General features: G+C 49.9%; 5 protein-coding genes and 5 non-coding genes across 13 annotated transcripts; 6 read left to right on the top strand and 4 right to left on the bottom strand.

Moving 5' to 3' along the window:
* Positions 1 to 22,084: 22,084 nt before the first annotated feature.
* Positions 22,085 to 22,156, bottom strand: Trnah-gug (transfer RNA histidin (anticodon GUG)). The gene has a single exon. It is a non-coding gene; the product is annotated as a tRNA-His (tRNA).
* Positions 22,157 to 22,669: 513 nt separating this feature from the next.
* Positions 22,670 to 22,741, top strand: Trnah-gug (transfer RNA histidin (anticodon GUG)). The gene has a single exon. It is a non-coding gene; the product is annotated as a tRNA-His (tRNA).
* A 1,402-nt stretch (positions 22,742 to 24,143) lies between these two features.
* Positions 24,144 to 24,215, top strand: Trnah-gug (transfer RNA histidin (anticodon GUG)). Its single transcript has one exon. It is a non-coding gene; the product is annotated as a tRNA-His (tRNA).
* A 28-nt stretch (positions 24,216 to 24,243) lies between these two features.
* Positions 24,244 to 24,315, bottom strand: Trnah-gug (transfer RNA histidin (anticodon GUG)). Its single transcript has one exon. It is a non-coding gene; the product is annotated as a tRNA-His (tRNA).
* A 513-nt stretch (positions 24,316 to 24,828) lies between these two features.
* Trnah-gug (transfer RNA histidin (anticodon GUG)) lies at positions 24,829 to 24,900 on the top strand. The gene has a single exon. It is a non-coding gene; the product is annotated as a tRNA-His (tRNA).
* Positions 24,901 to 35,313: 10,413 nt separating this feature from the next.
* Shf (Src homology 2 domain containing F) lies at positions 35,314 to 54,657 on the top strand. 2 transcript variants are annotated; one of them, XM_050134066.1, is made up of 7 exons: positions 35,314 to 35,824; positions 43,979 to 44,120; positions 46,655 to 46,861; positions 48,296 to 48,436; positions 49,703 to 49,874; positions 50,003 to 50,122; positions 54,044 to 54,657. In XM_050134066.1, exons 1-7 carry the CDS (start codon positions 35,330 to 35,332, stop codon positions 54,228 to 54,230), a joined length of 1,464 nt encoding a protein of 487 aa, XP_049990023.1. In that variant the 5' UTR covers positions 35,314 to 35,329; the 3' UTR covers positions 54,231 to 54,657. The 2 variants fall into 2 exon arrangements, with proteins under 2 accessions (XP_049990023.1, XP_049990022.1); XM_050134065.1 differs by lacking the exon at positions 48,296 to 48,436.
* An 890-nt stretch (positions 54,658 to 55,547) lies between these two features.
* Positions 55,548 to 89,526, bottom strand: Duox1 (dual oxidase 1). 2 transcript variants are annotated; one of them, XM_050134061.1, is made up of 34 exons: positions 89,439 to 89,526; positions 87,083 to 87,191; positions 84,859 to 84,942; positions 84,282 to 84,446; positions 83,273 to 83,460; positions 82,908 to 83,109; positions 82,587 to 82,753; positions 82,140 to 82,200; positions 81,937 to 82,033; positions 80,172 to 80,259; positions 79,317 to 79,419; positions 78,884 to 79,056; positions 76,799 to 76,974; positions 76,430 to 76,548; positions 75,707 to 75,844; positions 74,921 to 75,034; positions 74,014 to 74,213; positions 73,289 to 73,474; positions 69,945 to 70,170; positions 69,692 to 69,785; positions 69,258 to 69,433; positions 67,013 to 67,082; positions 66,511 to 66,636; positions 65,452 to 65,630; positions 65,122 to 65,352; positions 64,527 to 64,626; positions 64,323 to 64,372; positions 63,060 to 63,187; positions 59,178 to 59,331; positions 58,592 to 58,824; positions 58,236 to 58,394; positions 57,068 to 57,223; positions 56,836 to 56,964; positions 55,548 to 56,258 (listed from the first exon to the last, which is right to left on the bottom strand). In XM_050134061.1, the coding sequence occupies exons 2-34, from the start codon at positions 87,138 to 87,140 to the stop codon at positions 56,136 to 56,138; spliced, it is 4,653 nt and encodes a 1,550-aa protein (XP_049990018.1). In that variant the 5' UTR covers positions 87,141 to 87,191; positions 89,439 to 89,526; the 3' UTR covers positions 55,548 to 56,135. The 2 variants fall into 2 exon arrangements, with proteins under 2 accessions (XP_049990018.1, XP_049990021.1); XM_050134064.1 differs by lacking the exons at positions 55,548 to 56,258; positions 56,836 to 56,964; positions 57,068 to 57,223; positions 58,236 to 58,394; positions 64,323 to 64,372 and having other exon boundaries at positions 58,638 to 58,824.
* A 79-nt stretch (positions 89,527 to 89,605) lies between these two features.
* On the top strand, positions 89,606 to 99,407 carry Duoxa1 (dual oxidase maturation factor 1). Its single transcript, XM_050134090.1, has 9 exons — positions 89,606 to 89,666; positions 89,891 to 89,936; positions 90,341 to 90,412; positions 95,315 to 95,491; positions 95,807 to 95,864; positions 96,467 to 96,601; positions 96,854 to 97,067; positions 97,319 to 97,536; positions 98,207 to 99,407. The coding sequence occupies exons 4-9, from the start codon at positions 95,345 to 95,347 to the stop codon at positions 98,458 to 98,460; spliced, it is 1,026 nt and encodes a 341-aa protein (XP_049990047.1). The 5' UTR covers positions 89,606 to 89,666; positions 89,891 to 89,936; positions 90,341 to 90,412; positions 95,315 to 95,344; the 3' UTR covers positions 98,461 to 99,407.
* A 196-nt stretch (positions 99,408 to 99,603) lies between these two features.
* On the bottom strand, positions 99,604 to 102,864 carry Duoxa2 (dual oxidase maturation factor 2). The gene is made up of 6 exons (XM_050134091.1): positions 102,604 to 102,864; positions 101,683 to 101,740; positions 101,181 to 101,315; positions 100,723 to 100,936; positions 100,268 to 100,482; positions 99,604 to 99,933 (listed from the first exon to the last, which is right to left on the bottom strand). The coding sequence occupies exons 1-6, from the start codon at positions 102,748 to 102,750 to the stop codon at positions 99,740 to 99,742; spliced, it is 963 nt and encodes a 320-aa protein (XP_049990048.1). The 5' UTR covers positions 102,751 to 102,864; the 3' UTR covers positions 99,604 to 99,739.
* A 185-nt stretch (positions 102,865 to 103,049) lies between these two features.
* On the top strand, positions 103,050 to 121,621 carry Duox2 (dual oxidase 2). Of its 2 annotated transcripts, XM_050134460.1 has the most exons (34): positions 103,050 to 103,218; positions 103,575 to 103,696; positions 103,957 to 104,046; positions 104,373 to 104,537; positions 105,050 to 105,237; positions 105,406 to 105,607; positions 105,759 to 105,925; positions 106,251 to 106,311; positions 106,415 to 106,511; positions 106,908 to 106,998; positions 107,393 to 107,495; positions 108,008 to 108,171; positions 108,719 to 108,894; positions 109,096 to 109,214; positions 109,543 to 109,680; positions 109,889 to 110,002; positions 110,163 to 110,365; positions 110,666 to 110,851; positions 111,716 to 111,941; positions 112,023 to 112,116; positions 113,577 to 113,764; positions 114,279 to 114,348; positions 114,689 to 114,769; positions 115,431 to 115,609; positions 115,788 to 116,018; positions 116,095 to 116,194; positions 116,824 to 116,873; positions 117,100 to 117,227; positions 117,473 to 117,626; positions 118,782 to 119,014; positions 119,181 to 119,339; positions 119,636 to 119,791; positions 119,895 to 120,023; positions 120,270 to 121,621. In XM_050134460.1, exons 2-34 carry the CDS (start codon positions 103,627 to 103,629, stop codon positions 120,390 to 120,392), a joined length of 4,635 nt encoding a protein of 1,544 aa, XP_049990417.1. In that variant the 5' UTR covers positions 103,050 to 103,218; positions 103,575 to 103,626; the 3' UTR covers positions 120,393 to 121,621. The 2 variants fall into 2 exon arrangements, with proteins under 2 accessions (XP_049990417.1, XP_049990418.1); XM_050134461.1 differs by lacking the exon at positions 109,543 to 109,680.
* The last annotated feature ends 4,354 nt before the right edge of the window (positions 121,622 to 125,975 follow it).

The raw sequence follows: 125,975 nt of genomic DNA on the forward strand, positions 1-125,975 counted from the left end.
TGGACTTTTTTATTTGGATGTTGTTTGCTTTTGTTTAGTGGATCTGAGTTTTCTGATGCGCTCATAAGTTTTGTTGCAGATCAGACACAGGAGCTGGACGGAGCACAGCTAAGACCCCTCAGGAGTACATGCTGCAGTCATTTTGTCAGGATTTCACTGAGGAAGACGGCTCCTGGCTGCCTCTATGCTAGCTCCCCCTGGAGCTTGCTCTGTCTCTGTCCCTGTCCCTGCCACTGCCGAGCTGGAGCCTGCTGTTTAAGTCTCCTAGGTCTCACATATGGTTATCTCTGAGCTTTCTTTGCTCTCTGCTTGACCTGGTCCCTCACTGGTGACTGGTTGGTTTTGCAGGGATCCAGATGTCTTTTGGATATGGATAATATTAAAGTGCTGTTTTTATGCTGGTCTGCTTGGGTTATGGACCACTTCTCCAGACCAAAGCAGGCTTGTTTAAAAGTTTCTTCCAGTTAGGCGATGGTGGCCCGTGCTTTTAATTCCAGCCCTTGGGAGGCAGAGAGGCAGGAGGATTTCTGTGAGTTCAAGGCCAGCTGATGGAGGAGGGTCATCTGTCTATATGTTACTTTCATTGGTTAATAAAGAAACTGCCTTGGCCCTTTGATAGGACAGAAAATTAGGTAGGTGGAGTAGACAGAACAGAATGCTAGGAGGAAGAAGGCAGTGAGGCAGACGCTATAGCTCTCCTCTCCAAGATGGACACAGGTTAAGATCCTTCCCAGTAAGCCCCACCACCTCCTGTGCTACACAGATTATTAGAAATGGGTTAATCAAGATGTGAGAATTAGCCAGTAAGAGGCTAGAGCTAATGGGCCAAGTAGTGTTTAAAAGAATACAGTTTGTGTGTTGTTATTTCGGGTGTAAAGCAATCCGTGTGGAGCCGCGCAGGAACGCAGACCGCCGCAAATTCTACAGCCAGCCTGGTACTACAGAATTAAGTTCCAGGACAGTCAGAGTTACACAGAGAAATCCTGTCTCAAAAAGCCAGGTCCCTGCCCCACGCCTAAAAAAAAAAAAAAACTGATGTCATCATTATCTGAGTTCCCATAAATATCTGGTATCTGGCTTTTATAGTTTTCTGTTTAATGGCGTCTAGGTTTCAAAGACTTATTCAAAGGTTATTCTGCAACTTGATGACAAAACACGAAACCTTTCAGGCTCCCTGCCTCTGTCAGCAGACACACAGAAACTAGCTATGGAAATCTCTCAGGAATACCAGATATGCCTGCTTAAAACGATAAGAACTGGGTTTGTTAAAAGTTAATATTTCTTCAGAAAAGGAGATAATAGGTGAGGCCACTGGATGGTCACCTGCCAGCCAGCCATTCCTACAGCGGCCTGCAGGCAATTAAGCCCTGGTTGCAGGAGGCCTCGGGATTTCCTGGAAAACTAAGACACACAGGCCAAAGGCTAACATTAAGGAGGAAGTCCACCTGCACAGCAGTGGGAAAGGTGTTACATACACTGGGTAAGAATGCCTCCCCTTGGAAAATGCCTTATAATAAATAGTGAATTTCTTAGTTATGTCTCATGTTATTTAAATTTTTTAATCAAAAAATATTTATATAAAAATTAAGATGGCTAAATGTAATCACAGATGTCTAGCTCTTTGACTTCTTCCCCCTTCCTTGGTTCTTTCTTACCAAAAAAAAAAAAAAAAAGTAAACTTTCTGTCTCTCAGGATGGCAAGGGGACAGAGGGGAGCTATAAAAATCCAAGCAAAAAAGTTAGCTTAAAACTTGTAACAAAAAGGTCAATAGTTCAAGCCTATATATAGGTAATATCAATCTACTAATGCATGCTTATATGTAACTTGAAATAACTTTTTTTGTTTATTTTGTTTTTCCGAAACAGGACTTCTCTGTGAAACAATCCTGGCTGTCCTGGAACTAACACTGTAGACCAAGCTGGCCTCGAACTCACTGAGATCCACCTGTCTCTACCTCCCAAGTGATATAATTCTTGTTATCTCCTTTTTAGACTAACAACAGGTCTCCAAAATATTCTGGATTAGGATAGATTTTTATATGATGACTTTTGTCCTAAAAATAAAAATTTTAACATATTGTTAAGCTCCCAACTTAACATGTATGTTTAATAAATAAAATATATTTGATAAATAAGGTTTATAAATTCCTTAGGTCTACCTAGGTTAATAATAATTGACTTAAAGATACATGTCTAGCCCTTAGTCTTTCCTAACTTAAGTAAGCTTTAGCTATTGGTTAAACTGCGTCGTACAAAGAAGTAATATTCTGTAATGGTGCACTGTAAAAGAATCAGAAAAATAAGGTTGCCAGTCCCTGTGGGCTGCATTTATGGTTTTGTAAGGTCCCCGTTCCCTTTATGGACTATAGTTATGGTTTAAAGTTTTATTTTATTGCTAGAAATTTTTCAATTAAATCTTCAATTCAAATTTTAAGACTACAATTTTTATTTATTTATTTTTAAGACAATCTTTTCTCATTTTACATACCAATCCCAGTTCTCACCCCCTCTCCTCCTCCTGCTCCCCCACCTTGCCCTCCCCATCCACTCCTCAGAGAGAATAAGGCCTCCTATGGAAGTCGACAAAGTCTGGCTCGCTTTGAGGCAGGACCAAGGTCCTCCCAACCTTTATCGAGGCTGGGCAAGGTATCCCTCCAAGGAGAATGAGTTCCAAATAGCCAATTGAAGCAGTAGGGATAAATCCTGGTCCCACTACCAGTAGCCCCACAGACTGCCCCAGACAATAAGTTAAATATAGAAATAAATCTGTAAAACCTAATTCTGCAAAAGCTACTAAATCACTGCAAATTGTTAAAGATAACTAGACACGCAAGTTAATGGTCAGTCATCTTATAAATAATCAAGTTCTTTAATGCATTCAAAACTATGTCTATACTCATGCTAAACACGAATTCATTCTTCTACAGAAACAAGCTTGTAGGGAGAGACAAATGAACGCCTTCCCTTATATAGTCCTCTGTATATGTTGTCAGGTTAAACCTGAAATAAGTAACTGAGAGAACCAGAGTCTGTTTAAAATCAGGTGTACTTAATAAATTAAATAATGCCCCTCAACTCCTCAGAGATCCGCTGAATATGGCATTTAAAAAATGTTTGATAAAGACCCTTCCCATAATAGACAAAAAATGCCTACACCTAGAGACAGCCGTAAAGTGCCCTCCAAAGATGACAGTGGGTCACAGAAGACTCCACCTGGATCATGGTAACCCCAATCCGTGGGCAAAGAACTGCCCTGTGCCTTACCCACTGCCAGGACCCTGCCCAGACTGTGAACAGACAGGACAAATGGACACTGAAGAATTGACTGTCCCTCTTTGCTTCACCAGCGCAGGCCCGTCTCTCAAGCTTCTTGTCCCCATGAAAGTCTCTCAGCTCTTCCTTGTCCAGCAGAAGGCTGATGCTGTCCTACACGGCAGCTGAGAGGCTAATGCTGTCTTGTGTGAAGGCCACCCTGACCTCTGACTGCTGTCCTGAGAATTCTACCCCCAAGGAAAAGCATCAAGATTCCCACAGTGGAGCCTAGGGTAACTGGCTAGCTAGCAGGTAAGTCTCTGTCAATTTCTCTGATATGGATATCATTTGGATTATACGTCCTGCTCAGATTTATCCTTCTCAGATCTCAGATGATGGAGACAGCTAACTGCAGCTTTATCGGTTTAACAGCAGGAAGCATCCAGTTCCTCCCCTCGCCCACAAGGGTTACAGCTGCCTGCTCAGTTCATTTAATAGGTAAAACTCAGGCCTTGCTTTTCCTAGGGCTCCTAGGTCTCCTGAAAAAGCCAGCCACGCAGTTTATCTTGCCGACAGGCTTCACAGTAAGGCAGATAAACTTACAAAAAAGTTTTTAAAATAAACAAACAAAAACCTTGCTTTTCAATAATTGCTTTCAGTAATCAACCACCTATGTCTCGTGGTAAATAATTAGGTTAAAAAAAAAGATTTGGAGTTTAAAAAAAGTGCCAAATTTCTCCAACAGGATACTTTCAATTGGCATAATGAGGTTTCCTCTGTTTAATCTGTACACACACACACACACACACTCACACACACACACGGAGAGAGAGCCTGAAGTACTCAGATATTAGCCAACCTCTTATTTTTCTATTCTATCTCCTGGTCCTCAACTTACACGGAAAGTCATTTGAAAATGACTCTTCCTTTTTATCCTTTCATTTTGACTTCTCCAGGCCTTTTTCCTTTTCTATCTAGAAAACTAACTTTTCTGCTCAGCTCATTGGAATACTCATTCTGCTTTACAGCATGAAGAGATGCCTGACTCTATAATTAAAAGCGCAGGGGCTAGAGAGTTGGCTCAGTGGTTGAAGAGCTCACTGGTCTTACTGGGTTCCATATCCAGATTATAAAAGATAGTTCACAATTATCTGTAACTCCAGTCCCAGGGAATCCAATTTTCCTGCATGCACACACACACACACACACACACACACACACACACACACACACACGCACGCACATACACTCAGGTAGATGATAGATAGATAGATAGATAGATAGATAGATAGATAGATAGATAGATAGTTTTTAGACTGCATTGCAGGAAAAAAAAAAAAACAACAAGCCAGGCAGTGGTAGTGCACACCTTTAATCTCAGCACTTAGGAGGAAGAGGCACGTCTATCTCGTGAGTTAGAGGCCAGTCTTATCTACAGAGCAAGTTCCAGGACAGGCAGGGCTACACAGAAACCTGTCTCATAAACATAAAACAAAACAAACAAAAAATTCACTGTAGTAGCTAAAGTTTGTTTTAAGTTTAAATTACCGTACTTAAGAGATCTATAAAACAGAAAAGAGTCTAACCTAAAAGCCCCACTTGCCCAAGGACAGCAGGAAGTATGTCAGGATGTATGCTTGCCCCTGATTGGACGAAGACAGGAAGTATGTAGCCTTGTGGGTTTTGCCTTTATAAGACTCTGCCTAATGAATGTAATTCGGTGTCATACTCTGGGAATCCTGGGCATGGACCTGGCCAGTGCCCATTGTCCTAACCAGTATTTAATAAAGCTTGCTTCAGATTTGACTCAAAAACATTGGTAGTGGTCTTATTCTTCACCTGGTAGGATTAATAGCATTGAATTATGCTCCTTAAGCTGAATTATCACATTTTTATCCTTTGAAAGTGAAAATGCCTTTCCGGGAATTTGATGTAAAACTTAAAATAGAACATTAAGACTGCCTTTCAAAATACAAATTGGAGGCAGCAAAGCCTCAAGAGGAAGCAAACACTGTACCTCAGCACAGTCCTGCAGAGACAAAGGCTCTGTGGGGCTGCTTCTCCCAAGGGATGAGCCTGGGGTTCAATTCATCTTTCATGGGTTGTCTTGCTGAATTTTCCCAAAGTAACAGTCTCTAATTTTTCAAATCCCTATTTACAGAAATGGGACTTTGAGAGATGAAGCCACATGCCCAGTCGCTACTGGTTAGAATCTTTCAAATGGGTCAAGATAGCTGAGTCTTTGCCTGAGTCCCAAGCTCCACACAAACAGGTTGCAAACGTGTCCTCTGGTACTTCAGAAGTGTAGAGGGCACTGACTACAGATAAGGGCAGTTCAGTGTAGACTCAGTTCCAGCAAAGCCTTCCTCAAACACCCTTGCAACAGGACAGGCCTAAATGGTGGAACAATGGAGATACCCGTGATCATGGGGAAGGAGTTGATAGCAACCAGCTCTAAAATCCTCAAAGACCACCCACGGTTCCGCCCACAGGGTGACCTCCTGTTGACCCTACCGAAGACTGGAACACTGCTTGGGAGAAAGGCAGAACGGAATGCCCTGCCATGGTCTTTGAAGGCTCATACCCCCCACCTTACCCTGTGCCCCCGTGTCACTGTTTCTGAAAGAGTACCTGTGTAAGAGAGGAGCCATGGCTGAGGCAGCTTATGTACTAAATGGCAAGCCAGCAGAGTCTTGGGAGTGTGTCCCCTCTCACTTTGACTGTTTGTCCATCCTCCGACTTCCTCTCTCTGGTTTGGTCATGGTGAATTTCGTCTGTGTCACGCAGTGCTGGAGCCCAGGAGCCCTAGGCCAGTCTTCTAACGCTCATCTACACCTCCAGCCCTCTCTGCCTTGACTAAAACAATAAATCAGAAATAGTCTGAGATTGGCGTCCCTGCTGGAACCCCAAATCAGCAAGTAGCTCTTGTTACTTCTGCCCTCTGCAGCAGGGCATTTGAAAGTGGTAAGGGACGTAGCCTATATGATCAAGGCTCTCCAATGCCTCCATCATCAGTGCCTGGCTCCTCCCTCCATCAGTGCCTGGCTCCTCCCTCCATCATCAGTGCCTGGCTCCTCCCTCCATCAGTGCCTGGCTCCTCCCTCCATCAGTGCCTGGCTCCTCCCTCCATCAGTGCCTGGCTCCTCCCTCCATCATCAGTGCCTAGCTCCTCCCTCCATCAGTGCCTGGCTCCTGAAAATTAGTAAAATGAAGGACTTTCGGGAGCCAGTGAGTCCTCGTGGGGACTGTAAAATCATAGCACCATTGGTCTAGATTTACAGGCTGACTCAAAAGCTGCGGAGCGGGCTACTGAGCTCCAGCAACGCGGTCTCATCAGTCCGCCTAAGAATATTTGGGAGTGCTAAAACTATGTTGGGAAAAACAGGCCTCGCCACTTAAGACAGCCACAATTCCTACACAATGTGACCCTCAGCTGCGTGGTCATTTAACTGCAATCTCTCCACTTCCCTAAAGAACTCTTCTCTGCAGATGTCCCGAGATACCCTTCTGCCTTATTTCACAATTCAGGGGTTTGCCCTGCAAAAACTCGAACGGAAGGCTGAGTCTGCTTCCCGCTAATCTGTTTGGGACAGTCCCGCCGACAGTTAAAAAGGATTCCATCCGACTTATTCGGGCCTCTTAGGTTTTCCTCTTTGGGTACCCCATAACAGCTGCCTATGAGCACAGTGTCAGAGCTATTGAGTATGAGGACTTCACGTGGTGAAAGGTGTCAGTCCTGCAGAGGCCCTGGACAGAAGAATGAAGAAGAAAGTTAACTCTTCACACTGCGTCTTTCTGGGTCTTGGGTGCCATCATAATTCTTCTCCCTAATATATAAACTCTTCCCCCTACTGGGGTTGTAGGACACCAAGATGCCAACTGGAACGCTGGAGACTATGTATGTCCCCATATTCTGAGCCACACATTCATGTCCTCACGCATCTGAGCCACACGGCAAGTGATCTGGAGTAAGCCCTCCTTACAGTCAAACTAAGTCATCAGGGTGGGACCCTAACCTGATAAGATTAGTGTTCTGAGAAGACAAACCAAACAGCTTGCTCACCATAGGCCCCTTGCTCACTCTTTGTGACGTGAGGACAGGGTGATGTGTGATTTGTATCGGTTCTGTTTTGTTGCTTAAGAACAGGGAGATAAGGCTGTGTGATAGTCTGCAGCCAGGAACGAGCAAGTGAGCAACAACTCAATCAGCTGTACCTTGACCTCAGGCTTCCGTCCTCAAGAAATCACGAGAGAGTAAACAGCCGTTGTTTAAGTCACCGTCACCGAGTGAAGAGCGATCTTCCCTGCTGAGGGCATCAGTGCCCCTTGACCCTTTCAACGCTTCCTCACCTGTTAGCCTCCGAAGAAAATGACTCAGTCACCCACAAAAGCAAAGGGCCAGCTTTAACTAAGTAAACAAATGAGTTGAAGATGCAGCCGCCAAATCTGTGGTGTTCCTGCTGTCACAGCCTGAGCAAGTAAGACACCTGCCCGGTTAGCGCTTTAAGATCGCCTCTGGTCTTGAGTGCAGTTCAGTGGCAGAGCCTGGCCAGCATGCCTGAGGCCCTGGATTGAACCCCCAGCACCGTGAATAAATAAACAAGCTAATTGATTATTTTTAAAATGATATTCAGAGGCTCAGATAAATAGACATACTCAAACCAAGATTTTATTTTTTTAAAAATATTTATTTATTATGTATACAATATTCTGTCTGTATGCCTGAAGGCCAGAAGAGGTTTACAGGTGGTTGTGAGCCACCATGTGGTTGCTGGGAATTGAACTCAGGACCTTTGGAAGAGCAGGCAATGCTCTTGACCACTGAGCCATCTCTCCAGCCCCCAAACCAAGATTTTAAAAGACAAGAGCAGCGGGGCTCCTCGCGGGACTGGCTGACCCGCCAAGGTCTCTCACCCACCTAGCAGCTCCCTACCTGGGATCCGCTGCCCTTTGTGGCCTGCTGCCTGCTGCTGCCCCTCTGGGAATCGGTGCTGTTTTACTTAAACCATTATGCTACTTCCTTAATAATTAACAAACGAAAAGACAAGAGCACAATTCCTCATCAGCAGAGACCAGGATTGAGAAGGTGGCTTTCCGAAGGTGAGGCCTGTCCATTGTATTTGAGATGGGCGGGCTGGGCCTGAGATTCCCCACTACCACATGATTTGTGATAACGGGGAGCTTCACTGATGCTCTCCCCTTTAAATAAAAAAAATTAAATAACATAAATAAAAGACAAGAGAATTACAGCATCATACAGATTCTGTATCTAATGGCCAGGGCAAGGAGGTTCCTTTGGAATTTGCCAGGGTGGGCTGGAGAGATGGCTCAGAGGTTAAGAGCACTGCCTGCTCTTCCAAAGGTCCTGAGTTCAATTCCCAGCAACCACGTGGTGGCTCACAACCACCTGTAATGGGGTCTGGTGTAAATAAATATTAAAAAAAAGGTGGTATCTCAGAATCATTAAAAAAAAATTCTGTGGAATTTGCCAGGGAGGGAAACATGCCACTGTTTCCCAGGGCCCAAATTCCTTAAAAAATAAATAAATAAATAAATAAATAAATAAATAAATAAATAAATAAATAAATAAAACCTCCCTCACTCTGCAGCTGCTTGGTTTGCCACTAGGGGTCACTATGTTGTTTTTGTTTTGCACAGGAGCGCATACCTTGCCCATGCAGTTTGGTTTCATCTTGGGTAAAAACACGTTCAGTTTAAGCAGTATTCTTTTTAGTTCTGGAGACACCTGCTCAGAGCCAACTAAAACGACCCTGTACCACAGCCGTCGAGACACACGTGACTTGTAGACGTTCTGATCTCAGCAGCCTCCATGGGTTCAAAGAGATCAGACAAGCACCTTCTATTTATTCTTTATATAAAACTTTATATTTTTACTATTACTGTTATAATAAAAATGTTATTTTTCTTACTCTTTCACAATGGAGGTTTTATTGGTTGAGGAGCAGAGTACACAGACATTTCAACTCTAAAAACATGCACCCAACCTGTGAAGACTCATACATTGTGTTCACGGACCCAAGAGCCAAGCCATGTGTTGTTTCTCTTTGAACTTATCCCAGTGATGCTCCATCCTCACACTTGGCAAGTTCTCCCAGACCTCACACAACAACCAAGTGCTCACAATCCTCAAGTCCACTGACTCACAATTTTGGCCACATACGGTACTCACTCAAAAGTTCCATCTCTCACAGCAAGCACATTATTACCCTGGTTAGGAAGATGGGCTACCACGCCCAGACAGTTCTGACAGGGCAAAGACCGAGGAGGGATTTTTTAGAAAACAGTTCTACTAGAAACGCGAGGCTGGATATAACTGAAAATATTCCAGACACAAATGCACTACCGAGACTCCAAATTACCATTTAATATGCTTTGTGTAGTAGGATGTATTAGGCCTCCTCTACAGAATGTTATGGTGACCTCTGAGACATCACAGCCTCTCCTGATTCAGTATTTTGCTATTTTCTGGTTGTACCAAAAAAATAAACAACCAGCAAGTGATTTAACCTCTTTTTTTTTTTTAAGAAAAAAAAATCATTTACGCTTTAAAAAAGGGATGGGGCGGGATTTCTCATCTTTTAAAATGTTTCCAGAGCTACTAAAAAACTCGCATTTGCGAAATAGTTGATAAAAAATATTCCTCTGGATTGTGCAAGAAGCGAGGCGGGGACACTGACAGACATGGTGGATGGTTAGTCGGACTTGGCTTCTTTCTCTTCTCCTTCAGAGGCTGGACTCTGGTTTTCGGTCTCCCGTTTTCTGCATGCAGACCTGTGGTTTGCTGGTCGGCCTCTTCAGCTTGTTTGCTCCCCTCTTCGCTTTGGTTTGCACTTTTTCTATCTGATGATTTATCCTTCCCGGCAGAGGTGGGCTTGGCCGACAGATCCCGCGGCTCTGGTGGAGACCCGTGCGATTAAGAACCTGACCGAGCCGCACAGCCTAGCCGCTTGCCCGCACGATCGGCGGCGACCCCCGCGCGGGCCAATAATAATGTTGTTGTTATTATTACTAGTATGTGTGTGTGAATGGTACATGGGGTGGGGCTCATGCCATAGCCTGCATGTGGAGGTCAGAGGATAACTTTGTGCAGTTGGTGTTATCATTCATGATGAGGGTGACCCGGGGCCGCAGCGGGTCCCCTGGCGGGTGGGAGACAGACAGAGACGCCAAGCGGGAAAGAGCTTGGGTATAAATAAACTATTTAGTGGGTTGTGGAGGGGGAGGGGAGAAAGGGAGAGAGAGGAAGGGGATAGAGAAAGAGAGGAAAGAGAGAGGGGAGAGGGAAGGCAGAAGCGAGGAGAAGGGAGAGAGGCAGAAGCAGCCTCTTCAGAAGTGGAGGCAGGAGGTTAGCTTGCTTGGGCGGGAGGTAGGAGATTGGGAGTGGGTGGGGCTTGTCTCTTAAAGGGACAGGGTACCCAGGTGACAGGGCAAGCCAGCAGAAAACAACAGTCGGTCTGTTTTCTTTCTGCCTTTACGTGGGTTCCAGGCATTTCACCCAGGTCACCAGGCTTGGGTGACAGGCATTTTCACCCACCGAATCATCTTGCCCCCCCATTAAGTATCGTTTACTTTTCTTTTGCTGTAATAAAACACCTTGATCAGGACAACTTGCTTAAGAGTTCTTTTTGAGCTTATTGTTTGAGAGGGATAAGAGTCCGTCATAGCAGGAGCAAGAAGCAGGCATGGTGGAAAAGGCAGAAACTGAGAGCTCACATCCTCGACAGCAAACACGAAGCAGAGAAGGCAAAGGGAAAACAGGAAAGTCCCCAGCGATGTTCTTCCTCCTGTTCTCCTCTAGAAAGGATGCACCAGCTAAACCTCTCCAAACAGCACCACCGGCTGGGAGCCAGGGCCTCCGGGGGGCCTTTCCCCTTACTGTGCTACGAACGGTTTTGCCAGTCTTGGAAGAAATAGACTCTCTAAGGAAAGAACTTAAAAACTCCCTGTAATCCCAGCACTCGGGAGACAGAGGCCAGCCTGGTGTACAAAGGGAGTTCCAGGACAGGCTCCAAAGCTACAGAGAAACCCTGTCTCGAAAAACCAAAAAAAAAAAAAAAAAAACCTCCAGGTGCACCATGGGATTCTGGCAACACCGGAGAACCTGTCTGCGGTTCAGCGTCACTGTGAAAGAAGCTGACTTGAAGGACCCCTGTTGAAACGATTGTTCCTTTGAGGTGGAAGGATGTTCTAACATCCTTCGACATCATGAGTTCAGCTGCTTCCCTGTGAAGGGAAAAGGATAAAGACGTTTGTTTGACTAGGGGAAAGAATATTCCAAAGCCTCAGTGGGAAGGCTTAGGGATGGGACTGGATTCTGTAAGCACACTACAAATCTGCAATCGGCTAAACCGTTGCTGACCAGACATATTTCTCCAGGTCTCCCAAAAGATAGAAAACAACAAAGGACTTGGGCCTAGCATAGCGTAGACTTGGCAGAACAGTTATAAACTTTAACAAGCAGTTATAAACACGAGGGATGGAATTAAGTGGTGATTACCTTTCCAACTGAGAAGGGGTGCCCTGAGAAGGGGTGCCCTAGGGCGAGCAGAGCTCCCGAGTAAGTTACAGATGCGCAATGGGGACAGGGAAAGGAGAGGAACATGAAGCTTCAGGGCGAGGAAGCCCAGCAGAATTGGCTGGGCAGACAGCAAGGCGCAGGGAAACTGTAAAACTCCAGGGCCGAGAGCTACTAACTTTGGTTGCCTGATAACTGTGCACTTACCAACACCATGCTTTGGGGTGGCCATGGAGCCAGACACCACAAAGACATTTTCAAATTGATACACAACCAATGTCTGGGAGGGGAGGCCATACTGGTGACATACAGGTGCCTTTTAAATTGTTACATTATTTATTACCTGTAAGGCCTCATCTTAACCTTCTGCTCACTAAAATGTCAGGCTATTAGAAATGTCCACCTCTGCCGTGGTCTGTGAAAGTATAAGACATGTCTACGGGCTAAGCTTTCATGGACTTGGGGATTTCCAGGAAAGCAGGTCTTAGATTAACCACCACATACTCGGGAACTTTTTCTTTGAAGCACACTGAAAAGTACTAGTATTTCCCCTGGTGAAATAGCCATTCATATATACCTGAATAATTTAGAAATATTGTTTATATATAAATAAAGTATTCGAAAAAATTTCCTTCCCACCATTCATGAAGTCTGCACTATGAGTCCAGTGCGGCAGAGCACGCCTTTAATCCCAGCATTTAAGAGGCAGAGGCAGGAGCATCTCTGTGAGTTCAAGGACAGCCTGGTCTATATAATGAGTTCCAGGACAAGTCAGGACTACGTAGAGAGACCCTGTCTCAAAAAAAGCAAAACAAAACTGAACTATGGCCTTCTGAGACCCAGCAAGTTAAAGTTAGCAAGATGGCACTGTCTATATGTACAAGAGACAGGTTTGCAAAAGCCCTGGTGGACGATCAGAGATCCATTCCTTGCGAGCACGGAGTTGTGAGTGGTTGAAGTGGAAATAGGAGGCCTTTTAAGTGACAGTCGATTTCACCTCCTAAGTATCCAGCCCCACTGCAGTGCAAAGGTGAGAAAGTTCTGAGACCTCTTTGCGTTGTGGTGTTAGCCACCAAGAACCACACAGGGTCAGCTGTCTCCCATAGATTACTCTGTTTACAGTACCGTTATTTCTGTAACCTTGATGAAATGAGCCGAAGAATAAGATCTGTGGCATCTTTAGGATTCGTCCAGTCCAACACCACTGTTTTACATTGAGGCCCCGGAGAAGGATGCTGTTTGATGAGCTTTGTAGAAGACTAAATGGTGAACCCTTAAAAGATGCTTCTCATCGAGCCTAAACAACAAAGAGGACCCTGTGAGAGACATACATGGATCTAATCTACATGGGAAGTAGAAAAACACACGATCTCCTGAGTAAATTGGGAGCATGGGGACCATGTGGGAGCGTAAAAGGGGAGGGGAGAGGAGAAAAATATATAGCTCAATAAAATCAATTTAAAAAAAAAAAAAACAATGCTTCTCATCACAGGGCTGGCTAGGCCAGAGGTTAGAGCCTCCCTGCTTTTCCAGAGGATGGAAGTTTAATTCCAAAGGCCTGGGTTCGATTCTCAACATCAATGAAGGCTGTCTCTCCAACTACTTGTACCTCCTGTTCCAGGAGATTTGTCACCCTCTCCTGGCCTCTGCAGGGACTTACATGCATGTGGAAAATATTCACCCAAACACTCACATACACATAATTTAAAAAATTTTTTTATTAAAAATGTTTTAATAAAAAAGATTTCTAGCAGGCTTGATGGTGCAGACCTTTGGTTCCAGCACTCAGAAGGCAGAAACAGACAGATCTTTGTGTGTTCGAGGCCAGCCTGATCTACACTGCAAGTTCCAGACCAACCAGGGCCCCATAGTGAAACTCTAACTCAAAAAAAAAAAAAAAAAAAAGCTACTATTTCTGCCAACTAAGCCCTGAAATGTCTACCACAGTCTTAGCTGGAAAGCTGTATTTTTCCAGGTATGACCGTGATCATGAGCCAGGGTTTATGTGGATCCTAAATTAAAAGGCCAGAGTGTCCTTATAGGAAGGAGGTGGAGGGAAGCAGAAATACGAACGTGATGGCATGTGTGAAGATGGCGCTGCCCAAGACGGGATCCGCAGAGCCACCAGAATCCGAAGGAGACACGGCAGGACTGTCCCTTGAAGGAGCCATTGCAGAAGCCCAATTCTGCCGGCACCTTTTCCAACCTGTAGGCTCCAGGACAGGTAGAGAACAAATGTCCTTTCTTTTATGCCGTTTGTGCTGGTATGGGACGTGAAGATGGTGTGCAAAGGGAAGAAGCAGGCAGTAACCCAAGTCTCTGGACTTTCCCATCGGTCCTGTCTCCTGGCCACCATTTCCCGTTCTGTGAATTCTGACCTTGTCAAAGACAGAAGAGTCTTTCCCATCTTCACACTAAGACTGAGGCAATGAATATTGCAAATGCTTCTGTTTCCACGAGTTGATATTTAGTCCACCCAACAATTAGGCTTTTCTGGACTGGGAGGTACTAGATCTGGCTAGAGCATTCGTTGTTAATAAGATGGTTGAGATCTGGAAGATGGGATTCGTAAACTATAGCCAAGAGAAACGTGTAACAGTTTCTGGTTACTTATTTATTTGTCAGGTTGGCACATGCTAGAGTCATCTGGAAAGAGGGAATGTCAGTTGAACAACACTGGCCTGGAGGCAAGTCTGAGGGACATTTTCTTAATGGTTGGTGTGGAAGGGCCCAATTCACTGGTGGTGCCACCGTTGGCAGATGGCCCAGACTGTATAAAACAGCAAGCTGAGTGAGGCATGGGGAGTGAGCCAGTAAACGGTGGTCCTCCATGGTCTCTGCTTTGGTTCCTGCCTCCAGATTCCTGCTGTGGATGCTGTCCTGACTTCCCTTGGTAATCGACTATCATCAGGTTTTGTAAGATGAAATAAACCCTTTTTAAGGGTGAGCATTTGACCTCTGGTGTGTTCACATGGGCTGACTATATCCACATAAAAGCTGAGAGAGTTTGGGAAGGAATTCTAGACTCAAAATAAACAGAGTTTAGTTCAGCTTCTTGGTAGCCACAATTTTTTTTTTCCCTGGATGGGCTTGCAGTGCACAGGGGCAGCGTGGCTCCTTTAAGAGAGGTGCAGTAAAAACTGTGCTTCTTTAAAAATGGCTGCTTCCTGTTTCACCAGCATGGAACAGCTCTGACTCTTTCAGGAAGTCCTGCACTTAAATTGGGGTCTGTGAGCAGTGTGCTACAAATTGCTTAATGGCAAGACATAGATAGACCTGCTGCATCTCTGGAGCTGGGGCAGTATACATGGCTCTCAGAGGCAGTGAACATACTCTATCATGTGGAACTGGGCAGAGCCAACAGGTGGGACCACAGAGTTGGTCCTAGCCAAGCAGGCTTAGCATTATAAAAATAAAATTAAATAAAATGGAATAAAAAAATTTAAAATTCACTCCTGGTCAGAAAATAATTACAGATATGCAATAAAGACAGATTTAGACAAAAATAAACCTCTGAACAGGTCACAGTGTTGGACAAATGTACGTAGGCTTGGGAGAGAAGAAAAAGAGTACAGACAGTTATTAAAAGAAAACAAAGAGACAGAGTACAGACAGTCATAAATTAAAGGAGTAAAGAAAAATAAGCCACATAAAGATGGATATACACAGAGAGTCTGGATTATGTAAACTATTGTGTTTTCTTTGAATTTTTTTTCACTGTGAACGAGATAAGTACAGAAAGACATTTCATTGTACAGGCTGCTAATCTAAACCAAAATATATACTTTAAAGGTATCTTGACTTCAAAATTTGAGTCTAAGAATATGTTACTTGGGAAAAGAAGTTCTGCTTTTGTTTCCACAGAGGATAAGAACCTGTGGATTCCTTTCTAAACTAATGTGGCTTAGTGGAAATAGACCCCCCCCCCAAAAGGTGTCGACAAACCTTAAAATTATGCTGCCCAATAAAAAGCAGGAAGCAGTTTGGAGAGAACTACACCCAAATTTCCAAATATTGCTTATAAGTGTTTGTTTATATTTAAAGGGGGATATGCTATAGAGATGAATACTTTGCATTGGTATGGATCTTGGTTTATTGATACAAATTTAAGGTCAAGTTTGTTATATGTACATTTCTGCTCTTGATTAAGTATTGCATTTGTAAAGCTCATTTAAAAATATAATGTACAATTAAGAAATACAGGTTAATAGATAGTCATCTATAATAGTCAAGTTTGTAGTCATGTTAGTTAGGTGTTCTAGATATATAAAGAGATATATTTCAGTTAGATAGATAATCTTCAAAGCTTTCAAAGACCTATGCAATATGACATTTAAAATGTTTTAAGAACTTAGAATTTTTCATGACAACGAAACACATCTGCTTCTGGCAGTACTAATCTACTTCAAGAGGAAGATGGACATCAAAAAGGCTCCTCACGGAATTAGTTAAGCACCTGGGTTTTTGGTCATGGTGTTTTGTCACAGTGATACAAACCCTACAACACTTGTATTATCAACCCAAAACTATCTTTTTAGACCTCAAAGCATTTTCTTAGATAAAGAATTTGAGTTTTTATGTCTCTCAACTTTATACACTTTACACCTCTTTTGTGAGTTACTTTTCTGAATTTGTAACAAGGAAAACTGTAACTATAACTATCTAATCTTCAACCTCATCAAAGACCTGAGAATGATACAATATTACCTGAGTAAACAGGAAGTGCAGAGAAAACAACTCCCAGAACTATAGAAAATGACAGAGGCATCTGGCTGTCTGGACAGTCACCCAAGATTCCTCTGCAATGTTGGGGCATCCATCTTCTGCCTACAGGCCTAGAATATCTGAAAGACTTTTTTGTGAAGCAGTAATTTCAAAAAACATGTCCTACTTTGTCTTGACAAAGCTCACCAGTCGTCTTCTTTTGTGTCCTGCTTGTCCAGTTTTGACAGCAAAGTATCAGCAGTTAAGGCACAGATAATTTCTTGCCCAGTGGCTAATTTTTCCACAAGGAAAGCAAACTCCATATGGAGGTTCTTCAAAGTCCATCATCCTTTTTTGAAGTAAATTGGGTGCTACCAGGAGTAGACATATCTCACTGTTATGAAAAGGCTTATGTTATTAAAACATCGTAAATGTGATATTCTGTAGGTCTCTGAAGTGTTTGAAGACCATCTGCCTATCTCAAATATTATCTCTCAGTTTAGCTGGGATTGGCATAATGTCAAGCCTGATGACCTGAGTTATCTTCAGGACTCATGCAAGCCATCCTCTGACATCCACTAGTGTGATATGGTGTACGTGTGCATATACATACACTCACACACATATGCGCACGTGCACACACACACACACACACGCACACACCAGCAACTTTCAGGACAATATTAAGCAGTCATATATGTGAGGGGAAATATGTGTAAGTTCAGAAAAAAAGAGGATAATAAGAAAAATATTTCAAACAATAAGTTTACATTTCCAAACTTTAATTTGAAAAGAATTTCAACTAGTTACAAGTAGAATAAAGATAATAAAAACACACAGGCACATCATAACAAAATTGCAAAGAAAAAAAAACCATGATAATAAACAACTTTTCAAAGTGCTTAACAGATAAAGATTGGTATTGATACAGATGATGTACAGAGAAAGAACAAATAAGAATTCTAGCAGTTTTCTCATCAGAAACAATGTAAGGAGAGGACAGAGAACAACATCTTTAAAGTGCTGAAATATAAATGTAAACTACTGGGATTCAATACAGAGAGGAAATTCTTTTCAAAAACAACTGCAGACTAGCAAGATGGCTTAGCCAGGAAAGGTACTTCCTGCCTGGCCTGACAACCTGAGTTCCATTCCCTGGGCCAAAGTGATGGAAGAAGATGTCCTCGCACCTACACACACACACACACACACACACACTCACACACACACACACTCACACACAAATAAATATGTGTTGTGAAATTTTTTTAAGGCAGAAAAGAGACCTTTGCAGACACCTGACACAGGAGGGGGTTGGTCAACAGATGAGAAAGGTTAGCAGAGGAAACATTCGGTGGTGAGAAAGGACACCAGGACAAAGGAAACACTACACAAAAGGACCCAGAATGCCACCGTGGTAAATACACCGAGGAATTTTAAAAGGCATTTTTCTAGTTTTTAAATTCTGTTTAAAATGTTATCAATTGCTTTTTTAAAACACTAAGGAATTGTGGGGTTTATAACACATGGGGGTGTAAACATACAGTATCAATAACAAGAAAAGGTCAGGGGAGAGAAAATACTACATTGTGAGCTCATGCCAGCCTGCGCTACACACACGTACACACACACACACACACACACACACACACACACACACAAAGTGAGCCAGGTGGTAAAGGGACACAAGTTAAATCCCAGCACTAGGGAAGCAGAGGCAGGTGGATCTCTGAGTTTGAGGCCAACCTGGTCTACAGAGCAGTTTCCAGGATAGGCTCCAAAAAATTACACAGAGAAACTCTGTCTCAAAAAAACAAAAACAAAAAAAAAGTTCAGTTCATCAGAAAGAAGTCAGAAAAGTAGGAAACAGAAAAACAGAGTAATTTATGAATCAGTAACAAAGCTTTAGTTTGGGTTTGGGTTTTTTAGTGTTGGAGGATGAATGCAGGGTTTCACACAAACTGAGCACTCAAAACACTCAGCTACAGTGCCCACTCCTTGGCATTTTGAAACCTTCACTTCACTGACTCTGTGACAGAAAATCCCTTCCGATCTGTCGATTCTAGAATTGGAAACCACTCTCTGTCATCTTCTGGACTCAGGAAAAGTTTTCAGGTCCCCACGGGAACTTCCCGTGCCCTCTTTTTAGTGAGTGTGGAAAGATCTAGAAACAAGTAGCCAATTAATGCAGGCATCTGTGCTCTAACACGCACACATCGCAGGTGACAACCACTCTGGACCAAGCGCATCTTACATAGCTTTGTAGATCCCGCCATACTCAGTATTTTAAGAACAAAAACGTTTTAAGAATGGCGGGAGGAGAGAAAGAAGGAAAAGAGGGAGGGGAGGATGAACTTGAGTATGGAATTTCCAGATGGTTGGTTCAATTAAGTCAGTTATGTCTCCCAAATTTAAGACTCTTACAGCCTCCACTTCCAAGTCAACCTCTCGGGATGCAGCGCCTCCTCTGGTGGACACCTGGGTCTGCTACGGGGGGTGGGGAAGTAAGGGGACTGGAAACCGGAAGAAAGCTAACTGGAAATGGCTGGAGCTCGGATGCGTGCTAGAGGAGCTCTCAACACTGCCAGCTTCTTTGTTGGCCCTCAAAAAGGGAATGCAGAGAAAGAGGATGCAGATAGATGGCCACTGAGTGTGCCAACTGGGTCACGGTGAAGTCATCCCAGGCCGGGCTCTCAGGGTCTCTAGCTCTTTGCTTTGTCAACCCAGAAACACCATCCCCTGAGATAAACAGAGGAAATGAATCACACCAGCCATACCCAGGGATCTAAACTGTTAAACCACAGGAAGATGAACAAGCCAAGAGTTCAGATGCTTGGGCACCGCCATGCTTGCTCTTCGCGGCAGGCAAGTCCGCTCGGCAGCCATGTCACAGACTCGTCTGTGGCCCCGAAGTCAGAGCAAGGAAAACTGGCAGAGTAGCCTTCAAAGAGGATGTTACAAATTTCCGATAGCTGGGTTGACCCATCTAGAATGACAATAATCCTGTCGGGAAGGCCTGCTATGGGACACGGAGGAGAGCATTCTCTGTACCCTGCTCTCCCTGACTCCAACCCCAGACTCTTCCTGCACCTGGGTCAGGAGGCATCCATTCAGCTTCCTTCCGCATTCCTGGTCACAGAGGTGGGTGACCAGTGGGCTACCTTAGGTGCCAGATGTTTCAAAGTTGTGTTATCTAGGTTGTGATGTCATTGACACAGCAACGGGAAAGCTCAGTAAGGGAAAAACTAGGCCCTTCTGTCAACAGGATGAAATCTCTTGCCTGGGTGTAGACCTGCCAGTCCAAGCTACCCAGAACACAAGAGTTAATCTGGTTCAGATTAATTTGCCAGTGAACCACCCATAGGAAGACTCGCCTTAATGAGTGATGCTAAAAAAAAGATGAGTGCAATAATAATCTTTTAAACAAAATTGTATAATTTAGCTTCCCAGAATTTCCACCCCCAGTACAGTCCCTGCAGGCCACTATGAGATCCTGCTGGATCTGCCCACCTTACTGAGTCCTTTTCTTCTTCTTTGGCTATTTCTTTCTGGTCGGAGTCTATATGTGTTCCCTCCCCCCACCCCCCTACTTTGGGCTTCCTCGCTCTTTCTCTAATGCACCCCTCCTTGTTGGCTTAATTCAAATGTCCTGGCTTTTCTCTTTCTCACCTCCGTTCTCTTCCTCTGGGCAGCTGCTAAGACGGACAACTCGCCTGCCCTGGGGAAGCTTTTGCTTTGTTTTGTTTTGTTTTAAACTCTTAATAAAATTGTACATTTTGAATAAAATTTGACTTTGCTTGACTTTCAATTTTTTTCCTTCCTTTGACCTAACAGGCAGTGAAAATGAAATAGTTCCTGCACCCATAAATAATATCAGAGTGGCTGCTCCTTCCTCCTTGATTATCCAAGCAAAACAGCCACCATCTTGACCGGATCAGCTTTGCCTGGTTGTGAGACGCCATCACAATTGAGACAAAAGTCTGCGGCTGTTCTCTCTGAGAAAGAAGAGGTGGGGAGGGTCACTAGACTCCCCCTGAGATTCCAGCCTTGCGTCCTGGCCACCTGTATGTCATTCTGCTCTAACTACACGTGATCTCGGGTCTCCAGAAACAATACAGTTTATATCCTGGGGCAGGCTGATTGAAGGCGAGCTGCGTCTGTGTGACAGTGGGAAGAAGCCAGCGTGCCCGGTGAAGACTTCCTAGTGTGGTCACTTTATGGTCACCTGCCAGTAACCCCTCACTCACGCTAAGTACACTCTGTACTTAGGTCCTTCTGGTTCCTGAGGGACCTTTGGTTTGTTGTTGGGACATTAGAAAGAGAGGGTAGACATGGTTTATGTCTCCCCATGGAAGGTATGCCCACAGCTCCCCCACACCCCAGTCTGGGTGCACCTCATAGGAGCAGCTAAGCGGCCACGGAACAGCTGCCACAGTCCTAGTGACTTGATGATGTCCCAGATACATAGCTTCTAGTGCAGTCTGATGGGTTTTCAGGTTCAACTCCTACTCTGTCCTGTTCAAGAACATCCTTAAGGAGCAAGCTGTCCTGTTATGTGGCTTTAAACTCACCAAATCTAGTAAACTCCTGGGAGACCCAGGAAAATTACAGCATACAATGGTGTGTGAGGGTTGGGGGGGGGGCAGGTGTTTGCTTTTTTTTTTTTTTTTTGGCTTTGGCTTGTTTTGTGTTTTATTTTGGGTGATCTTAAGGTGCACTGAAGTCTTGATTTTATGCACTGTGCATAAAAGTTTTGTTTTCTTTTTTTCAAAAAAAAGTAGTTCCTGATGGATTGTGGGTAAAAAGGGTGCACAAGCCCAATGCAATGCCCATCTTTTCCAGGAATGTTTCCCGACTTGCATTGCCACCCCAGATCCCCTGGGAGGAGCTGGAGAAATTCATTCTTCTCTAGCTTCTCTCTCATTCCTTTCTCGACAGCCACACAGCAGTCATCCAGCTCCACCACTTCCAGTTGACCTACTAACAAACTACAGAATTGAAATCGATGAGGCTGGGTTGTTTTTTTTTTTTTTAAAGAATATAAAATAATGAGTGCGTTTTGTTTTGATCTGAGGTAGACTGGGAAGAAGCTGCTTCAGGAGAAAACACCGGCACCCACGAGGCTATCTTTAGCACTCAACAGTGTCCTCAAGAGCTAGAGCTTCAACTGCTGTGGTAGCTTTCATTTTATCACATGATCTGAACAAAAAAAAAAATAGTTCGGTATGTTTTCCTACCTACCCCACTCTAACCCTTAATTTTTGCATTGTTTTTATAATTCCTATGTCACCTGTGATGAAGTTTTAAGTCATGTAAGGTTTTTAAAGGACTAATATATGGCTTAACCATTGGCAGGGTCAAAAAGGGAAATACATCCAAAGCCATGATACTGTATACATCCAAAAAGATGATTCTGTATCTAATCTGTCAAAGTTGTAACATTAGTTCGGACTGAAGATTGACGGGTCTCTGAGAATTACCCAAGAACTGACAAGTTCTTAATTAATCAGGCGTTACAAGACCTCGCCACCAGGAAGAATGTGACCAACAATGCACTAAAAAGGCGCCCTTGCCGTGCCATTGTTTCCACAATGCCGTGACTCGGATTCGAACCGAGGTTGCTGCGGCCACAACGCAGAGTACTAACCACTATACGATCACGGCGAGCTACCGGAACGCCACGACGTAGCGTCTTCCTAGTGCAGATCTTGAGACGGCACTGACCAATGTCCTGCCATGTCTATGCTATTATATCTCAGAGGTCCCAGCTGACCATAACGAGGAGCTACGAGTTTCTGCTTGGTCTTGGGAACACACCACACAAAAAAGGCGGACAAGAAAGTCCAGCGTGATAGCGCCTGGGAAAACTAAAAGTCGGGACGTGGCGACAGGAAAATCCCGAGTTCGAGTCCAGTCTGGATGGAATGAGACCCTGGCTCAAAAAAAATAAAAGGCTCAGTTCCTTGCTGTTAAAACTGCAGCGAGGCGGAGGGATTTAGTCCCTACAGCGACCTGACCTAGCCAGGGAAACCAAAGCGCTTGCGCACACTCGCAAGTCCCGCCGTTGATGATAGGCGGAAACGTACGCCAGCACACGAGTGACGTCAGGAGGGGGGAGGGGCGCCCAATAGAGAAGAGATCAAGCAAGGATCCCTGACCTTAGGTTCCCGGTAGCTCGCCGTGATCGTATAGTGGTTAGTACTCTGCGTTGTGGCCGCAGCAACCTCGGTTCGAATCCGAGTCACGGCATTGTGGAAACAATGGCACGGCAAGGGAGCTGTGTTTTGTTCCGTTTTAATACTGACCTACCAGTCTAGAAAATGGATCTCAAACTCCAGTGACAGTTAAGAACAGCGTTAAACCGGTTCTGGCCAAACTGAACTGCTGCAAACACAGAAGCGTCACAGTTTGTGATGGGATGAGGGTCCGTGTACAGCACAAAGTAAAAAGAATACATCGTCACGAGAAGTGTAATGTACATATCTATCTTTTCGTGGTTTTTCTTAGTTTCGTATACATTTATGGCTTTTTACAAACTCCCATCAAAGCTCTAGAGTAGACGCCAGAGTAACGAGGCTCCGCAGAGGGCGTCACCCTTGAGACAGCTCTTATTAAGTAGGATGGGACTCTGTCAAGCAGCAATTTAATGTTCAAAGACTTGTTCACAGTCATGAAAAGGCATTGTGATTCCTCTCCCAAGTATTCTCTCCCTGGGTTATCTTTGACCCGCCCGCCCCTACGGCTATGTCGGGACTGGCGGGGCCGACAGCAAAGGCTCCTCAAGAATCTGTTGAATGGATGGGCACCTGTAGGTGGGGGCGGGAAAAGACACTGAAAGCCATGCGAGCAGGAAAAACAGGCGAATACTCTGCAGTCTCGGATTTGAAATGGTGAAAGGATTTAGTTGGTGTTTAGCGAAATCTCTGGTGGCTCTGGAGAGGGTAGGTGGGCACTTCGAACTCACTCGTCAGAAACCACGGTCACATCCTCTGTTTAGCAAATAGCCACTGCCCTCTGTGAAAGCCCTCACATTCTAGGCGTCGTGTGGGCGCCAGCGATGATGGACAAGAAGAAAAACCGGACCGAGTCCCAGCTGCCGCCCTGAAGGGTCAGAGGTGGGCGCAAAGCCGAGAGGGAGCATCAAGGAGGGAGGATTTAGCCATCCAGGAGTGGGAGAGGCTGGAAGGGAGAGGCGTGCGGGGTTGAGGTTGATACACATTCATTGAGCTACATTTACAATGTTAACGCAGTACCGAGAGCTTTTGCACACTCGGCAAAGGTCACTCCGGTACGGGTCTCTGCTGGGGAGAGAGGGAGGATCAGAAGCCGGGATCCAATAGGGAACGCCCCTGCAGGCCCGCTGGAAAGTGTCCAGGCCACCGGAGACCCTCCTCTCCAAGACAGTCAGCTCGGGTCCCTGGCGCTCAAGAGGCCTCCTGCCGACCCCCACACTGTCACAGGCGAATTCTTTGCCCAAGACTAAGGGATCGAAAATCTCAGAGTAAGCGGCGAAAGCGCAGTGCGCCTGCATATTCTCAGACCAGAGAGTCCCGCCCAATAAATGGGTCATTTAGTGACGCAAGAAGTGGGATGGCCTATGAGTATTCAAGAGAATATTTTTCAGGGAAATCTGACAGGTCCCCGGTAGCTCGCCGTGATCGTATAGTGGTTAGTACTCTGCGTTGTGGCCGCAGCAACCTCGGTTCGAATCCGAGTCACGGCATTGTGGAAACAATGNATTGTTTCCACAATGCCGTGACTCGGATTCGAACCGAGGTTGCTGCGGCCACAACGCAGAGTACTAACCACTATACGATCACGGCGAGCTACCGGGAACCTAAGGTCAGGGATCCTTGCTTGATCTCTTCTCTATTGGGCGCCCCTCCCCCCTCCTGACGTCACTCGTGTGCTGGCGTACGTTTCCGCCTATCATCAACGGCGGGACTTGCGAGTGTGCGCAAGCGCTTTGGTTTCCCTGGCTAGGTCAGGTCGCTGTAGGGACTAAATCCCTCCGCCTCGCTGCAGTTTTAACAGCAAGGAACTGAGCCTTTTATTTTTTTTGAGCCAGGGTCTCATTCCATCCAGACTGGACTCGAACTCGGGATTTTCCTGTCGCCACGTCCCGACTTTTAGTTTTCCCAGGCGCTATCACGCTGGACTTTCTTGTCCGCCTTTTTTGTGTGGTGTGTTCCCAAGACCAAGCAGAAACTCGTAGCTCCTCGTTATGGTCAGCTGGGACCTCTGAGATATAATAGCATAGACATGGCAGGACATTGGTCAGTGCCGTCTCAAGATCTGCACTAGGAAGACGCTACGTCGTGGCGTTCCGGTAGCTCGCCGTGATCGTATAGTGGTTAGTACTCTGCGTTGTGGCCGCAGCAACCTCGGTTCGAATCCGAGTCACGGCATTGTGGAAACAATGACACGGCAAGGGGTCTGCCTTTTTTTTTTTTAACCTTCTTACAGGAACCACAGCTTCTCTCTCTCCCTTGAATATTGAATCCTTCTAAAAATCGCCGCCTCCAAGAATTCTTTAACATTCTAAATACGACTTCTGATCGAACTGTTTCTAATGCCCTCCTCCTGGAACGCGGTGTCTAAGCCATTCAACACGAGCGAAACAGCACCCTTATGACCTTGTGGGGTTTTTCTCTCTCCGTTCTTTTTTTTTTTTTAAACTGCGTCGTTCGTTTGTAATTACAGACTGCATGTGTCCAAGTCTAACAGAAAGGTTCTTTCTCATTCTTCGCTTCGTCCGCCAGGTATTGCCATTTTCCAGCACCATTCTCTTGTCATAATAGTCCTGGTGTTACAAATACTTATGTATTCATGTATGGAAAGAGATTCCTCTTCTTACATCAAATACCTCTAACTCCCCAAAAAATTATAATCTGAGAACAGAACACGAGGGGATCTCTGCCCAGGTGGGTAAGGGTACTCACATTGAGGGAATCTCCACCCATCTCGAGGTCTATCTTCCTTGCGTCTCCCACCTCCCAGCCCTGATTGCCAGCTAGCACAAGCAGAGGACAGTTAGGTGGTGAAACAGAAGAAAGAGACTATCCATTAAGACCTGAATTTAGAGACTAGAAGAGGAAATTGTCTTGGCAGTCCACTTGAAAGCCCTCCAGTCTCATCTCTTAAGATACAACAGAAGCAGGACCACTAGAGCTAGGAAATGCAAGAGCTTCGTTGGCAGGATTTGCAGAGTCTGTTTGTTGCTTGTTTTTCTCTAGCTTTTATTGTTGCTTTTATTGTTTTAGGATTTGGGTTCTTTTTAAAGATCTTTTAAAATATTCATTTTGTTTTCTGTGCATTACTATTTTGCCTACATGTATAGTACATCCCCAGGGAGGCCAAAAGAGGGCAGTGGACCCCTGAGACCGGAGTAATGGGACTGGACCTGGGTTCTCTGCAAGAACAGTGAGACCTCTTAACCACGGAGCCATCCATCCCTGGGATCCCCAGGCTTCAGTCTTCCCAGGGTTCAGATTATGGATATGTACCACCATTCAGATGCTCTGACTAAGTCTTGGCCATGACTGTGTTCCAAACACACACAATTTTTTTTTTGTTTTTTGTTTTTTTTGGGGGGGTGGGGGTTTGGGGGACAGAGGCTCATGTAGCTGAGGCTGGCCTTGAACTCACACTGCTGTCATAGTTGATTCTGGATTCTCCTGCCTCAACTTTCCAAGTACTGAGATTACAGACTGTATACTACCACACCTACCTCCATAAATACATATTTGAACAGAGGGCTCTTTGGGTTTTGTCTGCTTCCTCCCTCCAGGATCTAGCTATGGTCCCTGGCTAGGCTAGCCTCAAACTCAGTCCCCCTAGCCTCTAGAGTAATTGAGATTACATATATGCATAAGCGTGCCCAGCTTCAGGGGGTTGCTTATAGTCTATAAATGAGTGGCATGGTTTGCTTTATGATTGCAAGATCCCGCTTTATGTTATGTTCTTTCAGTATAGAATCATATTATTTTCATATTAAAGAGGTAATAATCTGTGATTCTACAAAAAGAAAATGGGGCTCTCCCATTTTCCAGTAACACAAAGCCCTCTGTACCCATTGTTCTTCCTCCTTCCTTTCCTCGTCGCTCCCTTCCTCTCTCCCTTTCATTTTTCCCCAGCCTTCAAGGGACATGACAGTAAGAAAAGACGTGAAGTTGGTGGTAAAAGCTTGGCACTTCAGTGAAATCCTTAGACGGTCTCTGGCAGTCAGAATTCATTCAAAGGCACTGAGGCTATTCATCCTCTGCCAATTGTACTTGAAGGGAATATAGCCCAGCGTGCCAGACTTTCTGGTGTTTTCGGAGAAGCCAGGAACTTGGATTTTTGTGCAAGATGTCCCCTAATTTTAAACATTGGAATCTAATTTAATTTTTTTAAACAGTGAGTTGATCAAAACTATGTAGGTAAAAGAGAAGTTGGTACAATGAGGACAGGTTTAGTGGCTGAAAGCACTGGGACCCGGGTCCAATTCCCAGCACCTACACCACAGTTCATAAATCATCTGTATCAGGATCCAACCCCTCCTTCTGGCACACAAGTGGTCCACAGACGTACAAGCAGGCAAAACACCCATACATATTCTTTTGAAAGCCGGAACAAATGGAGCCTACTCCCAGACTTAATGGATAACAGAGCACATATTTGAGAAAGAGAAGAGAAAAGATTGATGAGAAGCTGATGAAATGAAGTAAAAACCATACAGGCACCTCTTGAAAAGGCTCTCATTGGCCAAAGTAGAAGAATTTGAGTATCAAAAGGAATTGATGTAGAATGATGGTATGGTGGTTTAAATAGGTATGCACCCTCACAGAGAGAGAGAGAGAGAGAGAGAGAGAGAGAGAGAGAGAGAGAGAGAGATGCATTTGAATGCTTGACCTATAGGGAGTAGCACTATTAGGAAGTGTGGCCTTGTTGGAGGAAATATGTCACTGTGGAGGCAAACCTTGTGGTCTTATATGCTCAAGCTATGCCAGTGTGATACACTGTTCACTTCCTGTTACCTGAGGATCAAGATGTAGAACTATCAACCCCTTCTCCAGCACCATACCTGTCTGTATGCCACCATGCTTCTCACCATGACAATAATAGACTAAACCTCTGAACTGTAAGCCAGCCCCAATTAAATGTTTTTCTTTATAAGAGTTGCTGTGGTCATGGTGTTTCTTCACAGCAATAAAACTCTAACTGAGACAGATGGCAATGGATTGTATCACACAGAAAATGTATTTTTTGTCAGATTTGTTTTGTTTGTTTTCTGTGTGTGTGCACACGTGTGTGTGTGTATGCTGTGTTTGTGCCATGTGAATGTAGTTGCCTATGGAGGTCAGAAGACAGTGTCAAACGCCCTGGAGGTGGAATTACACACAATTGTGAGCCTCCGGATATGGGTTTGGGGAGTTAAACTCTAGTCCTCTGGAAGAACAGCAAGTGTTCCTAACTGCAGAGCCTGAAAAATGATCTTTCTCATTGTGAATGGGTGTCTTACCCACATACATGTCTGTTCCCCATGTGCATACCTGGTACCTGTAGAGGCCAGAAGACGGTGTCAGATCCCCTGGAACTAGAGTTATAAAGGTTCACAAGCTTCCATGTGGGTGCCGGAAACTGAAACTAGGTTCTTTGGAAGAGTAGCCAGTGCTTTTAACTGATCTGATGTGAGATGCCCCTCTTTATGCTGTGAATATGTTTTATTACCATAAATTAATAAAGATGCTGACTTGGGCCAGGAAAAGGCAGAATATAGATAGGCAGGAAATCCAAGCAGAGAAAAAGGGAGAAAGAAGGTGGAGTCAGAGAGACACCAGCAGCCACTGGAGAAGCAAGATGTAAGGTAACAAGCCAAGACTTCATGAGAGGTCTCATGGGAGCAATGGCCCAGATGATCCAACATCCAGAACAACTTCAAAGCTACTGGCTGAGACTATGCAGCCTCACAGACTACTACAGCCAAGATTTAACCATAATTCTAAATTTTCTCAGGATCCCCATAAGATTACCAGTGCCCCCTCAATCAGCAGGAAGTAGTATAGAAAACTATGCTCAAATTCCCAAAATACTGTTTATGAATATTTGTTTTCATTTAAAGGGGGTTGGTAATAAATGGTTAATGGTCAAGGTCAATCTCTTTCTAAATAAAACAGGGTATATGATATAGAAATGATGAAAAAGGGTAGATTATTAAATCAACTTTAATCTAAAAAAATCTGTTAATTTCAAAATACTTTACATTGATAGAGATTTTGGTTTGTTGATACAAATTTAAGGTCAATTTTGTGATACTGTATGTATATTTCTACTCTTGTTTAAGGAATTATGTTTATGCAGCTCATTTAAAATAGGATGTATAGTTAAGAAATACTAATTAGTAGTCATTTATAATATTCAAACTTATAATAATATTAAGTTAAGTTTTCTAGATAGCAGAGATATATTTCAGATGGTTGGGTAATCTTCAAATACTTCAAAGAACTACAGAATATGGCATTTATATGTCTTGAGAACTTAGACTTTCTTTTCTTGACATGAGATGTCTACTCCTGGCAATTATTTCATGAGGATATCAGACATTGAAGAAACTCGTTGTGAGATTTGCTTTCAATATGGCAGGGCTAGCCATTTGGTCAAGAAACTGCTCTTGCCTGGACTATTTGACAATATGTTGTATAAACTGGACATACAGGACCCACAAAAAATATAACTGCTGAACTTGCTAAAACAAGGTGCGACAGTCCTTCAGGGCTCCTGCTTCATGAAAGAGTCTGCCAGACATTCTGCAGGACACAGAATAAAGTGACTGATGAATTTTGCCAAAATAGGCAGGACAGTCCTTCAGATTTCCTGCTTCACTGAAAAAACCCGCCAGACACTCTAGGCCTATAGGCTGAAGATGGATGCTCCAACATCACAGAAGAACTTTGGGTGACTGTCCAGGCATCCAGATGTCTCTGTCATTTCTAGAATTTTGAAATTTGCTTGCAAGGCACTTCCTGTTTACTCAGATAACATTATATCCTTCTGGGGTCTTTGATGGAGTTGAAGACTAGATAGTTATAATTATAGTTTTCCTTAGTTATGATAGGAGACAGATTAGAAATAAAACTTTGGACTCAAAGATAGGATGGATAATAGAGTATTTTCTTTAATTTTGCCAAATACAAATAGACTAAATATTTAACTATAATTCTTGCTTGATAACTGTTTTGTTTTATCCAATTTTACTATATTAAAGTCAAAACGTTCCTTTTAATTAGACAGAAAAGGGGAGATGATGTGGGATGGCCCTCTGTATGCTGTGAATATGTTTTATTATCATTGGTTAATAAAGAAGCTGCTTTGGCTGATGGCAGGGCAGAATATAGCTATGCAGGAAATCTAAGCAGGAAAATAGGAAGAAAAAAGAAGGCAGAGTTGGGGAGACACCATCATGTAAGACACAACCTGTAAGGTAACAAGTCACAAGCCTCATGATAAAATAGAAACGAAAAAGTGGGTTAATTTAAATGTAAGAACTAGCCAGAAATAAGCCTGAGCCTTTGGCCAAACATAATTAACATTAAAATGTTTATTCGGGAACTGGTGGATGGGAGAAAAACCTCCAGTTACAACCATCTCTCCTGCCCCTTAAAGAAAAATTACCTTTTCTTCTTTTCTTTTTCTTTTTTTTTATTATTTTGTTTTGTTTTTCGAGACAGGGTTTCTCTGCAGCTTTGGAGTCAGCCCTGGAACTAGCTCTTGTAGATCAGGCTTGCCTTGAACTCACAGAGACCCACCTGCCTCTGCCTCCCGAGTTCTGGGATTAAAGGCGCACCACCACTGCCCAGCTATTTCCTTTCTTTTTTCCCCATAGAATCTCACTGTGTAGCTTTGGCTGGTCTGGGACTTGTTCAGGCTCACTTCAAACTCACAGAACTCTGCTGCCTCTGATTCCAGAATGCCAGGATTAAAGGTGTGAGTCATCATATCCAGCTTGAAAATTGTTTTTTTAAATATATTTATTTTTACATGGATGTCTGTGTGTGCCTGAGTGTATGTGAGGTCAGAAGAGGGCATCAGATCCCCTGGAACTGGAGTTACAGGCAGTCGTGAATTGCCATGTGCTTCCTGAGGACCGAATTCAGATTCTCGTAAAAGCAGCTTGACTGCTGAGTCAACTCTCCAGCCCTGTACTATAACTCTAATGCCATCATCTATCCCTCTACCTCTGACTATACATGACCTCTACCCTGTCTCCCTTCTAAATAATTTTATTTCTACCCCCCACTCTCACCCCTGTGAATACTATCTGTATCATGCTTCCCATCTCTTGCCTTTGCCTGACTCACAATGCCCTCCTGGATTGGAAAGGCTCTTCACCTTTTATTTCCTCTATCCAAACCTTGAAGGAGTGTAGAAAGTCAGGGAAACATAATGATGACATGGCAAAAACAGAAGATTTTCCTCGCTCCAGAGTCTGGTTGAAACTCCTAAAGATTCCTATCACTAAGGCTTAATGATCTGAGTTCAGTTCCTGGTAGAATCGTGGAAGGAGAGAACCAGCTCTAACCTACACACTATAACCAGCACACACACACACACACACACACACACACACACACACATACATGCACGCACACACATTTTTTAAATGTTAAAAAATTCCAACAAAGCTGGGTGGTGGTGGTGCATGCCTTTAATCCCAACACTTGGGAGGCAAAGACAGGTGGACCTTTGTGAGTTCGAGGCCAACCTGGTCTACACAAGCTAGTTCCAGGGCAGGCACCAAAGCTACAGAGAAACCCTGTCTCAAAAAAAAAAAAAAAAAAAAAAAAAAAATCCAACAAGATTTGTTGTAAATGTTGCCAACATAGTATTAATCTCTGTGTCATGTATAGATATTTTATGCTACAGTAATAATAGGCTTAAGTTCTGAATGTATATGGCCTTAAGTAGGCCCTCATTCTTTTCCCCAAATGTCTTCAGAGAATCCCTAGCAGAATTGCTAGCTTTGCTCATAGTAAAGTTATCCTACATCCATGCATCCTTGTGGACTAGAGTTTTACCTTATCAATTATAGTCCTATCAGGGACCCCTGAGGAACCGCCTTGTGGTCTCATTTGGGTTTCTTAGCAAATCTTTGAATATGGTACCTTCAAACCCCTCCAAGATCCGATATATGATTATTGTAAAAAACAGAAGCCACCAGAAGCAATGAGCATGACTCTTGCGGAGCCTACAGGAGCCTGAATCCACAGAGATGTTTTGGGGTTCCTACAGGAGCCTCTATCTACAGGGATGTTTTGGGGGTCCTACATGAGCCTGGATCTACAGGGATGTCTTGGGGGGCCTACAGAAGGGAGCCTTATCCACAGGGATGTATTGGGGGGGGGTCTACAGGAGGGAGCCTGTATCCACAGGGATGTCTTGGGAAGCCTACAGGAGCCTGTATCCACAGGGATGTCTTGGGGAGCCTACAGGAGCCTGTATCCACAGATATCTTGCTTCTTCAGCTCTTCTTTGGGAAGCCTACACCCATGCTTTTGGGTGTGTCTTATCTTTCTACTGAGAACTTCTCTTTCTCTTAACATTTATTATTAAGCCTATATTAGAACATCTTTTTTAAAGATTTGTTTATTTTTATGTGTGTGGGTATGTGTGTGTGCAGGTGTACACATGCCCCCAGAAGCCAGAAGAAGGTGTGGGAGCCCCTGGAACTGGAGTTGCCTGACGCGGGTGCTGAGACCAAAGTCAGTCTTCTTGAAAAGCAAAAAGAAAGTGCTCTTAACCACTAAGTCATCCTTTTAGTCCCCCCCCCCCTTTTTTTGGAGACAGAGTGTCCCAGGATGGACTTACAGCCTCCAAGTGCCCACCATATTTTACAGGGTTCTGTTTTTGTTTGTTGAGACAGGGTCTCTCTGTTATGTAGAAGCCCCAGCTGCCCTGGAACCAAATGTGTAGACCAGGCTGGCTACAAACTCCTAGAGATCCTCCTGCCTCTCTCTGCCTTCCAAGTGCTGGGATTAAAGTGGTGTACCACCACTCCCGGCATCACAGGTTTGTTTTGATCTGTGGGACAGGGTTTCAGACAGCCCAGGCTAACCACAAATTCCTTATCAAGATGATGTCCTTGAACTCCTGACCCTGTGGCTTCAACCTCCCAGGCACTGGAATTACGTGTGTGTACTACGTGTCTTAGTCACTTTTCTACGGCTGTGAAGAGACACCGCCACTAAGGCAACTTACAGAAGAAAGCACTTAATTGAGGACTTGCTTACAGTTTCAGAGGGTTAGTCCACTATTAATGGCAGAGAGCATAGGGCAGGCTGGCAGGCATGTTGCTGGAGAAGTAGCGGAGAGTTTTACATCCTGATCAGCAAGCAGAGGCCAGGGGCAGGGGGTTAGAGGGGGGAGCTGCAGGGGCTGGGCCTGTGGTGTACTGTTTATTATTATCATTATTTATTAAAACAATCTTTTTTTATTTTACATACCAATCCCAGTCCCCCCCTCCCTTCTCTCCTCCTGTTTCCTCCAGCTTCTCCCTACCCCACCCCCTATCCACTCCTCAGAGAGGGAAGGCCTCCCACAGAGAATCAACAAAGTCTGTCCAATCCCATTGAGGCAGGACCAAGGACCTCCCCTCTGCAGCTCAGCTAAGCAAGGTATCCCTCCAAAGAGAATGGGCTCCAAAAAGCCCGTTCATGAACTAGGAATAAATCCTAATCCCACTGCTGGTGGCCCCACAAACGGCCCAAGCCACACAACTGTCACCCATATTCAGAGGTGTAGTGGGTTTTTGAAACCTCTAAGCCCACCCTCAGTGACACATCTCCTCCAACAAAGCCACACCTCCTCCAACAAGGTCACACCTCCCAATCTTCCCCCAAAACAGGAGCCTATGGAGACCTTTCTCATTCTAACCACCAGGCATCGCCACGTTCCCCTCATTTTACATTTTCTGCAGCAAATCCAGCTAGTGTGGTGGCTCACACCTGTAACCCCAGCACTTGAGAAGCTTGAGCGAACAGGATTGCTAAGAATCCGCCGGTAGGCCTGACTGCAGAGTGACTACCGGGCTAGCCAGGGCCACATCTCAAAGGCCAGCCACAAACAAGCTAGCTCTTATCATTCATCGCCTGCCAACCTTAATTCTCACACCAGCCACTATTATTAGCCTACCTAGCATAGGACCAGGGGCATTGTCTTGCCCAAAGAGCTGGCTAGGTCATAGAGCTGTTGACTCCTGACCAAAGGCTTTTCCATCCCTTCGCATGTGGAAATTGCGGCAACCCCTTCATACGGATTAGCTAGAACATCCTCGGGTACCCGTCATCTCTTTTGCTCATCTTTGCACTATTAGTTAATATTTTAGATTGTACATTCTGGAATGTAAACCTCTTATTTCTGTATTACACCTGTTTTCAGTGTCTTTTACGGGCCCACTATCCAATGTGAAGCTGGGGCCCAACAGCATTTGTATTACCTGGCAGTACCCCAGCTGGACCTGCAAAAATGATCACCTGCAATGCAACAAGACACCCCCACCCCGGGAGATCAGGGGTCACGTTACTGTGTGGGAATTCATATATATATTTGAATTTGCACACAGAAATGTGATATATTTGAAATCTGGAATCATAGGAATATTAGACTTGCCGTTTTCCCATCACACTGTTCTCCCTCAGCTTTGAACTCACTCCTCTTTGGAGACTCACGTTTTCTCTGCTCATACAAAAGGCTGTGCTAGTCCGTCAACTCAAGGCTCTCTGGAGACAGGAACAGAAGATCGCTACTTTAAACCCGACTGAGCTTTTATAGGGAATTCCTGGTTAGCTACAATACGAGACCCTACCCTATCTCAAAAACAACCAAGAGCAGTTGGAGAGGCACAGTGGCTGCGGGCAGAGCCTGTACCAAGATGAGATAAAGCAGAAAGCTTCCCGGGTGGGGGCGGGGCGGGGGGACCTGTTGGCCTTAGCTTTAGGGCTGCAAAACTCTTCTTCGTTTCTAAGACAAAAACGCCAAGCACCTCGGCGTCAGTGCAGCGTTGGAGACCTGAGAGTGTAAGAGGCTGCTGATAAACAACGTTGCAACTGTTTCTCGACTTGATTTATTGACGCGTCTGTTTCTATTCTTTCGCTAACCTGATTGACAAACCCAGGGCGTAGCTTGAGGGATTTCCACAAGAAATCCTTCAGTGCAACCATCAGGGCTGTGTGGGCCTGCTGGGGGGACAGGTGCGATCATGGATGGGAATTGTTTGTGCGAGCGAGGGTTGTTAGCATGTGAAGCGGCTGGGTGTATGTGGAAACCAGAGCAATGGGTGTCTCCGGGGGAATTGATTGCATGCGATGTGAGAAGTTTGCCTGGATAGAAAAGCAACCTAGATTTGGGTATGAGCTGAGGGATAGGAGGAGATAGGCGGGACTCCCAAGACGAGGGAGTAATAGATACATCTGAAGAACGGTTCCTTCCTAGACTCTTAGAGAATATTGTTTCCGAGTCTTTGGGCTTTGGGGGAGGAATAAGGTGGGTGGGATGTGCCTCGGGGCTCGACTTTCCGCGTCTGACGCAAAGTGGGAGCTGGGGAAGAAGAGCAGATGGGACCAGTGAGCGCCCCACAGGAGCACGCGCAGCGACACGTGGAGGAGTCTCCCTCGGCTCGGCCATCGCACCCCCGCACCCCGCTGCCTCCCATCTACTTCTCTCTAGTCTTCGGGTCCCCGTTAGGCAGCGGGCCCCGCCCCTCTTGTCACTGCGAGCCCCGCCCCTCCCGCCGGCGCAACCCCGCCTCCTCTCGCCCCGCCCCCGCCGCCCGCGGTCTCCTCGCTCAGTTGGGAGGACCCCATGCTACTGAGCGGAGCTCCTCCTCCGGGCTCCGGCCCCGGGCCGCGGGCGCAGGGCAGCGCCGGGGGCGGCCCCGGGGGATCTCGCCGCGGGGCTGGGGGTGCGGGTGCTGGCCCGGGAGGGGGCGGCAGCGGCGGAGTCGCAAAGTGGCTGCGGGAACACCTTGGCTTTCGTGGGGGCGGCGGCGGAGGGGGCGCCAAGCCCGCCCCCCCAGAGCCCGACTACCGCCCCCCAGCGCCCTGCCCGGCCGCGCCCCCTGCGCCGCCCCCGGACATCCTGGCCGCCTACAGGCTGCAGCGTGACCGCGACTTTGAAGACCCCTACTCCGGGAGCTCGTCCGTGTCTGCCGCCCTTTCCACCCCCGCCGCCCCTGGCCCCACTCCGCCCCCGCGCCACGGCTCACCCCCGCACCGCCTCATTCGAGTCGAAACCCCCGGCCCCCCAGCGCCCCCTCCGGAGGAGCGGATCTCCGGACCCCATGCCAGCAGCGACAGGGTGAGTGGCGCGCGGGCGTACCCCAGGAGGGGTGGTGGTCTGAGGTCTGGCGATTTGGAGAGGGACAAAGGTAGCTTGGCTGGGGCAGCTTGGCTGGAGCCCAGCCTTTAGCTGTCAGTATTTCTGGTTAAAATCTAGGGGCTCAGATTTTAACCTCTTTGTTAGATTCTCCACCTACTAATTAGAGCCCCCAAACTGCCCTGTTTCCTGTTAGAGCCCCAGGACTGGTGACCTCCTCCCTCATGGGTACTCCAAGCTTTGCAGCCTCTCCACTGTGATCCTGGAGCCCCTTTTTCTAACGGACATTGAGAAGCACCCCACCTCCCTTTTGCAGGTTTATGGCCTTTGTGCCCTCTCTGGAGCAGCAGCTTCTCTGCCCTTTGATCTCTGACTCTTTCCCCCAAGGCGGAACCGGCACAAAGCTTTCCCCTCCTCTTCCTCTCTCCTTTCTTCTTCCTCTCACCCTGTCCTGGAGTCCAGGCATGCTCTCAGTCTGAAGCCCCAGAAGGGAGCTGAAAAGTGAGATTTCTTATGTGAAGACAGCAAGTGCTGGTCTTTGCCCTTCCCGATGAGGTTAGAGGGGGGAGCTGTTAAGATGGGCATTGTGCAGCTCTTGCCAAAGAAACTCACCCCCAGGGTGCAGGCACACTCCCTCAGTTCCCCCCAGTATGAGGATGCTTGGTGGTCAGGACCTGTTGCCCAGTGAGGGCTGAGCAGCTAAGTCCTTTGGCCATCTCCCCTTGGCTTCCCTCTTCCTCAGTCCATTCTGAGGGAGGTTGGAGCTTCTCTTGGAACTGCAGACTCAGGGGAAAAGAGTTTGTTTCCCCGGACATCTGCCTTCTTTCTTAATTCCACTTTTATCCTGTCCTGCAAGATAGACAGCCGTCTGTCGTTCCCCAACCCGAAATTGGAAGATGATAACTGTGAGCCACCCCCAACTCTGTTGTCCTCCACCGTCTGAGAGCTAGTCTCTCCGGGGCCTATTCACCTCTCCTCAACAGAAAAGATTTTTATCTGATTAGAGAACAGTTAATGTCTGAATCCTCAGGTTTCAGAACTAGGGTTTCCAGCCAAGAGAGTACTGTCCAGTGAGGCTTCCTGGATAAGAGAGATGTGTCAAGAGCCCCAGATGTGTGACTCGTCCCGTCCCCTCCCCTCCCCAGTTCTTTCTGTAGAGCATGGCTGCCCACCCTGACCCAGCATCCTAAGCTGTAAAAGCAAGGTTCAAGGGCACATCTCCCAGGCTGTTCTGTCTCTTCCCAAATTACCCCTGCTGCTGTATGGTGTGATGGTGGTGTGGCAATGAAGTAGGGGGGAATAGCTAGGCCTTGTCCTCCCCACTGACCAGTTAGTCTCCTCCTCTTTGGCCATTGGCTGCTGGCCCATGGCCTAAGCTGTCCTTGGCTATTTTCCTCCCTGTAGTGGCTTAGAATGACCTAACAGGCTGCCTACTAGGCTGTGGGTTCTTCCAGGATAGGTCTGCTTTTTTTTTTTCTTCATTTCTCTGTCTCTGAAGTGTCTAACAAAATGTCCTGAAATGGTGTCTGTCCATTCTCAGGGTGGCCTAAGTGTCAGGAACTTCCAAGACACAGTTCTTCCACTTTCTTCCAGAAACCTCCAAGGTAGCCATAGCCATACATACAGATCCTTAGAGCCTTCTAGTCCAGACCATCCAGGCTTCAGTTGGGTCAGCTCTGATCTGTGGGTTGTTCAGACCTGGGGGAGGGGGCACACACACAAGGGGCGTCTGATTCTCTTGTCAGCCAGCCACAGAGACCGGAATGAAATCCAACAGGCTCTCCCAGAAGCCACACAATCTGTGCTTTCTTCGGTGGGTGTGATAAAGGGATCAAGGATGTGCCACCAGAGCTGTCCCAGGGGCTGACCTAGGGCTTGTCATTATTCAGAGAACAATCAACTCCCCACTGTCTAGGAACAAACCTTGACAGATCCCAGAGTCTTCCCCGGGAAAGGCTAGGCACAACAAGGTGCCTGAACTCTTACCCTAAACCAGGTCGTCAGACACCCCAGGGCACATGCACGGTGCCACCCCTGGTCCTCGCTCCCACTGACGGTATGGTTGCTTCCTTCCTCTTCTCAGCCCTGCAGAGCTCCTTGGCTGGCAGACAAGAGTCTCCAGAATGCACCGAGAGGGGCTGTATCCTGAGACTGGATGAGATGGGTAGAGGCGCTTCTACGCTAGGCTGGAGAAGCCAAGGAGCTCACAGCATGAGGCGGCAGGAGGGAATGGGGATCTGGACAGGGTCCTGAGGTCCTATGCAGGGCTCTCTGGCTGCCAGCCCACCCTGAAACCCACTGGTATAATTGGCAGAGGCACAGAGCTGACCATCTGGCCAGGCCTAGCAGGGCAGGTGTGGGAACAGCAAGATCGACACCCTGCAACCGGCAGCTAGGGCATGGCCAGATGGCCCCCAGAAGAACCCCTTCTGGTGCTGGGCCCTCGTCCCACCTCCAGGCATTGCTCTGGCAGAAGGACCAGCGTGTTGGGCCTCCTCTTCATTCGTTCTCGGTTCTCCAAGCTTCAGCAGGAAAAACACGATCTAACTGGGGAAAGGGGATGGGGCTGTGATTGAATGAAGGCTGGTTTGCCTATCCACATCTGCTGTTGTCCGCTGTGATGCCAATAACGAGCGAGACCTGGCATGGCCAATGAAACGGGTGCCCCATATTGAAACCAGGTCTCGTATTCCTAATCCATGGGCAAGACCCTAGGGCTCTTGAGTACCCGGAAATTGTTTGTAGATATTTCTCACTTTTATGGGGAAAGGCTCATAGCTCTCAAAATTTTTACAGGAGTTTTTAGCCCCTCAAAGTAGTATTGAAAATTTTTAAAAAGATTTCATTAACAATTTAAAAAATTATGTATATATGTTCATGTGTATTTGTTTATGGCTTTGTATATACAAATGCAGGGCCCTTGGAGGCCAGAAGAGGGCATCAGATCCCTGGGAAACTGTAGGTACAGGAGGTTGTGAGCGACCAGATGTGGATGCTGAGAACCAAACCCAGGTCCTTTCCAAGAGGAGAGTGTGTCTTTAACTACTGCACTGTATCTGTAGCCCTATACTGAGAACCTTTTTAAAAATACAAACATGTATGCTCACGTACAGACACACATGGGAATGTCAGAAGAATTTCTGGGAGCCCATCCTCTCCTTCTACCATGTGGGTCACAGGGATCAAACTGAGATAGGTTTGGTGGCAGGAACCTTTACTCCCTGGGCCAGTTTACTAGCCCCAGTATTGAGGACTTTTAATAACGAATGTATGTCGCGGATGTACATAGGCTAGGGTCATCCAGGCCTCTTCTAGAGAGGACAAGCAGGAAGAGTAAAGTGAGGCCGGAGGTATCCGTATTCCATCAGGGCGGTCCTGTCCTGATGTTAGCATAGGACCACTCTCAGCCAGAGTTCATCGAGTGTAGTGTATGTGTCCTTGTGTGACACTTGCCTGGGTGCTGAGGACACCTCTTCCTTGTTGTTGTTTTTTCTTTTGAGGTTTTTCTCTTTTGTTTTTTTTTTCCCCCATAAGCTTGCCTTCCCATGCCCTCACAGAGTGTGGGAGTCTGGTCACCTTATCTCCTGCTTGTTCTGTGGTGGAGATAAAGGGGGAAAGTCGTGGCAGAGGGAGGAGTCCAGGGGAGGGACTTCTGTGGCCCAGTTAGACCAGCCCTGGGCTGCTTGTTTGTGTTATCAATGGCGCGTCAAGGATGGCTGGAGAATGTGGCAGCTGATGGACAGTGGGGTTGGTCTGTGGCACCAGATGTCTAGGGGATGGCGTGGCCAGGGAGTGACTTGGTCAGCATCTCAGCCCTTGCACCCTACCCTGCCTTTGAGAGCTGGCAACAGCCGAGCAGTTGCATGTGGATGGGGAAAGAAGGCTGCCTAAGCTAAGCCAGTCCTGACTGGGGCCAAGTCCTTCGAGGGTGCCTCCTGCATATTCTACCGGTCCTCGTTCCAGAGCCAACATGACATTGTGTAAGAGCAAAGATGGGGCCCGACTCCTGCGTGCTCTGGGCTTGTGGGTACCTCCAGGTGCTTCACTTTCCTAGAATTTTGTGTCTATGAGTGTGAGCTCCTGGGGGACCCCCTAAATTGGTTTCTTTGTCCTTAATACAGTAACTGGCATTTGCTGAGCATATGTCTTGTGCCTGGTGCCATTTTCCAGCAGCTAAATTATACTGGACTAGTCAGTATTTATAGCAACCTTATTATAAGAAAGAATCTGTCTCTGGGTTGTACGTAGGGAACCGAAGTACAGGGATGTTGAGTCCCACTTGCAGGGCTTCTCAACCAACAAGACATAGCCCTGAAGTTTACAACGCAGCGGGACTCTGGACCTAGCCCCACGCCTGGGCCTTCAGCACCTGCTACCTGCACCCAGCAGAGAGGTGGTATTCCTGCAGCGTTTGCTAACTAGCAACGTGAGACTCTTAGAGAAGGGATGATGTAGTTCAGGGCTGAAGTCACTGTTTCCCGGGGACTAGGGTCTAGCCCTGGGGGGGCTGTCCTGAAGTGAACACAGACATGACATACCCCGGGGCCTTACAGGGTTGGTGGTGTCAGCCACATGTCTGTCGTGCTTGAGTGTTTTGTAAGTATGATTAGAAAGGGGGAAATGACCCCTGTGCTTTATGCTGGCATTTCCCAGGCCAATAGGAGAATAGGAGAAGGTATCAAAGTAAGAGAGGACAGCAGGGACAGATGTTTGACCTCAGAGAAGTAAGTCATGTACTGTTAACCTCACTGATCCGCTCTTAGGTGTTCAGTGACGTAATACGTTGGGGAGATACTAAAACAGGCAAGTGTTTTTGTTAATTTGTTTCTCCATTGCAGAAGACGAACTGGTGTGTGTATGGGGGTGTCTTATAAGCAAATGGCTCTTGTCATTGAGCTATGTCCCCAGCCCCTAAACTAAAATATAAACCTAAAACGTGGAAATGCCTGTGAAAAGGGCACTAAATGTAAGCTTGAAGCCGTGGCGGAAATAAGCAATGTGAGAGTTTGGGAACTCTGAAGTCCCCAGAGTACTTGTTCTGCAACCCCCGGAACCCGTGGGGAGGTCCAACTGCGGAATGGGAGATGACAGCAGATGGTAGGCCTGTTAGCTACCTTGGGAGAGGTGTGGGCAGGAAGGAGATGGAAAGGCTCACAGCTGCTCTGGGAGGGCCTCTGCCGAGCTGGACAGACGAGTGGCAGGGTCCTAGGGACAGCCTACGGGATGGCAGCAGAGAGCAGGGAGTGACACAGAGCCCTGTGAGTAGCACCTGTTTACCGCCTCGCTGGGAAGTGGTTCAGCATTTCAGTGGCGTGCTGGCTAGGACAGAGGCCGTGTGCTTCAATATCACCTTTGTGTCGGGCGCCTTTCCAGTGCCCCACCTGGCAGTTCCTCCCATCTGCCCTTGAGCCAGAGGCTTTGATCCCTATTCAGAAGTAGACTGTCCAGTGTGCCTGATCCTCCCCCTGCCACTGGTCACGCAGGCCACTCAAAGATCAGAGCGATTGGGGTGGGGGTGGCGTATTGGTGTCACTTCTAGGATAGAAGCCTATGAAGGTGCTCTAGTAAATATGAATTCAGTATCTCCTGTGTGCTGGGGCCTGGGATGGATATTGGGCAGAACAGTGGGCATATCAGAGGAGTTCAGGGGCCACGAACAACAAACCATCATAGGCCACACACAGTCTGCAGGGACAGCTTTTCTGTAAGCAGTTTATCCCCCTGTAGACACAGAGGCACCGGGGAAGCAGGCCTGGGCTCTGACTGGAGTTTTCTATGCCCAGAGTGGCTACCAGTCCTGCCAGCCTTCCCAGCTGGTGACTCTGCTGTCATTCCTGTTCTGGGCTTCGTGGGTAGCCCTCTGGATGCTCCAGCCCAGGGTGGGGGTCGGGGCTTCCCGGAGCAGGGTGTGGAGCCAGGAGTGGAACAGAGGAGCCATTGAGCTGCCACCTGCTTGCCCACAGGCACTGTCAGCTGGCGCTGGGGAGGTGCACACCAGCCTGGGAGGGGTCAGGTCTCCGGGGAGAAGCAACTGTGTGTAATTCTAACCGGGCTTGCAGAGGGGAGGCCTGGAAGGGCTCTGAAATGGGGCCCCAAGAAGGGTGTGGAGGGCTTGACCTCACAGCGAAGCTTGTTAGGACTCAGTTTAGAGAGTCTTGGTCCTCCATGCTGACCATACTTTACCTCGGTTCATGTCTTCTCCCTCTTCGAAATCAGGGAAGAGTGCTTCCATCCCTCCCTCTCATTTTATCAGATGGATGTAACATGATTTCCTGAGAGCTTTCAGTTCCTGGGGTGTTCAGTTGCAAATGTGGGTCCCGCCCCCCTGGAAGTGCCCCGTCTTTCTGAAGATACCCAGTAAAACAAGCATTTGGTACACAAGCGATTGGCCCCAGGAAGGAGGTACCTGGAGAAGCATGGAAGAGCCTTCTGAGGGCAGAAAAGTGAGTAAGGATTGGCCAGAGTAGGAAGGTGTTCCAGGCAGGGAGGAAACCACTGGATAATAAAATGACCATAATGCTTTCAGAGCTGTGCTCCAAACGTGGAACCTTGAACGTTTTCCTCAGAACACTGGAGGTCTGCGTGTTGTAAGGTTTAAGGAGAATGTGTCAGGTGATGCAGACGTTTGCTGAGCAGCTGCCACACAGGTGCTGATGCTGTATGCTGACTGGCAGAGTCGCCAGCAGTGAGCAGTGGGAAATCCTGTCGGTGCCACTGGCCTGGGAGAGAAAAGCCAGGGGTCGTGTAATGGATTTGAACAGGCTGCTCTGTTTCCTGGGAGAAAGGAGGACATAAGGGTTAAGGCGATGGTGGTGATACAATAGAAAGATTTTTCTAGGGCCTCTTGGTTGCTTATCGGAGCTAGAGACAAAAAAAAGTAAGAGTTCTAGGCTAGCAGACGGCTTGGAGTACTGACGGGTTGGTGTGACCTACTCCAAGCAGGCAGGTATGAAAGGAAGTGTTGGAGTTGGGCCAGACTGAAACAAGGTAGTAGTAAAGACCCAAGAATGAGAGGCAGCCATTGGGACAACCTCAGAAACCTGTAAGTGGGCCAGGTGGGGTCAGAGGAACATCCAGAGGAACATGGGGTAGGGTTGGTTCTTCCATCTCCTCCTTCCAGGGGTCCCCATTCCCAGGTCCTTTCACTGAGGGCAGGGTGCCCCCCCCCCCCCCGGCTCAGCGGCTCTCACAGCTCAGGTCTGAAGTCCAGGCTTCCGTATGTGAAATGCAGGAGTGGCCTCTCCCTGTGCCCCTTCTGATGTCACTTGCCTGTAACCCAGTGAGTGGCACAGTGCTCCAGGGTCTGGCTTGGTGAGTCCTACCTTCTCCTGCCCAGTTTGGAGAGCAACTCCATCGTCCTCAGCCCTACCCTGCCCTGAGTGTCTCAGGTTCATCCGCTTTCACTGGGAGAAGGTAGATGGCTGACCACTGTATGTGTCAGTGATGGGCAGCTGGGGAAATGGGGAAAAGCTAAGACTGGCTTCTGTAGCCCGGTCTCTGGAGACTCAGGGGTTCAGTAGTGTCCCAGGGTGCCCCCAGGCAGTTTTCTCCCAGGAGCGTGAGAAGACTACTGGCTACAGGCTGATAGCCCTGTGCACAAACAGCAAGAGTTCCAAATTTGATTTTTCCATTAGACAGAATGGTTTGGGGGTGTGTTCCCTACCTACCTATCCTCCAGTTTCTTCAGAGAGAGTGTGAGATGCGCACAGGACAATGACGTGATAAAGATCAAACAACAGAATGGTGGCAGAGTGACCTCTCTGCTTCCTTTCCTTGTTCTGTTTGAGACAGGGTCTTATCACTTAACTCTGGCTGGCTAGGTATTCACTCTGTTGGCCAGGGTAGCCTTGAACTCCGAGTTCCACCTGCCTCTGCCTTCTGAGTGTTGGGACTACAGGCTCACGCTGCACCGTCTACTTTATTTCTTCACGGTCGCTGACTGTTTCTCCATTGAGCGTCTGAATGGACCCTAAGATAAACTCCTAAGATTCAGTCACTTCCTGCTCCCTGTTGAGCCTAGGTGATGACCACAAGGCAGAAAATTAGCAGTAAAGAAAGAAGCCCCTTCTCTATCTACCTGGGGAGCGGAGCGGCCTGCCCTTGTCTGAGCCTCCTTTTCTCTGCCGACTCCCATAGTTGGCAATCCTAGAAGACTATGCAGACCCGTTTGATGTTCAGGACACTACCGAAGGCTCAGGAGGAACTTCAGTTGTTCCAGAGAAGGTCCCTGAAAATGATGGCTACATGGAGCCGTATGAAGCCCAAAAGATGATGGCTGGTAAGTAGTGGGGACGAGGGAGATGCTCCCCGAGGCCTTGACTCACCAATACAAATGTGGTCCCTGGAAAATAAGGAGAAAGCCTGTGCCAGGTCCTCAGGAATGTGGCCAGGACCTTCAGGACAGTCATTTTGGAAGAGACCTATACGGTGTGACACCCGAGGCCATAGTAAAGGCCTTGAAAGCAAAGGTCCAGTAGAAGCGCTGGAGAGAGGAGAAACAGGGTGATGGTATAGATCAAGTCAGACCTCCCCAAAGGAGTCAGTCAGCGGCCTTTGGAAGTGTGATGCCTCTGAACTGACATTATCAAAGAGAAACACTAACGGCAGTTGAAAATGTCCTTGCATTAGGTGTCAGGGTGTGGAGCAAGTATCTCAGAGAAGAAAGAATTGAGTCAGACCCGCCCTTGGGGAACAGAGGCCAAGGGATGACCCCAGGAAAGAGTCAGGGACGGGGTGACCAGAGGACGAGGGTGGGCCAAGAGAAATGCTGGTTCGGGAGACCGAGAAGAATGCAGAGGTTGAAGTGACGAGCTTGGATTTGTGCCAAAAGAAAAAAGAAGGATTACCGTGGCATTTAAGGGGAGTTCCAAGGCCGTGGATACAGAATGGACTAGGAGAGCCTATCATAAAGCTGAGTTAGCAAGCTCTTTCAGAAGTGGTTGGGTTTGTTGCTTCCTGATGTTGTGTGGTTTTGTTTGTTCTTATGAGACATGGTGTCACTACGTAGTCCAAGCTGGCCTGGAACGTCTTGTGTAGCCCAGGCTGGCCTTGGATTTACTGCAACCCTTCTGTCCTCACCTCCCTAGTGCTGCAATTACAGGCATGAGCCACCATGCCCTGCCCAGTTGTTTGAGTTCTGAGGAGGCAGTAACTAAAAATTCTTTCTTCCTCTCCTTGGAAGAAATAATTAAGAAATAAGATTAATGAAAGGGCTAATGGAGATTAAGATGTCAGCTTTATTACTGATAAAGTTGATCAGAGAACATAACTTAGTGATATTAACATAATGGGTTTCTTGTACTTTTCAAGAGAGTCAAACTTGCCCACTCAGGGCTTGGTGGCACAGGGTAGTTGTGGCCTCTGCACAGGGGCGTGCTTCTCACTGCATGGACAGAAAAGGACTGGGATTACTGTGTCCACAAGAAGGCAGAGCTGACCAATCAGATGAGCTGCCCTGCCCTCCTCCTTGTTAGCGATGGATGAAGGGACAGAGTGTCATCCCAGGACGCTTATTTTAGTGAACCCTGGAAACCCAAGCCTGGAAAGTGGAGGTTTGTCCAAGTAAAAGTTTGAATATGGAGAGGTGAGGTTGAAAGTCGTGAGCAGATGAGATTTCAGCCAGAGAGATGGTGTAGTATTAAGCGCCCAGACTGCTCTTGCAGAGGACCTGGGTTCAGTTCTCAGTACCCCATTATCTGGTGACTCACAACAACATGTGACTCCAGCTCCAGGGACACAAAACCTCCCTGTGATCACCTTCTCTCATTTGCACAAACCTGCATCCAGGCAGATACGTACACGTGCTTAAAAACAAAGCAAATCTAAAAAAGGCATGCAGTAGGGTCAGGCCCAACAGAACATCGTAGTGGCCGGAAACAAAGCAAGTAAAAGCGCTACCCTGTTTAGGTCTGAGAGAAGATGGCCTGAGCCATGCCACAAGTGTCCTGGAATTATATGTGGAAATGAAAGTGCTCAAGTGTGCATTTTTCTTTCGGAGCAGTGGGGCCTGGGGGAAGGAGATGACACTGGGCATTGAACCTAGGCCTCATGCATGCTAAGCAAGTGTTCTACCACTGAGATTCAGTCCCCGTCCTATAAAATACACATTTTTGTGGCAAGTTAGCTCTGGGGCTTTTTATATTATTATTATTATCATCATCATTATTATTATTATCAGATCTGGGTCAGTGATCCCAGAAAGATTTCCTAAGCTCTGGAGAAGGTAGGGAGTCTGAAGGGAGCTGTTGACAGAACCAGGCATTGTGAGCAGCTGTTTCAAGAGGACCAGAACTCCAGACACAGTGGTACAGTAAGTCTGGGCAAACAGTTTAGAAGTCAGGGTAGGGAGAAGTGAGACCTGCACTTGGGGACAGAGGCCAAGAGAGGATCCCGGAGAAAAGAGCAGCAGGAGGGAGAGAAACCAGTGGACGGCACCGACCTGTCAAAGGGGAAACTTTAAGAGGAGGAGAGGCCCATGGTATATGAGCAACAGAGGATTTCCTGACTGCCATTATTTCATTTAGAACAGAAGTGAATGGAGCTGGGCACTAAGGAAGAGATGGACTAGAGGACTGTGCCTCAGTTTCCTTCGCATGCCCACTTCAGCTTCCCAGTTCTGGCTGGCCATCCTGGGATCCTTCTCCTATCTTCTACCTGCCACTTCCTCCCTTGGGGCTCATGCTTCGAGAGCCCTGGAAACCAGGATTTGTGACAGCTGAGTTCCCCTAGCGCCAGCGCATTGGCTCTGAACAAATACCGCCCGAGATGCTCAGGGTTGAGCTTACCACCCGTCTCTCCTTTTTGCCCTGGCAGAGATCCGGGGTTCTAAGGAGACTGCAGCCCAGCCCCTACCTCTCTATGACACACCCTATGAACCAGAGGATGACGGGGGCAGCCCAGAAGCTGAGGGGACTCCCTGGCCCAGGGAATCCCGCCTGCCGGAGGATGATGAGAGGCCTCCAGAAGAGTATGACCAGCCCTGGGAGTGGAAGAAGGAACGGATTTCCAAAGCCTTCGCTGGTGAGTTTTGCTGGCGCGGGAAGCTCTGCTGGGGCCTCTGAGCACTTCCCAGGCTCAGAATGGGAGGAGTGGACTCTGGGAGCCAAGCAAGGTCTAGGAGTGGAGTTCTGGAGCAGGGTGATTGAGTTCTGTGTGTGGGGTTGGGACTTGGGCAGCACGGATGCAGCGCTGTGTGTCGGGCATGGGTATGGGAAGAGAGGAGCTTTCCTACATCTCGCCCCTTCAAGGCCAAGAGGGGATTTGGATCAAAATAAATTCTAATACAGAATTATGAAACTTGTGGCATGTATTAAATATATTTGAAAAGAGGGTATTTAACACTTGATGAAAATAGATGCGTGTGTACCATGGATTCTGGGGCTGTGTCTTCAGTGGTAGGCCCTGCCATGGCAAGGGTGTCTGGCTCCAAGGGCAGTTCTGGGCTACAGATGGAGGCTGTGAGGTTGCTAAATGAAGATCAGGTTTCTTCTGCCCCAACCACACCAGTGTCCCAGGCCCAAGTCCACCATGGAAACGTGCATATTGGCAGTCAGAGATGGGTGGAGCAAGGGCCTGGAATTGGGAGACAGCCTGAATCTTGAGGGCTTAGATGCCATTAAATTTCATTTCTGCTTCCATGTCCCTGCACACACACACACACACACACACACACACAACCTCTCACACAGAGACAGCTCATCCAGCATCCAGCCCTCAGCTCTGCCCTCCCCTCCCCACCCTGGCAGCCAGACTGAGAAACCACAGGTTTCTGCTTTGCTTCCTGTAAAGCACACACCCATCGAGGATGGGCCATTTATCTCCAGAGGTCTCCTTGGAGAATCAATACTGTTTGGATTGCTTAATGGGAAAATCTATGTTCATCATTAGGAAGCCTCGTTAGTGGTCCTGCAGCCGCTGGTGGCGTCACTCTTCTCGGGACTGGGAAGAGGAGAATTAGGTTTCAAAAAATCATCTGCCCTAAGTCTGAGTGTTCCAGATACCCCGAGGCTTCGCGCCCTCCCCCAGGCTTTGCCCCTGTCTTGGGGTCTGCCAGTTCCCAGGCTGGGGGTTAGGAAAGGAGACAAGGGGTGTTGGGAAACTGGGTGTGGTCCTGGGAAGTGTGGGCAGCTCCTCTGCCCATGTTTCCACTCTCCCGGTCTTGCTCCCTGGAACTGGCAGCTAGTGAGAGGTGGAAGATTAGGGCCGATGGAGCAAGATCCTGTGCCTTCCTGTTTGCCACTCAAGATCCCCGCCTTTTCCTTACCAGGCAAGGCTGGTCTAGTACTGGCCCTGCCAGGCCCTCAGAATCCTGTTCTGCCTCCGGTGTTGCCTCTGCCTCTGCCCTCCTCCTTTCTAGGCTGTGTGTATCTTACCTCTGCATTTTGGTGTCTCAACGTCTGCCTCTCTGTCTCTGTCACTGTCTCTTTCTCTTCTCCCTTCTGCTGCTGGCTCCAGTTGACATAAAGGTCATCAAAGACCTACCTTGGCCTCCGCCTGTGGGACAGCTGGACAGCAGCCCCTCCCTGCCTGACGGGGACAGGGACATCTCCGGTCCAGCTTCACCCCTCCCAGAGCCCAGCCTGGAGGACAGCAGCGGTGGGTCCTTTGGGGACTTGTGGCCAGGGTGATAGGTCCTTTATCCTTCAGACCCTGTCTGTGGGTGTGGGTTGAAAGAGTTCCCCTTTTCCTGGAGAAAGAACAGAAGTGCCCGTCCCTCTCGCCCTAGAGCTGTATGCATGGTCTTTTAACAAAGGCACTTTCCTAGTAGGTTCTGCACCGTGCCACAAAATTCACTGTTGTCAGCTATAAGGAGGCGGAGACAGGAGGACTGCCTTGAGTTTGAGGCCACACTGAGCTACTACATAGTTCCAGGCCGGCCTGGGCTATAGAGTGTGGAACTCTGTCTAAATACAGAGGAAACCGTTGTTTTTATAATTTAAGTTCTCTTCAGGTGTTCGTGAGGTGTGGGGAAGTGCTGGCAACAGGAGATGCTCTCCTCTGGTGACTGGAGGGAAATAAGGTAGTCGTCATTCATTCAAGAGCTAGAGGGAGAAAGAGCCTGGGTCGGTGGGGGGAGGGGGAGAGACATCAACTTCTACATCCAGTTTGCCCAGAATGAACACCCAAGGGTGTGTGGGGTGGTGGTGTGTGTGTCCAGGCATCAGCCTCTGTTGTACACTGTGCATGAGACTTTGTAGATAGTTTGTAACTGCAGGCTAGAGAGAGTCACCTGTGTATGTGTACCTGTGGGCATGGGCCCCACTGGGGGTCCCCTTGTGCTGATTCTCAGTCTGCCCTGCTCTGGAGATGCTAGACCCTGTACTCCTACGGATGGGGGAGGAAAAGCAATGGGCAGCGACCTTGGGTGGAGAGGGGCCGGCAGTCTGGCGGCTTTGGACAGGATTAGCCTGTCAGGATGGCACCAAGGGGAATCAGATAATTGTTCTCGGATCAATAAGTCATTTCTACAGAATGGCTTGGCAAGGCGATTTGGGGAACGGTAATGAACTCTGAGGAGGAGAAAGAAACAATATTATCAACACTGAAGCCACCCTGAGGGGGGTGGAAGAGGAGAAGGCAGTCGGCGGAGGGAGAAAGCTTAAGTGGTTTCTCATGTTTTGTCCTCCCTCGCCTGCCAGTGTGGACTGGGAGGCCCCAAGGGCTCTGCCATGGCTTAGCGACTGCTACCCACCCACCCCCACAGTGGCCCAGGATTCTGTCCCTGGAGTCAGGCAGACAGACCAGTGAGTGTGCCCTCCCAGATTATGCCTTTGACCTTTGTGGGGACTTGAAAGAAGTAAGCACTGGAGAGGGCTCTGCCTCTGAGGACCTCCGAGTCCATGGTCAGTATGTTCCTTACAGCCCAGTTTGAAGGATCAGAGAAGAACTGCCTGTCGCCTGGCCGGGAGGAGAAGGGGCGGCTACCTCCCCGGCTTTCTGCTGGGAACCCCAAGTCAGCCAAGTCCCTAGGCGTGGAGCCCAGCAGCCCTCTGGGGGAGTGGACAGATCCAGCACTGCCTCTGGAAAACCAGGTGTGAGTGTCTGTGTCCACTGGGGACTCCCTCCCTATTCCTCCCCTCCTGCAAGGGACACCCAGAATGGGTGGGCCTGGACGGCGAGGGACCCAGCAGAGATGCCCCCCTTCCCCTCTCTCATCCTCAGCTGGTACCACGGGGCCATCAGCCGCACAGACGCCGAGAACCTTCTTCGGCTGTGCAAAGAGGCCAGCTACCTGGTGCGCAACAGTGAGACCAGCAAGAACGACTTCTCTCTCTCCCTCAAGTAAGTAAGGGTGGCCATGGGTAGAGGGCCCACTAGCCTGCCCCCAGAAGAGGATTCAAACAGTCTCTTCTGGTCCATCCAGCCTGGGAAGAACCACATGCCTTGTGAACTTCTGCTCGCTCCACCCCAGGCCCTGGGGAACCTGAAATGTCGGAGACTCCTTAGCCCCTGTACTTCAAGGAAAAAGCATTTGAAGCTTTCTGTCACTAGCTGTTCAACCTCTTGAGGCCTCTGTTTCTTTGATAAGATTGAATAAGATCCATTTTATTGGGAAGGATTTAATAGCATTTGACTTAGTGTCTTACTTAGCACCTAGCATGTTCTTGAACACCACGCTAAGTGCTTAATAAATTATTGTCATCACTGTTAAACCCTAATATGTAGAAGCCCTGACAAGGAGGAGCTTTACCTAAAGTAGTCAGCAGGGTGAGGTGGGGGCAGACCTAGGTGCAAAGCCATTCCACTGAGGGAGGAACTCTGTGTGTGAGGGGCGAGGAAGAGGTGACCAAGATAGGGCCCTCCTTTTCCATCAGCTTGCTGTTCTACACAGCCCGGACTCAGACTCCCAGGCTCTTCAGTAGCAGGATGGCCAGCTCTTGGCAGCCAAGCGTTCTGCCCAGGATAGCCTGCCATGCACATGAGGTGGCCAGCTCGCGTAAGGTGTCCCACTCACCTCCCCCAGCACGGCAGGAGTATCTTCAGAACCGCACACCATGGTGTCCGGTGCATTCGATGCAGATACAGCTACACCTCGAAAAAATGCACACATGTAAGATTATTTGTGTTCACTGAAAGGGATCAGAAAAAGTATCAAAGAGAAAAGTGGCCTCGGTTCTATCCTGGGCTTTGATAAAGCTGGCTGTGCAACCATAGACAAATCCGTGAACTTCTCTGAGCCTCAGACTCTCCCCTTGCTGAATGAGCTAATATCATGGGTTCTTCCTAGCTCTCGTATTCGGGAGCCCACAAGCTATAAAATCCAAAGAGGATGTTGGAAAAATTCATTTGTCAAAAGTCTGATTTACAACAACTTTAGGTGGAGCATTGTTATTAAGATTATAATTGAAATTCTTGGCACGTACCACCTAGCATATATACCATGTCCAAATCAACTACCACTCTGCTGATAAATCTCTCTTTATACAGATGAAATAGATTCAAGGAGCTTTGTTACTTGCTCAAGGTCACCATCTAATAATTAAGTCTCCAAGCTGAGCATGTGGATAGTAACTTGTCTCAGTTACTCAGGAAGCCGAGGCATGATTTCGTGCACCCAGGATTTCCAGGCCAGCCTAGAAACTGTTTCAAAAGACACAGAAAAACCAGGACCTAGCTCAGTCTGACCTCAGGAACTGTGCTGTTCAGTGACAGAGTTCCACCCCTCACCAGGTTCACGTGCCTGAAATCTGGTACTCTCCAGCTCAATGGGAGACACTGTCAAGATTTGGGTCTTTGCAGTGGAACTGGGCAGCTAGGGGTGAGGGACCGCCTTAGTCTAGGGAGTAAAAAGGCAGGCCTGGACCCTGCTCCTGCCCGGGCTGATCTGGCCCCGCAGGCTGTCTGCCAAGGTCTCGTTTGCATATAAATGGCTTCTCTGAAATACAATTATGGTTTCTCTTCTCTCCCTAATGGAAGGGCTTTCACTGGTAATTAAACAGCTTCCTCAAAAAGCCTTGCCCGCCCCGAGCCCTGTGGCCCAGCTGGTCCCACCCAACTCCCTGAGGGTCTGGCTGGGACCTTGCTGTGTCTTAATGGACCCTCGAACTAGTCCCTGGAGGTTGGACAACACAGACAGCCCCTCCTCAGAGGTGGTAATGCAGACGGAGGCCACGGTACCTTTCTTAGCCAGTCTATTGCTCGGGAAAAGACCCTGTGCAGTCTGAGAAAGGTAGTTCTCGCCAGTGGATTGTGGGAAGGGTGGGAGAAGACAGGGCCCACACTGCTTCCTACAGCACATGGGAGCTGCTGCTTACTGCTCTACCTCCCCATTGCCCACAGATCTATGATGGCCTCATACCCTTGGCTCCTTCCCTCAGGGCCTGTGTGGTCACTGCACACCAGACGGTATCTCAGACCTACAGACCTAAGTCAGACTTCAGGAACCAGACCCCAAGAGGAGCAGACTTAGGCCCGTTCTCCCCCCCTCCCCTCTTTTCTTCTCCTCTGTTTTCTTCTCAATTTCTTGTTTCACAGTATAATAGGTCTGGTCAGAGATGTGTGTGTGTGTGTGTGTGTGTGTGTGTGTGTGTGTGTGTGTGTGTGTGACAGGTAGAGGAGGCAAATGATGAGATATGCCAGCCCCGCCTCTGGTACAAGGATGTTAGAACCGAGGTGGCCTGTAGATGGGACATTTTTTTTGGGGGGGGGGCGCACCAACTCATAAAAAAAACAACACAGAGACCTATTATGAAAGCCTGGTCTTAAGTTAGGCTTGTTCCTAACTGGTTCTTATAACTTAAATTAACTCAGTGTTTCACTGTCATCCTCAACAGCTTAGATCCCGCAAGAGTTCTGGGAATCTTAACTCAGGCCAAGGCAGGATTGGTGACTTTGATACCAAAACAGTTTCAGTACTAGCCAATTTTTGAAGTGAAGTTGGGGGATTTTAGTTAAAGTTATTTCAGTATATGATTTAAGCATGAGGAACAAAAGGCGTGCTCAGAAGAAAAATAGGATATACTCAAGTGTGTGTTCAGCCTCCTGGAGGGAGAGGGTGTGGCTCATATTCTTTTGCTTTGTCTTGTTTTTTACTATAATCGTATGTAGGATTTGGTTTGGGTCTGAAGTTACTGTCTTATCTTGGTGAGCTTCTGATAGGATTAGTATCACTAAGGTAAAAGTTTAACCCACAGGAATATAGGAAGGTGGAATATCTTTGCTGTAAACAGGGTTTTGGGAAATTTTTGTGTTTTTTTTTCCCTACAATATTAATCAAACCATAGGAAAAGGAACGAGGCCTTCCCCAAGGGCTTACACATTCAGGCCTTAGGACCTACCGGCTCATGGCTACTTTAACTTAACATTTCTATATTGGAAAGCAATATTACTTCTGCGTCAGCCGCCTTTACATCAGACGTCAATTGTACAAGAATTCTTGCTGCCTTGCTGGCAAGAGGCTTCAACCAGACTCCAGGGTGAGGGGCTAGCCTCTCCTCTCACCCCCTCCCCAAGCCCCCCCTGCTCTGTGATCTCTCTCTCTAGCCTGCCTCACTCCCGCTAATGTCACTCTAGGCCTACAGGGCTGGCTGGCTGAACTGAGATCCAAGTAGAGAAGGGGTGCTCTCAGATGGGGGGGGCTTCCCCATTAGTGTAATTCCTCCCCACACTTAGCTCCAACAAACACTGGCCTGACAGTCCCACCTGCATCTTCTCCCTCCTGCCAGGGGCATCCCTCACAGGTGCTGCCATGTAGCTCAAGAAAGCCGAGGGTGAGGCTGGGCCTGCACTTCAGCCTAGCACAGACGAAGCCCTGGGCTCAGTCCTCAGCACCCTATAAACTGGCACACACCTGTAATCAAGAAGTGGAGACAGGAGGATCAGAGGTTTGAGGTCCCTTTGATTATTTAGCAAATTTGAGGCTAACCTCACTTACCTGCGCCTGTCTTTAAAACCAACCACGGTAAGGTTGAGCTGGCCTCAATTGGCCATAGGCTGATGGACTGAGATCACAGAACTGGAGGGTGCTGGTCACCGCACTCCTCACCAGCACACACCCTGTACACTCACCACACACACATCCTTGGCACACCCAGTATTCTCACCACAAAGCCGGTGTGAGCTACCTACTCAGCCCCCCACCCCATCCGTATTCACCTCCCACTTGAAGCTGGCTTTGGAACCACATTTGCTGGGGGGTGGGAGGAGGTGGAAGTAGGGGGCTGGGAAGAACCCCTGGTCACCAGGATCTCTTCCTTTTCCCAGGAGCAGTCAGGGCTTCATGCACATGAAGCTGTCCCGGACCAAGGAACACAAGTACGTGTTGGGCCAGAACAGCCCACCCTTCAGCAGCGTCCCTGAAATCGTGCACCACTACGCCAGCCGCAAGCTGCCCATAAAGGGGGCGGAACACATGTCCCTGCTCTACCCTGTGGCCATCCGGACTCTGTAGATGTGAGACCAGGGCGCTATGATAGTGGAGCCAGCCTTTGCCACCTGCCCGATGGCTGCGGTTCTTACCAAGGACATGAAGTCACGAACCTGGCTTCCCCTTGTCCTACGACCTAGTAGGCGCTGAAGATTCCTTAATTTATTATAAAGGGGAAGGAATCCTGGGCCTTGGAGTAAAGGGGCGGTGTGGGGCTGGGAACTGAGGGAAGCCTGGGGAGGAAAGAGGCTTCCGCGCCACCGTCCTCTGCCCCCTCCCCTCTCTCCATCCCTCAGCCCGGGTCCCCAGAGAGCCCTCCCGGGCTCCGGGCCAGAGGCTCGGCGAGGCACGGCCGCCGGCGCCGCCCAGGGGCTGACGGGAGGGGCGGGAGCGAGCACAGACTGTTTATAAACCCGCGCCGGAGCCGCCGCCGGCCGCCTACGAAAAGCAATGTCGAAGCCTCGGCTCCTTTCCTTTGAGCAAACATCAAAACTGCTCTCGCCGCTCCCGCCGGGCACGGGGCGTCCAGGCCGTGTCGCCCCCTCCATGGCTCCTCAGCGAGCCCAGCTTCCCGCAAGCAGCCGGCTATCCGGGAGGCGGGGAGACAAAGAGGGAGGGCGGCTGCCACGCGGAAGGCGCGCGCAGGCGGAAGGCGCGTCCTCCTCGGACCGCGGCGCTCGCTCGGCTCCCTCTGGTGGCCGGGCCCCAGGGCCACTCGCCGACGCCGAGGGCCCGCGGCCGCCCTGCTGCTTGCTCTGTCGGGGCCGAACACCCCCGGGCCGTGGTCCAACTACCTGAGGCCCCTTTCCTCCCCCTCGGTCCCGCGGCGCCGTGGTGTGCCCTGAGTCGGTTGGGAGTTTCTAACTCAGAGGATGTTGCCTCCCAAGGGAGGATGTGTGATCTGAGAAATGAGGGAATAGACCGAACCCTTTGGAGTCGGGCAGCTTTTCAGAAATTCTCTCTCGGGGGTTGCCATGTCTTTGAGTGACAGAAAGAGCAACCCACCATTAGAAACAGGCCTAGAGGGATTAGGAGACGTCTGTCTCCTCATGCTGCCTGGAAGACCGCGTTTCTAGGCAGACCAAGAATAGCTGATGTCCTGAAGGAAGCCAGGCCTACTGTGGCGCTCAAGAAATCCTTCTATGCCCTTCCTGATCAGCCTTCAGCACCCTAACACTGGCCGGAGTGAGGAAGGGTACCCCGAGAGGAGAGAAGGGACCTCTATTGGGGTACTCAGCTTAGCTGGGTTTTCTCTGTAAGTATTGGTGAGATGTCTGGACCAGGCTGGCAAGCCCACTGGGTGCCTCACCCTGAACTGAGGCAGAAAAAAAGAAACCCCCAAAGGTGGAAAGGCGGTTTATTTGCAAGAGAGACTACTACAGTAGGAGGTAGGGCTGAGGGGCACTGCTCCTGGCAGGTTGGGGCAAGGAAGTGTCTGGCTACATTATGCGGTTAGGCTGGTCCTGAGGGTTTCCTTAAGTTGCCCCTGCCCACTCTAAAACATCTCCCAGCTGTTTTGAAAGTGGGGAACTCGGAAGGCGGGAAGGTCACAGAGTGAAAAGGTCAAAGATGCCAGCATCCGTACCACCACTTCGTCCTCAGGATCACAGTTACCTACATAAACGTGACAGCTTGTCTACTGAACTTTCACTTTTCCTTGGAAGAATCCTCATTTTGTCCCAACCAGGATGCTCCCCTCCTCTGAACCTTTAGTTCTTAAACGGCGCGCTTCTCCAAGCTCAGACACTTCCTGGCCCTAGAGATCTCTGCGCCCACACATGATGTCTGAGCATGGCTACCTGGACCAAACTGGCAGGCGGGAAGAGAGCCAAGCCTGAGGCAACCAGAAGAAATGAGTATGGGGTTAAGGCGCAGGCCAAAGCCCCTGCTCTGCTGGGCACTAGTGGGCAGAGTTGCTGGGCAGGAGGCCTAGAAGTTCTCATAATGGTGAGAGAAATGAGTCCGGTCCTGCTTGTTGATGAGCTGACAGGCCTTCTCCACATTCTTGGTCATGCCAGGGGGACCACAGCTGAATACTCCAATCTTTCGGACCTATTGCAGGAGGAAGAACCAAAGGTGGACATATTTACTGGCAGAGCTGGGTCAGTATTGGTCAGCAAGGCTTATGTTTAAGGTGCAGGCTTTGGTCCTATTAAAAAGCCATCCAGTGTTCCCACTGAAGGTTTATTTTTGTACCATGCATGGTGAGGGCTAGCTCACGATAAGTCTAGCTCAACTTTGTAAGTGCTAGGTCACTGTAAAAAAAGGCCACTTAATTAACCAATGTTCAAATTCCAGGGCAGCTTGTTGCTTATGAGATCTGTGGCCAGCCTACTCACTGTTCCTGGTGAAAATTAGCTCCATCAGGGCCAGAGCAGTCCTGAGTAAGGGATGTTTCTAGTATTGAGATCTTCCATTTGGTGGATAAATTTAGGGCTTCCTCCTTTCTTAGCACCTTAGGGTGACCCCCCCCCCCCCATCTATGCTTTTCTAGTCTGTAACCTACCAATCTGCTAACAGGTAGATTCTTGGCAGTGACCAAGTCTTTCCCTGATAGAGCAGGTTGGAGAGCTTTGCCCGCACCCCAGATGATAAAAGGGATGAGAACCTGGATGTGGAGGAGACTTACCTGGGGATGAACTTCCTGCAGAGAGTTGAAGAAAGGCTCAAAGGGAGGGCGGCCAAAGTGGGTGACAGAGCGCAGGCCCGTGAACAGACTCCGGTTCAGCACCTTCTGGAAGTGCCGCTCACAGATGTACTGGGGGAGGAAGTGGGCACAGAGGATCATAGCCAGGCATGGCCAGGACCAGCTCTTGGCCCTGATAGTGTCCCACCTGCCCTGCCTGGTTGGCCTGGCCTACCAGCATGGTGGTCCTGAGGTCAAACTTCTCAGCCAGCTGGGTGATATAGATGTGCACAGACACCAGGTCCTGGTGGTCGTTCTCCTCCACCTCCCGGATGATGTCAGCCAGCCACTCAAACTGCCTCTGAGTCCTTGTCACCCAAATGAAGTAGATCTGAGGACACACACCCCATGGGGCTCAGGGCCAGCTCAGCTCGGCTTCCCTACACGTCAGGGATCTCTACCCAGAATTCTGACCTAAGCTAGCTTGTGACTGTTCCCAGACCACCTGGGAAATAGGATGTATGGGAAGTAGGACCAGGCTCTGACAAAGAGAGGTGGTACCAGACTAAGAGCCTTCGACAACTGAGCTGAGGAGAAGCAATTTCCTCAGGCCAAACCCAGCACTTCCTTCAGTGGGAGACGCTAGAGCAGGAGGCTGCTCACTGCTGAGCAGCTGCCTAGAGGCAGAACTTTGAGCTGAAGGGCATTCTCTGGAGCAGCCACCTTGGGGATCCCCAGCTGCCTGAAAAGGGATGAAAGGCCTCTACCAAGAGGAAAAGCCAGGTGCTGCAGGTGAAGGAAGGAGCTGTCACCCTCTGAGTGCTGTAGGCTGAGCCTCTGCCCGTTGCATTCCAGCACGCCTGATTCACCTGCCAGGCCCAGATAGACAAGCAGAGGCCTGCCATTGGGTCTGAACTTCAGAAAAAGGGCCTGTGTGGAGGGGGCCTGAAGGCTTGGCTGTGCGGCTAGGGCCAACCCACGGGCAAGTCCTACCTGGGCACCTCCCCTCAACCCTGAGACCTGAGCCAGTTTTACTTGTGCCCCACCCCAAAGGTGCCCTTCCCTCTCCCAGGCAGCACTCTGAGGGCTGGCCTCTTCTGGATGAGGGAATGCGGTTTTGTTGATTGCTTGTTTTGTTTTGCCTCCCTTCAGCTCTTCCTGGAGGGACTCTCACAAGCAGTTCCTGTGCAGAGCACCCCATGGCTGAGTGAAGGAGCTCTTAGAGGCTGGGTGGAGTCCTACAGACATCAGTATACCAATTCCGCCTGTCAGGACAACCTGGCATCTTTCCAACACCATCCTTCTCTGGGTTTCAGACCAACTTGTCCTTGCCCAGAAGGTAGAGACACCAACAGAGGCAGGAGATAGGGGCAGTGCTGGGGGAACCGTGGGCTGGCACTCACCTTCTTACAGAACACTTGGCAGCTGACTGATGACTTGAAAACCAGGTCTTTAAGGATGGAGGCAAAGGGGGTGACCCCAATTCCAGCTCCCACTAGCACCGACACCTCAAATTTATGCCACTCCTGGTGGCCCTCTCCAAATGGCCCATCGAGGTACAGCTGTGGGAAGGACAGTGGTTTTAAAATTCAGCTTAGCCCGAAATGGACATGGTGGGCAAGGAAACGGAGTTACAAGACATGAGGAAGAATACAGGGTGGGGTTGGGTCTGTGCTGCTCTCTGGGAGGAGGTAGTACAGCAGGGAGCCTGGTGATGCGGGGGGGGGGGGCTATAGAAGTGTGTAGATAATCTGGGCACCTTTGGGTATCTGGCACAGGTGTCAGCGGTCGGAGGTGAGTAGATCTCCCTGAGGCGGGTGGTCCAGGGTCCAGCTGCCCGGATGTGCAGACTGAGTGTGTCCTCGTGGGGTGCCGAGGTCAGTGTGAAGGGGTGGTACTCAGTGGTCCCCAGAGCCAGGCATGCAATCCTCACCCACTGCCCTGACTTATACTCAAAGCCCTGGGGCCTCTGGAACCGCAGATGGGTCACTCCTAGGAAGGGATGGTGCAAGAGACTGTTGCCCTGAACCCAGCAACGGTATGATCTCCAGAAAGTTCCTCTAACAATAGCCTCAGCTCTGATGACAAGGTAGACACTCCCCCACTAGAATCTTGCCTTGCAGAGGAGCTGGGGGTGAACAGGGCAAGGGGAAGCCTGGCCTGGGCTCTTCTACTCTCTGTCTAAAGAGGGGCCCACGCCTCAAGCAAAGAATATTCTCATCAGATTACTTCTCCCAAGGACCCCAGGTCCCTTCCCTTCCCCTGGGCCAGGACAGTAGACTGCCTGTGTCCTGTCAGTTCCCTTAATAACCAAGTGGGTTCCCTCACAGTCTTCAGGCTTGTACCTGAAGGCAGCAGCTCGGCCTTCACCACGCTGATCTCCACCTTCTTCCGGCTCAGGCTCACCAGCTTGTCCCCCACATAGATAATTGCCGGAGCCAGGAAGAAGATGTGGAATCGGGGCACCTGGATCAGAGCAAAGCTGCCGTGGATGATGAGCTGCACAGGATGAAGAATAAGGCTCAGTCCAAGTGGTACACACAGCTTTGACCTAACCCACTGGGGTATCCATTCCCTACCTCCCATGAATCTGTTCCTTCTAGGTTCTGAGATAATCACTCCCATCCTCCAAAGCACACCAAAGGAATACTGCCATTCTGTACACAGCCAAGGTGACCCCTACCTGGATTCTGTAAGATATCCTCTGTGTGTGTGTGTGTGTGTGTGTGTGTGAGAGAGAGAGAGAGAGAGAGAGAGAGAGAGAGAGAGAGAGAGAGAGAATATCTCACTATCTCAGATGTAGCCCTGCCTCAGCCTTCTGAGTACAGAATTTAAAAGTCTGCATCAACACACCTGGCCAACGTGGCTCTTTCCTTATCATATTCTCTGTCTAAAAAGCTTTAGTGAGCTTCCCATTGAACACTCTGGCCTTGCAGCACTCTGGCCTCTGGACTCCTACTAGCTGGTTCTTTCTCCCTGGTCCTTTTGGGTTCAGAATCTTTGCACTTACAGGGGTAGGGCAAGCCTGAGCTTTCTTGTCCCTAGATCTCCCCATGGCTACTCCATCCCCCTTTCCACGTCTCAGCAGAAATGACACCTCCACTGCCTATGTCCATCACATCAGAGCATATCTCTTTCTTTCTATTTTCCCTCGTCCATGGTCAGCCTTTGTTCATCCACATGTGTATTCTTTTCTGAGTGGTCTGAGGAGGTGGAGACTCTGCTAGCATTGTCTTGGATCTGCATGATGCCTGCTGGGTACGCATCTGGCACTTGGTAATTGTCGTGGAAGGGGTTGCCCTGTTTATTCCACCTTTTGGTGGCTAAGAACATCTAACTAGTCTTTTCCATGAGATACCTTGGCAGCTTATAACCCTACCCAGGACTCTCTTCCCCTTGTTTCCTTTTCTTTATTCCCTAGGATTAAACCTAGAGACTCACAGTGCTAGATAAGTGTTTTTACAACAGACCTACAGCCAGCTTTTTCTTACTTTTTACTTTGAGGTAGTCTTAAGGGTTTGATCAGGCTAGCCTTAAATTCACTCTGTGGACCAGGTAGGCTCTGGACTTGTAATCCTCCTACTTCAGTCTCCCAAGGAGCTGGGACGACAGGCACCTGCTACCAGGCCCAACTACAAGGTCTTCCGTAAGCCATGCCAGCTCCCTCTCTGCAGCCTGTGATTCTAGAGACCCCCTCCCTCGCCACCTCCCTGGTTCACTGTTACCTCAGCAACAGTGTTCTGCTGGTTCTGCCTCAGCCTCCCCGGCCACTCATTTTCCAGCTCCTGCGCTGGCCCCATTCCATCTGCCGCCCCAATCATGGGTGTGGTCCAAGCCTGCTTTCCTCTCCCTGCGCTCCGCCATGCAGCATGGCCTCTCTGATAAGCCATAGCCATTCTGCCCCATCAGCCACCCCCACATGTCACCAGCATGTCCCGCCACCACCCAGGCCTGCCTCCTCTGTCCCCTGCGTATCCTGTCACTCCTGTGGCCCTTGCATCTGTGTGCACGCCCTTCTACCTAGGTCCTGCTTCCTGGATTGCTCTTCAGCGTCCACTCGGCCTTGTCGATGTTTAGTTTCTCTCTTCTAAAGCTGTGGCTGAAGTCCCATTTTCCTCTCAAAGTCACCCCTAGCCAGGTCAGCGTAAGTGAAACTCTTCCTCCGTGACTTCCTGTGGCTTACTGTTGGGGCACTCTGCTCAGCAATCCCTTCTGTTTGGTGTGAATGTGGCACTGGACTCTGCAGCAAATCCTAAGTTCCCAAGGGCAGGAATCGCCACCTCTGTTGGACTTCCCACAGAGTTAGGAGAAAGAGGCCCTTGCGTTGCTATCTATTTCAGTGAATTCAGGTCTCCTGTTCAAGAATTCCTTCTCCAGTCAAGGGTTCCATGTGTTTTAACCTTTCCCCACAAGTGGTGGAGAAGTTCAGTCTAGGCTGTTGTCAGCATGGACATTCTTTCTCAGAGTCTGCTCCCTCCATCCCCGGGGATAAGTGGGAGGAAGTTTCTTTGGCCCTGAACTCCCTAACCAGGTAAAATGCTCTCAACCTGCCAGGCTGGGGCTGCCCAGTAAGCCAGCGATGTCTACAACCCAGCAATGAATCAGAAAGCAGTCTTGAACTTAGGGAATCAAGCTAACCACTGTACTGGGTCTCCCTACTCATTTTATCACCAGGAACATATTCCTAGCAAAAGCAGTAGGCATCAGGCTAGGACTCCACCCGTCATTGGGGAGGGAGGGAGGGAGGAAAGGAGGTCATTAGCTAACCAGAGCTCTCAAAGGAGGGAGAGATTATTTGGAAGCAAACATCAGCAGTTCTAGAAACTGTCCTAAGCCGAGGCAGATAGTTATTTCAAAATCAGGAAGTGCTAAGCCACAGCAATAATCTTCCCAGCTAACAGTGAGGATAGAGCTGCATCTGGGAGGAGGGAAGTGGGATACCAGGATTCAGCCACAACCAGACAATGGTACATTCTCCATCGCAGAACAAAAGAGACCCCTGTGTACTGTTCTGCTAGGAGATAAAAATGCTAGTCATGGGGGCTTTGGGCTCTCTGAATGCCAGCAACCAAGCCATCAATCAACTGGTGGGAAAAGTAAGGGCCTCAGGACTTGGTTTAACTTCTCAGTCACCTTAGGGTGCCCTTTGGGGCATACTGTGTACCTGAGGCAAGGGGGCAAGCACAGGGACCCAGGTCAGAGTCAGCTCAGGAATTCAGGTCAATCAGCTGTTGACAACACAGTGGAGGGGTGACAGGAGCAGAAGAGAGGGGAGGAAAGAAACCATGGATCCTAGCTCGAGAAGGAAGTAGGATAGGCGTGTAAGAACAGTAATGTCAGAATCAAGCCTTTGCTTGGGCCTGCTCTCGGGCACTAACAGGTGTTGTCTGAGTCCTGAGTCACGGCCAGTGTCATGGCATCTCGTGTGAGTCTACATCAAAGAGTGCCATGTCCTGTCCTCCACTCCCTTCCTCCTGGCTGCAGGCTCTTCCTGTGAACCTCCCCCATCCCTTCCTCTGCCACCTAGGCCCTGACAGTCTTCAGAGACCCAGCCATTCTGTCTGTCTCTGATGCTGTGTCCTGAACTCTCCCTGGAGCCTGGACCATGCTATTACATCTCTGTTGTCTGTCCATGGTGTCAACAACTCCTAATAAAGTCCTTTTCTCCAGTGATGCCAGCTCAGTGTCCTCTTGGACCACTTGCCCCACCAAAACCTAACCCGGTGGAGTCTCAAAAGTCCATCTTATCAGCAGTCCGGCTGGTGTTTCGAGCAACCCTATTAACTTCATAGGTGTTTGGTTGGGTGGTATGGCTAATGTGTTCTCAGATGAGATCAGAACAAAAGTAGAACCCACCGAAGTTTCTCTAAAAGAATAATTCTTCCTTAAGGTGCAAGCAGTCCACCCAGGAACCAAAATACCAGCCACGCAAAGGCAGAGAAAGACTGGAGAGAAATGGTGTGGGGGAGTCTGTGAGGAATGCGGGTGAACCTGGCAGGGCTGCTACCAAAAAAACCCACGGCAGGGAGGGATCTTCCGAGAGGCGCGTAATGGGTTCGGCCTCCTGGAGAGCCCCACACTATAATTTCCATCTTTATGGAGGGATATGGGGAAATGGATACTTGAAATAACTAAGGGGATGGAAAATCAACGTCGAGCCCTCAATGCCTCCCTAGGAACGTCTTGTCTGCACCCCACTGGCCCGGCTCACAGCCAGAAACTCTCACCAGGACATAGAGAAAAATGTAGAGGTGGTGGGTCAGCCAGAAGCCCCGGAAGCTGCGTCGGCGGAAGTGGTGGGAGGCGAAGACGTACATGATGGCCAGGGCCAGGAGCAGCAGGACTCCAGTGAGGCCTGGGAAGAGAAAAGGGCAGGGGACTGAAGAACAATGCTAGGCTGTCTTATCACTGATCCGCCTGGCCGTTGCAGGGCCTGGCATATTGCACGCTTCTCAACCGTGTGCTGAATGAATGAATGCACAGAAATCTCTAGATGAGACACTGGAAATATCAGGCCCCATCACCATGGAGCCAAAACTGCACCACTATTTTTGGTTATGGTGACATGAACTCTGGACCAATTTGTGCCTGGGACCACACCAAACAGCAAATTGACAGAGTCCCTCATCTACCCGGAATTGGTAGAAAGCCCCAGCTTTCCTGGAGGATTCCATGCCAGGGGTACAGAGAGGATCATGCTGAAGCCAGGACGGGGTGTGGAAACACAGAATACCTCAGTGATCGAGGAGGAGAAAGACGGTACTTAGGAAGATTAGAGCCCTGATGTGTGGGAAGGCAAAGGTTAAGGAGGGATTGAACCGCAGCCTGTAAAAGTCGTGAGCAGAGAGAAGAGCATAAATACAGCCTTATCCACCAAATCCCAGGGTGCGGAAGGCAGCAAGCACCCTCTGAAGTTCAAAGCAGTAGGATTTTTAAAAACCTGCTGTATTTCACAGAAGGAGTGAAAATGAAAAGCACATTACCCCAAGGAGGGAACAGACTGAAAATATAAATAGGCTTAGGATCAATCTTAATAGATTCACAGCTATTAGCTCTGAGTTGGGTGATTGCAGTAAGCTAGGAATATTCCCCAACCTTTGTCAAGGCTTCTTTATGGTGTGGGTGGGGGCTTCTGCCTGAACTGACAAAAAAGCCTGGTCCTTCTCCCATGGAGCTGGGGCACAGCATTCTTCCAAGCAACGGTCATGATAAGTATAAATATTATGAAGAGGGCCTACTCCCAACCCTCTGAGAACCAGTTCAGAATAAGGTCCAGTAAGCCCCTCTTAGGGGGGATCTAGCCCAAGGTTGAGGGGAGCTGTGATGCAGCCACCAAAGTTTCTCACTGCCCAGAAGTGTCCTCTGGGCCAGAGGGCAGAGCCTGGCTCATCATAAGAATTGAATGAGTTTGGCTATTCAGTGACAGACGGAACCCATAGCCTGGAATTTGGAGTCAAGCCTAGACATTCAGAGAGGGGAAGAGTTCTCACCTGGCACAGTCTGGAAGAACCACCAGTAATACTTCTGAGGGAACTCTGACCTGTGTGGAAGGCACAGCAGGGAGTCGCGAGATGAGTTCTCTGAGAGTTTCCTTCAGGTTGATCATTGTCCGTCCACCCCAGAAGGTGACCCCGTTCTCTGGGCCAAGAAGATCCTCTACCTTCAGGAAATTCATTCCTGACACACACACTTACCCATTATCATGGAAGAGGCCAGGGAAGAGGCAGGAGAGGACACTGAGCGGGCTGACAGAAAACAGGTACACATTCACAGCGTGGCCAGCACTGTGTAAGACTAGGGAAGACCAGACAGGGTAATGAGCCCAGGGGCAGCCAAGCGAGGATGCTCAACACATCCGAGCGCCAGACAGACATGGAGGAATGAAACAGCACCCTCGTGGTCCGGGCTGCTGACTGGTAGTCAACCTCCTGGTCCTCCCCCACTCCACCCACGAACACAACCACACGGGTCTGAAATTATGCCATTAGAAGCTCATTCCTTTGGTTTCCTTCTCGGATCTGTTTTAAAGCATAAGAACTAGGAGAGCAAGCATTTCTACCCTGTCAGTTAAAGTTGAGGGGTTGAAAGTATAGGAAAAGCCATTCAGGGCAGGGTGGGCTCCTGAACTTAACTTCATCCCATAAGCCCAGCTAACTCCATCCATATGGAAATGGCCACCCAAGAGCCACATTAAAGTTAAGTGTCAGTGGGGATGGGGAGGAGCCCCAGAGGAGGGGAAGCTAGCAAAGGCAGCAGGCACCCAGAGAATCCCAGAGCAGCAGCCCCTGCCTGTGAGGATGATGGCTGTGGAGGCGATGAGGCGATGGAAGTCCACAGCGGCATCGAAGGGAATGTAGCGGTTGAGGAAGGTCTCCCGCAAGAAGGTGATGAGGTTGCGACACATGGTGAGCAGGATGTAGGAAAACATGAAGGAGATGCTGGCCGCCGTGCCCCGGGACAGGATGATGCCCACACGGGTGGTATCGGTGATGCCGCTGTGGTGTGCCGCAAAAGCATAGTCTGTGAAGGGACAAGAGTGCAGTTGGAGGCGACGCTATCATCACTTGCCGCAGCCCATCACCACCACCACCCTGACCTGCGGTATATGATGTCACTCACAGTAGGCCCTCTCCAGAAAGAGCGCCCCAGTGATGGCGTAGAACACTGCCACACAGCCTATGTGGCGCCGATAGTTCTCAACGAAGCGCTTGAACTGCTGCAGCGTTTGGTGACGGCGGCTGTGTTGAAACTTCTCTCGGTGCGCCTCCGTGAACAGCAAGGGCTGGAACGAAGTTACCCTGGGAGACAAGAAGCCTTAACCTTTGGCCTGTGAGACTCAATACCAGTGGAAACCTGCTACCCCAAGGGGTGTCTCTGAAGAGCATCCTGGAAGGACAGGTTCAGACCCTTAGTAGGCTACACCTACTGAGTCTAAGTGAGGGCGGATCTCCAAGTGATTAATTATTTCACCTCTGGGGCATACACAGCCTCTACACCAGGGTCCATTCACACAGGCAGCCCCTTCCCCTCCCTGTCTGTTGCTCCTACCAGGCACCCACAGTTAGCCTATGGAAGGCTCAAGGGGCCTGTCACAGTTAGCTTTAGTGGTTAACTTGACATCCCTGGGAAGAAGTAACCTCCACTGAGGAATTACCTTCATCAGATTGGCATGTTTGGGGCTTTTTGTTGTTGTTGTTGTTAACTGATGTAGGAAGGCCCAGTCCACTGTGGGCGGTGCCATCCCTGAGCAGTGAGCCTAGGCTATATAAGGAAGGTAGCTGAACCGATAGAAGAAGAAAGCCAGAAGCCAGCGCTCCTCTGGTTTTTGCTGCAAGCTCCTGCCTTGACTTCCTGGCGTGGCCTCTCTCTATGATAGATTGTAACCTGTAAGCCAAATAAGCCCCTTTCTCCCCAAGTTGCTTTTGGTCATGGTTTTATCTCAGCAACAAAAACCTAACTAGGGCAGGTTCTCTGCGAAGGCCCCCCAACTTCCCAGACAGAGGTGAGAAAACGTCCCTGAGTCCTGAAGTTCCTTGCCCTTCCTACCACTCTAACATTCCTCAGTAGGGAACTGTAGTTCTGGGGCAGGGAGTACTTATCTGCCTATAGAGCAGAGTACTCAGCACAATGTCATGGGTGGTTGAAGGGGCATTGACTTTAGGGGCAAAGCAGCCATACTTCTTGCCAAATCTCCGTCGGATCTCTTGAGGAGGGTCTGTGTCCATGGGGCACTGTAGTCTCTGTGGTGATGCCTCCGTCTTGATGTTGTTGCGGGCACAGTGGGCATTTATTCTGGGTGAAGGACTAGGAAGGAAAAGCGGAAGGTGTCTGCCAACCGACCTCCTGCTGCCCTGCTCTGCCTCCAAACCAACTTTGTCGAGGAAAGATGAAAACCCTCCACGCAGGACAGCAGGAGTCCCCCAGCAAGGGGGACAGAGAGTGTGTTCCAGTGGAGGTCGCCACATGTAACTGTGTCCTTTCCGAGGACACTTGGCCCCGGCAGTGAGTGAGCTCTGCCTAAACTCAGCAGGCTTTTTCCTCATCTGGATACAGGATATACCCACTTGGAGGAAGTGTGCCCTTTTTCTGTTTGCATGAAGGTGCTACATGGGCGGTGCCCAACCTCAGCCATCCTAGGGACAAAATGACAGCTACCCCATATACCCAGACAGAAACTCACCAGATCTTCTCCTGGCTGATGTAGGAGGCTCGACGGCAGAGATTCTTGATGACTTCAGGCACTTCCACCCCTGCAACACAGAGCTTGGTGAGGGAACAGCTCAGAGCCCAGTCCAGCTGAGCCTAGCTCAAGCACAGGGTCCCCCTCTTTCCTAAGTTCAAACCTGTAGAAAGTCTCCATCCAGAGGAGGACCTGCCTCTGGGGACCCCAGCCTCAGTTCTTGGCCCAGTCCAGTGAGAACCAGACTCACCTATCTATTATTGATCAGTGTAGCTATAAGGGAAGTCATTCAAAAGTCTTTCTGGGTTGGAAAAATGTTCATAATACAATACTGAAAACTTCATCTCATTTTCCCGTCAGGGCTGCACACTGAGAACAAAGCAAGGCTGAGCTGCAAATCTGAGTTCTTTTTGGAGGGGATGGGGGTTGAGACAGGGTTTCTCTGTGTAACAGCCCTGGCTGTCCTGGAGCTCTCATTGTAGTCCAGGCTGGCCTAGAACTGACAGAGATTCGCCTGCCTCTGCCTCTTGAGTACTGGGATTAACGGCATGTAGTGCCTGGAAAATCCAAGTTCTTACAGGAGACCTGGAGCCTCCAGGGTGCTTCTAAGTTCTAAACCAACCCCGAAGATGTCTTGGCTCATGGTGAACTTATCCACATGAAACCCAAGTGTTTAAAGAGTTATTTTAAACTTATGAGTGTTTGTATCCATGGATTGCTGTGCATCATATGTATGCCTGAGGCCCAAGAGGGCTGGAAGAGGACACCCAATCCCCTGCAACTTGGTTCCAAGTGGTTGTGAGCAGCCATGTGGGTGCTGGGAACTGAACGTGGTCCTCTACAAGAACAGCAGGTGTTCTTCACCACTGAGCCATCTCTCCAGCCCCAAATTCAAGTGTCTAGCACCAAGTGCCCATATCTGGACTCTCCAGTCGTTCGGCAAACAGCAAATGTGGTGAGGTAGTAATCCCGAAAGAACTCGTCTTGGTGAAAGAGAAGAGCTGTTTGTAAAGCCTGTGTGCCCTTTTCTGTCGTGTCAACCCTTTCAAATAAGCTCAGAAGGAAAGAGCAGCATGCAGCGATGACTGAAAGGGAAACAAGACGCCACACACTGTTCACTCAGTCCCCTGCCCGGTCACACCAGGCCCGGTATCCCCAGGACTGTGTAGCCTGGCTCACCTCTGCCCTCAGGCCCAAGTACCCATTGCTTGGCTTCCTAGGAAAAGAAGAAAGCTACAGACTCAGCTTTCCTTTTCACCAGCTCCCCTTGCCCGCAGGCCAGAGGAGGCCTTATGCAGAAGCTGATCCGCATCTTGCCCAACGCGCTCCATCGCTCAGCAATGCTGCTAGCCCCCACTGTTCTCAGAATCCCGGGTTTGGTCTCAACATGTTCCAAGGAGAATTTCAAGCTATGAAGACGTTGTGACAGCTCAGGGCATGCCACACACAGACCCTCGGCTTGCAATCTGTCCCATCCGTCACTCTGACCCTGACCCCCCACCCACTTGAGTCAGACGCAGGTAGGGCAGGAGGTAGGGAGCAGACAGTGTCGTTGGACCTTGACGGACTCAGCAAACGTTTACTAAGCACTTAGCCAGGAGATAGGGCGGGAGTTAGGGGATAAAACCCCAAATACACCCCACCCATGCATCCTAGTCACTGAGAACGTACCCTGACCTGAGTAGAGCTGTAACAAAGAGACACTGTTTCCTCCTTGCTCTGGGCACTAAGCTCAGAGGTGCAGGGGTGGGGTGGCTTTGGCAAGGATCCAGCAGAAGCAGGGCTCCAGTCAACATCTCTTACCGAAAATTGAGTGTAGTAGCAAACATCTGTTTTCCCAGCACTTGGGAGATAGAGGCAGGAGGATTACCAGAAGTTCAAAGCCAGTCTGGCGTGCATAGCAAGTTCCAGGCCACCCCGTCACGCACAGAGCAAGACTCTGTCTCAAACAAAAAAAATGTCTCCCACCCACCTCTCACCCCACTGCAGCAGCCAGGCTACATTCATGGGCCCAAGGCGCTTCTATCTTCCTGGGCCCTTTTCTCCGTACAAATAAAAATAAATTAGCAATGTTATTTGATAATCACATGAGCATCATCCAGGCTGGCTATATTATGCATTCATTATTATACTGATTTTTTTTCCTTCTGGTTCTCAGATAAAGTATTCTGTGGGCTCCTAAAAGTGTGTAGGCCTTACGCCTCCTGACAAATCGTCAGCCAGCCTGCCAGCCAGGCAGCCCCACCTTTGACACAGAGCTGTGTGAATCGGAGATCGCTGTCATGGTCCCGCAGCATGAAGTGGAAATCCTCCCAGGTTAACTCCTCCTTGTCCTGGAAGCCCGACTCCCGGAACATGGACTCCACCACCTCAGTGAGCTGGGCCTTGGACAGGCAGTTGTTAGAGATCTCGATGAAGGACCTAGGGTTGGGGGCGGGCGCACCAAGCCCAGATACAAAGGCTCGCTGACCATCCCATCAGATCTTCCGGGAGAGGAAGGCTAAATCAGGGGCCCAGCTTGCTGAATCCCAAGTTCCCTAGTAGTTCTGGAAGGCCCTGGTTACAAAGATAAGGAGGAGGCCCCCTGCTTCTCCTTTATAACTATTTCTGTGATGGACCCTCCTCTTCCTGGAAGTCCCTGTCCTGACTTAACTCTCCTTGCTGTTCTGGAAGACCAACCTTAGCATCCTAATGAACTCATCCTTGGAAATGAGGCCATTCCCATCAAAGTCATACATTCGGAACATAAGGCGAGACTTCTCCTCGGGGGAGCCTGGAAGAAGAAGGGTTCTGTGAGGAGAGCCCAACCCAACCTCCAGAACCCCTTACTAGACTCCCAGGCATCTGCCGTGGACTCGGGGCTCTCTGTTTCCTATAGTTCGGCCACACTGCACTCCTGCCCCTGTCTGAACATTATTTTCTCCTTTCTCACCTTTCATGAAGACTACCAGGATGTCCAGGAACTCCCGGAAGGAGAGGTATCCATTGCCGTCCTTATCAGCCAGAGAAAACATGGACTCCACAAACATGTCCTGGGGCTTGAGACCCAGAGACTCTGCAAACTCAGCCCTGCTCAGCTCACAGGTCAGGGCCTCACGCACTTTCACTGAGGAGTCCAGAGGCAGAGTCCCTGCATCTGCCTGATTGATGTCCAACACCTGCATTTAGGCAGACACAGGAGTTGGGGGGCGTCCTTCACTTGCAGGTTTGTGGAACCACTTTCTGAGGCATCTGTCCAGCACACACCCCCATAAGCAGTCCAGGTCTGTGAGTTACAGCTATGCTACAGAGGCCTGGCCTTTTGACTTAGCTGACCAAACCAAGTATGCACATTTGACCCGACCTGGGCATTTGGAGTTACAACCGATAGGTTCCAGAAATGTTGTGACCTCAGCACAATGCTGTGATCTGACCTCTGTGATCAGAGACACAGGGGTTAGAAGAGTCAGAGAGAAAGTAGACACAATCGAAGACAGGCCTTGCTTGCCAACAGTATCCTTCCCCCAGATCTTCCCAAGCCAAGACGAAGTCCTCCTCCCTTTGGGGTTCCTGAGACCGTGTTTATCCTTTATGTCTGTCTTCCATCTAAAGGGGCTGGCAGAGGAGAATTCTTATTGTGGGTCATTCTCCATCTTACCCAGGGACTGCCTCAGCAAGAGAACAGCCAGTGAGGGAAGCAGGTAGGCCAAGGCCATAATACCTGTTTTTCCTGCCTGTCAACAGCTGCTCAGTCCAAGCCTGGCTGTGTTTTCATGAGGCAAACACTACAGCTTCAAACAAGGTGCTTTAGTGGAAAGAGCCTGGGGCTGGAGGTAAGAGACCTGGGTTCATGTCCCAACCCTGCCATCTGGGTGCTGTGTGCCCTGGGGCAGTTCCCTTCAGTTGTCTGGGCTTCGTTTCCTCACCTGCCCTATTTATCTCATAGGTTATGGCAACGATCAACAGGAGCGTCTGTGTCGGGCCTGTTTTGAGAGTACAGGGCAGCTAGGGGGAGACCTAACAGTCCGTGAAGCTTCCAGAACAAGGTCTTCCCTTCATCCTGATGACATCTGGACTCAGTGCAGGTGCCTGGATCCCACTGGGACCCTAGCAGGAGCCACAACCCAGCAGCTTAGGGTTCCCTGGTTCTTATGCACACTCACCAGTTGGAGAATTAATCCTGGCCCAGAGTCTATGTACGCATGGCCATTAAATGATATTCTCCCGTGTGATTCTCTCCCAGCTAGGCAGCTTACTCCTTCCCAGACATTAATTTTCTCCCTTCTACAGGGCTCCTCTGCTCGGTCCTACCTACCCACTCCCTTCTCCTGGGCCAAACCTTTTCTTTGTGTTCTTTACAGTCTTCGTCCCTTACCACGTGAGAACATCATCACTGGCCCAATAGAACGATTAACTTTCTTGGGATGCATGCTGTATGTATGTGTCTACCCTGAGCCCCATGCTGGGGACAGAACCCAGGGTTTTACACATCCCAGAAAGCACTTGATCAGTGAACTGTGTCCACAGACACCGTTGGTTCTGAGACAGTAGTCCAGGCTGGATTTGAACTCCCAATCCTCCTGATTACAAGTGTGTACCACCATGCTTTCTACATTAAACCTCCTATTTCCCCTCCAGCGTTCTATCCAGGTTATCTTTAAGTTTGTACCAGATGTGGGCATCAGTCTTTGGACTTTTCCCCTTCTATCTAATTTCCCCACGTCTTCCCAGTAGTTCTCAGAAGTCCAGATGGTAGCTCCATGGTGCACTCCCCGAAGAACAGAACTCTGGCTCTGGAAGGGGGGCACAGAGCTGGCTTGCTCTGCCTCATTCCTGTACACTGTCTCCCAGGAGACTGGACTGAGTTGGGTAGGAACACATCCACAGGAAGTGGGAAAAGAACTCAGAGAGCGCTTTTTCAGAAGAGCGCCAGCTCTTTACATGGTCCTACAGACTCCTCAAAGCAGAATAATCTTGGCACTGTGCCTTTATTTTGTGTATCTCCTCTGGGCTTCCGTTTCCTGTTTGGGCTGAAGAGAAGGCTCGGGAGTTAAGAGCACATACTGCTTTCCAAGGGAACCCGAGTTCAGTTCCCAGCACCAACATTAGACTTCTCAGGAGGTTCCCAACCATTTCCCTGCCATTCGAGTTCCTGGGGGATGTGGTGCCTCTGCCCTGTGAGCAGCCACACTCATTTGTGCTGCCCTGCCCCCATGGACATAATTAAAATAAACCTTTTTTTTAAAAAAAAAAAAAGCAAAAATAGGGCCAGGCTGTGGTGGCGCACACCTTTAATCCAGCACTCGGGAGGTAGAGGCAGGTGGATCTCCGTGAGTTTGAAGTCAGCCTGGTCTACAAGAGCTAGTTCCAGGACAGATTCTAAAGCTACAGAGAAATCCTGTTTCAAAAAAACCACACACACACACACACACACACACACACACACACACACCATAAAACCTCCTGAGGGTATCAGGGTGATCAACCCTAAATTTCTTTTCAAGGCTGAAGACATAAGATGAGGGTAACAAAGCTTTGCTACCAGATTTTACACCCTGTTCCAGACCTCCGAAAAGGAGCTGAATGCTGTAGTAACTGCCATAATCCTGCAGTCACCTTTTCTTCCGAGCCTGCAGGCAGAATCATCCCATGATGAGATGCTCCCTAAACAGAAGCAGGTACTCCATGATGGGAGCTGAGGCTGCCCACGAAGCAAAACAACATCATCTTGTGGGAACTAGAATGTTCCTCTCACTAACACATTCTCTGGAGTCATTTGTAGAACTGAAACTGAAACACTAACCTGCCAGATCACGGTGTGACTAGGGCTGACTGTCCATGCATGCCTCAGACCACGGTGTGACTAGGGCTGACTGTCCATGCATGCCTCAGACCACGGTGTGACTAGGTGTGACCAGGGCTGACTGGCTATGCTAATCTACCAGACCATGGTGTGACTACGTCTATAATGTAGAAGTGCAGGTCAATACCCCCAAAGACAGCATTGCGATGTTCCAGCTCTGTCTTCCCAACATGACTATGTTGACAGACTCCTTGACTTTGGTTTGTGAGGCAAGCAGCTGAATGAACCTAATTAGTTGGGACATGCCCCTATGTCCACTCCTGTAGATCTGGTCTCTGACCTGGGACTCTAGTAACATAAACGTCTGGTGACTTGACCTAAATCATGACACTTAGTTAAGAATTCAAACCTTGAGTTTTGAATGATCACCCCTATGGCCTCAAGCAAGTAAGGGTGCGCGCGCACGCACACCAGATCTGATCCCACGTACACACCTGGGAGAAAAGGTGCCTGAAAAAAGTCTCCAGGAGGTGACTCCGCTGTTCCCTGGTCACTGCCACCCTCATCAGCTCCTGCTCCCGCTGCTCCCACTCCTGGAAGCTCAGCTCACTCTCCTTCAGGGCCCCCCTGATGTTTTCTACCAACGCCTGCCGCTCTTCCTCCGTGTTCAGCAGCAACACCTGCAAAGGCAGCAGGAGCAGAAGCAAACATGTCAGAGCCTCTCAAAGAAATGTGTTTCGCTTGGGTCACACCAGGGGTCATTGGTGTGGCCTGGCAGAAGAGATACTGTCTTTCCATTTACAGAAGAGGACTTCAGGTGAGCATTTACTCCATGCTGGAGAAAAGCCGGAGGTGGGGAGGGGAGCCTAGGGTGGAGTGGACCCACAACCGGCCTCCTGTTTAACACCCCTCCAAGTGCCTGGAAATCCCCTAAACTGAAATGAGGGAATAGGGAAGAGGACGCAGCTTCTTCCAGGAACTCCTAACTACCTAGGACACATAAGAACATCCTTCATAGAGAAGGAAGCTGCCAGTGGCTGCCAGAGTACGAGGAAACTATCAGCCAGCATGGTCTAGAACAAGACAGACATGTTCAAGTTCATCTCTCTATCAGGCACTATATCTGGGGACTAGCGACCAGAAACCCTAGCACTTGGCTCAGCGTTCCTTCCCTTCCACATAACTACCTCAACTGCGATGGGGGCCAGCAGGGCCATACCAGGTCATACTCCTTGGGGATCTTGAGCAGCAGGGCGCGGCGCCCACGGTTGCTGGACAGAATGAGGTTGACCTGCTGCGGGGGCCGCAGCTGGATGGTACGGAGCACGGTGAGCCTGCCATCTACTACTCGGATCTGTCCAGGCTGCAAGTGTACGAGCACCGGCCTGCAGGGCTCCTTGCGGCCCTGCCACTCCGAGGCTGGAAAAGAAGAGATGGGGCTGGGTCAGCTAGGGTGTAGAACGCATCGGGAGAGAAAGAGAAGGCCAGTACAGGGTCTCAGCAACGACTCGGCCCCTTCCTAAGCCCCAAGGGTCATTCTCTTATCAACAGTTCTGCTGTTCCTCTAATCCATGAGGAGAAGAAGGACCGCTGGTTCCTGAGTGTTTGCTGGATATTCCCTGTAATGCTTTGCATTAGTTATTGCATGACTTCACAACCTAAGATACAGGCACCGTTAGGATCCCCATTTTACAGAAGAAACAGGTTTAGAGATTTAAACTAAAATCTGCCTAAGGTCCAACAGCCAGTCTGCAGTGGTGGAATCAAGATTCCAATCCTTGCTTGACTTCAGTCCTTCATTAATTGCTCCCGTTGCCTGCGATTCCAGAGTAAGATGCCGCAAAACCATCCGGGACTTGTGATTCATAACCCTTTGAAATGAAGGCAGGATCTCATGACTCTTCCACTACTCCATCACATTCCATTTCTTTAGGATCATTGGGAGGAGCTTTGCAACTTGGAAAGCTGCAGGTCCAATGCCTACCGTGCCTCTCCTCCACCTGCCCATGCTTCCCTGACAGCCCTATAAACGAGAATCCTTTTCCACAGGCTTCTGAGATGGGGGTAGGGACCAGAGCCCTAAGCCATATCCTTCCCATCACCGCCCCAGCTACCCCCAGGCCTACCTTCTACTCCCCCTACAAGCTTCTCAGACATGATGCTCTGGCGGTCCTGTCTCTGGAGCCTCTTGAAATTCCTCATCCGAAGCCGGGCAACAATCCAGGCACTGAGCAGGCTGACTGGCATGAGAGTGGGGGGAGGGTATTCCAGGAAGTGAGGGTGGAAGCAGATAGGAGTCGCTCCCGTCTCACCTCCTTTCCTTAGGATGAGTGCTCCCTAGTCCTCCCTTCTGATGCTCCTGCTGCACAGCTTTCCAACTGTGGAGGCCCCATTAAAGGAACGACTTTGCATCCCACGGGGAACTCTGGAGAGTGTCTAAAATATCTGTCTTGTCACCAACAGTTCCATTACTCAGATCTCTTCCCAGCCAGGGACTAAGTCCACACTTGGATTTCTCAAACCACAAACCATACCAGGCTGCTGGGCCACCCACACAGAGCCTTATCATGTTCCTGTTCCAGAAACCGTGTCTGCCCCAGCTCTGCTTCTCAAGTGAGGATTTGTCTCTGACAGCTCCCTAGGCACAGCCTAGGCACCAACAGGTGCGGACCTGGGCTCTTACAGACTCTCGGCCAAGCTAGGCCTGGGGGCATCTCAGGAGATCAAGGAGGCAAGTCTCCTGGGAGCTCACGTATCTGCAGCAAGACACCTTTTCTTCTGCTCGCGTTTTTTCTCACCACCCAGAGGGACAGCTGCTCTGTACTATTTGCTGTCATACACAAAACAAGCCCAGCTCACCCCTAGATTGCACCTTTCAGTAGCCCCATCTTGCCTACCCGTTACTCTCCTACCTAAGGGGAAGCAGCAAAGGGTCCCAATGGTGAGTCCGAAGCCAAATCCACTGCCCTTGAAATAGTCCCGAATGAAGAGGGGGACACAAGCTGGCAGGCCCTTGGTGCTGAGCTGACTTGGCTGTGGACAGGGGTCTCCTGGGGAGGCAGAGGAAGTCAGAATATTGAGTACGGGGCCACAATCTGGCACAAGCCCACTGAGGAGGGTGATAACAGAAGAAAATAGGGTACTCTGGGAACTGGAGAGGAAGGGGGCTGTTTATCCCTGCCATTGTAGCAAGACCATGGCATTTGCCTATGTGGGTAGCAAGCAGGTCCCAGCATGAACTTCAACACACACACACACACACACACACACACACACACACACACACAGAGAGAGAGAGAGAGAGAGAGAGAGAGAGAGAGAGAGATGGAGTATAATAACCTCGCCTTCATTTGACCCTCCTAATGCCACTTACAGCCCCCATCCCATCCCATTTGACTATAAGAGTCCTTCCCAGGTCTTTGAGAGAGTCGGTCCTCTCCCCAGTTTATCACCTCCTGGTCTTGTGCAAGGGGCAGCTGTATGTGGCAGCCCTGGTACCCCAAACCAAACTTCACAAGGCAGAACCTTCGGTCACACCACACTTGGAGTGTTCATCCGGCCTCATCAAACCAAGCCTACGGTTGAGGAAGGACAAGTCTCTGAACCACCCCTCTAGCCTTCTCTAGGTCTCTTACCTGCAAGCCAAAAGAAGACATTCGGCTGCAGGGCTCTGGGGTCCACATTGGTGACAGCCACTAGAATGTCCCTGAGGGAAGTGTTTCTGATCTCTGCAATTTCTTCCTTAGAGAACAGTCTGGGCATAGGAGAGGCGGAGAGCTATCATGGTTAGGGAGAAACTTAGGACCCCACACTCTGGTATCCCATGGGCAAATCGTCTCTGGTCCATAGCTGTTTGTGAGAGTCTGCCAGCCTAGGGAGCTGCCAGAGACAAATCCTCACTCGAGAGATCCAGAGGGACTGGAATTGAGGCCAGTTGTAGGGTCAAGCAGAGGGCTGTGGTCCAGGCCTCAGTAAATCTGAGACGTGGCCCTGGCAAGCATTACCCATTCCTGCTGTTCTCAAACCAATAGCGATCACCATCCCGAAGTCTGACAAATTGGTCGAGGACAATGGTGCTGAAAAGAGGCCCAGGGTCCCCATGGCTCTCCAGAAGCCCTCCTGGGAGCAGCTCCAGCCGAGACAGGTCCTGATTGTATAGGGCAGCTGTGGCCTCCAGCACCTGGAACACAGGAGGATTGAGAGGACCCAGCAACCAGCCTTGGGCAAAGAGACAGCTCCCAGGGATTAGCCGCAGGCATGATAATAATAAATGACCTGAACAATATCTCATTCCTAGAGATACACCTATCTCTAGGGATTACACTATTACACCCTAGGCTTTGCTCTGAGTGCTTTACATAAACTAGAGCGTTTACAGGAATCTTTCCACATATTCAACATCCTGTTCTGTGAACTTTGAATAAAAGCAACAGCCAGTCGTCTACATAGTTTCTTGAGAAGGAATAGACCTAAGAAGCAAATCAGTGTGTGAGAGGCTGAAGGGCTGAGTGATACTATAAAAGGCTTCTATCCTTAGAGTTAGAAAAAAAAAACTTTAAAAAGCTAAATCCCTAGCAATCCGTGGTCCCAGTTGCTCACACCTTGTAATCCCAGCACTGAGAGACTGAGGCAGGGGGATCACCATGCACACTGCTTGTTTTGAAGCACAGTCTCACTGTGTGTGTGCCAGGCTCGCCTGGTACCGAGATATTCCTGCGTCTGCCTCCCTCGTACTGGGGTGTAGGTTTGTGTCACCTCACCCAGTGCCAGAGCTTTCTACCTTGTTTTTTTTTAACAATATATTTTTTCTTTTTTTTAATTTTTATTTATTTATTATGTATACAATATTTCGTCAGTGTGTTTGCCTGCAGGCCAGAAGAGGGCACCAGACCCCATTACAGATGGTTGTGAGCCACCATGTGGTTGCTGGGAATTGAACTCAGGGCCTCTGAAGAGCAGGCAGTGCTCTTAACCTCTGAGCCATCTCTCCAGCCCTCTACCTTGTTTTTAACTTCATTTTATTTTCTATTGCGTTTAATTTTTGTGTGTAAGCTGTGTGTGAGTGCAAGATGATGCGCATGCGGACCCCAGAGGACAACTTTCAGGGACTGGCATCCTCCTTCCACCACGAGGACCCTGGCGAATCAAACTCAAGTTGTCAGGCTCGACAGCAAGTGCCTTGACCAACCAAGCCATCCCAGTGGCTCCTATTCTTCACCGCTGTTCTTAGTACCTGACCAGACTCATTTCAACGACACCTAGCTGAAGCCCATGACTTGTTAAATTGATTTGTCTCACGATTCCTATCGTTATAAAAAAAAATGTTTTAAAAATGTTTGTGAGGCCACTGTACACGTTACTTTTGGGCAGAGGTGAAGAGAGTATTTCTTGAGACAGGGTCCCCTGTAGCTTTGGCCAGCCTGGAACTTGCTGGCCTTGAACGCCTGGACCTCCTACCTTTGTCTTCCAAATCCTAGAATTACAGGCAAGAGACACCATGCTAGACATAGCACTTTCCCATAATAAGCCTTTCGATTCTTTCCAGTAACTCTACAGTAAGGGCAAAGCACAGTGCACTAGGCACACAATCGTGGAAACACCTCTATGCCTAGGTGGCTGTGCCAAGATGACTGTGCCAAAACGGTAGGGCAATCAAAGTTGCCTGTTGATGAGTAGATAATGCCATTTGCCCACAGGTGATAGCTCAGAGTGTAAAAGCTAACTTAGGGTGAAGGCAGTGGGAATATCAATACATAGAAACATAGTTTGTACCTAAGCCAAGGGCCTGCATTACCACTCTAGGGCTGTCAAGAGTAACAAAATCAATGTCTACCACGTAAACGCATTACATGCAATAGACAGTCAATACATATTTGCTGGACCTTGGCCTTCAGAGTCAAAAGTCTAATCCTGCTAGACTTGGAATCTCTTAACTTGGTGGACAAGATTGGGAAAAGTGACCTTCATGAGTTTTGTCTCCCGTCAAGCGCTTGTCTCTAGTAACCATGTTTTACTATCCATCTTCCCTGTTTGGGGATGGTGTACCCAGACCCTCCCACTCAACCCTCTGGGTCCTAACCCTTCCTCACAGTGCCATTGCTCCTCGAGAGTGAAGGGTTGATGTCTTGCCAGTGGGAAATGGGAGGCAGACCCAGTGCTGCTCTGGCATTGGTGTAAGAAGGCAGGCCTAGATCCCGACCCCGCTGCAGGCAGCTGGCCACGTAGTCTGTACGGGAGAACTTCAGTGGACCGGGCCAGAAATCTGAAAAAGGAAGACTAACGCGTTGGAAGAGGTCAAGGGCCATCAATGCAGCCTCCAGTCCAGACCGCTCCAACCAAAGCCAAGAACATTTGAGCCATGGAGAAGGAATGGGGCCACGGTCAGTGGATCAGAAATTTTCCCAGCAAAGGATGACATACAGCCCTCAGCCCTGAGAACTCCCCGCTTCCTGGCTCAGGTCCAGCAGGATCTCCTCCCAGGGGTCAGAGGTTCACAGCCTGCAGGGACAGCCTTGGGCTCACCTCGCACATCCTCAACCACTACATGGTCCTCTCTCTCGGCGATCTGGGAAACCATGCCCAGCAGCAACGCATCCACATCTTTAGCACTTCGTAGGTTTGGGTGCTTAAGGAGTTGGGAAAAGAGGGATATGGATAATGGAGCCAGAGGTTGGGTGGCCTGGTGCCCTCCACCACATCCGCCATATCTTTGAGCCCACTCAGTCATGTCTTTTGCTCCTGGTGGGCATTCCTCAACTTCGGGTCAATTCTTCACTCAGGGAAAATGATATTCCCACCCAAAGCCGATGTCTTGGAACACAGAGGATCTTTAAACGTTTATTCTGTCCTAGATTTGACAACATGATGGGCAAGGTCCCTAGACGCTCATCTCTGCTCTCTCATTAGCTAGTTGTATGATCATGGAGGAGTCATAGGACCTGTCTGAACTTGCTGTTCTCCTTTTACTAGGGGAGAGCCCGGGACTAGTGGTATATATACTCAACTCTCAAGCAATTGCCTAGGAGGGACAGCATTGCTGGGTGCTCCAAAGCCTCCAGGGACCCAGAGCTGTCAAAGGAGATGACATACCTAGGAGGAACAGTGAAGGTGGAACCGCACTGAGCTCATAGTGCCCCCTCCCCTCCTGTCTCTCATATCTAGCCCTTGGGTGAGGATAGGGGACTGACTTCTGACCAGGTACCCAAGCTGTCCCCTTCACTCTAGCCCATCCAAGCTGCCTATTGTAGTCCCATTGTCTACCTTCTTCACATACTCAGACACATGCACACACAACACAAACACACAGCATATATATATGTATATATATATATATATATATATATATATATATATCCAATATATGCCTCCAACTCTAACCTCTCTACTCCAGTAGCTGTTACAGACCCGGAGGGCTCCGGAGAAACTTGCATTATTGGCAATCCTCTGGAAGTGGCAACTGGCATCCCTAAAATGCAAAGAGCAAGAGTAGTTACTGAAACCACAGGGTCCTAATGTCAGACATCAGCTTTGCTCTCCAAGACTTCAGCCAGGGGTCACAGGCCATAGCCTTTCCTATTTTCTGTGTAATCAAGACATCTGACCTTGGTAGTTACTGAACTGACTTTTGGAAAGTCCTATCTCCCATCTGACCAAATGTGTGAAAATTTGGCCATGAATATGTTTTATCCGCACCCTTTCCAAGCGGATAAGAACACACACAGATAGCACCCATGCACACACAGTTAGGAGTCCTTTGGTACCACTCGGTAGGAGTTCCAGGGCAATCAAAATAGCAAATCCACTGATGCATACATCCTTTATGTAAAACAGCATAATATTTGCCTATAATCTATGCACAGCGACCCATACAGTTTAAGGACTCTCTGTATCTTTGTATGTGTGTTTTGCACAGACATATTCATGTATGTTTGGATGCAGGTGCATGTGTGAGTGTGCATGTATGTTTGTACACATGTATGTGGAGTCCAAAGTCCTTGGGTGTCAGTCCTTGGAAGCTGTTCACCTTGTTCTTTTGAGGGTCACTCACTGGCACCTGGGACCTGACAGTTAGGCTAGGCTGGCAAACCAGCCGTCTCCAAGGGTCTGCCTGTCTCTGCCCTCAGCATGGGAATCACAAGCCTGAACCACCACATCTGTCTGTTTACAGGATGTTAGAGATTGAACTCTTGAACTATGGGCCTCGTGCTTGAGTGGCAAGTACTTTCACCAGCTGAGATAGTTCCCCATCCCCTACATTCTTATAATATTTAATATGACATAAATGTAGTCTAAATAGTCTTTAGATTTTATTCTGTTAGGAAGAATGGCCCTAAAATGTCTACAATTTCAGTACAGAAGGAACTTTTCCGGATACTTAAAATCTGAGGTTGATTGAGTAGATAGGGAACCTAACATTGTAAGGGCTGACTATATGCGCACTACCTGTATATACTTTTATTATATACACATCATCTATACATAGTTTTATTTATATGTATGTATACATTCTTTTTTTAGAGAAGGTCTTGAGTAACCCAGGCTGGCCTTGAATTCTCTGTATAGCAGAGGATAACCTTGAACTCCTGTTCCTCTTGACTCATCTCTAGTGCTGGGAAAAGAGACTATAAGGACGCACCACCTCTCTCTCTCTCTCTCTGTCTCTCTCTCTGTCTCTCTCTCTCTCTCTCTCTCTCTCCTTCTAAAGATGAAGTTTTCCCATTTGGCCCACCCTTGCCCTCTGAGCTCAAGCAACTCTCCCATATCAGCCTCCCAAGCAGGAGAGACTACTTTAGAGACTCGAACCACTGCAACCAATTATATGTATGTATTTCTAAAGGATGCAAGCTTCTCTCTTTGATCAATCAAGTGTATACTTCTGTAACCCAGCCTAGGAGGCAGAGGCAGGATGATCTTAGCAAGTTCCAGGCCAGCCAGGGCTACACAGTCCTGTCTTGACAAACCAGCGACCAAACACATACAAACAAAGCACACGGTTGTGGGCTACAGACAGTCCACACCATGCACAAGGGTCTGTTCAAATCTCCTTTCTTTATTCTCACCATTCTCTCTAGAAACTAGCTGCTCCAAACTGATAGAACCCTGTCCTGCTCCAAGACACAAATATGTGAGCCCCCTCTCCTACCTCATGTAGACCCCAGGGGGCACCATGGTGGAGAGGAACTGCTCAGAGGCCACCACAAACTCCGGGGAGATGCTGGGGTCCAGAAATGGATGGTATCCTGAGGTAGGAGGAGAATTGGACCCATGAAGACTTTAAATACTCACTACCAACCTTTCTTCAAAGGATACTTAGCAATCTCTCCGCCCTCCTCCCCATCCCCTCACCTGCATACTTTGGGGGAGTTTGCTTCAGGAAGCTGGGCAACCACTCATACATCGCAATGTTCTGAGGGTAAAGAGGTATAAAAAAAAATGTAGGGCTGGGCCAGGCAGGATACTGAGCCCAGGAAAGCTTACGAGTAGACACTAGGACCCAGCAAAGCCAATCATGGGAGAAAGATTTAAAAACAAGAGCACCAAGAATCAGGTTCTTCAAATATTTACTGAGAGGGAAATGTTAAGTAATGATCAAACCCAAAATTATCTGGCATAAACAGGGTTTGCCTCTCTATCATGTACAGTAGTTTTCCCGGATCTCCAGAAAGATGGACCATCTTGGAAAGGGGCATCATGGGAAGGAGCATTGTCCAAGGCTGGGGAAGCTTTCCTGGGGGAGCCAGATCTCCCTGGATCCTACACGCAGGTGGGCCCGGGTCAGGCCGCCGCACTCACCTGGTAGGTAGCAATGACCCTCTTGCGCGCATGCTGGAACAGCTCCTCATCCCCCCAGTGTGGGTGCTCCCGCGCCAACCTCCTGGCCCACAGGTTGTGGTAGCGAAACCACAGCAGGCCCAATGCCTGCAGGAAGGGCTCCCTGTTCCCGCGCTGGGCTCCAAAGGCTGCATCCATGTGGAGACAGAGGGGGTTGGAGGAAGGCGATGGGAGGCAGCATGAGCCAGGGGAGCCCAGACCCACAGGCAGACCCCTCCAGCCCAGTCCCCAACCCCATCAGCCTCCAATCCTGCTCGTTCTGCCAGGACCCCTCAGTCTCACCATACAGCCCCTCCTGCCTGTCCTGCTCCCTGGCAGGGTCCGGTGCCATCCACATGAGCAGAGGGTCCTGGGATTTCCGAGGGAATGCAGGATCGGCCCCCGATGCCAGCTGTCCTCCTGAGAAGCTCCTCAGCGTGTCACTCCACGAGTGAGAGGAGCCATAGATGGCACTGCCATCCAGCCAGCCGGTCACCTGGTTGGTCTGTGGGGACACGTTGGTGAGGTGTGTGTCAGGTCAGATGCCTGCACGTGGGAAAGAGCCTCACCCTGCCCAGTTTTCCCAGCCAGACCCCAGGTCTCCAGCGGGTTTAACCTCAGTCTCCCTTCCCGCCTGCCTGCCCTCCTCCCTGGCTGCCTGGCCTCACCAGATCCCTGGGGTTGCTGGGGCTCTGTCCGGTCTTGTGGTCCCAGCGGCTCCTTTGAAAGGGCAGCACCACGTCCCCACGCTTGTCAGGGTCGAACACGGGGTCCCCACGCGGGATGTAAATGTTGAGGAACTCTGCGGGGCAGCCTGGCGTTTCCACGCTCACCAGGTCGGAGAGCACGTGGTAGCCTGCCCATACATAAAGCAGGAGGGATTACCCGGCTAGCCAAAGGCCATGCTCTTCCCTGTCTCAGGTGTGGAGGCCTCCCCGCTTCTCGAAGCTTCAGGATCGTCATCTCCTATTATGGGCAAGGCCAAGCCCTGACCTCCACCTCCCCTCCCAACTCTCTTTCTCCTGCCCTGCCTGTGCCTACACCTGCTCTAGGATGTTGTCACTGTCAGTTTGGCCTTCTCCTTGGTAACTGGGAGGTGTTTGGTGATGATGCCTCAGTAGGCAGGGTTGTCAGCACCAGCCCCAACACGTAGCTCGGAGCCTCCCAGAAGGCCCACAGCCAAGCAGAAAGTCACATGGGAGTCAGCAAGGGCACCCAACATGGCCAGCAGAAGCCATCATTGCTGCAGGACCAGCCATTAACCCCCGTTACTGAGCTTGTGACACCCCAACACGCCCATATAGCCCTCTCTGCTGAGGTCAGAACCCTTCTCTCAGCCTGTTCTAGCAGCCACTGGGGCAGCAGGGTCCCAGGGACAGTCTATCACAGTGTGAACACCAACCCTCACCCCAAATGGAGAGATGCCCCTCTGCTCTCCTCCGTGTCCTCTTCCAGCACAGGGAAGATTCACGCCCTGCCAGGCTTCACTTCAGCGTGGGTCCTCCCTTCTTCTGCTTTTGCCCCTACCCTATTTCATGATTTCATGGCTTCCTCTTCCATCTCTCATGCCCACCTTTGATCCTCCATCGTATCTTTCCTCATACCCCTGTTACTTAGGCACTGAGGTGTTCAGTTGACACCCACTGGCTCTACTCCTCCCGAGGCTGATGTTCTCACCGAAGAAGACACCCAGGACTGTACGGTTACGCAGAGAGGGCTGCCCTGCAGGACCTCTCATGGCTGTGTTGCTAAGGTCTCGGGGGTTAGGCAGGTAGGGTTCTCTCAAGGGCTGGTACACTCCATCGGCATAGCTGGCTGGAACAAGGCGCTGCAGCCGAGAGCCTGGCACAGGAGAGGTAAAGACAAGGATGGATTTGGTGCATGTGTCTGTCTGCTTGTCTGTCTGTCTGTCTGTCTGTCTGTCTGTCTGTAAGTACAAGTACCCGTAGAGGCAGAACCCCTAGGCCTGGAGTTACAGGTGATTGTGAGATGCTGGACATAGGTGCTGGGAACTGAACCCAGGTCTTCTGTAAGAGTAGCAGTTAGTGCTCTTGATCACTGAGCCATCTCTCCACTCCAGGGAGCATTTTTGACCTCTACTTCCTCAGGCTTCCCTCCATACCTTGAATCCTGAAGCCTTAGATATTGGCAGCCTCTGATGATAGTTGCGCTAGCCTTTTGTGATACTTGCCAACTCTCAGTCTCCACTGGAGGGTACCACCTTGATGCCCAGACTAACTTTGCCCTCACCTACCTTTGCTGCCCCATCTGTGCTCCATGAGGTTGTTATACCATCCATCAAATCGCTGTACCTCCCAAGAAATGGAGTTCTGAGCTCCTGTGTGAAAAGAAAGGGAAAGAGGCCGCTGGGCAGGTGCAGGCAGAGGGGACCAAGCAGGCAATGAGGGAACAGGGCCTGTGGTTCTGATTCTTGAAAGAGGATGAGGAGAAAGTACGGCCCAGAGGGAGAAACCAGGGCAAAGTGCTGTCTACTCTTTAAGCCAGGAAGACTTGACTCCGAAAGTGGAAAATGGTGCACGGCCATGCAGCACCCGCTAGCCATGGCCTCAGAGGAGAGGCAGAGCAGCGCAAAGCAATAGGATGGGGCCACACAAGCTTGGACTCCTCCTATTGCAAGTCCTTGGGAGACACAGCAGGACAAAAATCATCCCTAACCCTCAGATCCAGTAGGGAAAAGAGCCAGCCACACCCTGTAACTGGGAAGGACAAGTCATTCTGTGACCCGTCACTGGGCAGGAGCAGTGTGAAGAGGGACTTGGCTCTTTCTCACTGAGCAGAGCCCCAAGGCAGGGTGTGTTACTGCTACTCTGGTCTTTTTCCCAGTTTCTTGGGTGAGACCAAGGACTGATCCTGTGAATGACCTTGCCCCATCCTCCTTTGGAACATCTTGTCCCTCATTTCATCCCTCCTCCTCCTTTTCTTCTTCTTTTAATTTATTTATTTTGTGTGTCTAGGTGTTTTGCCTGCATGAATGTCTGCATACTACACACATGCCTGATGACCACAGAGGCCAGGAGAGGGCAACTGATCCCTCGAATCAGCATTATGGACAGTTGTGAGCTTCCATGTTGGAAACTGAATCCAGGTCCTCGGAAGAGCAGCCAATGTTCTTAACTGCTGACACTCCATTCCAGTTCTAATTCCTGTTTATAATGCGACTGTGATGACCTACAGTCCAGGAGGGAGCATTTGGCTGATGGGGTCGGGGGGAAAACTGAGGAAGCAGAACAAAAAGGGAGGGTCTAGAATCTTCTCGGTCAGTAGGTCAGGAGACTAGCCAAACCCTCCCCGTCTCCAAGAAAATTTAGAAGACTTCTCTGCTCGCCCGAGAGAACAGAAGAAAGGGCTCTAACAATGATCAATATCTCTGATCGTCCTTAGACCAAGAGTAAGATCTCCAAGCTGTGGGTGCTATATGCACACACAGGTGCACACACAGGCACACTCACTGAGGGGGGGGGGCAGGGATCAGGAAGGAAAACAACTAAAGTTCTAATATTTGAACCTGGCTAAACACCTAGGACAGCAGGTCACTCACACAAGACATCTAGAATAAGATGAAAAGGTGGTAGGCCAAGGAAGGAGTCTCTCGGGGAGAGTCTATCTTAGGGGTAAGAGGCAATAGCTGGGAGAGAAAATGAAGTCTCAAAGAACGGGGAGAGTATGGGAAAGAACTCAAACATGAGCAGCTTTGGCACGGGAGAATGTAGGGTCCATATCACTTTCTTGCCACTGCCAGCCGGGAGGTTTACAGGGTTCATCTTCATGTATCACCCCCAAGATGCAAAACACCTTTGAAGTTTGCTCTTGCTTGCTTGCTTCGATGCTGGTGCCTCTATCTCCAAAGTGCCGGGATAGCTGCCAGGTGCCACCACACCTACCTCCCACCGCTGTGGGCCCAGCTCCCTCTTCAAAGCTCTGGATTATAGGGAACAGCCACTAATGCTAAAGTTCTCAGACTTCCAAAGCTGGAATTGCTCTGGGCCGTATTGTGTTCTGATGTTATTGTTTTATTTTGCGCTTTTCTCCAGCACTGGGGATGAAACCCAGGACCTTACATATGCTGGGCAAAAGCTCTACCACTGAGTTACATTTTCTGCCTAAGAGCATTTTATTTTAAAAACACTGGTGACTCCTCTTTAGCCTTGGGTTCAGTTTTACCCTAAGATGCTTTATTGTCTTACATGTCTACTCAGTCTTTCCTGTGCCAAGCCAGGAGAACTTACCTTATCTAAAAGGATAGAAGACAGTGGAGAGAGAAAGGGCCTCATACTAGAAGAAATCATTTTTATTCTGTCATCTCCCTATTCAACAGCTAGAAACAAGAACCTGTCGTGTACAGTGTATTATATCTTCTTGAGATTAAGGTTGTAGAAACCATAGCACACATCTCTGTAGAAGACAGAGAACATGAGTTCTCTGCTCGTATGCGCACTTCTTCCCCAGTCTGTACTCACCCAAACAGGCCAATGTCCCAACCAGGAGGATCCAGGCCAGAGCTAGGGAGGATCCCATGATGAAAATGGTAATGAGGGATTAAGTGTTGGAATTCTTCAAAATAGAGACCTAGAAAAACAGAGGATAGAAGAATGAGCTCAAGGCCTTCGTGAGAGTCAGGCTAAGGCTTCTGCAAGACCTCTAAGAATCCAGGCCGGGCAGAACCTGGAAACAACCTAAATGTCCCTTGACTGAAGAAAGGATAAGGAAAATGTGGTACATTTACACAATGGAGTGCTACACAGCAGAAAAAAATAACGGCATCTTGAAATTTGCAGGCAAATGGATGGAAACATCATAGAGTGAGGTAGCCCAGACCCAGGAAGACAATTAATATATGTACTCACTCCTAAGTAGTTTTTAAACATAAAGTAAATAAAACCAGACCATAAATCACAATCCCAGAGAACCTAGACAACAATGAGGATCCTAAGAGAGACTTGCATAGATCTAATCTACATGGGAAGTAGAAAAAGACAAGATCTCCTGAGTAAATTGGGAGCATGGGAACCATGGGAGAGGGTTGAAGGGAAGGGGAGAGGCAGGGAGGGGAGCAGAGAAAAAATGTAGAGCTCAATAAAATCAGTAATAATAATAATAAAAAGAATCCAGGCTGGAGAGTTGGACCTAGGAGGCGTGGTCAGCTAAAAGCAAGCGCCTCACTCTCTCTGAAGCCTCTCACTCATCCAACCATTAACTGATGAGCACACATTGTGCACAGAACTGGCCTAGGCTCTGGAGACGACGTGATAAACAAAGCAAAGCCAACCTTGCTCCCGTGGCCTTTTGTTTCTGAGTAGTTGAAAACCCTTGCTTTGGTCCAGCTGCCCACACAGTCTTGCTCCACTGCCAGAGCCTAACTTGGGAGGAGGGAGCAGAGAGACCCTGCTGAGGTCTCGGGTCTGCTGCTCATCCTCTGTGGGATCTGAAGGAAAACATTCATCTGATTGCACCGTCCTGGCCAGGGATGTGCCTGAGCTGCTTGTCTCCCTGCATGGCAGCCGGCAGCCGGCATCCGATGTGGTGATGAAGCTGGAGCATGGCTCTCCTGTGGAGAGGCTGGAGCATGGCTCTCCTGTGGAGAGGCTGGAGCATGGCTCTCCTGTGGAGAGGCTGGAGCATGGCCGCTGTGAGCAGACTCAAGCGAAGTGCCCCATCATTGCTTATGTTCCGGGCCTGCTTTCCCTCCACCCGCCAACAGGGAAACAGAGGCAGCAGGAGACTCAAGCCAGGACACCTCTGGTGAAATTTCACTGAAGATGTCCTAAGGACAACCTGAAGATTGGAGGGGGAGGGGAGGGTGAAAGTCCTGTGCTCAGGGAAGGCCCCATCTTCAGCCAGAACCCCTGAACAGGCTCTCCAGTCAAAGGAGAGAAGCCTGCGAGTGGCCTTGTCCCCTCTCCATCTCCTACTAAACAAGCGAAAAAAAAAACCTAGATCCTGCCTCATCCCTCAACTCAGCATCCCCTCTATCCTAGAGATTCTTCAGGGTGTGGCCTTCGGTAATGTTCAAAGAGCTGGGCTCTGGATAGTTGAAGCCTTGAACTGGATGTGGTGGAGTGACTGGCTATGGTTGTTTCCCTAATCCAAATAGTCCGACCTCTTTCCCTTTCTAATGTGGTAGACATAGCAGTCAAGCTCTAACGGCCCCGTGGGATTTCGGGCCAGACTGTGGGGCCAAACTAGAAAGGAAGAGTGGCCACGCTGAAAACCTCTCCGTGGGTAGGTAACCCTCCGCAATTTACACAAGACACTTGGGCGTGGTAACTTCCCAAACAATTTGGAAACCGAAGGCACAACTTCAGGGCAATGGAGCTCCAGGCAGTGGCAGAATCAGGGAGAGTACCAGCCTGCCTCGTTCTTGTCCGCATGGCTGTGTTTCCAGACCACAGTCTGAAAATGGTGATTCTATTGGCCCCGGGGTGAGAGTAAGAGAAAGATGAGTTAAGATCTATTCCAACTTGGAAGATGAAGAGCAGGAAGTAACGGCCGTATGTATACTAAAGACCCTAAAGTCCCTCCTTGGCATGACGTGATGGCGCCAAGAAATCCTTTAGGCCCAAACAAACTAGGTCATTCAACATGCTCAGGACCAGATGACCCTGTTTTTTCAAAACCTCAGCGTGCTGAGCTCAAGCCTTAGCGAGATCCCTTTCAGCCTCGGGGAAGGATTGGAGGTACACGAGGCTCCGATTCCCGTTTTGCGGAGAGGAGGGCCACCGACCGGTGTTCCTTTTCCCTCCGTCCCCGCCCTTGGAGCCCCCTCCCTTGGAGCACCCATTCCCGCGGGTCAGGAGAAACGCTCTTGAATCTGACCTTGGCCTCTGGTCCCCCAGTCTGGGACTATGATTGGCTCCGGCCTGGCTCCGGGTTCGCGGTAGCCCACTCGGTCCTGGCTGCCTCTTCAACTCTGAGCCGGGGCGGGCGGGGCTGGGGCTGAAGAACGGGTAGCGCGTCCTGGCGCTGGGGCGGGGCACAGTTGGGCGGGATAGAGGCTGGCGCGGGGACCCGCCGAGGTGCTCCTAGGGGACCCGAGCGTGAAAGGTGAGACCATGTGGGGTGCAGGGCTCCTGCGGTGCCAAGGGTTCTGGCAGTGTGGCCATGTGGGAGGCGGGAAAGGCAAGTCTCCCTTAACAAGTTGGAGGGGGCTGAGGCGAGGGGTGGGAGACCCGAGAGGGTGTGGGGCAGGCGGGCTGTCCCCAGATCCTCGCCACACAGTCGGTGTCAGGGTTCTAAAACAAAGATAATCTTCCCATAACCACTTCCAGATCAGACCTGGCTCCAAAGCAAGGCATCCATCTGTCCCCAAAACCTGTAAGTCTGGGTAACCAGGGTTCCTGGTGGGAACCTCCCAGGTTTCACCGTCCTGCGAGCCTGGTCGCTAGGTTTGCGTTGCAGCTGCCAAGGGCGCTGGCGTGGGTAGGGACTAGGAGGTCTCCGGGGCGGGGGTGGCTGCACAGGGCCCAGGCGCCTGTGCACTGTCCTAGCACCCGGGTCGTCCGGTGTCCGAGGGCGGGGTGCCAGGGACGAGAAACTTGAAAATGACTTGCAATGGAAGGCGGCAAAAGCACCAGGCTGAGTTTATGGGGTCATAATCTGGTCTGCATTTGAGTTAGAAGAATGGGAGGTTGGACGGGACCTTGATGGGCTGAAGTGTATAGTTTTGGTGACAAGACGTCAACGTCTGGACCTGATTCCGGCCTTATCCCCACGACTAGGAGCATTGCGAGTGAGTTCCCAACGGAGAAGCAGAGCGCGGGTGCCACGCACAGTATCTGAAAGAGAGGAAGGTAGGGAACCGTGGATCGCGTGTGGGTAGCGGGGTCTATCGCGGTTTCCAGGCATCAGACCTTGAAGTGCTGCTCCAGCACCGACCCCTAGGGGCGTACTTCTTGGGTCTACACAGACCAATTCAGAGGTGGGGGGTGTGAAGGATAAAAGTCTTAACAAGAAATTAAGACAAGGCAAACTTCTTAAGGCTATAAAGTCACATGATTTGTCGACACTGAATCTTTATTTCTCTTAACTGGAGTTTGGGTAGGTCGGATTGCTCAGTTGCCCATCCCTGAGTCCATTACCATCCATCAATGGGGAATCTCTCTCTCTCTCTCTCTCTCTCTCTCTCTCTCTCTCTCTCTCTCTCTCTCTCTCTCTCACACACACACACACACACACACACACACACCTCTACCTTCCTTACGAAGGAGGACTAGGCATTCCTGAAAACGACTCCCTTTAGCCACCCAAGCTAAACTTCTCATGGGTTTTACTTCAGCCAGAGAAATAAGAAATAAATTCATCACCCATCAGAGTGCTTGTCGTGATTAGACATGTCACCTAAGCTGCCTTCATGGGGGCTAGCAGTCCTTACTCTGCTGGGAGCGGGGGGGGGGGTCAGAGGAAGGTTTTGGGAACCTCTCTTGTCAAGCTTCAACAGAGGTTCCGGAATCCCGTTGACTTTGAGTGATGAAACTGGGTATTACTAGGCTGGGTTTTCTTCAAGACTGTTAACTTTATCTCTACCCACCCAGCATAGAAACACTGGAAATCCACTTCATCTTGATAGGAAAGGACTGGATGACTACATCGGAAATACTAGTGAACATGGGGAAGCCTTTAGTATTTACAGGCTACCCTCCAGGCCTCATGAGAAAACAGAACCCCAAAGTGAAGAAATTGGGCCTTCTCAGTGAGAAAGCACCAAGTCATCTCGGGGGTCCCTGTGAAGAACTATAGGTGTCTAGTTAGAGCACAACAGAGTCTGTCTGTCTGTCTGTCTGTCTGTGGTTATGTAAGTCTGTAGGTATGTATTTGACAGTCTTATGTGTGTCCGTATAGACTGTATGTCATGGCAGCGAGCTGAGAGGCCAGAGGGTAAAGTTAACATTGATGTGAGATTTTTCTAGATTAGAGCCAATTCTGTTGCCAGACTTTATTTGTCAAGCCTGGGAGAGAAAGATGGTCCCAAGAGAAACACAGGCTTTGTGGAAAAAGCGGAGTCCTGCAGCCTTTAAAAAAAAAAAAAAATCAGTCAATCTCTTCATGCAGGAACCCCATTTGCATAATAATGAAACCAAATTAGGATCAGTCATAAAAATTCAACTCCACTACATCAGACAGTGCAGAGTAAGGAGTATCCACGCCATGAAACTGCATGACCAGTGGAAGGGACCACGCAAGGCAAATTGCCGTCACTGGCAATCATTCGCTCTAGTCATCCTTAATACATATTTTGAAGAATCGGAAATGTTAACAATGTCCTTCTGTACCTGAGATAAAAAACCTTTTGTGAGTGTTTCTTTGACGCATCGTGTTAATAGAGATGAGCCATGCTCACAAAACTTTCATAACCTCTCATTAAAATAAGCGCAGAAATACTAAGTGTGTGTGATCCCGACCAAGATGCATTGCGTTAGTTAATATCTCCTTCACATTGCAAGTGTCTGCTGTTGGAACTCAGTCATATAATATGGGTTCTTTTTCATTTTTCACATTCGTGGGGAGGGGTCTGTGTGTGTGTGTGTATGCATGCATGCATCCTAATGGGGACACCAGAAGACAACTTTCAGAAATCAGCTCTCTCCTTCCACCACGTGGCTTCCAGGGATCAAACTCAGATTTTCAGGCTTGGCAGCAAGCCCCCCCCCCCCATCTGCCTCACTGGATCTAATATGACTTCTTTCTATGAACAATCTCACTTTATCTTAATTCATGTCTTCCTTTTTTCTCCTCTTCTCCCTTCCCTCTACTTCTTCTCATCATCATCATCATCATCATCATTATCATATAACCTTGGATTGCCTTGAACTCACTGCGTAGATCAGAATTGCCTCCCAAGCACTAGGATTAAAGGAGTGTGCCACCGCCTGGCTATCCTAAGACCTAAGGCCTTCTACATTGTATAGCCCTTCTTCCTGTATAGACTTTCTTAGAAATGGTTTCAGTTTTGGCATCATAAATAAAAATTCACTACAACAAAAAAACATATGCTTTACAATAAATGTCACTAGGCCAGCCAGACAGCTCATCCAGTAAAGGCACTTGCCGGCTATGCCTGACAAGCTGAGTTAAAAGCTTCAGAACTCACATAAAGGTGGGAGGATACCACCAACTCCACAGAGATGTCCTCTTGTTTCTAAATGCCTGCTGTGGGAAGTCACTCACACACACACACACACACACACACACACACACATACATATGCATGAACTAATAAACACAAACATTTAAAAATAAAATGTTACAGTTAGTTATTTTATTTTTTAAAAAAAGGTTCTATTTTATTTTTAAAAATTATGTGTACGAGTGTTTTGCAGGTAAAAATGTCAGTGCACCATGTACATGACTGTTACCTGCAGAGGCCAGAAGAGGGCATTAGATTCCCTGGACCTGGAGTTACACACAGTCGTGAGCTGCTATGTGGTGGTTGGGAATTGAATCCAGGTCCTCTGCAAAGAGCAGCAAGAGTGCTCTTAATTAACCTCCGAGCCATCTTTCCAGCCCCTTATCTATACATTTTTGGCTGATCTTACAATGCATGCTTCGTGTTCAACTAAATACAGATGTTTGTGGTTTTGTCTTTACTGTTCTTAGAGACTCTAGCTATTGGAAGAGGACTTCTAGACAGGTTTTTTGAGATCACTAAATGCAGATCAGGTTCACCAGACCCCTTCTGGTGCAGCGTTGAGTTGGTGGCCCTCAGTGAACGTGAGTGAGAGGACAGTGTGGGTAACGAGGGGACAGAGCCCCCTCTTGTGCGAAGACTCAGAAGGAGATGCCCATGGGATGAACTCACATATTCATTAATTTGATCCAGAGTTTGATTAGAATGTGCTATATGAAGACGATGCAAAGATGGGAAGATTAAATCTCTGCCCTCAAGTCTCTGTCTAAAGCGGAGACAAATGTTTAGAGTGATGGAGTACAGTCATCATTGGGACCATGAGATACATTCAAAACACCGGGAATGGGAGAGTGGGAAACCTTCCCATTGGTCCAGTGGCGTTAGAGGGAACTCCACAGAGAAGGTAAAGCGAGCTGAGATTTGAAGTGGGGAAAGGCATTTGCCAAGGCTGGAACAGTCCAGGTAGAGGGAACAGCACACACAAAGGCAAGAATGTTCGGAAGCATGTCAGCCATGGGGAGGGGAGGAAAGGGCGCTGCTCACGAAGCACTTTCTATGTGAGAAAAGTAGATTTTACCCAGGGCAAAGAAGTGAAACGATTACATCTGCTTATTAGAAAATGTTTTTTCTTGCACCAGGCAGGCAAGAGAGGATGAGACTAAAATCAACAGAACAGTAGCGAAGGACAATTTCAGGAAATTCTCCGAGGGTATGATAGCTTGTTCATCAGGCGTCTTTGACGGTGGCAAAGCTAAAATGCAAAGAACCCAGAATGAGGACAGAACAGCAGAGAAGTCCCTGTTTGTCTCTGAGAGCATTCTTTGCACTTTCCGTGTCCGGTCTCATTCCATCCCCATAATGACTCTCTGAAGTAAACTTTATTATTTCTGTTTTCTTCCCACCAATAAAACTACATAGAGGTGAAGTTGCTAAAGACAGAAGCAGAATGCAAACCCTTTGACTCCAAAACTGCTTTCTTTACCTTCCCACTTAACAATCTCCCTGCTCAGATTAAATTATGGGTCCTCCTGATCATGTGAGTCCCTGGTGCAGCTCACACTTGGGAGAATGAGCAGAACTGGGACAGTGGCTCTAAGGTTCTTTCTTCAACCCTGCTCTTGCTATCTCTGAAGTTGGGGTACATCTTATCACAATGGCTGTTTAAAAGCTGATGAAATGACCAGGTATAATTTTACTGATGGCCTGTGTATAAAGGGACAAACAAGAGTCAAACAAGATCTAAGATCAATCAGGCAAGAAGGCAGAGAAGACCAAAGCCAGTATCTGAGTTGAAGAACCGCGTGGGGGATGGATGTGATGGACAGAAGGGGGCCTATGTTGGTGATGTGTGGAATAGTAGGACCTCTGGTCCCAGCCCTGTGCCTGGCAGCGAGCAGGGATTCCTGCAGTGCCTAGTCAGGCTGTTCTGCACTCACCAGTCCCAGGAGCTAGGATGCTTAAGCTCTAGTGATAAACTCGGACTGTACACTTAGAAGCTTTTTGGCCTTTGTTCCTTTGGAGACCGAAGAAGAAAGGCAATCTTTCCGTAAGCCGTCTGCACCATCTCCTACCCTTATGGCTTTGTTTGATAGTAAATGCAGTTCTTTTTATGTTCTGTGATCTGCCTGTACTAGAGTCTGGGGAGAATAAAAAAGAGGGTTTTTTTTTTCCTTTAGATATTCTCAGAAGAAACAGAAAGGGCCCAAAGGTAATGATGGTACTTATTTAGAGGGCTGAGTGGTTAGGACCACGGGCAGCAGATACCGACTGTCAAGACCATAAATCTATCACAGTCAAAAGATGGGGCGATGGATGGCTAAAAGGCAGTGAATACCAGTAATGGTGCTGAAGATCAGAGCGCACACACAAAAACTCAGAGACGACAGACCCGGGTCTGCTTATTCTTTGAAGCACCCCCCCCCCCCCCCCCCCCCCCCCCCCCCCCCCCCCCCCCCCCCCCGCCCCCCCCCCCCGCCCCCCCCCCCCCCCGCACGCCCCCCCCCCCGCCGCCCCACAGTTAGTGTTGGGCCCACAGAGGACACTCCTCAGCGAATGCCTATTGTTGCAGCGTCACCACCTCTGCACGCCCCCCAACAAAATGGCTGCTCTTGGATACACCCTGCCCTTCTACACTGGCACCAAGCCAACCTTCCCAATGGACACAGCTTTGGCCGTTATAATCACCATCTTCCTGACTGCACTGGTCACCTTTATCATCATCCTGCCTGGCATCCGTGGGAAGACGGTAAGAAACAAACCCAGCCCTGGAGACTCCAGCCCTGGGGAGGACTTCAGCTTCAGGAGTGAGAAGTCCAGGAAGTCCAGTGCTGAGAACGCCTCTCCGCCACCCCCCCCCCCCCCCCCCCCCCCCCCCCCCGTGCAAAGTTCCCCACTCCCTGAACCAAAAGCTTGGGAATGAATGGTTTTGTGCCAGACACTCTGATCTTAATTGGCCAGGTGGGCTCAGCGGTAGAAGCCCCGCCCCTCCCCATGGTAGGAGGAGGAAGGGTGTACAGGGAAGGAAGGCTAGGCTTACTAAGCCCCACCTCTTCTGACTCAGAGGCTGTTCTGGATGCTGCGGGTGGTGACCAGCTTATTCATCGGGGCTGTGATCCTGGGTGAGTGCCAGATGCCACAGACTTGAGCAGCGGCCTCTGTCTTGTGCCTTTTCCTTTGTGGACTGCCTCTCTTCTTTCTGTGGCTCCCTAGTGGTCACGGATTCAGGGTGCCTTCCAGATCCAACCGCACATGTCACCATAGTTTTAGCCTCTTATTCTTGCCCTTGCCCTGAAAGGTGTGGACCAAGGAAAGCATCTTCCTACTATTTTTATTTGGGTCCTAATGAATGTAGGCAGGGGGACTCTGGGGGAGGGTTGTTTGCTGGGTCCAGTGATTCGGAGAATGGGAAACACAGACCGTTTTTATTGAGGTTGTCTGTGTTTGCCCATCGTGGTCTATGCTAATGTTACCTTACCAGTTGCATGAGCGGCTGCCCATAAGTGGGACGGGGAGGATAAGCAGCGTGTGAGCATGGAAAATTTTAGATTCTGACCCTTTTCTTCATCCCACAATAGTGGTTGGCAGGCTTAATAGGAGCCAGGCCTGGGCTAGTAAATGGATGTACAATTACAACAAGTTCAGGCATGGAACCCCTGTAGCTTTCCTTCTGACTAACCCAGCAAGGCCCAGACCTTCCTGAGTTGCAACTCCCCAATCCCAGCTGTGAATTTCAGTTCGGAGTGGTCTGTGGGTCAAATCAACACCAACACGACATACAAAGCCTTCAGTCCCAACTGGGTCACCGTGGATGTGGGACTGCAGATCGGGCTCGGAGGAGTCAACATCACACTCACAGGTGAGGGCTCTAACTTGGGGAGAAGGGAAGGCTCTCCTCGGTGTCTTGGAGATGCATCTTGTGTGTAAGGAGCTACCATGTGTGCCCAGCACTGGAGCTTGGAAGGGTAGGAGCTGAGGGGGAAGGGAAATTCAGAACTATCTCCTCTGTCGGCTCTTGGCCCTTTGCCCCGTGTGGACGAACCCCATACCCAGGTGAATGGTCCAGCCCAGTTCTCGGTTTCCTGCTAAGCACAGCCACCCTATTCCCCAGGGACCCCAGTGCAGCAGCTGAACGAAACCATCAACTACAATGAGGAGTTCCTGTGGCGCTTGGGAGGGAGTTACGCAGAGGAGTACACAAAGGCGCTGGAGCGGGGCCTTCCAGACCCGGTGCTCTACCTGGCTGAGAAGTTTACCCCTCAAAGCCCATGTGGGCTGTACAACCAGTACCGCCTGGCAGGACACTATGCCTCAGCCATGCTGTGGTGAGCATGGATATGGGATGGGACAGCCCCTACTGGCCTAAACTCAGGAATAGATTTTTTTTTGTAGCCATCTCGTTTCCACTCAAGGGGGTATCCTGAGTGGGAGTGGGGGGAGCTGGCAATAACCTTAGTTCTTGGTTGGGAAGCCACAGGCAAGAGTGCCCCTTGGAACAGCCTCTACCTGGACCATCCCATCCTCGCTGGCAGGTAGAGGTGCCTGGGCCAGTCCTCACTGCATCTTGGCTCTCCAGGGTGGCATTCCTCTGCTGGCTGCTGGCCAATGTGATGTTGTCTATGCCGGTGCTGATTTATGGTGGCCACATGCTGCTGGCTACTGGCCTCTTCCAGCTGTTGGCACTCTTCTTCTTCTCCATGGCCACATCATTCATATCGCCCTGTTCGCTGCGCTTGGGCACCGCTGTGCTGCACACTCACCATGGGCCTGCTTTCTGGATCACCTTGGCCACAGGTGAGACCCTCCCCTAAAGGTAAGGGCTGAGAATGGAGGGCAGGGACTATCATGTTGGCGGAGTGGATCCACTTCTAGAGGTCAAGACGTCTGTGCCTTGTTTAGAGCCCCATCCTTCTTAACGCCCTCACCTCCTGGCTTTCTCTCTCCAAGGCCATTTTCTCTCCTCATCCAGGCTCACTTCCCTGTATCATCTCGGTCACATCCATCATCCCCTAACTCTCTTTACTCATGTTCTCCAAATCTTCCAGTTGTGTGTCCCGTCCTGCATCCCCTAACCACAGTTCTCATCTTTTCCTAGATCCCTTGTATGTCCCCAGCTCACACGACCCCCAAATGCCCTAAATCAACCTGGCTCACAGCGGCACTCTCCTGCCGTGCCGTGTCTACCCCACCCATGTCATCGTCATGCCTCCATCTTTTGTCCCCATCTGTCCCTAGTCTCAGGCTGTCTACTTCTCTCTGTGTCTCAGTTTAGAGTATGAAAGTTCAGGACAGTAGACCCATACCAGCCATACAGACCCGAGGACATTCAGTGAGATCTATGAATTCCAGTTACCCTGAGGCAGGGACCCAGACCTCCCTTAGAGAGTTTTTCCGATGTTCGGAGGTGCTGTTCTTGGAAGGATGTACTAGAACTAAGGCAGACACATGTCCTCTTCATCCTCAGGACTGTTGTGTATTCTGCTTGGCCTAGCCATGGCAGTGGCCCACAGGATGCAGCCTCACAGACTGAAGGCTTTCTTCAACCAGAGTGCCGAGGACTCAGTGCTGGAGTGGGGTTCTGAGGAAGGGGGACTCCTGAGCCCCCGTTACAGGTCCATGGCTGAGAGTCCTGAGACCCAGGACATTCCCATGTCAGAAGCTTCCTCTGAAACATGTTTCAAGGAAGAACACATCAAACCGTCTGACTGTGCCCTGTGATGTTCCTCTACTGGTGGTCACCTGAGTTTCCAGATGGGCTCCAGACCTCACCGGAGCCTCCATAAACCACCAGAACAGCCCAGGAGGTGGTCTTGGGTGTGTCAGACACCCAACTCCAATTTGAAAAATAGAGCAAAAGTCCCAAGGTTCTGAAGAGATGTCAACCGTGCCTATAATCACTGCTGTTTTGCAAGACAGCAGGGATGAGTCTCTGCGCAAACACCACCTTCTTGGATGCTTTGCCTCTTCAAGGTCAACCTCCCTCTCAGAACCAACATTTTGGGCATCAAAGTGGTCCCTCAGCATCCATCACTTTGTTTTGAGGGCCTGGGTCCCTCTCCTTTCTTTTTCGATTGCTCTCACAGCTTATGTGACCTCTGAGCCTGCACTGGAAGGAGACCAAACATCTTGTCCCAGATCTAACACTTACCAGTTGTGAGCCACTTTCTCTTTGAGCTTTAGTTCCCACATATGCTGTGTAAGATTCTGGGACTTGGGAAGAACCTTTGGGGAAAAAAATCCCACGATGTATATAATGTGTATGAGTATTTTGCCTGCATGTATGTCTGTGCACCACTTGCATGCAGTGCCTGAAGAGGCCAGGAGAGGGCGTTGCAGAGATCCCCTGGAGCTGGAGTCACTATGTGGGTATAGTACTCCAACCCCAGTACCCTCTACCACTGAACCATCTCTCCAGACTCCCAGGATTTATATTTTTATGCCTTGTTAATTTCTCTTTTAGCTCTCAGGTACAAAAACAAAAGAAGTCAAGTGGGAAGAATTACGGAATCAACGCCAAAATCTTAATTTTTTTCCCAGTAGATTCAGTTTGGCCAGTAGAGAGAGATGTGGGCATTATAACCACCCTGTGGGGCAGCTCCCGAAGATGCAGGCGCCTGTCAATTCCTCTCGGTCTTCACTAGAGGGCGCACCTCTCCCAGATCCCTTCTGTGTTTCTCTGCTTTTTCAGCTCTTGAATAAACAATACTACATTATCACTAGCCTAGCAAAGCTCTCAAGAGTTTGTGGCTCCAAAGGCCAAGAGACATCAAGGAAATGGATAGGCGGGGGAATTTTGAAAAAGGCAAAACAAAACAAAAGTTTATTTACAGCTCTTCAAGAAATCATTCCCTAGAGCAAAGGGCACGTCCAGAGCGCCCCCTCGTCCTCCTGCGTGGTCGTGCAGTCCCCTAGACTCAGCTGAGCTCCGGGCGCGCCCTTAACACTGTCTTCAGGTCTGCGGGATCCCAAGGAGGTAGGAATCCGGAGTTAGTTCTCTTCACAGGACAGTGGTAATATTTAAGTCTGGGCTCTCGAACTGCTTGTGTTGCGGGTTGTCCAAGATGAGAAGCGATTTCCCTTTCGCCTGACTGATACAGTCGTTGCCACTTTGATCCAGAAAGGAGCGAAGAGCGCTGGGCCAAGTGTAGTGGAGAATCACCACCGCCGCTCCGAGGAGGAGGCTTAGGATGCCTGCACCGGAGGGCGGAAAGACAGCGGAAGTCAGGGATGCAGGCGCTCCTCGCCATCATCAGGAGCCAATCCCCGGAATTCCTACACACACAATCCTCAGAAAGAACTCTTCCATGTTTTACACGATGCGCAAGTTCTCACTCACCCTAACTGGGGCAAGATACTGAACCCTCCCAAACTAGTTCCACTCATCGTAAAATGAGAGTAACAGTGTCTCCCCGACCTTCTGCCCGCTATCGAGAGGAAGAAATAAAATAACTCATTCTATACGCTGGATAGCGCACATCCTTTACATATCCCGGTCACCACCAGGTGAGCATCCCTTGGTACCCACCGGTGGCCAGCGTGACCCAAAAGGAGGCTCCGTAGTGAGGCGTGAGGGCGGCGGAACCCAGGCGGAAGGGGCAGAGTGGCACGCTGGAGATCGAGGCGAAGGCGAAGACGCCAAAGAGCGTGAAGGCGCTGGTGCTGAGCAGGGCCAGGCCGCCGTAGAGCGGGGCGGGCATGGACAGCAGCGCGTTGGCGATGATCCAGAAGCAGAACGCCACCCTGTGAGGGACCGAGGCAGCGCGTCAATGAGCCGGGTTCCCTGGCCAGGCCTGCAGGAGGCGCAGGGCAACCCCGGAGAGAGCCGGCTCCTGCGCTCTTGCCGTGGCTGGGATTCCCTTGATTTTTGCAGATCGCCAGACGATCCTGCCCACGAGGCTGCAGGTTCCAACCTGCAACTCCCGAGGCCGCGCTCTCCGGGTCGCACGCACCCTGCCCACTCCCCACCCACCACACGCTCACCACAGCGTTGCTGAAGCATAGTGTCCTGCCAGGTGATACTGGTGGTACAGCCCGCAAGGGCTGTTGGGTGTAAACTTCTCTGCCAGGTATAGCACTGGGTCCGGCAGTCCCTTCTCCAGGGCATCAGCGTACTCCTTGGTGTAGTCTTCGTGCAGACGCCAAGTGAACCGCTCATTGTAGTCAATGGTCTCATTCAACTGCTGCACGGGTGTTCCTGCAGGGAAGCCGTGGGGTCAAGGCCAGAGACCCGGAAACTGAACACGTTCAGTTAGGGAGATAAGGGTGGGGCAATTGGCAGGAAAGAGAAAGATTAGGTAGTAGTTGGGGGAAAACCCAGATCCACGTCAATCAGAGGCTTTCTGAGCCGGAAGGATGTAGAAGATCCTCTAACAACTCTTGACACTCAGCTCCATGGGCTCTCCCAGCCCCAAGAACTCACTTGGCCCCAGCCTCCTCACCTCTGAGTGTAATATTGACGCCCACCAGTCCCACATGCAGACCGACGTGGACTTGAACACGGGCTGTGCTGAAGGCTTTGTAGGATGTATTGGTCCACACTCCCCCCACGAACCAGTCTCCGCTGAAGTGCACAGCTGTAGAGAGATGCACACAGTAACTTGCGGGGATGGGTGACAGTGGGAAGCGGTGATGGGAGGTGGGGCAGAAAGATGAAGGCTTAGGACCTGGTGTAACAGCAAGGCAAGGTTAGGAAAGTGGGCATTGGCCAAGAGCAATGGTGGAGGCGGCGGGGACGGGATGGGGGTAGGGGGTACCAGGGCAAGTAAGCTTTCATCAAGGTCAGCCTAGACTATATAGTGAAAGGCAGTCTCAAAACAAAGCATCCACAGCAAAAGAACAGACAGGGGTGCCCGAAATAGGTGCAGAATGGAAGGGAGCCCAGGAAACCAAGCTGGCTCCCCATTTCTCGGTGCCCTCTCAACTCTTTCCCCATACACTCACCCACAATTTCTGCACCGATGAACAGACTAAGGAGAACTCTCACCAACCAGAACCAGCGCTGTGGGAAGAGTCAGACACTCAGGTCAAGACTGGGTACTGCCCAGTCCGTCCTCAAGATCTGCCTTGACCCCACTCCACCCCAGCCTTGCTTGCATTTCTGACCCTGTTTTCAGGTCCACCTTGCCTGGCACTCTCTGGCCGCCTTTTTACCCCCAGCTGTCTGGCTCCTGTTCATTACTTCTAGTTCAGTCACTGCTTGGTGAGGCTCAGTGAGTTCAGAAGTGCCAGGCAGACAAGGGTCACCTCTCCCAGAAGAGGGAGGCCCCAGGACCTGGTGGCCAACAAAAGGAGAGGAACAGTGGCTATTTCTAGATGAGCCAGTTCTCCCAAACCGGCAAAAAGATCAACACAGAAAGACTAGAGGTTTTTTCAGACTTGGAAAAAAAAAAAGACAGTTTAGGATATGGGGGCTGGGAGCATTTAAGGGAACTGCCAAACTTGCTACAAGTTTGGACACCCTGTGGAACCCTCTGAGTCTATCGGTAAGGAACACACAGTCTAAATTGCCAGTCCCCATCCTCTTGGTAAGAAGGTTCAAAGAGAGGTGGGAGGTCCAGGCAGCACCTGAAGCCTCGACTACTGGGCTGGTTCTCACTTTCTGCAGCAGCCTCCAAAATAAGGTGCTTGGAGTCTTTTCCCCCAAGTCCTGAACCAGGAACTGTCCCTCTCCTTGTGAAGAGTCCTTTGCCCAACCAGACTTCTCAAATTTGTTCCTGCTGATCCTCAACTCAACTATTTATGAAGAATCTTCCTTATTCTTGTCTGCCCTAAATCTCCGAGAAATGCTTTCCGTATAGCTCTCTCACCCCACAACATGAGCTTCTAGAACCCCCCTAAGAAGAACTTTCAGTACCCCCTTACCGAGTGGCCACGGATCCCAGGCAAGATGAGCAGGAAGCTGACCGCTAAGCACGAGAATACCAGGATGACAATGAGCAGCGGGACGCTGAAGCCCGCGGGGTGCCTGGGTTGGGGGTAAAAGGGCATCACCCCGTCCCACGCAGTCATTCTGAGAGAAGTTTGCGAACTGGTGTGAGTAAAAGAATGTCTGAGACCCGCGGCTCTCCTAAGAAGCACAGAGAATTCCGAAGCTCTTCCTGACTTGGCAGGGTTGCACCGCGTTTGCAAAGAAAGGCAGACCCCCTTTTATAGGAGCGTGGGCAGCAAGCAGGGGAGGTGTCCCAATTAGGTGGCAGGGTCCGGTCCAGCTGAGATCAAGCGCGGGGCGGGGACATGCAAATAACGGCAACCCTTCTTAACTGGAGGCCAAACCTCTGGTCCACACACTCACACCTGCCGCTGCCGTGGCGTGAGCTCACAACTGCGAGACGGGATCCAGAGTGAAGGTTGAAAGTACATCCAGGAAGCGTGAAGATTCTCGGAGCTGCGAAGGTGGAGTGCGGGAAGCAGAGCAAAGAAAGAAAGCCTCCAAGAACACAGAAGCCGATTGAAACGGACCAGAGCCTTCCACCAAAGGTTGGGTCCTCCTAGCCCTCTCCTTTTTCCGCAGGCATTCACTGCAGATAAGAGTGGGGTTGAATGCGGGGGCCCCTGGCTCTCAGTTCATTAGCTTCTCCCACTCTCCTGCCTCATCCTGGAGAAGCAGTATGTGGGAAATTGGAATGAGAGTACCAGGTTTTAGAGCAAAGCCCAGAGGAACTGAAACAATGCTGCTCCAGACACTCTAAAGGACTCTAAAGGAGTTCCTGCGATTGAAATCAGCACTCTGTCAGGGCTGGGGGGGGGGCAATCTCAATAATCTCCCAGGTTGTCCCAGAAAGAGCGTCATGAAGATGTCGGACCTGAGTAATGCTTCTGCCGTCCTCTTCCAGCACCAGCTGTAGGGGTGTGTACTACCTCCTACCCCCAGGCTGCAGGGACAGCATGCTTCCAGCAAGCCCCAAGACACTAGTGCTCCTGGGTGCTCTGCTGACTGGACCCCTGGGTCCAGCAGGTAAGTAGAAGGGACCTCTAGCTGAGAGGGGTCACCCAAAGTCCCATGAGGGTGGGAAAGGGAGAAGTCAGTTGGTCTTGGAAGCTGGAAGGGCTGGCTGGTCCATCTCCATCTCCGATCGGATTTGTGAGACGAAGACTCATCCTGAGTCCTCCAGCTCCGTGGAAGGATTGGGAATAGAGTTGGTTGGGAGGACTTCGCCATCTGAGGAAGGGTCTCTGGGAGGTTAGTGCCAAGTTGAAGGCTCTCTGCTCCCACAGGGAGCCAGGATGCACCCTCACTGCCCTGGGAAGTGCAGCGCTTTGACGGCTGGTTTAACAATCTGAAGTACCACCAGCGAGGTGCTACTGGTAAATCCTGGGTTCTGCTCGGAGCGCAGGGTCGCAGCAGTGCCGCCCTGCAGCTGGAGTGTGGCTGCAAGCGGGTTTTGCATTCACACCACACTCTTGTGCATTCCTGCGCAAGGAGATGAGAGAAAGAGGGAGGGAGGGAGAGAGAGAGAGAGAGAGAGAGAGAAAAAGAGAGAGAGAGAAGAAAAAAAGAAGGAAGAGAAAGAGAAGAGAGAGAAAGAGAGAAAGAGGGAGAGACAGAGACAGAGACAGAGACAGGTCGGGTTTGGGTACCAGGTCTTGGGCACCAGGAGCTATGATCCAGCTCAGCTCTCTGCCTCCTACAGGATCACGCCTGCAGCGCCTAGTACCTGCGAATTACGCCGACGGCGTTTATCAGGCTCTGGAGGAGCCGCTGCTGCCCAACCCTCGGCGGCTTAGCGACGCTGTCACTCAAGGCAAAGCCGGGCTGGCGTCCATCCACAACCGCACAGTGCTAGGGGTCTTCTTTGGTGAGTGTAGGAAGAAACCAGGGCGGATCTGGAGCTCATTCAGTACCCAGGGAAGGACCCCGGGAGTCCCACCGCAACTCGCAGGAAAAGAATACTTTCTAAGAAGCGCTTCTGCTGTCATCTTTGAGTACTTGGGTGTGATGCGGGGATCTTTCTCTTACACCTTACTCCAAACTAACAAGTGCCATCGGGTCCCCATTAGAACTCTAAGAAACTGGATGCCCTGGCCGTTTGCTCTCCTCAAGACTCTAATAACTGCCACTCAGAGGTGAAGGGAGCCTGTTAATCGTATCATTTTTGATTCTGGCAACAAGGTTGGCATGTTCACGAGAGGATGTTACCTTCTGTTTGCATATTCGAAGATCGAGGCTGCCAAGGGATAGCCTAACACACCGCGTTGTCGCTTGTGCTCTGACCTCTGCCTTCTGCGCCCTGAAAATTACTAGAGGTCTTCCTGGCCCTAAGAAAGCAGAACCTGATGATTAGTTAACCACGTTGCCCTCTTGACCCAGGTTACCACTTGCTCTCGGACCTGGTGAGTGTGGAAACGCCAGGCTGCCCCGCAGAGTTCCTCAACATTTACATCCCGCGTGGGGACCCCGTGTTCGACCCTGACAAGCGTGGGGACGTGGTGTTGCCCTTTCAAAGGAGCCGCTGGGACCGCACGACTGGACAGAGCCCCAGCAACCCCAGGGACCTGGTGAGCCAGACAGGCAGGCAGGAGGGTAGGCAGGCGGGAAGGGAGACTGAGATTAAACCCGTTGGAGACCTGGGGTCTGGCTGGGAAAACTGGGCAGGGTGAGGCTCTTTCCCACCCTCTGGCACCTACCTGGCCCCCCCCTCCCCACTCACCAGCACGTCCCCACAGACCAACCAGGTGACCGGCTGGCTGGATGGCAGTGCCATCTATGGCTCCTCTCACTCGTGGAGTGACACGCTGAGGAGCTTCTCAGGAGGACAGCTGGCATCGGGGGCCGATCCTGCATTCCCAAAGGAATCCCAGGACCAACTGCTCATGTGGATGGCACCGGACCCCGCCACGGGGCAGGGAGGGTCGCAGGGGATGTATGGTGAGACCGAGGGATCCCGGCAGAAGGAGCAGGGTTGGAGGCTGATGGGGTTGGGGACTGGGCTGGAGGGGTCTGCCTGTAGGTCTGGGCTCCCCTGGCTCATGATGCCTTCCATTGCCTTCCACCCGCCACCGTCTCCACATGGATGCAGCCTTTGGAGCCCAGCGCGGGAACAGGGAGCCCTTCCTGCAGGCACTGGGCCTGCTGTGGTTTCGCTACCACAACCTGTGGGCCAGGAGGTTGGCGCGGGAGCACCCACACTGGGGCGATGAGGAGCTGTTCCAGCATGCGCGCAAGAGGGTCATTGCTACCTACCAGGTGAGTGGTGCCGCCTGACCCAGGCCCACCTGCGTGCAGGATCCAGTGAGATCCAGCTCTGCTAGGAAAGCTTCCCCAGCCTTGGACAATGCCCCTTCCCATGATGCCCCTTTCCATGAGACCCTTGTTCCCATAGGGGCTAATGTTGAGGAAATATGCAAAGCTCCCGCAGATGTTTATGTGAACGATTTTACTTGTGACTGTAATTTAGTTGCCTGGGCCCCCCATTCCCCACAACTGGCCTTGCCTGGGTCTCATCTCTGCAACTAGTCTTCCTTCCTCATGGGCTCATTCCAACCTCTCCTTTCCTCTTGCTAACCCTCAGAACATTGCTCTATACCAATGGTTGCCCAGCTTCCTGCAGAAAAACCCTCCAGAGTATTCAGGTAAGGGAGAGGAGTTGGGGGGGGGCACCTAAACTGAAGACTCAGAGAAGAAAGAAGGGTAGATTTGTGATGCCAGGGAGTGAGGTAAGGCGTCTTTCTGCAGGGTACCACCCTTTTATGGACCCCAGCATTTCCCCGGAGTTTGTGGTAGCCTCTGAGCAGTTCTTCTCCACCATGGTGCCCCCGGGGATCTACATGAGGTAAGGGAGGGGCTGCAGGTAGAGCCGCCCAAGGTTGGAAGTAGGTATTCCATGAGCGGGCTTGGAGCTTGCACGCCCCTCCACAGTTTCATCAGAAGAAAAGCAGAACTGGGGGGAGAGGTCTGAAACGGGATCCAGGGGTGGGAGGTTTGGGCTCCAGAGGAAATCCTTCGGCTCTCCTAATGGTAGAACGTTGGTTTCTGAGTGTAGGGTATCTCCTCGCCTCCCACCACCCATAGGTCATAGAGATCGCTCCCTCTTCAAATCCTTTCACTGTTCTAGGACGTTTATGGGCCGTCCTTCACTCTCAGCCAGCCCCCAGAATTGCTCCACCTCGTTCACCACCTTAGCGTCTGCCCCCGATTCCTTTACTGTATTTTTAAAACTCCATTTCAGAAACTCCAGCTGTCATTTCCGGAAATTCTCCAAGGAAGGTTCTGGCAGTTCTCCAGCTCTCAGGGTCTGCAACAGCTACTGGATTCGGGAGGTCAGCAAGGGGTCAGGGGCAGAGAGTAGGGGTCATGGTCACTTATCATAAACCCTTAGAAAAGTAACAATTTGGGTTCTTGAGCAGTGGTGACTCCAGGTAGGGAGCAAAAGGGAGAGAAAATTATCTGGAAAGAATTGTCCAAGAGAGTCTGGAAATGCCTGAGGGTGGGGGTGGGGGAGGCGATGTGCCTGCTCTCCTAGCTGCCTGGGAAACTGAGGCAGGACTATGGCTGGAACCCAGGTGTTCAAGGGCTCAGCAGTCTACCAAGATAGGGAGAGGAAAGGAAAGGGGAGTGGGAGAAAGAAAGAGGGGGGAAGTGAGGGGGGATGGGGAGAGCTAGAGAGCCAGAGGGGGCCTTCATCAAAATCTTGCATGAATTGTTCACTTCCAGAACCCCAATCTGAAGAGCGCCGAGGAGGTGGACCAGCTGCTGCTGGGAATGGCCTCCCAGATTTCGGAGCTGGAGGACAGGATAGTGGTTGAAGACCTGAGAGGTGAGCTCAGAGCGTGGGGTGTCACAGGGGGACACTGAGGATCCTTCTGGGTGAGTCAACAGGCAGACACACCGATACACACAAATACACAGACTTGGAACAGATGTCAGAATACGTCGAAATTTGAGTGCCCCCCCACACTTAATTTCTAGTTTTGTGTTGCTTTTAAGGTGACCATGCCTGAATGGGGGCAGCACCACACATGAACATCATCTCTGGTGTCTACTTAGGTCCTAAGGGTTCTTATCCAGCCCTGTTTTACAGTTAGGAGGTCCAGAGAAGGGGATTTCTGGTTGGTATCAAGAATTCTCCTGAGTCTTAGGGTATCTTTTAGGAAAAGTTGCCCCCATCACCCATGGTGACATTGGCTCCACAGCAAACAAAGCCACTGGTGTCGTGTAGAAGAGTGCCGGGGACTGAATCTGGGGAGAGCTCTCGACAGCTAACTGTAAGGATGCAAGGCAACAAAGGTTTGGGATGACTGACTCAGAGTCTGGTCGGTCTCTTTTCAGATTACTGGCCTGGCCCGGACAGATTCTCTCGCACGGACTATGTGGCTAGCAGTATCCAACGTGGCCGAGATATGGGGCTGCCCAGCTATAGCCAGGCTCTGCTGGCCTTGGGACTGGAGCCGCCAAAGAACTGGAGCGCTCTCAACCCCCAAGTAGAACCACAGGTCAATAACATCAACACAACAATAATGGCACCTGGGGGTAGGGAGATGGCTCAGTTGATAACATGCTCATTACATGTTATTAACATGTTAACAAGTGTGAGGATTTGGATCTCCTGTATATAAAGCTGGAATGTTCCTGTGATCCCAGCTCTGGGGAGGCAGAGATAGGAGGACCCTAGACCTTACCAGCTAACCAATCCAGCCAAAGCAGCGTTATCTATCTAGGTTCAGGGAAAGACCCTGTCTCAAAGAATAATGTGGAGAGCGATTGAGGAAGACACCCAGTGTCAACCTCTGGCATCTATATGTACACATTTATGTGCAAAAACATATCCCCACACACACAACATACACAAGTTAATGGCAGCCAAAACTTTCTATGGCCCTACTGTTCCAAATCCTCTACACAGGTGAACTCACTTATTCTCCATTATAATATTATAAGGTTGTTACTCTCAGTGTTACAGTTTTACCATGATGGCATTGTTGGTGATACACACACACACACACACACACACGTTTGTTACCCCCCCCCATGATGCTCCAGGTGCTGGAGGCCACAGCTGCTCTGTACAACCAGGACCTGTCCCAGCTGGAGCTCCTCCTGGGTGGACTCCTGGAGAGCCACGGGGGCCCCGGGCCTCTGTTCAGCAGCATCATTCTGGACCAGTTTGTGAGGCTACGGGATGGTGACCGCTACTGGTTCGAGAACACCAGGAATGGGTAAGGCCTGGCTGGGCCCTGCCTCAGACCTCACTTTGGCCTGGGGCTCCAGACCCTCTCTGCCTGACCCTAGACAGCCCCGCAGGTCTTGATTCCAGGGGCCTACCCCATCCTTCTATCCACTCCAGTCTCTTTCTTCACGTGAGTCCGTGGAGGACTGAAAGCCCCTTCCCATCCCACCAATGGCCTTTCCCCCTGTAGACTGTTCTCTGAGGAGGAGATTGCAGAAATCAGAAATACCACCTTGCGGGATGTACTGGTAGCTGTCTCCAACGTCGACCCCAGTGCCTTGCAGCCCAACGTTTTCTTCTGGCAGGAAGGTGAGTAGCTGGGAGAGCAGACATGGTGTGGGGCAGAGTCACCTGGTGCAGTCCAGGGAGCCATGTGCCTTCTGCGTTGGGCTGCAAGGCCTGCAGTAAGCTGCTCTCTACACTGCAGTCCACGCTGGCGTGAGGGTTAGACCGAGCAATTGAGCTGAGGTGGATGCTGAGAAATTAGTTATGAAAGGGGTCTTTTGAGGGGAACGAGTTCCAGAGAGGTGGACCTGGGAATGGGAGAAGATATTTGGCCCTTTCTAAGACAGGGGAAGAGGCTTTCCTAAAGAGTGGGAGTCTTGGGCTCTGAGGTCTGCCGTGACTTGTCCCTCAGGTGCCCCCTGCCCACAGCCTCAGCAGCTGACAACGGAAGGCTTGCCCCAGTGTGTGCCCCTTACTGTGACTGATTACTTCCAGGGCAGTGGTGCCACTTACGGCATCGTCATTGTGATTCTCTGCTGCTTACCATTAGGTAAGCACTTTACCTCCCCCATCTCTTTTTTTCTGCCCCCCCCCCACCCCCCACTTGCTGGCTTGCTGAGCTAGCTCCTTTGTATAGCTTGAGCCAGGCTCAGGGAGCCTTGGATATCCAAGGAGCAGTAGCTGAAGGCCCTCCACTTCTGAGGCTATGAGCAAAAGGTTCTCCCTCCCTCTCACTGATCTCTCCTGGTCCCCGTCAGTGAGTCTGGTTGTCGCTGGGGTGGTGGCTCATCACCGGAACCAAGAGCGCAAGAAGCTACAAAAGAAAGGCAAAGAGAGTCTGAAGAAGGAAACAGCCAGGGCTGGATTGCCAGGTGAGATGAGCCTGGGGGACGGAAGCGGGGAAGGGGATCTGGGACCAAATTATACAGCGGGATGGCCGTCAGGCTCAGTAGAAACACATGCTCAGGTCTGAGAATGACATGGGCTCAAAGGCCTCTGCTGAGTCACCACGCACAACTGTTCTTTCCTCAGCGATCGAGTGGCCAGGCCCCAGGGAGAGGAGCTATCCTGTCACCATCCAGTTGACCCCAGACAGGAGTCTGCAGGTCCTTGACAAACGTCTCACCGTGCTCCATACCATCCAGCTGCGGCCCCCGCAGCAGGTCAACCTCATCCTGTCCAGCAACCGCGGACGCCGTACCCTGCTGCTCAAGATCCCCAAGGAGTATGACCTGGTACTGCTCATCCCTGCCTCCCTTTGCGGGCTGTTCTCGTGCACATCCCCTCTCATAAGCGCGTCTCCTCCACTCGGTGTCCCAGCTTCAGAGCTTGCCTGTGAAGACTGAAACTGGAGGAGGCTCCCTCCTTTCAGTTGCCCCCAGACTGATTGACACCCTCCCCAGGCCACTCTCTGACCACAGCCTGGATGGTCAGGGAAGAGACTCCTCTTCCTCCCTCAACCTGAGGTCCTTTGGAATGGGGCTGGACCAGAAGAGCCAGCTCCAGACACGATGGCAGCCCTTTCTCCAACACAGGTGCTGCTGTTTAACTCTGAAGAGGAGCGGGGTGTGTTTGTGCAGCAGCTGCAAGACCTCTGTATCAGCTGGGCTCCGGGTCTGCGCATGACTGAGATGGACGAGAAGGAGCTATTTAGGAAGGCTGTGACCAAGCAGCAGCGGGCAGGCATCTTGGAGATCTTCTTCAGACAACTCTTTGCTCAGGTACCATGACTTAATACCTGGCACAGGGGATGGAGCCAACCTGAGCTGTATGGGAACTAAGATTTTACCCTGCAGGCTGGCGACAGTTAGATTCTAAGACAAGTCGCGTGTTCTTGTCTGTCTCTGTATCCCCACTTCCTTATCTAATCAACCGTGGAGCTAGTGAGGTGATCTACATGATGGATTCTCAAACAGTACCCCTGAACCGGTAGCGTCAACCCACTTGGAAACTTGTTATCAAGGCTGGTTCTCAGGCTCCTCCTCAAACAGATTGAACGAGGAGCTCTGGGGATGAGCCCCAGGAGGCTTCATCTTGACAGGTCTTTCCAGGTGATGCTGATATAGACTCAAGTTTGAGAAATGCCGTTCTGTAGGCGGTGCTTAGCCTAAATGCATGTACTTAGCCTGAGTACCTCGCGGGCGACGATGAATGGCAGCAATGTTAGTTTTACATTCCCTGCACACTGACAGGGTTCAGGTTCCAGGCACGCACCAGTGCTGTCTGAATTAGCCGAGCACTTGGGCTCAGTCCTTGACTGCTGGTCATATTATAGCCCCTATCACCTGCCTCCAGCACAGGTTCTTTCTCTTTTCATTCCTCGACTTTGCTCCCTGCCCCTTACTTTCACTTTTTCTCTCTTCTCAGTACTGTCCTTGCTGGGTGGTGCTTGGGTCCAGAGAGAAAAGAAAGGCTGAGAGAGTCCATTAACCCCTACAATAGGAAAGCAGAGGCCCAAATCAGCATGGCTGAGGATCAGGAGCTGGGCTTTGTGACCTGCACGTGGAGGAGACAGGAAGTCACTGAACTGCTTCTGTCCCAGGTCTTACCTCCTTCTCTCCCTCCCTGTGACTGCCCGAGTACAGGTGCTGGATATCAACCAGGCAGATGCAGGGTCTCTGCCCCTGGACTCATCCCAGCAAGTACGCGAGGCCCTGACTTGTGAGCTGAGCAGGGCTGAGTTTGCCGAGTCTCTGGGTCTCAAGCCCCAGGATCTGTTTGTGGAGGCCATGTTTTCTCTGGCCGACAAGGATGGCAACGGCTACCTCTCCTTCCGGGAGTTCCTGGACATCCTGGTAGTCTTCATGAAAGGTAGGGTAGGGACCAGCAGAGCATCTGAGGACCCAGGAATTTGTTCTCAAGGAGGTGGCCTGAATCCCCTTTCCCTCGTAGGTTCCCCAGAGGATAAGTCCCGCCTGATGTTTACCATGTATGACCTGGATTCAAACGGCTTCCTCTCCAAGGACGAATTCTTCACCATGATGCGGTACAGCCTGGGCCTTTCCAATCCTGAAACATCTCGATGTTTTAGACAGTAACGCACTTTGGGTCAGAGGCGGGCAGGCAAGGTGGCTGAGCGGTACACACTGCATCCTGGATTCTCAAGGCACCCACCTTCAAAAGGTCACCGAGGCGGGTCCCCGCCTCTAACAGGGTCCATATATCTACTCTGTCTAAAATTGCCAGAAACATTGCCCTAGTTTTAAAATGTCAATAAAGAGCAGCTGTGAGCATCCTCAACTTCTCATTCCCAAGGACAGGACCTTAGTAACAAACCCCCTTGAGCACCACAGGCTTCTCTCTTCCTCCTCCTCTTCTTCTATTTTCGAGACAGGGTTTCTCTGTGTAGCCCCACCTGTCCTGGAGCGCACTCTGTAGACCCGGCTGGCCTCAGACTCAGAGATTCACCTGCCTCTGCCTCCCGAGTGAGGAGGCTAAAGGCGTGTGCCACCAATGCCCGACTTTTCATTTCTTCTTGAATCTGCTTTCTCTAAGTTGAGATTAGCATGTAGACATTTGGCACATAGTTCACCAAAACCAATGACATGAGTGTGAGTAAATATTGAGCCCAGCAGCCCATTTTCTTCAAAAGCGCCTCTTCCTGTCTGCCTTCCCATTGCTTTTGGCATTGCCTTTGCTGACAATCCCAGCCTGACACAGGCGATTACCACTACTTCTTCCTCCTCCTCCTCTTCCTCCTCCTCCTCCTTCGGTTTTATTTATCTTTATCTTTTGTGTATTGGTATTTTGTCTGCAAGTGTGTCTATGTGAGGGTATCAGATTCCCCTGGAACTAGAAATACAGACAGTTGTGAGCTGCCATGCTGGAAGCAGAAATTGCTAGAATATCTAGCGCTTGTAACTCCTGAGCCATCTCTCCAGTCCCCAGCATAGACTTCCAAAAGAGCAAAAATGACTACAGCCTGTACTTCACCACCATGTCACCGCAGGTTCAGTCCTGGCAATGTTCTAGAAAACCCAGGAGGAGTTCCCATCATCCTCTAACCCTACAATCCTATAATAAGATAGAACGAGGGGGTCCTCCGCGTGCTCCAGGGTGTCGGTGTAAGGAGGCAGCTGCCATTGCAGCGGTGCCCCGCCCACACTCTAGTGTCCTCTCTGGATAGGGAGAGTGGGACCCCTGAGGGCGATGGGTGTGGGCTTTCCCAGAAGAGAATGGGCAGCGAGTCCATCGCAAGAGAGGGGCATCAGATGTCTTAGTCTCTGCAGTGGTCTTTCCCGTTTGTTGTCATTTCATTCCTCTGGGCTGGGGATGCTTTTCCTACACTGTCAAGGTCCTTGAGTATGGGTTCATCCCCTCACCTAACTTAGCATCGCCTTCAGGCTGAACAGGCACCTCCCAGTACCATGTCCCAGATTGCTGGTCTGAGGGAACCCCATCCTGACCTTGCTGCATGATAGTTACTCTATTTCTATCCTCCTCCAGGTCCTTCATCGAGATCTCTAACAACTGCCTGTCCAAGGCCCAGCTCACTGAGGTGGTGGAGTCCATGTTCCGGGAGTCGGGCTTCCAGGACAAGGAGGAGCTGACCTGGGAGGATTTCCACTTCATGCTGCGGGACCATGACAGCGATCTCCGATTCACACAGCTCTGTGTCAAAGGTGGAGCTAAAGGTGTGTGAGCGTGGAAGGAATATTCAGAATCAGGAAGACAATGAGTGTTCAGAACAGAGTTCCCGATGGACACAGCCCAGGCCTTACTGCCTTTCCTCTGAGCCCTTGGTGCTTGGCACTGAGCTAAATATGGACACTCAGAGACAAGTTGTATTTTGCTCACAGTGGCTCATGACACCAAAGGGCAAGCCATGGGCATTCACCTAGGGCGTATCTGGCCAGAGGAGGGGGCCTTGTTTTCTTTTCCCGAAGGACATGCAGAGTCCTCTCTGTCTAGAGGATAGCCCCTTTCTCCTTACACAGTTACCACGGTTACCACACTGGCTGCCCTCTGTACCAGAAGTGCTCAGTGCATACAGGGAGAAAAATGGGGCTGAAGTCAGAGATCTGGACTTCATTAAGTCACCACCCAGGGCTGAGGCAGCCTTTCAGGGTCCAGGAGGAGAGGACAGTCTCCCATCCCACCCTCTGTCCATCTGAAGAAGCCAACTGGAACGCCTGTTATCCTTTCTAGGCGCTGGGGACGTCTTTAAACAACGCAGCGGCTATAGAGTCTCATTCATCACCCGGACTCCTGGGAACCGGTGCGTAGGCTCGGGGTGGTCTCCTTGGCTAGATCTATGTAGAGAAACAAAAGAAACAGAGCTAGCTGATCAAATATTTGACCTCTTACTACAAGGTCAGTGTCAGCTCAGACTCCAGCTGCTTTCTACAGCCTGCGTTGCTCAAGAGCTTGGCTCTCCCCTCTGCCTCTCTAGGGCTGAGGCGTCCTAAGGACAGATGAGCAACTTGTTGTTGCTTTTCCTCCTTGGTCCCTCCCTGGTCTCAGGGTCCTTCTCTGGATTCCATTCCAACGTCAACATGGCAGTTCTTATCCTGGCTGTCTGCAATGATGAGAAGAAAACAGATTCCATTTTCTTTTAGCTCCTGCCCCCGGGAACTGGTGCTCCCCTTAAAAGCCCCAGAGCTGGGAAGTGCCGGCCTAAAGAAGAAGCTGGGCAAAAAGTGAGTATTTCCTAGGTCCCCGAGCACAAGGATGCTTAGAAAGATGTCTCAGGGTCTCTGCACCCTGACACACGACCTCAAACCCCCTTCCCTTTGACATGCTATGGTGTCAGGTGTTCTCCATGGGACACCTGACCCACTGTGGCGTCTGGGCCCCGAAACCCATTGGATCTTCTGCAGGTTGCACAGTCAGAGAGGGGGCCCCACTGCCCTGTAGCGTGAGAGACAGGCACTGGTGAGGAAGTGGCCCCCTGACCTTCCCTCGGGGCCACCCACTGGAGGGTTGGAGTGTCAAATGACCTCATCTTCTCTCAGCCTCCAAACTCACCTTCAGGCAAGAGACTCAAAGCACCACGAGCAGGGCACACGGGGTCTCCTGGCTTCTGCTGTACAGAAGTAGACCAGTGCAGAAAACAAAGGAGGGGGTGTAGAACACAGAGAAAGAGACAGGAAGGAGGAGGAGGTAGAGTGTAAGGAGTCAGAAGGGGGTGTCTGGAACAAGCAAAAATGGAGACAAAGGGTTGGGGGAGTAGGGTCTGCTTTTGTTCCTTTCACTGTGAGGACCCATCCTTCATGGTTCCCAGATCTCCATTGGTTGGTGGCACTGAGGGGGTGCCAAGGAGCCCCTTCCTTCCCAACGCTTTGTCTTTCACTGCTACAGGTCAATGGGGCCCTCTCCCCGGCTGTACACAGAGGCTGTGCCGGAGAAGCTGCAGCGGGGCTTCCTGGCCCAGAAGCTACAGCAGTTCAAGAGGTTTGTGGAGAACTACCGGCGCCATATCATGTGTGTCACGATCTTCTCAGCCATCTGCGTGGGCCTGTTTGCAGACCGTGCCTACTGTGAGTGCCAGGCTGCGGGCAGTGGGCAGGGAACATGCTGTATCTCAGGGGGGAGTGAAGAACCCTCTGGCTGCCCTCACCAGTCCTCAGTGTCTGGATGGCCGAGCCCAGGCATTGGGACTCAGACTCGGGATGCTGTCTTGTGTGCTGTGCTGATCTGCCTCAACTCTGGCCCTAGACTACGGCTTTGCTTCGCCACCCACGGATATTGAAGAGACCACCTATGTGGGCATCATCCTGTCCCGGGGCACGGCGGCCAGCATCTCCTTCATGTTTTCCTACATCCTGCTCACCATGTGTCGCAACCTCATCACCTTCTTGCGGGAGACCTTCCTCAACCGCTACATTCCCTTCGATGCCGCTGTGGACTTCCATCGCTGGATTGCTATGGCTGCAGTTGTCCTGGCTGGTATGTGGCTCCTGGGATGGGAGTAGAGCTGGACCCAGTTAATGGCTCTGACATGATGTCTCTCTCTCTCTTCCAGTTTTGCACAGTGCTGGCCATGCGGTCAACGTGTACATCTTCTCAGTCAGTCCGCTCAGCCTGCTGACCTGCGTCTTCCCTAATGTCTTCGTGAATGACGGGTCAGTTCATGGGAAGGCGTCCCTAGGGTCTTCTGGGTGGGCCGGAGCATGTAAGAGGAAAGAAGTAGGTGATCACAGAAGTACAGCTGCTTCGTACATGGAGGCGCAAAGCTGTCCGTCGTGGGGAGCTGAAAGGTGACCACTTTCTCTCCAGTTGTCTGTGACTGGCCAGGATAGGACCTTAGGAAATGACATTGGAGTCTCTTTCCCATATATATCGGACACACAGTTTACTATCTCAGCTTGCTATCCACTCACTGGACAAACACTTATACACCATGTGCTGGGTATAATTCAAGTGCCGGAGAGCTGGGCTGTGCAGATGTGTGCAGTTGTTCAACACTTTTGCTCTGTAGTTGGTCTCACCCTCCCTCCTCTCACAGAATAATGGACAGGTACTCCAGGAGGCCAGGGCTGACGTCAGGAAGAGAACGTAAGCTAGAATGGCAGGAAATGTGGCGGTGGCTCAGAGAGTAGAAGGTGACAGTGGACACAAGGCTCCTTGGAAGGATCCCTTAGCCATCCTGCTGGAGACAGTAACCAGCTGTCAGGGGGCAGCACCAGGCTGGGGTGTAGCGGTGACGTCCCTTCTGCCCCAGCCAGAGGTTCACTGTGCCTTCGCCCCACAGGTCCAAGTTTCCGCCAAAGTACTACTGGTGGTTCTTTGAGACAGTTCCAGGTAGGACGTGTGGTGGGATGTGGGATCTGAGCAGGAAGTGGGGTGTCCATGGGATCTGAGCAGGATGTGTGGCGGGATGTGGGATCTGAGCAGGAAGTGGGGTGTCTGCAGGATCTGAGCACTCCTTCTGAAGTTGGGTGGGATGGGTGTAGTGTGGTGTCCTGTTGTGTTTTTAGCTCAGGCTGAAGTTCACAGACACCCACTGACTCCGTCCTCTTGCTCTCAGGTATGACAGGTGTACTCCTGCTCCTGGTCCTGGCCATCATGTACGTCTTCGCCTCCCACCACTTCCGACGCCACAGTTTCCGGGGCTTCTGGCTGACCCACCACCTCTATGTTGTGCTCTATGCCCTGGTGAGGACCTTTGATGGGCAGGGTTGGACCTTGGAGGGGGACACTTGGGATGGAAACAGAGGGTAAAGTAGGGAGCAGGGAGAATTAGACCCAAGGACTCCGATCCTGAGATCTGAGACCCCACACTGGGGTCTATGCCAGCCCATCTACAAAACCAGACCCAGACCTTGGGTGGGCCATGCCTAACAAGGAGGAGGAAGGTGGGGCCTGCCGGGTGGTGCTATACTAACTGGCCACGTTTCCAGCTCATCATCCACGGCAGCTATGCCCTCATCCAGTTGCCCAGTTTCCACATCTACTTCCTGGTCCCAGCAATTATCTATGGAGGGGACAAGCTGGTGAGCCTGAGCCGGAAGAAGGTGGAGATCAGCGTGGTGAAGGCCGAGCTGCTGCCTTCAGGTAAGGACTGGTCTGATGCAGGCATGGAGCATCAGTTGGCTCCTCAGACATGGTGGGAGCTTTTTCAGGTTTCTTGAACCCCACCTCTGCCATCCTCCTGAGGACTCCTGAGCCCCTAAGATTTTTCTGATAGAAGTAGCATCCCAAGAAGGGTTATGCTTAGTTCCTCACGAGACTTGCAGACAAGGGGCTAAGGAGATAGCTCAGCGGTTAAGAGCACTTTCTGCTCTTTCAAAGGACCTGAGTTCAGTTCCCAGCACCCATGTCAGGCAGCTCATAACCAGCTCCAAGGAATACAATGCTGTCTTTTTGTCCTTCACAGGAATAGGCATTCACATGTGCATACACCCACACACAGACAAGCATATATACACCTAATTAAAAGCAAAATAAATCTTTAAAAAAAAGAGAACGGCTTGCAGACAGTGAGAAGCAATGATGGGGAGATGCAGGTAAAAATGACACGGACAAGTTCTAGGATGAGGAAGACTTCTAGGAGAGAAAGGCCTGATAGCCAGATTACTGCTGTGTCTGAATTGGCTGATGTGAATCACTATGCAAGGAGGTGGGAGGTGCTAGGGACCATAATGTTATCTAAGCTCCAAGATTCACATTGCAAAGAACTCAATTTCATTTCAATCGTATTTCACTCAGGATTACTTAAGGGTAAAGTTAAAGTAGCCTTTCATATGCTCCAAAACTTTTAATTCTCCGTTTTCAACAAATATCGGTAAGCCTGAGGTCCGGCTGTGGTGGCAACCAACAGTATCCAACAAAGATTTGCTAACAAAATGTGTTGCTTTGACATGTACATCATGGAAGTCACCCTCAAGTAGGGGAGTTTGGTAAGCCTCTGGGATCTGAAGGCCCCTCCACTCTGTAGGCTGCTTTTCTGGCAGTGCTGAGCCTTCACCCTCTGTGGGATGAGGAAGGAGAAAGGAGAGACACTAAATTGGGTCAGAGAAGCCAAACTCTTATGTTACCCAGAAAACAGAGGAGACCCAACTATTCTCAGTACCAGGAATCCATCTGCCTAGACCATGTGACTGCGAGACCATCTGGGCCTCAGCAGTGTAGAAAAAAAAAAAAAAAAGGTATCTGCTGGTCTTCACGTACAGTCTCTAATCTAGGCTCTTTCCTACCTATGACCCCTAGGAGTGACCTACCTGCAATTCCAGCGACCCCAGGCTTTTGAGTACAAGTCAGGGCAATGGGTTCGGATCGCCTGCCTGGGCCTGGGGACCAATGAGTACCACCCCTTCACACTGACCTCTGCACCCCATGAGGACACACTCAGCCTGCACATCAGGGCTGTGGGACCCTGGACCACTCGCCTCAGGGAGATCTACTCACCCCCAGTGGGTGGTATTTATGCCAGATACCCAAAGGTGCCTACCCTAGGAATATCCCTTTCCCCTCTGTCCTGACACTAGGTGCTCCAATCGTGTTAATGCTAATCTAAGAGGGGCTGGGGTGCTCTGTCCTCTCATAGCCTCCCCATTTCTGGCCTCAGAGTTGGGGCAAGACCAGGCTCACCTCCCCTTCTCTCGGCAGCTGTACCTCGATGGGCCATTTGGAGAGGGTCACCAGGAGTGGCATAAGTTTGAGGTGTCAGTGCTGGTAGGAGGGGGCATTGGAGTCACCCCGTTTGCTTCCATTCTTAAAGACCTGGTCTTCAAGTCATCCTTGGGCAGCCAGATGCTCTGTAAGAAGGTGAGTCTCCTTCCTCCACCCTGCATGGGGAGCATGCGGCCTGATGGAGTCCTGATATTATAGCAGAACACTCTGGGCTTTCAACCACAGGGCCTGTGGGGACCATTACATCCAGTGGTCCAGATGCCAAATCTGGAGGGTGGATAGGAGCATGGCCAGAAAGAACTCTGCTGGCCTCGGGTTCTCTGGAGGCCAAAACCAGAGCATCCCTCTATGGGATATCTGAGACATCCTGGCATCTCAGAATGTAGGGGGCCAGACCTAAGCTGGCCCTGAGCCCCAGTGTGTGTCCTCAGATCTACTTCATTTGGGTGACAAGGACTCAGCGGCAGTTTGAGTGGCTGGCTGACATCATCCGGGAGGTGGAGGAGAACGACCACCAGGACCTAGTGTCTGTGCACATCTATATCACCCAGCTGGCTGAGAAGTTTGACCTCAGGACCACCATGCTGGTAGGCCAGGCCAACCAGGCAGGGCAGGTGGGACACTATCAGGGCCAAGAGCTGGTCCTGGCCATGCCTGGCTATGATCCTCTGTGCCCACTTCCTCCCCCAGTACATCTGTGAGCGGCACTTCCAGAAGGTGTTGAACCGGAGTCTGTTCACGGGCCTGCGCTCTGTCACCCACTTTGGCCGCCCTCCCTTTGAGCTCTTCTTCAGCTCTCTGCAGGAAGTTCATCCAGAGGTGAGTCCATCCCCTCCCACCCTCGGACCCTATGTAATCTCATCTTGGCCTTCAAGACCCCTGCAGCTCCATCCAGAGCAGAGAATTCCCACCCTGAGCACAGATTTATCCTAACCACCCCCAGCTCTAGCCTCTTTCCCAGGGTCCAGGGTAGAAGTCTGCTTTTTGTAGTCAGGCTGGACAAGCTGACTTCCCTGGGCAGCGGGCGGTTCAAGGCTCCAAGGGCACACGTCTCTCCATGGACAGGTTCGTAAGATCGGAGTCTTCAGCTGTGGTCCTCCAGGGATGACCAAGAATGTGGAGAAGTCTTGCCAACTTATCAACAGGCGGGACCAGGCCCATTTTGTGCACCATTATGAGAACTTCTGAGTCTGATGCTTGGCTCCTGCCCAGCCCCTCTGTGAGCTTCAGCACAACTGTCAATTGAGACCACAGGGAGGAAACTGGACACCACCCAGACTCTGCCTCATTGCCCCATCTACCTCCTGTTCTGGGCAGATAGACAAGGCCTCTCTAATACCCAGATCATGCTGTAATAGGTTATGGGATGTAAAGGGATGAGGGGACAGTTCCTGTTTCCGACAATTGTGGAGGGAAAGGGTACACCGTGTGTCACCTCCCGTAGGTTTCTGTTTCTCTGCGTTGCCTTCACAGAATTGGTATATATAGTGGTGGGCTTTCCTTGGGGGGATCATTTGAGCATCCCCTCGAGGTTCCTCTCAGAGACTGAAAGCCTGAAGAGCCCACCTAGCTCAACTCAGGCTCTGGGCCACCCTGCTCCAGCTTCAGCCCCACACCTTGCTGCTCCAAGAGGGCCACAAGCCATAAGGCCACCAGCCCTGAGTTCCTAATGTCAGCCAGCAGCGTCTGCTGCCCTGACCCTGCAGTAGATCCTCTGTGAGTCTGGGGAGCAGTTCCTGGGTTCCAGGAGCAACAGTCTCTCGACAACTTTTCCCAAACCCCTCAGCTCCTATTTCCCAGAGAAAACGTAACAGCTTTCCCAGTTTGCCCAGTTTGGGTCCTGGAAGCCTCTTATCCTAGGGAAATCAGGTCACCTGACCACAGTACACAGACGTTACCTCTCCCCTCCTTCACATGGCTTTTTACTAAAAAGCTGAGTTGTAACACATGTATAGTTGAGGTATAGTTGCAGAACATGTATGAATCTTAAAGTAACTACCACCCAGGTCAAGTCAGAAAACATTTCAACATTCCTGTCACCCAGAAGTTTCCCCGGTAAGTCTCCCTCATCTAGAAGCAACTCCAAATGTGATTTCTGTCACTGCAGTTTAGGCCACACCGAATTCAGCTTTAATCCTGGCCTCACATCCTGGTGCACCGTGATTCATTCCTGCCGTTGTGTCTGTTGGCAGTTTGTTCCCCTGTCTTGCTATGTCGCCTTCCTTCCATTGTAGAGCTGGATCCTCATCTGTTACCTGGTCTGCTGGAAGGCAGTGGGGTTGTTTCTGGCTTTGGATGATTGAATAAAGCTGCTATGAACATTCGTATGCCTGTGTTTTGGTGGATATAATGCGCTTATTTTTCTGGGTCTGGAATTTATCTGGGAGTGAAATTGCTGGGCCGTGGTATTCTCTAGCTGGTAGAATTTGTAGCAAGGAGAGTTTCAGACCGGCTCCAGGATCTGAACCAGGTTCCTTCCTTGGTGGGTTTATTCAGAAGCCAAGTATCTCTATAGTGAGGCCATCTCTGACAAAGCGGGACACACCAAGCCGGCGTCCAGGAGACCCGGGACTCTGGTGCCAAGTTTATCTGTAAAGATTATAAAGGACAACCCTCAACTTCTTCGAGCCTGTTCCTATAGTTATGCAGTGGCTTGTGAAGATATTAGGAGGCGAGACAGCAAATTGTCCCAGACAAATTATACAGATGAGAAAAGCGTGTGAGAATACATTTTACAACCATAGTATAGTGTGCTAAATTTTAGTCTGTTTAAGTTTTTAAAGTTTCATTAAGTGTGGTTTTTAATATAATAACTAAACAGTGAACATATTTAAGGACAGCATTATGTATGCTCTGGTCTCCAGCTCTCCTGGTCCTCACCAAGTCTCACGGTCCCCAGTCCTGAGCTAAGAGCTGACATCCAGGTTCTTTGATATCAGCCTTAGCTTTATTCTCAGATCTGACCCATTAGCACCTTCCTGCTCTTTCTTTTAAAAAATATTTTTCTTTCTTATTTTATTTTTTGTTTTTCAAAACTGGGTTTCTCTGTGTAGCCCTCCCTGTCCTGGAACTCATTATGTAGACCACGCTGGTCTCAAACTCAAAGGTCTGCTTTCCTCTGCCTCCCAAGTCCTGGGATGAAAAGCATGTGCCACCACCTCTCCCTGACCCCCCCCCCCCCAATATTTTTCTATTTGATCCCAACCCACTCATCCTTACTAGATTGCAAAATGGCACTAACGCAGCCATCAGGGTTATCCCTAACATCCTGTCCTCTACTTCTCTCCCTCACCTCCTCTCCATGCTAGGGGAGGTGACAGTCTCATGCAGAGTCTGCGATCTTAAAGAGGCATCCCCCAGCTGCTTGTTGCTCTGGCTCCAAGGCAATGCTAAGTGCGTGTCCAGCTGGGTAGAAGGACATGCTATGATGACCCTGAGCAACCTTGAGTAGCACTTGGTCTTCCTGGCTCCACACCTCAGCCAGGCTCTAGATGTTAGCTGTAGGCAGACATTTATATGACTTGACTATTCTGCCCAGTCTTGGACACGTGTCCCCAAGCTTTAAGTCCAACTCAAAGAGGAGAAAGTTGACAAGATGTAACATCCTTCCCAGCTCTGGGTACCAGCTTCTGAGGGAGAGCATCCCGCCCGGCTTGATGTTTATAATGGACAGCTCTTGAATCCATATCTAGGTGACTGAGTAAACACAGAGAACATTTGGTGCCTCGGCTTGCTCCACAGAACGGGGTGATGTATTTTCTCCATAGGATTTGGCAAGCGCCAATGACATAATCCAACTTAATAAGGTGCTGGCCCTGTTGGGTCTCAGAATCAGGCGCAGTTCCAGGGCATTTACATGCCAGTGGAAACAATCAAGCAGTAAGCAATTTAGGGGGAGAGGATTTCAGCTCACAAAGGCTTTGAAGACAATAGAATCACAGTGGGGGACTGGAAGGAAGGGCGCCTTTTAGTAAGGTGGATGAGCAAAGCCCGAGGAAGCTCCTAAGATTCTAACAACCCATGCACACAAGCCTTGCTGTGTGACCAGCCCACTTGGTCCTCAGGATGAACTACAAAACAGCTGTGAATATTACTCCCAGTTTAATCTACAGAAACCGAAATACGGAAAGGCTTAAATGAGCTCCTAGTTACCCAAGACGCAGTGATTGGAATCCAGCACACGTAGGCAGACTGTGCCCTTAACTCTCACTTTAGCCTCACAAAATTAAAGACTTTATTTCAGGCCAGACGTCTAATGTGATTTTAATTTCCGCCACTATTAGTAATCAAGGTCAAGGTTCAGGAGCAGAGCTCTGTATTCCAAGGAACAGGGTGTGGAGGCCTCAGTGCTGTTAAAAGACTAGTCCTCAGACCACGCCCATCTGACCTTCTTATCAGTTTCTATTCGTTCCCACTCCTACTAATTAACTATCTGACCTCCCTTATCAGTTCCTGCGAGGTCTGTGTTTCACCAGGGTCTGGTACTGCGAAGGGAAGGAGATCTCCCCAGCCCCTGAGGTCCTCCCTCCATCCATTACTAAGAAGTCACTCACCTGTGTGGCCTGACGTGAAACGGAAGATGACGTGCCAAGCACAGGATGCAGTGAAGCATTGATGAGTTTCCCAGCTGACTTATTCAGAGTGCCCTCCTGTCCTGGATAGTGACCTCAAGTGAGCTCTATCCTGAAGACCTTCTTCTCTCCTCTGAGAATGAGAGATTAATTCCGGGGTTCCAGAGTCATCGCACAGTACTGCAACCAGGCGGAGAGAGAATGGTGGGCCAGTGAGATGGCTCAGTGCATAAAGGCACCTGCCACCAAGCCTGATGACCTGAGTTCAATCCCCGAAACGCACCTGGCGGCAGGAGAGAAACGACTCTACCAAGTTTCCTTTGACTTACAGGTGCCCAAGGTAGCATGAGCCTCTTACCGCACATATAATAAAACAAATAAAATGTAAAAGCAAGACAAAGCAATACAAAAATAATTAAGCCGAAGGTCTTTTCATACCTAAACTTTCATTTTCCCTTCACCCATTGTCTCAAATGAACAGAAACTTTATTTAGCTCTCTCAGCCCCTTAGCTAAGGATACATGGTCTTCAGGGAGTTTACTGTGTGTGATCCTATAATTTCTAACATAATTCACCTCTTCTGGTCCTCACAATACTGCACTGGAAGAGGCACGGCTATCCCCATTTAATCAAGAAGGCAAATGAGACTTCGAGTGTCACACGCCCACCGGCATCGCGCTGTGAACAGACAAAATCAGTGTTTGAAATCAGGCTTGATATCTCAGAGTCCATTCCGTCCCCTGACTGTAAGATCACAGTTTTCAACCTGTGGGTCGCAACCCCTTTGGGGGTCAAATGACCTTTTCATAAGGGTCACCCAAGACCATTGGAAAACACAGATATTTACATTATGATTCATAACAGTAGCAAAATTACAGTTACAGTGCAACAAAGAAAATAATTTTATGGCCGGGCGATGGTGGCGCACGCCTTTAATCCCAGCACTTGGGAGGCAGAGGCAGGCGGATCTCTGTGAGTTCGAGAACAGCCTGGTCTACAGAGCTAGTTCCAGGACAGGCTCCAAAGCCACAGAGAAACCCTGTCTCGAAAAACCAAAAAAAGAAAAAAAAAAAGAAGAAGAAAGAAAATAATTTTATGTTTGGGATCGCCACAACACAGGCCTCTGTAATAAAGGGTTGCAGTGTTGGGAAGGTGGAGAATCACTGCTCTAAGGGAACGGGAAGGGAAGAATGCAGATTTTTTTTTATTATTTTCTCTCTAGTTATTCTGATGGTCATTTATTGAACGGCTGCTGCACACACAGATCATACTAGATTCCAAACCCAAGACATTCCCAGCCCTCACTTTCCAATCTACCTGGCTTCAGGAGACCTTCAGAAAGGCCTGGCTTTGAGGAACCGAGCTAGAGAGACGCTGGATGGGGCAGGAGGCTGCTAGGGCTGAGTTTTCTGGGGAACTGGAAATTTACTACCCGGGGCAGCTGACAGGGAAAGGTACCAAGGAGCCTCCCTGAGACAGCCCAAGGCCAGCTTCCTGATGATGCGCTATCGTTTGATCCCCTCAGCAGCTCTGTCAGGCGGGGGTGGATGGTTAGACACCCAACAGCAAGTGAGAAGTTAAGCAAACTGTTTAACCAAGTGGAATATTATACATCCTTTATCTGTAGAACTCATTAGGCAACTTTCCATGTTCAGAAAATCTGACAAAACATCTCAAAATCTTAAAATGTCTGAGCCTTCTTTTCTACTAATTCCTCTAATAAGAACTTATCACTGTACAGTATTAAAAACAGCTTGGTATTGGCATAAAAACAGAGAAGTCGACCAATGGAACCGTATAGAAGACCCTGACTTTAATCCACAAACCTATGAGCACCTGATTTTCGATAAAGGAGCTAAAAGTATACAGTGGAAAAAAGAGAGCATCTTCAACAAATTGTGCTGGCAAAACTGGATTTCAACCTGTAGAAAAATGAAAATAGATCCATGTCTGTCACCATGCACAAAACTCAAGTCCAAGTGGATTAAAGACCTCAATATCAGTCTGAACACACTGAACCTGATAGGAGAGAAAGTGGGAAGTACACTACAACAAGTGGGCACAGGAGACCGCTTCCTACGTATAACATCAGCAGCACAGACAGTAAGGGCCGCATTGAATAAATGGGACCTCATGAGACTGAGAAGCTTCTGTAAAGCAAAGGACACTGTTGCTAAGACAGAAAGGCAACCCACTGACT

This window comes from Alexandromys fortis, unplaced genomic scaffold (genome assembly GCF_014885135.2).
Source record: "Alexandromys fortis isolate MF-2015 unplaced genomic scaffold, M_Fortis_MF-2015_v1.1 scaffold_6, whole genome shotgun sequence".
In the NCBI taxonomy this organism is placed as follows: Eukaryota; Metazoa; Chordata; class Mammalia; order Rodentia; family Cricetidae; genus Alexandromys; species Alexandromys fortis.

Excerpts from the sequence above, each read along its gene's own strand:
- Duoxa2 (XM_050134091.1), bottom strand. The coding sequence starts at position 102,750 with ATGACTGCGTGGGACGGGGTGATGCCCTTTTACCCCCAACCCAGGCAC. Across the intron at positions 100,937-101,180 it reads CGTCAATATTACACTCAGAG|GAACACCCGTGCAGCAGTTG; the intron begins GTGAGGAGGCTG and ends GCTTCCCTGCAG. Across the intron at positions 100,483-100,722 it reads TATGCTTCAGCAACGCTGTG|GGTGGCGTTCTGCTTCTGGA; the intron begins GTGAGCGTGTGG and ends GGTCCCTCACAG.
- Duox1 (XM_050134061.1), bottom strand. The coding sequence starts at position 87,140 with ATGGGATCCTCCCTAGCTCTGGCCTGGATCCTCCTGGTTGGGACATTG. Across the intron at positions 65,353-65,451 it reads CTTTCTGGAGAGGGCCTACT|ACTATGCTTTTGCGGCACAC; the intron begins GTGAGTGACATC and ends GTCCCTTCACAG. Across the intron at positions 58,825-59,177 it reads GGCCGAGCTGCTGCCTTCAG|GAGTGACCCATCTGCGGTTC; the intron begins GTACAAGCCTGA and ends ATCCCTTCCTAG.
- Duoxa1 (XM_050134090.1), top strand. The coding sequence starts at position 95,345 with ATGGCTGCTCTTGGATACACCCTGCCCTTCTACACTGGCACCAAGCCA. Across the intron at positions 97,068-97,318 it reads TATGCCTCAGCCATGCTGTG|GGTGGCATTCCTCTGCTGGC; the intron begins GTGAGCATGGAT and ends TTGGCTCTCCAG. Across the intron at positions 97,537-98,206 it reads CTGGATCACCTTGGCCACAG|GACTGTTGTGTATTCTGCTT; the intron begins GTGAGACCCTCC and ends CTTCATCCTCAG.
- Shf (XM_050134066.1), top strand. The coding sequence starts at position 35,330 with ATGCTACTGAGCGGAGCTCCTCCTCCGGGCTCCGGCCCCGGGCCGCGG. Across the intron at positions 48,437-49,702 it reads CAGCCTGGAGGACAGCAGCG|CCCAGTTTGAAGGATCAGAG; the intron begins GTGGGTCCTTTG and ends TGTTCCTTACAG. Across the intron at positions 50,123-54,043 it reads GACTTCTCTCTCTCCCTCAA|GAGCAGTCAGGGCTTCATGC; the intron begins GTAAGTAAGGGT and ends TCCTTTTCCCAG.
- Duox2 (XM_050134460.1), top strand. The coding sequence starts at position 103,627 with ATGCTTCCAGCAAGCCCCAAGACACTAGTGCTCCTGGGTGCTCTGCTG. Across the intron at positions 105,926-106,250 it reads GGGTCATTGCTACCTACCAG|AACATTGCTCTATACCAATG; the intron begins GTGAGTGGTGCC and ends GCTAACCCTCAG. Across the intron at positions 114,349-114,688 it reads ACCCGGACTCCTGGGAACCG|CTCCTGCCCCCGGGAACTGG; the intron begins GTGCGTAGGCTC and ends ATTTTCTTTTAG.